Below are 144,179 nucleotides of genomic sequence, written 5' to 3'. Positions count from 1 at the left end.
CCCATTACAGGCAGGCATGTAAGTGGAAATGATTAATATATAGATGTAGACACAGGTAATTCTACATAAATGTGGAAGAGCAGCAGGAAGTTTCTACAGCTGGAAAGGAAAAGGTAATTTTTTTAAATGAGGTTATTACAGGTTGTTTGGGTCCAGGCAGATTCCCATTGTCCTCCCTAAACACTGCTTGTAAACAGTTTTGGGACTGAATGCACCCTTTGACTGTAGTCTATGCTTTACATTGACTAGAATTGACAAACAGATGAAAAGTAAAATAATGTTTCTAGAGCTTTTCTATTTGGTTATGTCATCATTTTTTTCCATGGACACATCTGGCTAAAGCCAAGGGGTGTTAAGCCCCCAAATGTCATTTGAATGTTCTTACAGTATGAAGAAGAGGAAGAAGAAACACTTTGAAAACCAATAATTCGGCCAGGCGCAGTGGCTCAAATCCTGTAATTCCAGCACTTTGGGAGGCCAAGGTGGGTGGATCACCTGAGGTCAGGAGTTCGAGACGAGCCTGGCCAACATGGTGAAACCCCATCTCTACTAAAAATACAAAAAGTTAGGTGGGCGTGGTGATGCGCACCTGTAGTCCCAGCTACTCAGGAGGCTGAGGCAGAAGAATCATTTGAACTTGGGAGGCAGAGGTTGCAGTAAGCCAAGGTTGCACCACTGCACTCCAGCCTGGGCAACAGAGTGAGACTTTGTCTCAAAAAGAAAACCGGTAATTCTGTTTTGGAACTCCTTGCTCTGCTATGGCACATGTATACATATGTAACAAACCTGCACATTGTGCATATGTACCCTAGAACTTAAAGTATAATTATATATATATATAAAAAAAAAAAAGAAAAAAGAAAAAGAAAACAACATTGCTGATTGAGGTGACACACTTCTGCTGGTTGTCCCTCCTGGGTATACCTCTAGCTTATCACCGCCATGCTGGGAAGACAGGAGCAACTGCCTTTTAGCTGTAGTCACCACTTGCTTCCCCGTTAGCCCCTTGTGGACTGGAAGCTCCTTGAAAGAGACAAGGCACCAAGTCACATTTTACTTCATATCCCACCACCATGATGTGCCTGGCACGTAAAATGTTGAATAATCTGAACGAGTGGATCCCTGAACAGTTTAATAAAATGGGGTTTAAGGAGACTGTGACATTCATGAACAGTATCACATCCATGCTTATTTCTATGGCTTTCTATTGGGCCCAACACCTGGGTCCCTGGCATATGAGAAACAGAAGTATCCTTGAGCAGTAGGGGAACCATACCTTATTCTTACCACCTCAAAATATCTAGAACCGGCTGGGTGTGGTGGCTCATGCCTGTAATGCCAGCACTTTCGGAGGCTGAGGCGGGCAGATCACGAGGTCAGGAGATCGAGACCATCCTGGCTAACAGAGTGAAACCCCATCTCTACTAAAAATACAAAAAATTAGCCAGGCGTGGTGGCGGGTGCCTGTAGTCCCAGCTACTTGGGAGGCTGAGGCAGGAGAATGGCGTGAACATGGAGGCGGAGCTTGCAGTGAGCTGAGATCACGCCACTGCACTCCAGCCTGGCGACAGAGCGAGCCTCCATCTCAAAACAACAACAACAACAACAACAACAACAACTATATATATATATGTATATATCTAGAACCTCAGCATGAAGCCATTTTTAAAATGGTGCCCTATACTTAGTCAAATTCAAGCAATTCAGTTTCGGGAATTATTTTCTGTAAATGAGGTGCTCTGAATCAGGGTTCTGACTTCAGCTTTACTGGCTGCCTAAGTGCCATGAAAATACAGTGGGGGGTCCTTCAGACATCATTCAGGGTCTACCTTTAATTGACTCCAGCGCTTGAACTTAATGAACTGGACACTTTCAAGTTCTGAATGTGGTAAATAAAAGCCAGCACCTGCTGCCAAAATACCTTGTCTCATAATCAAAATCATTTCTAGGGCCAGCGGAACATGGATTCCCTGAGAAATTCCCACTGACTCAGCAATTTTAGGTTGGGATTGTATTTCAGAGTCACTTAATGAAAAGATTCACCTAGTGGCATGGCCCCAATATTTATCAGGTAACTCTGGCCCCATCTCAGCAGACCGACTGATTCAATCATCTTACCCTTTACTGGGGGTGAAATGAAATGCTTACTAACTCACTCCTGACCCCACCCGCCACTCCAAGTCATTCCAGCAAACAAATCTATAACAGACTGCTGAGAGGGGGAAGATAGGTGAAATTGGAGAATACACTAAAAATCAACTAATTTTAAATGGTAGGGGTGGGAGCCATGTCCCCTCTGTATTGGTCCACTTTATAAATCCCAGAGGGAACTCATTCTATGCTTGAAGGAAAACTTTGCCTTGTTCTTTGGTTAGCTTGTGCTGAACAGATCAATTCATGTCAAAGAGCATCAACTTTTCGTATTTATACCATGGCTTCCATCCCACGTCACACTTTATTTACTCTTAGTGGAACCTTGAATCGATGATCAATTTTGTTTTGTCCTTCAGTGGAGTATCAGACACCAGGACAACCCAGTCAGCAAATTTTATGAAGTCCTCAGCAGTTATTACTAGACAGGATATTAGCACATGGCACATCATGGAATTAATTTATGGGACACATACTTAGCATGCACCTATCAAGTATGTATCAGGCACAGTGCCACAGCCTTAGGGTGGAGAAGAAAAAACATAGTTCTTGCTCTCAGAGAGCTTAGATCTAGAGGTTGATAGATGCTGTTTTCCAAGTTTCTCCACTTGTATTTCTGAAACTGTGAACAGCCAACTGACATGTAGTAAGCAATCATTTTTCCAGAAAAAGTCTGTTGCGGTGAAATAGCATGATAAGGGATCTGAGAAAAGTAGGCAGGGTAGGGATGGCAATGGGGAAGATTCAGTTACAAAGGAACAGCATACATATAGATTATATCGCTGTATACTTGTTTCTATGAAGCACCTCATTTAATTAGATGGTATCATGGCAACTAGAAGAGTGCTTACTTAAATGAGCGGCTCCATGCAAAGCCCTAGCAGACTGAATGTGCTTTGTAGGTATTAGCTGTTATTATTCCTACTACTCATCACTAAGATGTAGGCACTCCATAAAGGTTTGCGACATGAGTGGGTGGGAGATTTAGTGCTGAAATGTAAATCCATACATAAACTGAATATCACATCTATGTGAATAGAGAACCTTCTACAGTACAAGCAAGAGCAAGCTGTTCACATTTTATTCTGCAAAGAATGATCTGAACACTTAACCTTACAGGCTCTGAAAGTGTCTCTCTGCCCAACATCCCTGTCCATTTAAATAGAAATGGCAGTAGCAGCTTCCTGGTGCTGCTGGTGGGAAGAGCCGTGGTAAGGTGTCTCCTTTCTTTCACTCCGGAGCGGGGGTGATGACAGGAGAGGGACCGGGCGGGAGTGAAGTGATGATGGTGATAATGGGGGTAACTGCTGAGAGCGGGAGGGTGGGGGCCAGGAACAGGAGGAGTGTGAGCGTGAGAAGACAGTGCTCAGAAGCCGACACCCAGGTGACTTCTCTGGAATCTCCCTGCTCTGAAATGGGTAACATGGCTCCTTTCTCTGAAGCTCCAACACTTAAAGGAGCTTCTTGTTTTAGGGGTGTTAAGCTCCAGATTTTTACAAGCATCTCTTCAGAGCCTGGTCTCCAAAGCCATCCGTCCAGTCAGATCAAGAGCTACTTGCCCTGTTTCTCCATAGTCACAAACTGGTTAATGTGAGGGGAAGGCAAGAATGGTTTCCATTGTCACGGGTTTCTGCCTTGGTTTGAAGCAAGTTCCAGCAGTTACATGAACACCAGCTACAGAATGTCTACGGTTATGACAAGACACAGCAGGGCTGATGTGGCTCACCCAGCAAGGGAACAAAGGCCATCCACACGTCAGACCCAGCAATTCAGGTGAAGGAACACACAGAACCTCCTAGTTCGCTGGATGAGGAGTCACCCAGTTTCACCAGATAATCACACAATGTGTTTTCATATGGCCGCATGCCCACAGCCTCAAGAAGGTGAAGCACTTTCAGAGAATGATTCCTGAAACTACAGAAACATTGACCATTTAGAATCAGAAGACCCTCAGTCAAGGCTGGCCTCACAGGAAAATCAAATATAACGATTCCCATAATGAGTTCAAGCCAGACAACTGAATTATGGGTCTGATATTAAAACAACTGAGGGATTGTAGGAGGAGGAGAACTTTGGGTAGAGAGAGGACGGTGTAATCTTCTGGGAGTAAAATTTATTACTGAGCATTAAAAAAAGATCTGCAAGTTAAGCTGAGAGTCATTTTGTTTATACTCAAAATGCTACAATGTCCTTTGATTTGTTTATGCAAGTTTTAGGGACAAGTTACATTTTTTAGCATATAATCTACATTTATTCCCAAAACACTGCTCCTGAGACAGTCCATCAGATATTTCCTCAAGGCTGTGGAAAAGGGGATAAAAGGCATATTTTTAAAGGTGGGCGTGTATGTGCAAAACATGTTTGTTTTAAAGAGATCTGAATGCTGTAGAAATAATTAGCCATGTGCGTGAACGAAAATAATGAATACCAAATGGTACAATGTCCTGCTTAAATCCTGTTTCAGAAACAGAATGTGAAGGAAACATTACGTTCTCTCATCCCTCTCTTTTCTCTTTCCCCCTTGTTACCCCTGATTTTGTAATAATCACTATTACCCTTTTGGCTATGAATTTAATGTCTCTATATATAGAGCCACACCCCTAACACAGATTCTTCTTGCCTCTCAGAGACACTTAAATGTCTTTGGGTATTGCACTACTTCTTTTCCATCGGGGCTCAGACATATTCACTATTGAGCATTTTCATTAGCTAAAATAAATTAAATGTATGTCGTAAATGTGCAGCAACACTGAAGAAGCTGCGAGCTACATCTTACCTTGTCCTTGGGAGTCATTTACTTAGAATAAGTAAAGACTTTCTCACTTGCTAGTTTCAGGCGTCTTACACCTTGTGTTATTCCTTACAAATGGACAGGGCTGTTCTAGAACCCACTTCTTGAATACAGGGAAAGACCCCAGTGATGTATTGGGATAATGGAGACAGACAGGTCTGAATGTGAGGTGTGGACTTGGGCTTGTATGTGTGTTTTCTCCACTGATTTCTTCAAACCTAAAGTTGCTGGATCACATTTCTAACAACAATTTGCCTGACCTTATAGGATCTCCTTTCTCACTGAATATGTTACGATTAGAGGAACTAAGATTGGCTAAAGGACTTTTGGAATGAGCCCTGGACTTAAAAACCCGTTGAAGAGGGAGCAAACAAGAGGAACAGTGTTTTCCAAGAGGCTTACTTCTCTTAAATTGAAACATAGTCATGTTCCCTGGCTCTGAGGGCACTTGCTCAGAGCCCATATGTTTATTCAAGCATTTGCTTCGTGATGTGGGAGGCTCAGCCAGTGTAATCCCAGGCATGAGATGTTCAAATGCTGAATATGTTATTCAAGCACATTATTTCCCATTGACATATGTAAATTTAAAAATAAAATAATAATGCAAATTTACGTATTGAATCTTGGGACTGGAAAACACATTTCCGACGTCACTGGGTATATCTGTTCCCCTACTTTAAAATAGGACTATAGAGCTGTTCCCTTTGAAGTCATCTCTGACCATACAGTTTAATCCAGTGGGCATTAATTCAGATTCTGGGTTAGTGTCTTGTAGAAGCTCCCCGGTGCTTCTAATGTTCAGCAGATATTGAGAACCCATGGTCTAATCCAATGGCCATTCTTAGTCTTTCTCAGTTTCTCTGCTGCATTTAATATAATTGATGTCTTAGTTTTCTTCTGTCTTTTTTATTTTTATTTTTTACGTCCATAGGTTTTGGGGGAACAGGTGGTGTTTGGTTACATGAATAAGTTCTTCAGTGGTGATTTCTGAGATTTTCGGTGCAGCCATCACCCAAGCACTATACACTGTACCCATTTTGTAGTCTTTTATCCCTCACCTCCCTCCCACCCTTTCTCCCAAGTCCCCAGAGTCCACTGAATCATTGTTAGGCCTTTGCATCCTCATAGCTTGGCTCCCACTTAACGCGTGAGAACATACTGTTATAGGATCTCTGGGGTGTCGATTTTTCTGATGGGAAACTTCTGTGGCCACAATGCCTTTTAAGCCCAAGTTTTTGTCCTGTGTCCAGAAAGAATGAGGTACACAGACATGTGAAGGGTGAAAAAGAAGAGTTTTATTTAGTGTTAGAACAACTCGGAGGAGTGGGGAGCTCCTCTCTGTAAGCAGATCATTCCATTGAGTGTTCAGCTCTCAGCAGAGAGGAGGCCCTGGAAAGGGTGGCTCCTCTCTGCAGGCAAGTCATTCTGCAGGTCTCTGAAGCACTCCTCTTAGCAGAGAGGGTAGCTCCTCTCTGCCAGCAGGTCATCTCTGCAGCTGGTCGTCCCATCGTCTCCAACTATCAGCAGAGAGGGTACTCCTCTCTGCAGCTGGTCATCCAGTCGCATTCTCTCTCTGCCCCCTTTGTCCTCTGGCCATCCTCCTGCCTGCTGTGGCTAAGCCCGGGGCTTTTATGGACCTCAGAGGGGAGGAAGTATGTGCCAATTGGTCCATGGGCGGCCATGGGTGGACGGAAGAGGCACCACGAGTCCCCACTCTGGTCAGCAGGACTGGCAGCCCGGCCCCCAGCCTTCAGGCCCTCCCTTGCCTGAAGGTGGGGCCTAACTGGGGACTCCCCTCTTTTCTGCCCCGGACTCTGTCTTCCTCCTGCTGCCATTCATGGCCCCAGGGCTTGGCCCCAACCCAGCTCTGAGATCTGAGTGGGTGCCTGGAACAGAGAGAGGCCAGGCAGTGGGCGCAGACACACCTGAGCATGCAGAGATCGGGGGGTGCTTCCTGGGGCGCCCAAGGGTGCAGGCTACAGAGATGCCCCGGTCCTGTGCCTGGGAGGGTTGGCCACAGCTGCACCCGGGAGCTCCCGCTCTGACGACTCGGAAGGAGCAGGGCTCCTGCTTGTCCCCGGCTCCTGCCTGCTTCCTGGAATGGGAGGCCCAGGTCTGCAGCTGTGGGTGCGGCAGCTGCAACTGCACCCAGGAAGGCAGATCCTGCCTATTCTAGGCTCCCCCAAGAGCACAGGGAGACTCGGATCCACAGCTGCAGTTTGGGTGGCTGTAGCCCCAAGAGGGCGGGGCTCCTGCGTGTGCCCTGTGGAGCAGGAGGCCTGGGTCTGCAGCTGCAGTTCAGGTGGCTGCAGTGGCACGCAGAGCTCCCCTCCCAACTCAGAATGAACACGGCTGCCACCAGCTCCATGGAGTGTGCAGCACCAGCCGCACAGCCAGCTTGATGGCACCAGCCACTGCCATCATTACGGTGTTCAGTTTTCCATTCCTGAGTTACTTCACTTAGAATAATGGTATCCAGTTCCAAACAGGTTGCTGTCAATGCTATTATTTTGTTACTTTTTTATGGCTGAGTAGTATTCTGTGATATACACATACAATAATTTATCCACTCATTGATTGATGGGCATTTGGGCTGGTTCCGTATTTTTGCAATTGCGAATTGTGCTGCTGTAAACATGCACGTGCAAGTATCTTTTTTGTATGACGTCTCCTCTGGGTAGATACCCAGTAGTGGGATTGCTGGATCAAATGGTAGTTCTACTTTTAGTTCTTTAAGGAATCTCCACACTGTTTTCCATAGTGGTTGTACTAGTCTACATTCCCACCAGCAATGTAAAAGTGTTCCCGTTTCACCACATCCCCACCAATATCTATCATTTTTTTTTATTATGGCCATTCTTGCATCTTCGCCCTTCTTGACTACTTTTTCTCTCTCTAACGAAAATTATGGTAGGTGTTTGCTCTTCTTCCCTTTTGATTGCCTTTCTTGGATATTTCTCCCAGTGTCAGCTTCCCTCCCAGGTACTGGTGCTGCTTCTGTCACCCTGTTCCCTTACCTACTCTTGGTCCTTTCACGAGAGTTGCTGTATGTTTATCTTAGAGCCACGTAAAGCTAAATGGGTCTTACTATCTTTATTAAGGAGCTTTATTATCTGCCCCTTCTCTAGCTTAGCACTCTGTCCATTCTGGGTATCTTATTGCAGTTGTACCTTTCCTATTCCCACCTGAGAGCTCCCACTCCTTTGGTTCAACCCAGCTTCCATCAATCATTCCTTGAGCCTTGCCAATTTTTTGTGTCTCTCTTCCATGTTTACTGTTGCGACCTGAGTCTAGACTCTCTGGGAACTGAGCTGATTGGATTGCGGTCTTCTGCACAGGGAGCCATGGTGTAGAGTGGAAAGTGTAATGGATGTGGAGTTAGAAAGATCAAATTCTGGACTCGGTTAAGCATTTAATTAAAATGTCTTGGCCAGGCGTGGTGGCTCACACCTGTAATCCCAGCACTTTGGGAGGCCGACGTGGGCGGATCATTTGAGGTCAGGAGTTTGAGACCAGCCTGACCAACATGGTGAAATCCCGCCTCTACCAAAAATACAAAAATTAGCCGGGCATGGTGGCAGGCACCTGTAGTCCCAGCTACTCAGGAGACTGAGGCAGAAGAACCGCTTGAACCTGGGAGGCAGAGGTTGTAGTGAGCCGGGATCACGCCACTGCACTCCAGCCTGGGTGACAGAGTGAGACTCCGTCTCAAAAAACAAATAAATAAAATAAAATAAAATACAATAAAATGTCTCAAACCCATAGGACCTTAGTAGTGCATATTTCTCTCTAGGCCTGTTTCACTACCTATAAAATAAGCTGCATTTTATAAATGGAATAACTATAAATGAATATAAATCGATGTGGAATTTGCATAAATTCCATATAGATTTGGGTTTCTTGGCCTTATGCTGAAACCAGCATTTGAGACTGTTGGTGAAAAGAATATAAAGAGGTGGTGTGGTGTACATATTACTGTCCGTATTATGGTCTGATTGTCACCACAGTCCTCCATATTAGCTTTTTATATGACCCCTGCTTTCCCAATCTAGACCTCCAGAATTTTTTTGGTGTTTTTTGAATATAATCAAAAGTTTGTTTTGCTCAAGATTCATCTTCCTAAAAATGTTTGACAAATGCCTAATTTGCAAATTAGTTTGCTGTCTTTGAGCTTCTCTTAGGAAAGAAACATGGTCCAAAAGAAGTTTGTCTAGTATGCAGGGATTTTTAAAAACTGGATAACCCAGGGTGGTCTGCATAAGTTATATGCTTTTCCCCCAAAGAATTTCAAACGGCTTTCCTGGTATCATTTGTCCTTATGTTTCTTTAGTTCCAGGACAGTTCATACTGTTCTTGGCAGCTTACAAGATGAGAAACTGAGGTATTGTAATTCAGTCTACTTCCCTTCTGAGGAAAATTGAAAAACACTGTGGGGAAAATACTAACAATTATGTGAGCCTCAACTTTAGATTCTGAAAAATTTATTCATGGAAAGCAAAAATTCATTACTATTCCCAGAACATTGCCAACAGCAAAGAGATTATATTCAGAATTAAATACAGCCCTGTTCCATTTCTCCTTTGCTTTGAAACTCAGTGTGAGACAGCAGTGGAACCTTTTCCCACTTAAGGCCAAATTAGGTCAAAAACCTTTGCTTTGAACCTTCTGAGTCATAGAATAAGCAGGGAGGAGGAAGAAAATCCGTGACCTGTGCCATGATTTTTTACTGAGGTTTTGTGCAAAGAGTGCTGGATATATCTTTGCATACTGTGGGCAGGAAATATAGGAAGAAGAGAGGAAATCACTTCTTCAGTGTTTCCCTGTATGTCCAGAGATAGGAAATTCAGGCGTTTGCTTTATTTGCTAAACTTCACAGATGTGAGCAAGAGGAACATTCGAGGCAATGTGTCTAAATTACTTACTTCAATGTAATGACTTCAGAGCCCTCAGGAGGAGAATGGTCCTGGGGAAGGAACGAGCCCAACCAATGGCATGCCCAGAGTCAGCCCTTCATCTGCAGTTTTAAGAAGTGGTGGTTGGAGCAAGAGGTGTTTGCAGTTACAGGAATAAGCAGGAGAGAGCAGCTCAAGTTGCCCATCAAAAGGGTGGGTGAGGGGCTGGGCGTGGTGGCTTACACCTGTAATCCCAGCACTTTGGGAGGCCAAGGCAGGTGGATCACCTGAGGTCAGGAATTCAAGACCAACCTGGCCAATATGGTGAAACTCTGTCTCTACTAAAAATACAAAAAAATTAGCCAGGCATGGTGGTGCATGCCTATAATCCCAGCTACTCAGGAGGCTGAGGCAGGAGAATTGTTTGAACCTGGGAGGCAGAGGTTGCAGTGAGCCGAGATCGCGCCACTTCACACCAGCCTGGGGGACAGAGTGAGACTCCGTCTCAAAAAAAAAAAAAAAAAAAAAGATGGATGAGTATTCCTGCAGGAAGGGGAAGATCGAGCAGAGAAAAATGTCATCCCTTTCTTATCCATGGGGCTTCTCCTCCCCCACCAAGCTCATCCATCAGGGTCGACACTGCTCTTGTTTGTGTCTTCACTTAGAAGAGCCTGCTTAGAAGAGTGGCAGATGAGTCACCTGTCACTAAGAGTAGGTGTTCTTAGTGCTGAGGAAAATGGAAGGTGGCAGCAAATTCCTGCTGCAGTTTTCCATAAAATTGAATTACCACTACTGGTTTTAGGTTCCCCTGATTTTAGGTGCTCTGTGTGTAAGTTTGTGCAAAAGTACAGCAGCATCTGTGGGCATCCAAGCTGGGTTCTGCTCTCAGCAAACTGAAGCAAGCCCAGGCCAGTCCAAGGGAAGATGGCTGTGGACCTTCCTTCTGTTTTATGCAGCCTAGTTTGAGGCAGTTCAACTGCTCCAGAGTTAAACAGTTCACCGTACATAACAGAGGACTTCATAATTAAAATAAATACCTCTCCACCAAGAGAGGAGAAAAAGAAAGATGTGCATGGTGTGATGCAGAAATGCAGGGTGTCCTAAAGTCAAATATGTTACAGGACATAGTGTGCAGCTGTCAGGGCCTGTGGCCAGTCTCCAGCTATGCTGGAGGTGTTTTCTGTGCTCTGACCATAAGCTACAAGACCACATGGCTGCTGCTCCACTCTGTAGAGTCTCTTGCATATCAGAACATCTGAGACCTGACATTTATGATGAATATTTCTTGTACCCGTCACAAATCAGAAGAACAACCCAGAGAGGATGTCAGGCACCTGTTGGTCTTTCCTCTTGATCTACTTGTTGCCTCCAAGCAACTAAGGTTCTTTTTAGAGCTCTCACCCCGCAAAGCATAGATAATTATATTATCCTCTAAATATCTAAAAACTTTGTTTAAAAGGACTCGATTTTGTTTTCTGGGAAAAGCTTGGTTTAATACAAACAAATTCCATGTGTAAACCAGCTTTATAAAATAGAAGGGTCCGAGTGCGGTGGCTCACGCCTGTAATCCCCACACTTTGGGAGGCTGAGGCAGGTGGATCACGAGGTCAGGAGATCAAGACCATCCTGGCTAACACAGTGAAATCCTGTCTCTACTAAAAATACAAAAAATTAGCCAGGCATGGTGGCACACGCCTGTAGTCCCAGCTACTTGAGAAGCTGAGACAGGAGAATTGCTTGAACCCAGGAGGCAGAGGTTGCAGTGGGCCGAGATTGCACCACTGCACTCCAGCCTGGGCGACAGAGCGAGACTCCATCTCAAAAAAAAAATAAATGAAATAAGATAGAAGGAAGGGGTCTGGCTTTATTGTGGAGGGCACTGTTTTAGGGAGGTACATACATGAATATGTTTTTCCCTCAGGGAACTGAGGGTCCACTGCACTGATTCGCAACCATGGCTGCACATTGAAATCACTGATACCCACTCCGACCCTACAGGTTCTGAGTTCAGTGGCCTGGAGTGTGGTGTGACCGGCAAGACTTTTCAAAATCTTTCCAGGTGATTCTCCTGTGCTGCCAAGGTTAAGAAGCACAGGTCTAGTGTAGTAGTTCCCCAACTTAGCTGCCAATCAGAATCACCAAAAGAGATTTTTAAAATACAGATTCCTAGGTCCCAGCCCAGACCTACACAATCTTGGGAAACTACAGAGAATATGTATTTTTACAGCATCACATGTATTTCTGATTATCGACTCAGGGGACCCTCACTGTAATGTCCTCATGCACGATTGTGATCTTGAAGCATAATGCCTGTAGCAGTTTTCATTTATTTATTCTCGTAGACGAAGCTGTTTTTTACTGTTTCAAGTTTAATGGCCAAGTGTGTTTGTAATTGTGGTTTTTTGTTTTTTGGTTTTTTTGAGACAAGGCCTTGCTCTGTCATCCAGGCTGGAGTGCAGTGGTGCAATCTCGGCTCATTGCAACCTCCGCCTCCCAGGTTCAAGTGATTCTCATGCCTCAGCCTCCTGAGTAGCAGAGATTACAGGCACAAGCCACCATGTCTGGCTAATTTTTGTATTTTTAGTAGAGACGGGGGTTTTGGCATGTTGGCCGGGCTGGTCTCGAACTCCTGACCTCAAGATCCGCCCACCTCAGCCTCCCAAAGTGCTAGGACTACAGGCATGAGCCACCATGCCGGGCCTCCTGTAATTGCTTGTTAAGAGAATCAGACACCTTTCTGAAGCCGCTAACCAACCAGCAGCATTCCCCATTCTATGAGCGCTTTTCGTTTCTGCTTTCTTGGCACATTTCTGTCATAGACCTCGTTCTCAGCCTTGTTGAGATACCTCCTTTAGTTTACTGTGGAGTATTTTCCTAGAACCCTGCAGCCAGACGTCCCCCGTTATCCACAGGTTGATTTCTGAGGCCAACTGCAGACTGAAAATATGACATGGAAAATTCCAGAAATAAACAGTTCCTAAGTTTTAAGTTGCGTGCTGTTCTGAGTAGCGTGATAAAATCTCACACCTTACCTCATCCTAACGCGGACGTGAATCGTTCCTTTCTCTAGCTTGTGGGCTGCGCACCGCTCCCCGCTGGTGAGTCACCTAGCGGCCATCTTGGTGCTTAGATCCACTGTGGTGGGACGGAAGTGCTTGTGTTCAAGTCACCTTTATTTTACTTAATGATGGTCCCAAAGCACTTAGTGATGCTGGCATACTGTTATAATTGTTCTATTTTATTATTAGCTATTATCGTTAATCTCATACTGTGCCTAATGTATAAATCAAACTTTATAGTAGGTATGTATATATAGGAAAAAACATAGCTTATATAGAGTTTGGTACTATCCATGGTTGCAGGCACCCAGTGGGGGTCTTGGAACCTATTCCTCATGGATAAGGCGGGGACTATTGTACTGAAATCTGACAATAACTCTGCCATAATGCTTCTTTTGAGCAACAAAGGGAGCCCTCGATGTGCCTTGCCTGTGGTCATTTCCTTTAAATTCCCTTGCTGTGATCATTTCCTTCCATCCAGCCCAGCCTGAGATGTGGAGACTACCAGACAGAGCCTTGTGTGATGCTCTGTCAGCTTGAGTGTGAGGGAGCTTGTAAATCCATGAGTTTTGTTAAAACATTATCTTCCACACTGTCTTTGGGGGAAGTTTCAAATCAGCTGTGAAAGAAAACAAAACCCACCCATCTAAGGCATTACTCACGCCTGGCTGTTCCTGGCTTGCATTAGCCTCCCTGGCTCATCCCTTCAGGCTCTCCGTTGAGAGCTTTCTGTGAAGTTCTTTGTATATTTTCCCAAATATGTTTATTACGGGTTCATTTTATCATCTACGTTGGAAACGTTATAGATTGAGACTCAGTCACTGCCTTATTGCTGCTTTTCATCATCCCACCCACCATCCCTTGGGTTAACCAGAGCAAAATGGAAGCAAACTATATTATTTGCGAAACTATAGCAGGGAAAAAGATCCAAGTTTCTGGAACGTGTCCTGATGAAAAAATAAGAGTGCATCAGATGTGGAGATAAAATGTCTCAATGTTGAAGGGATGCATTTATCTACTTAACACTCAGATGTTTTTCTGATGGAAGCCTCTGCTTATTTATATTTTTGGAAAGGCCAAACTAACCTGTTCTGAGAAATTATCTCATACTGAAAGAGAGACCTCACTTCCCGTTTCCCAATCCAAAGTAAATGCTGTGAAAGACCAGGAATGTAGTACCCGTCAGCACACATCTGGGACTGTTTGTAGCCTACGTTCTGAAATCAGGGGATGCTGACAGGCTCAAGCTGCGATACTGAAAGGAGGCCTGGTTTCCCTTCTGTTGGAATTACATTACAAGGAGAAATATTGATCCTGCATACTCAAGAATGGGCTGGGTGTGGTAGCTCATGCCTGTAATCCCAACACTTTGGGAGGCTGAGACAGGCAGATCTCTTGAGCCCAAGAGTTCAAGACAAGCCTGGACAACATGGTGAAACCCTGTGTCTACAAAAACTACAAAAATTAGCTGGGCATGGTGGCATGCGCCTGTAGTCCCAGCAACTCAAGAGGCAGAGGTGGATGGATGGCTTGAGCCTGGGAGGTCAAAGCTACAGTGAGCCGAGATTGGGCCACTGCACTCCAGCCTGTATGACAGAGTGAGACCCTGTTTCAAACAAACAAACAAAAAACCCTGAAATTAAAAAAACATTCATCGGGGAAAAAATTGGTTTCTTAGTAGAAGAATACTAGCAAAACTCAAAATGAAAATGGAAATACTCTGCTGCCAATCACGAAAAGACTGAAAATCTTGGCAGAATTCTCCTGGAATCCTCTGCCCATTTCCTTCATGTTCTCCTAATTATAAAAGAAAAAGAAATGAACATTGATAAAGTTCCTGCTGAATAAGAGAAGTTTTTTCTACCTCACATTTATTGAATACATCTCATTTAGTCATCACCCTAACTCTGCAGGGTATGTGTTATTATCTCCATTTTCTTTATTTTTTGAGACAGGGTCTTGTTCTGTCTCCCAGGTTGGAGTGCAGTGCCGCGATCTCAGCTCAATGCGGCTTCGATCTCCCAGGCTAGGCTCAAGCAATCCTCCCACCTCAGTCTCCCAAGTAGCTGGGACTACAAGCATGCACCACCACACCTGCCTCAATTTTTTTATTATTTTGTAGAGACAGGCCTCACTTTGTTACCCAGGCTGGTCTCGAATTCCTGGCCTCAAACAGTCCTCCTGCCTTGGCCTCCTGAAGTGCTGGGATTACAGGTGTGAGCCACCACGCCCAGCCAATTCCCATTTTAAAATGAGGAAACCAAGGCTTGGGTTCAGTAATTTGCTGTGACTCAAAATCCTTCCCTCCCCACAAATAGGGACACTACTGTCAGATATCACATAGATCATTTCCCAGGAGCCAAGGGCAAAGGGCAGACCCGTCTTTGGCCAAAGCCAAATTCTTTCCTACACAGTAAATATGGGGAAAAAAAGAGAGAGACTTCAAGCTTCACCCCAAGAGTTGAGACATTTTGAAGAAAGACTGACACAATTAGGGGAGTAGCTGGATATAGGAGTGAAGTGTGAGAGAGGTATCAAATATCAGGCTCTGGCCTATACTTGGAGAAATAGTGCAAAACCATTAGCAGAAATATGGAACAGGAGCGCATGCTGATTTGAGAAGGGCGGTAAGCATCCAAGTGGAAATTCCTCACAGGCTCTTGAGCTGAGACTGAAGTTCAGGAAGAAGAACACACCTGGATTGTTTTTCTTATGCTAGGCATTATAGTTGCTCTTATTTCATCTCAACAATCTTTTGAAAACGTATTATCATCATTCACATATTCCAGATGAGGAAACTGAGGCTTATAGAGGTTAACTGCATCTTCCACGTCCGCAGTGCTAGTATACAAAATGAGCTTTGTTGTAAACAGGAGACTGACTTACTTTTTTTGTATTTCCGTTTGTCCATTAAATATTTTATTGCCTATTTAGATTACAGTCATTGGTGCCTACAGCAGCATTATTTATCTTTCATTGGGAATTAGGGCCTTAAATTAAATCGTTAGTCATATTTTATGTTTTTATAATGTTGTAGAGATTCTAGTTAGGGCACAGTATTCTAAAAAGGAAAAGGACTGATTTAATTTATAATGAATAATTGTATCTAAACAGTGTACTATGTGTTCTGCGTTCAAATAAGCCAGAAAGCTTCTATTTATACCAAAGGAATAAACAGCAAACAACAGACATACTTAAATTGAAAACATGAGCACATTTGAATTTTATTTTTGAATGTAGATGTAATTGACCATTTGTTCTGCAAACAAGGCTTTGGTCCAGTTTAGGGGGAAAAAAAATCAGTGCACTAGTGTGGAGTATTTTCTAAAAGAAGACAATTTTAGAGACTTAGTAAACTTTCTGAACCGGTAAGACTTGAAATGCCTCATGAAGGGAAGTGAGGCAGGGAAACTTTTAATGAGAGATTATTCCATTCACCGTCTTTGCTGGAGCTGACTGGTGTCTATGATGCAGGAAGTAACCTGGGAAAGAATTCTAGGGAGGAAAATGTGTTTTTTTTTTTCTTTCTTTCTTTTTTTGAGACACAGTCTCGCTGTGTCACCAGGCTGGAGTGCAGTGGCATGATCTCGGCTCACTGCAACCTCTGTCTCCCGGGTTCAAGTGATTCTTCTGCCTCAGCCTTCCGAGTAGCTAGGACTACAGGCACACACCACCATGCCCAGCTAATTTTTGTATTTTTAGTAGAAACAAGATTTCACCATGTTGGCCAGGATGGTCTCGATCTCTTCATCTCGTGATCCGCCAGCCTCAGTCTCCCAAAGTGCTGGGATTACAGGCGTGAGCCACCATGCCCGGCCTGAAAATGTGATTTTTTTATGCAGATGAAAATAGGACCAAAGTGAAGGAGGTAGAGAAGAGGGCCTTTCTTAAAAGATAATCGGAACAACCACAGCCAGTATTTGTAGGTCTTGAGTACGCCAGGCCCTCATCTAAGTTCTTCTTATGTGTGAACTCACAGCAAGCCTGTGGGGTAGGAACTAGTATTATTCCCACTTTGGAGATGAGCAAACTGAGGCACAGAGAAATGAATTAGGTGGGCCTGGTTAGTACTTAGATCAGAGAAATTAATTAACTTGCATCAGATGTACACAGCTGAGGAGTAAGGCCACCAGGATTCCAAATCAGGTGGCCGAGATCCTGAGCCTGTGCTGTTAGCTGCAACAGTCATAGGAGGTAGTTTGAACTGGAAAGCAGTTTATCATGAGAGGTAGCATTTTTTGAGGCACTACTGCCTGCTTGCATGCTAGGCACTGAATTGTCCCATGCAATTCTCATAACAACTTCATGAAATAAGGCGTATTACTATCTTTTCTTTTTTTTTTTTTTTCTAAGGCAGAGTTTCACTCCTGTCGCCCAGGCTAGAGTGCAATGGCACAATCTTGGTTTGCTGCAACCTCCACCTCCCGGGTTCAAGCGATTCTTCTGCCTCAGCCTCCCTGGGATTACAGCCACCCACCACCACGCCCGGCTAATTTTTTTTGCGTTTTTAGTAGAGATGGGGCTTTGCCATGTTGACTAGGCTGGTCTCGAACTCTGTATCTCAAATGATCTGCCCACCTTGGCCTCTCCAAGGCCAAGATTATTTATGTGTGATTATTTATTATGCTGGGATTATTTATGTGTGAGCCACCGTGCCTCGCCATACTATCTTCATTTTCTTAAAGAGGAAATCAAAGCTTAGAAAGTCAAATGGGCCAGGTGCTGTGGCTCATACCTATAATTCTAACACTATGGAAAGCCAAAAATGGGAGGATCACTTAAGCCCAGGAGTTTGAGACCAGCCTGGACAGCGTGATGAAACCCTATCTGAATGAAAAAATTTTAAATTTAGCTACATGTGGTGGCACAAGTCTGTAGTCCCAGCTACTAAGGATGAGGATCACTTGAGCCCAGGAGGTCGAGCCTACAGTAAACTATGGTTGTGCTACTATGTCCGGAATTGGTGGGTTATTGGTCTCACTGACTTTAAGAATGAAGCTGTGGACCCTCAACAGTGAGTGTTATAGTTCTTAAAACAGCAGATCTGGAGTTGTTCATTCCTCCTGGGGGTTTGTGGTCTCACTGGCTTCAGGACTGAAGTCACCTTCCCGGTGACTGTTATAACCTATAAAGGCAGGAGGGATCCAAAGAGTGAGCAACAGCAAGATTTATTGCAAAGACAAAAGAACAAAGCTTCCACAATGTGGAAGGCTATGGGAGCGGGTTACCGCTGTTGGCTCCGGCAGCCTGCTTTGTATTCTCTTATCTGGCCCCACCCACGTCCTGCTGATTGGTCCATTTTACAGAGAGCCCAGTGGTCTGTTTTGATAGGGCGCTGACTGGTGCATTTACAATCCCTGAGCTAGACACAAAGGTTCTCCAGGACCCCACTAGATTAGCTAGATGAAGAGTGTTGACACAAAGGTTCTCCAAGTCCCCACCAGAGAAGCTAGATACAGAGTGTGGATTGGTGCATTCACAAACCCTGAGCTAGACACAGGGTGCTGATTGGTGTGTTTACAAACCTTGAGCTAGATACAGAGTGCTGACTGGTGTATTTACAATCCCTTAGCTAGACATAAAGGTTCTCCAAGTCCCCACCAGAGTAGCTAGTTACAGAGTGTCGATTGGTGCATTCACAAACCCTGTGCTAGACACAGGGTGCTGATTGGTGTGTTTACAAACCTTGAGCTAGATACAGAGTGCCAATTGCTGTATTTAAAATCCCTTAGCTAGACATAAAGGTTCTCCACGTTCCCATCAGACTCAGGAGCCCAGCTGGCTTCACCCAGTGGATTTGCACCGAGGCTGCAGGTGGAGCTGCCTGCCAGTCTCGCGCCGTGTGCCCGCACTGCTCAGCCCTTGGGTGGTCGATGGGACTGGGCGCTGTGGAGTAGGGGGCGGCACTTGTTGGGGAGGCTCGGGCTGCACAGGAGCCCACGGAGGGGCGGGGGGAGGCTCAGGCATGGCGGGCTGCAAGTCCCGAGCCCTGCCCGTGGGAAGGCAGCTAAGGCCCCGCGAGAAATTGAGCACAGCAACTGCTGGCCCAGGTGCTAAGCCCCTCACTGCCTGGGCCGGCGGGGTTGCCGGCCGCTCCGAGTGCGGGGCACACGGAGCCTACGCCCGCCTGGAAGGCGCGCTGGCCCGCAAGCACGGCGCACAGCCCCGGTTCCCACCCGCGCCTCTCCCTCCACACCTCCCCGCAAGCTGAGGGAGCCGGCGCTGGCCTTGGCCAGCCCAGAAAGGGGCTCCCACAGTGCAGCGGCGGGCTGAAGGGCTCCTCAAGTGCCACCAAAGTGGGAGTCCAGGCAGAGGAGGCGCCAAGAGAGAGCGAGGGCGGTTAGGGCTGCCAGTACGCTGTCACTTCTCACTACACTCCAGCCTGGGTGACAGAGTGAGACCCTGCGTCAAAAAAGAGGAGAGAAAATTGAGACTTTCCTAAAGTCACGAGTTATCAAATGCCAGTAGCCGGGTCTAACATGACACTGAATCAACCCTGTGCTTCCTGCTCAGGAGTCAGAACGATATTATCAAGTGTTTATGCGGGGAGAAAGGTGTTTCTTCTCTTTAGTCTGTGACCAGCTGCTCACTATAACCTCCCTTCCACTGCATATCCAAGGAGTACTGCATAGAGGAGGATTCCCATCTTCCCAGCCCCTAAATTTAAAAATAAATTAAATAGGCTGACCGTGGTAGCTCACTCCCACTTTGGGAGGCTGAGACGGGCGGATCACCTGAGGTCAGGAGTTTGAGACCAGCCTGGCCAACATGATGTAACCCTGTCTCTGAAAAAAGTACAAAAACTAGGCAGGCGTGGTGGCAGGCGCCTGTAATCCCAGCTACTCAGGAGGCTGAGGCATGAGAATCGCTTGAACCCAGCAGGCGGAGGTTGCAGTGAGATGGGGTGACTGCGCTCCAGCTCTGGCTACTCTGTCTCTAAATAAATAAATAAATAAATAAATAATTAAAAGAGTATAGAACCGCCCTCACACCTCCTGCCGGATGCAGTCAATTTGACAGTGTGCCTCATTAAGAGGGTGTTGCCTACATCCAGGGAGTGTCAATTTTTTTTTATTGAATGAATACCTGATTAAGTTAATGACGATGAGCTGGGGGAGGAGGAGCAGTTTGGCAGCCCACTGCTGAAGGGCTTCTGGCAGCTCATTCAGTGTCCTTAATGTTCCATTGGCTTTGTGCTGGGCCCATGTGAGCCCCAGGAGAGGCTGCTGTAATTACTCAGCTTTTTTATTGAAAACAGCTGCAGGTAGCGAGTCATCCCATTGTCCATCTTGCTGGTGATTGGAAACAACTCAGGGCCATTTTGGGCTCCACTACACTGCAGCCTCATTCTGAAGTCAGTGGAGGTAGAAAGTAGGCTTCCCACTTGCTGGGCTTTTCAAAATGAACCATTCATCTTTTGAGGGTCAGAACTCAGCCACCCATTCACCGAGTGTGAGTCATACCCCTAACTTTAAAACAAACATTTATTGCAGAGAGAATTCTTATCTTGGCCGATGTGTACAGCTGATCTCCTTGTCCTTCCTACGATTGATTTAGGCTGGTTTCAACAAAATTGTTGTGTTTGTAAATAAACACCTCTTCCAGTAAATCCAGAGACTACCGAAGTGTTTCCTTGAGATTGAGCCTAAGGCAATCTGTAATTAGTTTTGGATAATTGGATGTGAATGTTTAGAGGCCTTCCCATATAGCAAGTGTCTTTAACATCTCACACAATATATTATACTTGTACTTCCTGACCTGGGAAGTAACAGGAGTTAATAATCTCACGTGAGAAAGTATGTTAGAAATGGAATCTCTAGGGGCAGATTCTTTACAGTTACACAACATTATTTTATTTCCCTCCGTAATGAGTTCAGTTTTTTATCATCACATCCAAAATCTAGAAAATGATCCAGAAATCCTTTGCCTTTTAATAACCAGCTTGTAAGGAAGACAAACTGCAAGAGATGGACACAGGATAAGAACAGTAACCAACCAAGGACGGACAGCACCCTAGAAACCCAAGGGGTTGTGAACTTCAGTCTCTAAGCAGCATCGGAGTTTACGGTCTAATGACGAAAACATGTGAAAACAAGGATTGCAGCAGCCGGAAGTGGCTTTGCTGAGAGTTTAGGAATGATTGCCTAAGGAAGTAGCAGTTAGGGGACCCACTGTATTAGTCAGGGTTCTCTAGACAGACAGGACTAATAGGATAGATGTATATATGAAGGGGAGTTTATTAAGGAGTATTGACTCACATGATCAAAAGGTCAAGTCCCACAATAGGCCACCTGCAAGCTGAGGAGCAAGGAAGCCAGTGGTTGACCAGTCTGAGTCCCAAAATCTCAAAAGTAAGGAAGCCAACAGTGCAGCCTTCAGCCTGTGGCCAAAGGCCCAAGAGCCCTGACCAACCACTAGTGTAGGTCCAAGAGTCCAAAAGCTGAAGAACTTCAAGTCAGGTGTTCGAGGGCAGGAAGCATGCAGCAGGAGAGAAAGATGAAGGCTAGAAGACTCAGCCAGTCTCGTCCTTCTACGTTCTTCTGCCTGCTTTCATTCTAGCCTCGCTGGCAGCTGATTAGATTGTGCCCACCCAGATTGAGGGTGGGTCTTCCTCTCCCAGTCCATGACCCAAATGTTTATCTCCTTTGGCAACACCCTCACAGACACAACCAAGAATAATACTTTGCATCCTTCAATCCAATCAAGTTGATAGTATTAACCATCACACCCACCATGGTGAAGGCATGCGGGGGTGGCTGGTGTTAGCCTAATTGGAGCCTTGGAGGATAGTCGAAGAAACGGTTCCTGAACGGTGTGTGGATGAGAATGATGGAGCAGGGTGCTAAGGAGGCACAGAAGAGAGGCAGAGGGTATGGGGTTGGAGTGGGGAGAGCCTTCAGAAGGTGACATTGAAGGAGAGACCTGAAAGATGGGTGAGGCCAGTGCTTCTGGAAGTGTGGTTCCTAGACCAGCAGCATCAGCAGCATCTGGGAACTCCGCGTGAATGTGATGCGCACGCTCAAGTATAAGAACCACTGCATTAGAAAACAGGTGACAGTGCCTTGTGGAGGAGCGGTGGCTGGTGTGGAAAGTACTCTAACAGAGCAGAGGGAACACATACCCAGAGGCCTGCAGCAGGTGTATTTGAGACTTGATCAGGACACAGCCACCCACACCCACTGGTTATGAATTATCTGTGGTTGCTTTCAGCCTGCAGAGGTAGAGCTGAGTAATTGCCACAGAGGTGTATGGCCCACAAAGCCACACAATTTACTAGGTGGCTGCCCATCGTCAAGGTTTTCCAGTCCCTGATTCAGAGGGTGGAACTGACATAACCTGATGACAGAATCAGGGGAGAAGAGGCATACAGGGATATCGACCAGCTTTCAGTCTTCAGTGAGCAATGACATGATAGAGCAATGACACTAAGATACTGCTGCTTCACTTTTTACAGCTTACAGTCCCCTTTGCAGATGTGAGAAAGGCCATACAGCTTTAAGGGCTGAAGGATGCCCTGACATCCAGTCCTGGAATACAGGCTAATGCCAGCAGGTATCTCAGAGATCCTTGTAGCTCCAAGCAGATGAGGGAGCAGGGCGCTGTGTGGTTTCAAAACAGAAATGCAGTTTGTTCACAGACTTTTAAGATCATGACATACTTATTTATTTATCTATTTATTTATTTATTGGAGACAGAGTCTCGCTCTGTCGCCCAGGCTGGAGTGCAGTGGTGCGTGCGATCTCGGCTCACTGCAAGCCCGCCTCCCGGGTTCACGCCGTTCTGCTGTCTCAGCCTCTCAAGTAGCTGGGACTACAGGCGCCCACCACCACGCCCGGCTAATTTTTTCTGTTTTTTAGTAGAGACAGCGTTTCACCGTGTTAGCCAGGATGGTCTTAATCTCCTGACCTCATGATCTACCCACCTCAGCCTCCCAAAGTGCTGGGATTACAGGTGTGAGCCAAGGCGCCCAGCCATGACATACTTATTTTTTAAAATTTTTGACTGGTGACAAAATATGCATAATATGAAATTTACCATCTTAATCATTTTTACGTGCACAGTTAAGTGGCACATTCTTGTTCAGCCATCACCACCATCTCTCTCCAGAATGTTTCCATCATACCAAACTGAAATTCTGGACCCGTTAAACAACTCCCATTGCCCCCTCCTCCCAGCTCCTGCTAACGCCAGTTCTATGCTCTGTCTCCGAATTTGACTATTCTAGATTCCTCATAGAAGGGGAATCATATGATATTGTTCTTTTGTGTCTGGCTTCTTTCACTTAGCATAATGTTTGAAGATTTATTCATGTCGTAGCATGTAACAGAATGTCATTCCTTTGTAAGGAGAGGGGGATGAATAATAGCCCGTCATAAGGATATACCACATTTTTAAAGTTTATTCATCTGTTGATGATCATTGGGTTGTTGACACCTTTTGGCTCGTGTGCACAATGCTACTATGAACACGGGTGTGGAATATCTGAGTCCCTGCTTTCATGGTTTGTGGTAGATATCCAGACGTGGAATTGCTGAGTCATACGGTAATTCTATATTTAACATTTTGAGGAACTGCCAAAATGTTTTCCATGCAGCTGCATCATTTTACGTTCCCACCAATGATGCACATAGGTTCTAGTTTCCCGATCTCCACCAACACTTGCTATTTTCCATTTTTTTTTGTTTTTTTTTTTAAAAAAAGAATATAATGTCCATCTTAATGAGTGTGAAGTGGTGTCTCATTGTGGACATAGCATATAATTTTAAGTATGATTAAAGGAGGTTAGAACACGACTTTTGTGTTGGCAAAGTGGAGAAAAGGATTGGCTGCTGTAATTAAAATCACCGAGACAGGCCAGGCTCAGTGGCTCACACCTGTAATTCCAGCACTTTGGGAGGCCAAGGTGGGTGGATCGCCTCAGGTCAGGAGTTCGAGACCAGCCTGGCCAACATGGTAAAACCCCGTCTCTACTAAAAATAAAAATAAAATAGCCAGGTATGGTGGCAGGCACCTGTAATCCCAACTACTTGGGAGGCTGAGGCAGGAGAATCACTTGAACCTGGGAGGTGCAGTGAGCCGAGACTGCACCCATTGCACTCCAGCCTGGGTGACAGAGAGAGACTCCGTCTCCAAAAAAAAAATCACTGAGACATACTGCCAAGGACAGATGGAGTTAGGGGGCTTAAAGATCCTCTATACAGGCCAGGTGCAGTGGCTTACGCCTGTAATCCCAGTACTTTGGGAGGCCGAGGCAGGTAGATCAAGAGGTCAGGAGATCAAGACCATCCTGGCTAACACGGTGAAATCCCATCTCTACTAAAAATACAAAAAAATTAGTCGGGCGTGGTGGCGGGTGCCTGTAGTCCCAGCTACTCGGGAGGCTGAAGCAGGGAAATGGTGTGATCCCAGGAGGCGGAGCTTGCAGTGAGCCGAGATCACGCCACTGCATTCCAGCCCAGGGGACAGAGCAAAACTCTGTCTCAGAAAAAAAAAAAAAAAAAAAAAAATCCTCTATACCAGAGGTTCTCACCTCTGGCTGCACATTAGAATCCCCTGGTGCATTTCCTAAAATGCCAGTGGTGGTCCCAACATCTAGGGATTCTTGTTCAGTTGGTCTGGGGTAGATCTGGACATTGGTGTTTTTAAAAGCTTCCTGGGTGAGTCTGATGTGCCGTCAGCATTGATTTCTTATTCTGCAGGTGAGAGAGTATGGCCCTAGTACTAAGGCTGCAAGGGTTCTGGTCTCTCAGCCAGGAGCTGCTGCCACTGATACACCATTATTCAGCATGACCACAAACACAGTGAAACCAGTAGTGTCCCAGGTACATGTGCTCCTCCTCTGTATTGTGGAGGAAATATGTCCCCAAAATCTGGAGAGCTGAGTGCGGGAGCCAACTCCTCCATTTGGTCTGTTGGGATGTTCAGTATTCAATGACCATGGTAGATTTCTAGTAAGTCAGTTTCACTCAGTGGGCTGAGGATATTAAGACACCAGAAGTTAGCTGATGTGTTCCCCCCATTGCTCCAACACTTTGAACTCTGTACCCCAAAAATTGATCCACTCAGTGCTTCTTACATGGGTGTGCCATTGGGGAGATTTCCACAGGGAGGCTTTCTCTGAGCCTTTGGCCCTGGTGACATTACAATGAATAGTATATATCCCTGTTCCTTTCTGTACCACACATCTGCCTGTTTCCTGGCCACAGTTTTGGGGTACACCAATTTAGATTAACCTAATTGTTGTTTCACAAGGCATTCTTATCACTGAACGCTGATGGATGTTATTTCAACGTTGTTATATTTTATTACTTGGCCTATTTAAGTGTATAACCATCACTAGCTATAAGAAGGTGACCAACTACAACGTTAGAGAGAGCAGTGCCTGCACCACGAATTGCAAGTTCAGGGGGTTTCCCAGACCACCCTCCGTTTTGATAATTCAGTAAAAGGACTCACAGAACTCACTGAAAGCTGTTCTACTCATGGTTATAGTTATTACAGGGAAAGGATACATGTAGGACACATGTTAAACTTAGCCAGGGTAAGAGGCATATAGGAGAGGTCTGGAGGGGTCCAGACATGGGGCTTCTGTTGCCCTCTGCCCATGAAGTCATGAACAACATTACCTCCTCCCAGCCATGATGTGTGACAGTACCCCTGGAGAATAGCCAACCAGGGAAGCTCATGTGAGCCTCAGCGTCTAGAGTTTTTATTGGAGCTCAATTGCTACTGTCCTCATGACTGACCTCTAGTCCCTAGGCCCTCCTGGAGATCAGGCAAATATCTTTCATTATTAGTTCGTCTGAGGTTGGAATGTATACCTCATGGCCCAAAGCCCCCATCATAAATCACATTGTTACTCCATCCGGTGGCCAATCTCCCCAGGCAAATAAACATACTCCTATAAGGCAGGACATTCCAGAGGCCGAGAGATCACCTCCCTACAGGTGGGGGCAAAGGCCAGACCTCAGTTTGGGTGAGGTTAAATTTTTCATGGTCAGGTGCGGTGACTCATACCTGTAATCCCAGCACTTTGGGAGGCTGAAGTGGGCGGATCGCAAGGTCAAGAGATAGAGACCATCCTGGCCAGCATGGTGAAACCGTGTCTCTACTAAAAATACAAAAATTAGCTGGCCATGGTGGCATGCACGTGTAGTCCCAGCTTCTTGGAAGGCTGAGGCAGGAGAATTGCTTGAACCCAGGACGCAGAGGTTGCAGTGAGCCAAGATCATGCCACTGCACTGCAGCCTGGTGACAGAGTGAGACTCCGTCTCAAAAAAGAAAAAAAATTGTTCACTACACACTAGTGACCCACTACACAACCCAAGAACTAGATCCCAAGTTTTCGTATTAGGATTTTTTGTGTGTTGTTTCTGCCCTTTTTTAGCCGTGTAGTCTTAGGCAAGTGACTTACACTCTGAGCTTCAGTGTCCTTGTCTTTGAAATGGGGTGATCATATGCTTGTTACTTATATGTAAAGCATTGCTGTAGCCTGCACAAAGTAAGCATCGTGACTTGTCCTGCCTGCTGTGCCTTAGGGAGCCTGGGTGCCAGGAGGTCTTGGGGTCTTTGCAGTCGAGAGCATTGAATTGTGCAGTGTCTCAGTGACTGAAACCACCATAGAAGGGAAGCCAATGTGTGACACCTGGAGGAACAGCTGGTTAGCTTATGAATTATCTGGAGGCATTGGCTTTGCTTTCATTCAGCCACACCAAGGACAATGAATAGCTTAAGACCCTCCCAGAGTACCTCAGTTCCCACAAGACATTTTTCCTGACTTGATGGAGAGTTTTATGTTCTCTGTTGTAGACTGGGGCTGTCTAATGTCCTGGAAACCCAGCCCCCTGGTGGCTGGCAGGATCCAGCCTCGGCCTTCTGGAGCGGTTGCTGGCACTTTGCATCGTGTTGTGTGGTGAAGCTTGTGAGTGTGTGTGCGGGTAGACAGCTGGCAGCCTTTCCTGCGGGATGTGGAAGGAGGATTCTGCATTTCCCCACCATGCGTCTTGGGAATTACTCATCCAAAAAGTATTGTGGAAAGCAGGCAGGGTGAAACACGGAGGCATTGCACTTAACCCTTCCCTGGAAATGCCACCCTTGAGTTTAGCGTCTGAGCTTTCTGTTTATTCTGCTTGTGTGCTGAATTGCCTTCCTTCTTGTTGGTGTGCATAGGGGTCTGCACATTGGGCACTTATAAATATTATCCCATCTATCAAGTGAAGAAAAAAATGAACTCTCAAACACCCATCACTTCCTCTTTTTCTATCACAGATGTGAGGAAAAAAGATGTTTGAAAGAATTGATAGTTTGAAGGTGTTGTATTGATTACATCATGGCCAGGAGAGATGAGCAACAGATAAGTGTGGGTGATCACTGAGAATTCATGAGGAAATATTTATTGAATTATAACTATAATGGCGACCATGCACTGAGTGTGTGTTATACTAGGCACTGTGCATGTTAATTCTTCCCCATTTTAAAGGCAGAGATTACAACTTTACACATTGTTGAAATGAAATTTTTGCCTCATTAAACTGGAGCACATGTATAATTGTAAGTAAAATTAAAATTATTATTAGTATTTTGAGACGGAGTCTCGCTGTGTCACCCAGGCTGGAGTGTAGTGGTGTGATCTCAGCTCGCTGCAACCTCTGCCTCCCGGGTTCAAGCGATTCTCCTGCCTTAGCCTCCCTTGTGGCTGAGACTACAGGCGACCACCACCACGCCTGGCTCATTTTTTGTATTTTTAGTAGAGACAGGGTTTCACCGTGTTATCCAGGATGGTCTCGATCTCCTGACCTCGCGATCCGCCTGCCTTGGCCTCCTGAAGTGCTGGGATTGCAAGCATGAGCCACCACGCCCGGCCAAAATTATATTTTTAAAAATGGATAACATAGGTGGTTTGGGGTAAAGCCAAGGTTTCAACTTGTTCTCTACCTTACACCATAGCCTACTCTAACTACAATTGTGTGTGTCCTTAGCAGTAATAGTAGTAGAATATTATTGATCTATTATCATCATTGTTAGTAATAATAATATTAATATTTATCTTGATATTCTAAATAGGACAGTGGATGTGAATGCTTCGTGCATCGTGTAGTGAGATCTATCACAGTGGCGGTAAGAAACATTCAAGTGAGAGTCAAAGTGACATGTTCTCATCCTCCTGACCCCAGTTCTAACTGGGTTACCTTGTCCAATGCTTTTCATCTTCTCGCATCAGTCCCTGAAATAAGATAATGAAGAGGGCCCACTTCCTCTCACTTTGAAACAAGTTAGTCTGGACTGGGATGAGAACCACTAACTCCAGGCAGTGTGGAAAGCATCTGTGTAACTGTTCCCAGCCTTCAACCAGAGTGGTGGATAAACAGAAACGTGGGTGCCCCCGGGTAGCTAACCTGGAATGCACTATGCTTTAAAGCAAAAAAGTATTTGCTTATGTATTGAATCAGGAAAGGTCTTGACAGAAAGGCATTTCCAGCTTTTCTTAAAAACTCCAACTCAACCTCTGTCAGACAATTCATTTGGGACCAGCTTGGATCCAGATGGTTATTTTTCCATCTTGAGCCTTTCCAGGAATTCCGGCACGGGCAGGCCGCCAGAGACACTGGCTACACAGCCACTGCAGCGCGTTTTCCATGTGAGCCGGCTTCTAGGGATGGCCCAGCCCAGCTGTGGCCCCACCCCTCCTCCTTCCGCATCCAGGCGGATCCTCCAGCGCTCACGGACATGTGCCGTGAGCCACGCAGGGAGACCTCAGCCACATGGCCGATGTCCTGATGTTTCCAGGGGTGGCAGAGCTCACTAACTGCACCCCCAGAACTGTCATCTGCTCACTACGAATAGCAATGGCAGAAGCCAGAAATCTAAGAATTGATGAAGCCTGACCCTCCATTATGTGGACAGGTAGTAGCAAATCACTCAGCCCCACTTAGGGATAAGGGAGACAGCAATTTAATGACGTGCCAAGCAGACAAGGTCAGCAGAATGGCAGCCAGTGCAGCTGTGCGTCTCGAGGAATTCTTTCCAGCCTCCCCTTCAAGGCCCTTAATCGAAGAACAACTCCACACTGGTGGCAGAGCTACCCAAGCCAGCGACCACCCAAATGAGACTATTATTTTGGGTGGATTTAAATGTTTTAATCATTGCTTCAAGTATAGTCGTATCCATTGCCAAAAAAGTCTATAGATGCATGGAGTCAGAAAACACTACTATTAGTGGTGCTGATAATATAAGTAGTGGGGCCACTTTTCTCCTGCCTTTCCTTGACCCACTGCAATCCCAGCTGGCAGTGGTAGTGGCAGATTCCGCTGACCCAACCACCCCCAGGAAGGTCTTGCCTCAAAGAAAAGGAAAATGTGGTGTGTGCTGCTGGCTGCCACAGACTCAGGGGAGCCTGTGCCAGGTTGCAGGCTTGAACTTGGTTCTTGTGACACTAGAGAGAGAGAGCTTGTTTCAAAAGCATATTAGTGCTCTCAGTTCCTCACGTCCGACCTGTGCCAGAGGCTCCTTCTGCAGTCTCACCAGTCCTGTGGCCTGGATCACAATTGGGTAGGTGGTCTTGAACTTGGCTGCTGGGCCTGAGGTCCCCTGCTCAATTGCCTGGGAAATACAAACATCCTGACCTCTCTTCCTTGGTCACTGATCAGTCTCTTCCTTACTGAACGTCTCACCAGCTGCAGTCCTTGATTAATGTCAGTGTGGTGCAGAGGTCCCCTAGACATCTTTTCCCCTACTTATCCCTGTGCATTCTGTCCCTTTTCTACATGAAAAATAAATAGGCATATTTTCTATGAGGCTGCCATCGCCATAGCCAGGATGCGAGTGTAACCCGCATCATGGTTGGGTAGACTAAGAAAGTGATTTCCAGTGCTAGTTTTACCTCTGACTATGTGGCCTTGGGAAAACCTCAGTGTCCTTATCTGGAAAATGGAGATAATAATACAAACTTCACAAATTTGTTATGAAGAGTAAATGAGATATTTAAGTAAGGTTCTTGGCATGTATAATAATAAATAATCAATAAATGGAAGATATTTGGATTAGTTTCTTAGGGCTGCCATAATAAATTACCAAAACATATGGTGGCTTAAAACAACAGAAAAGTATTCTCCAACACTCCTGGAGGCTTGAAGTCTAAAATTAAGGTGCTGGTGGGGCCATGCTCCCTTCAAAGGCTCTAGGGGAGAATCTTTCCTTGCTTCTTCCTGCTTCTAGTAGCTTCGGGTGATCCTTGGCTTGGGACTGCGTCATTCCAGTCTCTCTGCCTCTGCCTCCACAGGGCCTTCGCCTCTGTACATCTCACATCTTTCTCTGCCTTTCTCTTATAAGGACATTTGTCTTTGAATTGAGGGCCCACCTGGATCATCCGCATGATCTCATTTCCAAATCCATAATTACATCTGCAAAGACCCTTTTTCCAAATAAAGCCATTCCCTGGTTCTGAGTGGGCATAACTTTTAGGGATCTACCATTCAACCCACTGTCCTTCCTTATTCATGATAAAAATTAAGATACATAAAATTTGTCTATTTTTTGTGTCCTTAGGCCCTCGTGTGGACTCCTTCTAGCTTGGATTATGAGCTTTCATTTCATGCTTTTTCTCTTCTCACTCACCACACTTCTGTGAAGAGCAAAATCCCATGTCCCAGGGGTGCAGAGCCAAGAAGGGAAACCCGAGAGTGTTGGGGTGAGGCTCTCAGACAGCATCTTCTACAAAGTTGTGCCAGGTCCCAGCTCGCCTCTCTGGTGGTTTCTGGCCTGGATGTCCCTAGACAGGGCCTTCAGTCCCCTTCAGGAGCCTCCTCATTTTGGACCAAGAGGCCTGCCCCATGAAGCTCCACGCTAGATAGACATGGAAGAGAAGGTCAATAGTCAGTTTCCACTGAGGACGCAGCAAGAAGAAACTGTGACAGTAGGCCGGGATGACAAGCCAGCCACCTTGACACAGAGTGGAATCACAGTCTCAGAATGTTCCTAATGGCAAAAAAATGTAGAGTAAGTAGCTCGAACACCCAACCAGAGCAGGGACCCCTACCCCATATCCCTGAGTTTCTATCCTGACCCTTGGGGTGACCCAGAGATCCCTGACTCATGAGGCAGCCCAGTCCATTTTTAACCATTCTCATTGCTTCCTAATGCTGCAGCTTTTTCTGTCCTTCCCCAGGGCACTCATTCCCAGTTGTCTCAGCTGTTACTCACCTGCTTGCCTCCAGACCTCTTGCGCAACTGATCACTCCCCCTAGACATGCCCCATCCTTCCCACATGCCTTTGCAGCAGGATTTCAACTGTGGCTTTACCCGTGCCATCTATAGTTGCAGTATTTATTCCCTTATTCTGAACATTGCTTGCTTTCTCTTTTCTTGAGACAGGGTCTTGCTTTATCACCCAGGCTGGGGTGCAGTGGAGCAATCATGGCTCACTGCAGCCTCACCTCCTGGGCTCAAGCGATCCTCCTGCCTTAGCCTCCTGAGTAGCTAGGACCACAGATGCGAACCACCATGCCTAGCTAATTTTTTTTATTTTTTGTAGAGACAGGATCTCGATATGTTGTCCAGGCTGGCCTTGAGCTCCTGGGCTCCCAAAGTGCTGGGATTACAGGTGTGAGCCACTGAACCCAACCTGAACATTATATTTTTTTAAATGAAGCTTATAATTACTACACTTTTTAAGAACCCTACCAAACGGTTGTTCATATTGAGTGTATAGTCAAACAAAAACTTCCTGGGCTCTTTCATTGAAACCATTATTAAACCAGATCTCTTCAACCGTGCTACTAGGCTAATTGAGCTGTTGAAACCAAGGGCAGGCATTTACATTTATTCTCATTGATCTTAATTTTCCTGGTTCTGTACCATCACTTCCAGCTTCTTAAGATATATTTGAATCTTAATTGCAACATATATCCCTTCCAGCCTTCTGTTACTTCGAAATATGATAACCGAAACACTGTATTAGTATTGAATAGAACAGAACTAAAAATAGAGTTCTGGCAATACCATTTGCTTCACACTGACATTGAACAATTGAGGTCCCCATCGTACATACTAGAAACGGAATGAGTGTTTGATGAATGAATGTGTGATCCACTTTGGGAGCGTGCCTGTTCAGTCAACCATAAAGGCATCTAATTATAGCTATCATCCAACCCACCTTTCTCCATTCTAGATACTCCAAGGATGTCGGGTTTGGACCTGTTTTTAATGCTTGGCCAAAATGAAGTGCTTTCTTCCAGTGCACCACACAGGCCTTCCAGTTTAGTGATGTAATAAAACTGGAAGGAGATTGGTGAGTCAGCACTTTGAGAATCCTTGCCATGCCCAAGTAACCTCTGTCCTCACACCCAGGTATTCTGCCCTCATCAGTGTTCACATACATAGTTTTTCCAGTCCTGGCACAAGCTCATCAGCCTGCTCTTCCTCTTCTTTAAAGCTGAAACCGTGCCCTGTTTGTCCATAGACATACAGGCCAGGCAGCCATGGGTTCATTCAAACTGAGAAACTAGATTGGGGGTGTAGGCAAAGCAACCCATTTTCTTGCCCTAGGTTTAAGATGTATTTTTAGGACTTTATATATCAAATTCTAAGAGCATCTTCCATTCCGAGCAGTTGGCTGCTATTTACTGGACTTGCAGTCAGTGGGCAGATATTCCCCACATCCCTAGCACAGAAGCGTCTCACTTTCCTATCACTTCTCAAGCAGTCTGAATCCATGGTAATAGCAAAAAATTTCTCGAAACGAAATTATAGCAAAGATATAAGTGTGGAACTTCCTTTGTTAAATTTCATTTTTCTTCCTGGGAATGATTGAGTTGTGTATAAAATTTATGATAATAGCCTTTTTAAAGTATATTTCTCTGCAGTTGCTTAAAGAACCAGAAGAAAAGCAGCATTTGTTATTTGCAGCTATATTAGGTTTAGATGACCCCAGAGGAAGCAGTGGAGCATCACCTAAATATTAGATGTTTATCTCCAAGGCCCCATCAACTCTGTGTTTACGTACAACACCTAGTTTGGTTTCCTAGTGCCTGCTCCATTAGGAAGAGGCTAGAGATGTTTAATTTGCTTAAGAGTTTAGCAGTAGAAAATTTAATCTGATAGATACTAGGGTTTCTCAAACCTTACTGTTCATAGAATCATCTGGATATCTTGTTAAAATGCAGGTCTGGGTGGGGCCTCAGAGTCTGCATTTCCAGCAAACTTGCAGAGGATGCTGATGTCATGGGTCGGAGGACCACACTTCGACTAGCAAAGCCTTATACCACTGGGCTAAATTTAGAAATTATGATAGAGAGACAGTTAATGTAGCTCTAAAGCGGCTTAAGATGAATTTATTGAGAACAGTGATTATCAGGCAAACCATAGGTAGCAAACTCTAAACAAATTTGCCTTGATTCATCTATTAACTCCCCCTCCAATTTCCCTTTTCCAATAGTAATATTTAAACAGTGCGATCTGCATATGTGGCTCTCTGGTAATTTGGCATTGATATAATTGTGCATGGCCCCATGTTTGGAAGAAATCTTTTGTTGTGGCAGGTGCTTCCAGACATAAACTCCTCGGGTGCCCCTGGGAGCGCGATTCAGGACACAGAGGCCAGTTGTCTGCAACTAGAGCCTCTAAGAGCAGAAATCCCACTCTCCTTTTTTCTTTTTTCTTCTTTCTTTTCTTTTTCTCTCTTCCTTATTTTCCAAATCTACCTGTCCACCTTCATAAGTTACTTCTTTGTTGTTTCGTCCCATAATCACCCGATAGACCAGGAATGTGGTGCCTTCCTGGGGCGCCCTCTGGTGGTTCCTTGAAAATACAGCAAGACCCAATCTCTACCCATGTGTTTCCCCTTATAAGTACTGAAAGCTTAGGGGGCCCAGAGAAGGGACACATACCTCAGCGTTAGAGAGCCCTGTCTGCTCCGTGCTGCACTGGTAAATAGCCCTAAATGTAGGAGGAGGATGGGTGGAAATTTTTATCAGTTTGGCCCCAGGTCGCTGCAGCTTTTGTCTTAATCATTGTGTCCTTGATTTCTCATTGGCAATCTCTGGAAAAGATGCTGTTTATCAATGGATAACTTTTCAGAAGAATAAATTTGGATTTGTGTGTTAAGGCCAATATGTCTTAGCAATCATTTAGCAGAAGACCAGTCCGGTGAGTCTTCAGGGCTGACTAAGCCGATGTCTCTCAAATAAACAGTATAACTAAACCTGAGCACTACTGAGAACCAAGTCAGCATTCTTTTTCAAATTTACAAAAGCTGGCTTCCTAAAGAAGTACCTTCAGAGGAGTTTTCTAGTTTTGTGTATTGTGCATTCAATTGTACAGGCAGTGTTACATTTGCATTGCTAATAGACCCTTCCTGAATGTGTTTGACATTTTACTTGGCTTTGGAAGGACTTTTATGCCGCTGCTTTTTCTTCCCTAGTGCTGCCTTGGGCTAATTAACCTATTCCCTTACTGGCTGGGCCTACTATATGCAAATGTTCTCATTTTGCATTCTGACATATCACTCTTGCATAAATATCCCTCATGAAACCCTGTGGGGTTTTATTGGATCAGTGCTACAGGAGGGCCAGCAGGGGGCGCAGGGACTGGTTCTCTCTGAGTAGGTCTCACGCATGAGTTTTCTTTGCTGGTTGGTATGGAAATGTGGGAGCGTTTGGCATTCCCTTTCTTAAGAGTGAGTCTTGAAATTTAAAGATAAAAGTTCATTATTAGTACTTTACTTCTTTTTACAAAGGAAAGCTGCACAGAACACAGTTATTTGAGACTTACAAAAACCCTAGGTTGTCAGGGCGCAGTGGCTCACACCTGTAATCCTAGCACTTTGGGAGGTCGAGGCTGGTCGATCATTTGAGGTCAGGAGTTCGAGACCAGCCTGGCCAACATGGTGAAACTCCGTCTCTACTAAAAATACAAAAATTAGCCAGGCATGGTGGCAGGCGCCTATAATCCCAGCTACTCAGGAGGCTGAGGCAGGAGAATCGCTTGAACCCGGGAGGCGGAGGTTGCAGTGAGCCGAGATTGGCCCATTGCCCTCCAGCCTGGGTGACAGAGTGAGACTCCATCTCAAAAAAAAAAAAAAAAAAAAAAAAAGAGAAAGAAACCCTAGGTTGGGAGAGTAAATAAGTGACATTACTCCTTCAACACTTCATTTCTTCAGCATAAGTGTTTTAGGTTTTTGTTTTTTTTTACCTTATTTCTCATTTCCATCCCAGTCTTTAAGTGCCTCTCTTGTCATATGAGAAATTCTATTCTTACTGAAATGTCCTTTGATACCTAGACACCAAATTTCTAAACCTCCACCTTCCTAGATATCTGATCAAAATCATTAAGGATTGAGAACTTTCTGTTGTATCATTTGTCATTTCATTATGATGTTCATTGATGATGTTGAAGCAAAACCAACAAGGGCCATTAAATCATTGCCCCTTCCAAGCTGGGTGCAGTGGCTCATGCCTGTAATCCCAGCACTGGGAGGCCAAGGTGGGTGGATCACTGAGGCCTGTTCAAGACCAGCCTGGCCAACATGGCAAAACCCCACCTCTACAAAAAGTACAAAAATTAGCCAGGTGTGGTGGCGTGCACCTGTAGTCCCAGCTACTTGGGAGGCTGAGGTGGGAGGATCACTTGAGCCCAGGAGGCACAGGTTGCAGTGAGCCAAGATCACGCCACTGCATTCCAGCCTGAGCAACAGAGCAAAACCTTTTCAAAAAAAAAAGAAAGGAAGGAAGGAAAAAAAAATCATTGCCCCCCTCTAAAAAATAGTTACAAATTAGGGGGCAGAGGAGAGAAAAGGGGTTGTGTTTCAATAGGGATTTCACTGTTGCTCCAGCATGGACAAAGATTGAATGCTGAAGGCCGCTACTTTATTGTGTTTGTTTTAAAATCGGATCATTGGCTAGACACAGTGGCTCATGCCTGGAATCCTAGCACTTTGGGAGGCCAAGGAAGGAGGATTTCTTGAAGCCAGGAGTTCAAGACCAGCCTGGTTAACATAGCAAGACCCCATGTCTCCAAATAAAGAAAGAAATAAAGAAAATCAGATCATTGAAAAGAGGGTCTGGATGTGAGATACCAAAACCCAAGGGTGTGGAATTCCCAAAGCCCAATCCTACAGCTCTCAGGATCACAGCACGTTGCACTGTGCATACCTACAGCTGCTACCTGTGGAAGCAATCACATCTGCTGCTTGCCAGCCTGGTTCATGTCAGTTCCACTGATATTCGGCCTTTTGTCTGTTGGGCATTGGTTTGCCCACATAGCAGCAGTAACGTAGACTTCAGTGGTTAGTAAGAGACTGAGATACTTGTCCATAAGAACTGGCTCCAGGGTCACCGTTTGTATGTCCAGGTTTGAACACACTGATCTGATTTGTCTGAAAGAGGTGTCGTCTCTAGTGTTAATGGTGAGTTGTTCCTTTCCAAGGAGAAAGGGGACGGTGTGAAGGGGAACTTCAAAGACAACTTGAAAAGGAAGAGAGAGATGGACAAACCAAGCATGTAACCCATTAAGAAAACATTCATTGCACTAGCCCTATTTTTGTATGGTATTTGGGTTTTTTAACCATAATCAAATTCAGTTTTTAACAGTCTCACTCTGTTATCATATGAGTGGCTGTACTGGGAATTCTTTTGAAACTTGCAGAGAACAGGATTATTTCTGGCGGCCTCTGCTGAGTTGGCGTGTGTGTGTGTGTTTGTGTGCGTGTGTATTAGGGAGAGGAAATCGTAGGTCCAGTATGGACCCAGAGCTAAGGGGAATGTTGGACAGTAGTGGCTCTGGCAGATGAGGATTCAGAAATCGAGTGCAAGGACTGTTCTGGACTTCACTGCTAACCTGCTTTTTCTCAGTGCCTGGCTCTGAGGGCAGGGTCCAGCTGGTGTCATGCTCTCCAAGGGCTTCATTTTATTTTCCAGCCAGGCAAAGGAGAGGTGAGAAATGGAACCAACATTTCTGAAAAGGAAATGTAAGAACTGCATCAAGTACCCTCTAAGAAGAAAAGGAGAAAAAAAAAAACAGGAGAGAGGGTATTGAGAACATCTTAGGGGAGTTGTTAACGCCATTAAAAAATATATGTGTTAGAGTGTTCACTTGCCCAGTGTCTTCATAATCTTCCTTTATGATGTGCAGCCGCCATGGCTAATGTTTTTTTTTTTTTTCTTTTGTTTTGTTTTGTTTTTAGAGACAAAGTCTTGCTCTGTCACCCAGGCTGGAGTACAATGGTGCAATCTCGGCTCACTGCAACCTCCACCTCCCGGGTTCAAGCAATTCTCCTGCCTCAGCCTCTCAAGTAGCTGGGACTATAGCTGTGTGCCAGCTAGTGTTACACCCGGCTAAAATTTTTTTTGTATTTTTGGTAGGGACGGGGTTTCACCATGTTAGCCAGGATGGTCTCAATCTCCTGACCTCGTGATCTGCCTGCCTTGGCCTCCCAAAATGCTGGCTAGTGTTTTATCTGCTTCAGTGCTTGGGGTATGATTGGGTTTGGGGAGTTCACACTGAGTCCAGGGCCTAGTCTTAATCTTGCCAAAGATGTTCTTTCCCCGGTGCTCATGTTCTGATATCCTTTCCCTCCTTCCCTTTCTCCTCCCTTTCCTTTTCCCTTTGTCACTGCCCTCTTCCCTTTCCCAGCATCCAGAGCTGCTGTTGGCGGATTGTACCCACGGGGAGATGATTCCTCATGAAGAGCCTGGATCCCCTACAGAAATCAAATGTGACTTTCCGTTTATCAGACTAAAATCAGAGCCAGCCAGACAGTGAAACAGTCACCGTGGAGGGGGGAAGGCGAAAAATGAAATCCAACCAAGAGCGGAGCAACGAATGCCTGCCTCCCAAGAAGCGCGAGATCCCCGCCACCAGCCGGTCCTCCGAGGAGAAGGCCCCTGCCCTGCCCAGCGACAACCACCGGGTGGACGGCACAGCATGGCTCCCGGGCAACCCTGGTGGCCGGGGCCACGCGGGCGGGAGGCATGGGCCGGCAGGGACCTCGGTGGAGCTTGGTTTACAACAGGGAATAGGTTTACACAAAGCATTGTCCACAGGGCTGGACTACTCCCCGCCCAGCGCTCCCAGGTCTGTCCCCGTGGCCACCACGCTGCCCGCCGCGTACGCCACCCCGCAGCCAGGGACCCCGGTGTCCCCCGTGCAGTACGCTCACCTGCCGCACACCTTCCAGTTCATTGGGTCCTCCCAATACAGTGGGGCCTATGCCAGCTTCATCCCATCTCAGCTGATGCCCCCAACAGCCAACCCCGTCACCAGTGCGGTGGCCTCGGCCGCAGGGGCCACCACTCCATCCCAGCGCTCCCAGCTGGAGGCCTATTCCACTCTGCTGGCCAACATGGGCAGTCTGAGCCAGACGCCGGGACACAAGGCTGAGCAGCAGCAGCAGCATCAGCAGCAGCAGCAGCAGCAGCAGCAGCAGCAGCAGCAGCAGCAGCACCTCCTCAGCAGGGCTCCGGGGCTCATCACCCCTGGGTCCCCCCCACCCACCCAGCAGAACCAGTACGTCCACATTTCCAGTTCTCCGCAGAACACCGGCCGTACCGCCTCTCCTCCGGCCATCCCCGTCCACCTCCACCCCCACCAGACGATGATCCCACACACGCTCACCCTGGGGCCCCCCTCCCAGGTCGTCATGCAATACGCCGACTCCGGCAGCCACTTTGTCCCTCGGGAGGCCACCAAGAAAGCCGAGAGCAGCCGGCTGCAGCAGGCCATCCAGGCCAAGGAGGTCCTGAACGGTGAGATGGAGAAGAGCCGGCGGTACGGGGCCCCGTCCTCGGCCGACCTGGGCCTGGGCAAGGCAGGCGGCAAGTCGGTTCCTCACCCGTACGAGTCCAGGCACGTGGTGGTCCACCCGAGCCCCTCAGACTACAGCAGTCGTGATCCTTCGGGGGTCCGGGCCTCTGTGATGGTCCTGCCCAACAGCAACACGCCCGCAGCTGACCTGGAGGTGCAACAGGCCACTCATCGTGAGGCCTCCCCCTCCACCCTCAACGACAAAAGTGGCCTGCATTTAGGGAAGCCTGGCCACCGGTCCTACGCGCTCTCACCCCACACGGTCATTCAGACCACACACAGTGCTTCGGAGCCACTCCCGGTGGGACTGCCAGCCACGGCCTTCTACGCAGGGACTCAACCCCCTGTCATCGGCTACCTGAGCGGCCAGCAGCAAGCAATCACCTACGCCGGCAGCCTGCCCCAGCACCTGGTGATCCCCGGCACACAGCCCCTGCTCATCCCGGTCGGCAGCACTGACATGGAAGCGTCGGGGGCAGCCCCGGCCATAGTCACGTCATCCCCCCAGTTTGCTGCAGTGCCTCACACGTTCGTCACCACCGCCCTTCCCAAGAGCGAGAACTTCAACCCCGAGGCCCTGGTCACCCAGGCCGCCTACCCAGCCATGGTGCAGGCCCAGATCCACCTACCTGTGGTACAGTCCGTGGCCTCCCCGGCGGCGGCTCCCCCTACGCTTCCTCCCTACTTCATGAAAGGCTCCATCATCCAGTTGGCCAACGGGGAGCTAAAGAAGGTGGAAGACTTAAAAACAGAAGATTTCATCCAGAGTGCAGAGATAAGCAACGACCTGAAGATCGACTCCAGCACCGTGGAGAGGATTGAAGACAGCCATAGCCCGGGCGTGGCCGTGATACAGTTCGCCGTGGGGGAGCACCGAGCCCAGGTAACGTTAGCCCGGGTGGCACAGGGATGGGACACCACACCGTGACGCCGTCATCATCTCCTGGCAAGACGAATTGCTTCTATGAGGCAGGATTAAGGGTTCTCAGGTACACCTAGACCTTAGACTCGGCCTTTCCCAATTGCGTTCTCTAGAAAAAATAATCCCCATTTCCCCGTGACCTCTGCTGTGTGTGATGAATTAACCTCCATGCATGGAGAGTGGGGCTAGTTATGGAGTCCTTGAGACAATCCAGAAAAACTCACCACTCTAGTTATTTTTTGAATTCTGTGGTTAAGATGAGGAACCCTGATTAGGAAAGGCTGCTGGACTTCATGTCCTTCTAGTGGTCATTTGGCACTTTTTCTTACCAGGAAAAGACAGAGGATGCCATTGGAGTGAGGGGATTAGATGCTGAAGTAATCACATCCCATTGCAACATCCATGTTTTAAAATATGTCTTATTAGCTGGGTACAGTGGTATATGCCTTTGGTCCCAGCTACTCCAGAGGCTGAGGCAGGAGGATCACTTGAGCCCAGGAGTTCGAGGCTGTAGTGAGCTATGGCTGAACCTGTGACTATCACTGCACTCAAGCCTGGGCAACATAGCAAGGCCTGGTCTCTAACATATATATAATGTCTTCTTATTATTTACGTATGATAAGGCCAACAGATAGATCAGCAGACAACTCTCTTTGACGAGATAATTTGTTCTACTCTCTGATCCCAAGAGAAAAGGGCACTCTACACCAAGAGGTGTAGAAAACCATAAAGTGGGGGGCACCTGGGGAAGCCCCAGGTAGATCAGGAGGTGGAGGGAGTGAGGGGAAATGTGGCAAACAACAGCCTTTATTGTGGTTTCATGGGAGGCTGGGTAAGCGGGTTTAGGATTGGTTAGAGTGGATAATTCCAGTGTGCTCTGGGGTGTAGGGGCTGTCCTTAATTGTCTGGCTGCTGGTGCTGGGGTGATCAATACAGGTGGAAGGGCCGGGCACAGTGGCTCACACCTGTAATCCCAGCACTGTGGGAGGCTGAGGCGGGTGGATCACCAGAGGTCAGGAGTTCGAGACCAGCCTGGCCAACATGGTGAAACCCTGTCTCTACTAAAAATACAAAAATTAGCCGGGCATTGTGGTATGTGCCTGTAATTCCAGCTACTCCAGAGGCTGAGGCAGGAGAATTGCGTGAACCCGGGAGGCGGAGATTGCAGTGAGCCGAGATCAGGCCACTGCACTCCAGCCTTGGACACATAGCAAGACTCCGTCTCAGACAAAAACAAAAACAAACAAAAACAAAAACACAGATGGAAGGCAGCCCTAAGTGTGATGGACCAATGTAGGAGGCTGCTGGGGAGTGGGCTCTGGACTGGTTAGTTTGCATATGAAAGTCAGGCTCCTAGGAATTAGCTCTGGACTGGTTGGTTTGCATATAAAAGTCAGGCCTCTAGGAATTAGCTAATCCTAGGAGAGACTATACCTCTGGGATCCACAAGACCCTAAAATATCAAAGCATCAGAAAATAAAAGCGTGGTTAATACAATCTGAGAAGTCAGGGCTGTCCCAGGTGACCTGCTGGGCTTGGGGTAAAGTCAGCTGTAGCCAAGATGAGTCACTGGAAGTATGGTTAACTCTCTTAATTTCCACAGGCTCCTTCAATCCACCCTTTTCCAGGTTCTTAGATCGATTGATTACATGCATTTATTCCACAGCCCATTTCTTTCACTGCCTAAGTTGCTGGGAGTCCAGCAGGTTCAGCCTGCAGCTGAGAGCTTTCCTGGCTATTGAGCGCACTTTCTACAAGTGTTTCCATCTAGGATTTGAAAACATTCAAGTGGGACAGAGCCTCCTTCCAGCTTGAGTTGAAAATAGTCATGAAATAGCTGCTATTTAGGACATTCAGATAAAATAAAACAAGAAAAAGAAGATAAACTAATTAATGGCTTGAATTGTTTTGGGCATTTTTTTTTTTTTCATGTTTGAGACAGTGTTTCTTGTCTCCTAGGCTGGAATGCAGTGGTGCAATCATAGCTCACTGTGGCCTTGACCTCCTAGGCTCCAGCGATCCTCCCACCCCAACCTCCCTAGTAGCTGGGACCACAGGTGCATACCACCATGCCCAGCTAATTTAAAAATAAAAAAACATTTTAGTAGAGATGGGGTCTTGCTGTGTTGCCCAGGCTGGTCTCAAACTCCTGGGCTCCAAGCAGTCCTTCCACCTCGGCCTCCCAAAGCCCTGAGATTACAGACACGAGTCCCCATGTCTGGCTTTTTTGAGCATTTCTTAAAAGCCCAAGTGAGGAAAGGACCAAATCAGTTTTCCAGAACCACTCGTGAATGACTGGATATGGGGGCTTGCACAAAGCCGGGGCCCTGCATTGCCGAGAGCTTTTAGCCCTGAATGCTTTTCTTTGTATTATAAGATGTCACTGTAGGTTTACAGTCTTTGGAAAGGCTCAAGAAAGATTTCCCCAAAGATCTGATTTAAAAAAAAAAAAAATCAGGATTTTTTTAAATAAATGGCATAATAATACAGCTCACTACCCGTCTGTAGTGGCTGTTTACTTCCTGCGTGAATTAGGGGTGGGTACTAGGAGAAAGAAAATGAGCTACCTTGAGCAAAGTTGACTCTTCACAGACCCCAGGTAAAACATGGAAAATAAACATGAGGAAGAATCATTGCTTTTCATGGTACTTAGAATCCTTAAAACATTTTTGTGAACAGAGGCAGGTGTGAAAAGAGGTTTTGTTTAGAAATGCGACTGGTTCCTTGCCGGCCAGCCTCTCCTTCAGCTTGAGAATAAAGGCAGCCACTTCAGCTGTGGGCCACACTTCCCAGGCCTGGCAGCCTCCACAGAGCCCAGACTCTTCTATTTTTTTTTTGGAGACAGTCTTGCTCTGTTACCCAGGCTGGAGTGCAGAGTGCAGTGGGGTGATCTTGGCTCACTGCAACCTCTGCCTCTTGGTTCAAGTGATTCTTCTGCCTCAGCCTCCCAAATAGCTGAGACTACAGGCACACACCATCACCCCCTGCTAATTTTTGTATTTTTAGTAGAGACAGTGTTTCACCATGTTGGCCAGGCTGGTCTCGAACTCCTGACCTCAGGTGATTCACCTGCCTCAGCCTCCTAAAGTGCTGGGATTGCAGATGTGAGCCACTGCGCCCAGCCCCTTACAGCCCTCTTCTGTTCTTGGGGAGGAAGAATCTAGGTGTGTTTTTCCCTACTCCAAACTTTCAAAATTAATGATTAAATGAAAGAGAAATTGGCTTCCCTGTGAAGTCAGAGCCCTGTTCTCATGTTTTTTCCCATAGTGAGATCACTAAATCTCTCTACTGACAGCCAGGGTGCAGACGAGCAGGTAGAAGTGTTGTCAGGGCCTGTTTGCCGGTCTGTGAGGTTGGCCCCCGCGTGGCTGTGCTGCATGCCAGGAACGGCTTCCGCAAAGAAAGGCAAGTGTGCTGAGACCTGCTGAAAAGGCAGCTAGGGCTTCACGCTGTAGAAACAAAAGTGCAAGGCTTGACGCAACCAATGATTTGTCACTTTACCGAGGAGCCTATCAGAAATCGGCTGACATCATCACAGCTAAAATACTCCACCAGCTGTGTTTGCCACAAGTGACAGGTTCAGAGTCAGCGGAGACTCAGACAGAGAGCATGAGAGGGGGAGATGGGAGGGAGAGAGAGAACTCATATCTGGACTTAATTGAGGTTCCGAAGGCTACATCCTTCTCTCCCTCTGCAGTGCCTTCCTGAGGGATTTTCTCCCCTAGCCTGAAGAATCTTCCCGGTCTTCTCAACTGGTTAGGCACTGCTGACACTGCACCCACAGAGAAATTCAGAAATGTGCAAATTGTTGAGCTTAATAAGCAAAATCACAAATTTGATTGGGGGAGTTGTGGAAGAAGAGATGGTTTTCTCCAAAACAGATGGCATTGTGACTCTAGGCAGAAATCCTGCATGAACAGACTCTTGAGGATGCCTGAACTCATAAGACCGCCCCAACATGACACCCCCAGGGAAAGCAGTGTGATATGGTATGGTGGTGACAGACTGAGGTGTGCGGCTTTGGGTCTCTGGCAGGTCAAGTTATTTCACCTCTCTGAGCTGCAGCTCTCTCCTCTCTAAACCAGGCAAATGAGTTTTGTTTTTCTGTGGGTTTTTGTGTTCGTTTGTTTGCTTGTTTTGAGACAGGGTCTTGCCCTGTCACCCAGGCTGAAGTGCAGTGATGGGATCATTGGCTCACTGCAGCCTCAACCTCACGGACTCAATTGATCCTCCCACCTCAGCCTCCCCAGTAGCTGGGACTATGAGTGTGTGCCACTACACCCAGCTGATTTTCTGTATTTTTTTGTAGAGACAGGGTTTTGCTATCTTGCCCGTGCTGGTCTGGAACTCCTGGGCTCAAGCAATCCACCCACCTCGGTCTCCCAAAGTGCTGGGATTATAGGCGTGAGCCACGGCGCCCGGCCACATATGATTCTTCATAGGAGATAATCTCTTGAGAGGGCTCCGTTTTTTAATGCTTCACTTTCATACTTTCCAGAACAGCACAGCCCTTGTAAAAATTTATTAGTGTCGGTTAACCAAAAACCAAGAAGAGCATTAAGATGAACATGTACTGACCTCATGCTAAGCGGCACACAGACCTCATGGGAACTAAAGCCATGGCATATGAGGGGTGTTTGGGTGTTTCGTTTGGGGATGATTTTTAAGGGGCTGAATTCCTCATTAAGACTGCGGAAAGATGCCCCCAGCATTGTCCCAGCTGACGCTCCAGACGAGGCAACGTAGGAGAAAAATGCTTTTCCGTGTTTGTCACTATCCCTGTGGCATTGCCCTGCCCGGTACAGCATTTCTCCGCTCGAGCAAAGCATCTATGCATCCCCCGGGCCCCCACCTAGGTGCTGTGGGAGGAAAGGGGAATGCCAGGTGTTGTCCATTGTTACTGCGTGCACCAAAGGAAGCCTCCTTCCTCTTCAGTGGAGGGTGATAGCACGTTCCCCACCCTGGAGGAGAGTTGCTGCTTTGCCTTGCCTTGATTCTGGTTGAGAGTCCCAAAGGATGACAGAATCACTTCCCTTGGGCCTCACTGCCAAATATAATCCACTTAATATCCTCCAAGTTTGAGGCCATCAGTCTGTGGTGCATCCCAGATGGGACCCCCCAGGCGATAGCATCAATGTGGGAGCCAATGCGACTCAAAAGAAGGATGGGGCTTCGCACCTCCTCCTTGGGTAGGAAGTAGGTTAGCTGCTTGGAAAATGCAGGAACTGGCACTGAAGAGATCTGAGTCTGAACATATCCCTCACCCGTCAGTAGCACTGGGACTTTGTGCAATGTTAGTTTTCCCTTCCTTGCTTCAACTTAGATGGCTCGGGCCCTGAGAAAGTGATTCACAGCTGAAAAATAAATCAAAGGCCTCGTGTTCTAAAAAGAGTATATGGAAGGAGAGGCAGCTGATGAAAGTCTTAGAAAGAAGGCTGAACTTTTCCAATGAGCACAATAAGCCATTTTTACCCTGCCTGTAATCCTCGGGGTGGAATCCCGCGAGTGGCCGAGGAGAGCACCCTTCCTGCCGTTCCTGTTTCTAAGGCTAAATGATGTCATGCCAGTCTGTGTGAGCATATCAATCTGTATTTCTGAGTATGAACTGGATGTGAGGGATGCATTGGTGCTCCAGCCCTCCAGATCAGTAAGACAACCAATGCAGAAATAAGGGCTCCCAGGCTCCTCTTCCACAAGAGGCTGTTAGCGACGTGCCCGCTGGGACAGCCCTGCCCAGGATGGCCCCAGCTGGGGAGCCTTTGGCTTCCATCTGTCGGCGTTCTATATTATCCCATCCTTCTGTCTCACCCTTCCTAGGTTCAGCTTCTCTGAAGAGTACACAGCATTTGCTCAGTGGAGTTGTAAAATGTATTGGTAAAGTGCTCTGGGCTGACACGTTCCTTTGCTTCTTTCCTAAATGCCAGGCTCTGTGTGTTATTAGGGCCGTCTGTCGCTTCCCAGCGCCTCCCGAGGTAACTGCTTCCCTGACTTGGTGGCTGCTTAATATTCAGTGCCATTTCCTCCTCCCGACTGTCCTGGCATGGATGTGAGTGTGCCTGTGTGTGTGCTTGTACAGCAGTTGTTATCATGATGTGCTTACTGGGTGTCTACTGATGGCTTTCCTTTTCTACTATTTTTCTACTATTTTTTGGTTGACTTCTGTGAGCTGTGAGTCATCGGTGGTAACATTATGCATTGAATGGATTAGCTGGTACCTAAAAATAGCCAAGGCCGTCATGCAGGCGGCACATGAGCCTGTAGAGTCAGTCCCTTTGCAGCCAAGGCAGACCCACTTGCCAACATTGAACATGCCGAGCTTGGTGGCGATGAATCCTAATGTATCAAAAAATAGATAGTTGGTGACTGCCCTGTGTGCAGAGCCCAGCTCTGGATTTGTGCCGCAGTTGTTGGTAATACACACTTCCTGTCTGTTCTGGTGCTGGAAAGGCTCCAACAGAGAAACTATGTCAAACCACATTTTTGTTTGTGGGTCTTTGTACCTCTCCAAAAAAAAAAAGGAAAGAAAAATGCTCTCCTTTAAACTTTATGTGCTATACGCGCCCCCAACTGGGTCATCTTATGTTTTGATTCAGACCGTTGTTTATAGCATTTAAAAAAAAATTAAAGACTATTGTTTAAAGCAGTTTTAGGTGTACAGCAAGTAGAGAGAGGTCCCACACACCTAACAGTTTTCCCTGTTATTAAAAACTTGCATTGGTGTGATAGATTGGTTACAACTGATGAGCCAGTACTGATACCTTATTTTTAACTAAAGTCCATAGTTTATACTACAGTTCACTCTGTGTCGTACATGCTGTTTTTGATGAATTTATGATGTCATGTATCCAGCATTACAGTATTTTACCGAACAGCTGTACCACCCTAAAAATCCCTTATGCATCAACTATTTGTACCCCACACCCCACCTTAAACCCCTGGCACCCACTGATCATTTTACTTTCTCCATAGTTTTGCCTGTTCCAGAATGCCATGCAGTTGGAATCATCCAGTATGTCGGCTTTTCACATTGGCGTCTCTCACTTAGCGATATGCATTTCAGGTTCTTCCATGTCTTCTTGTTGCTCTGATAGCTCATTTCTTTTTAGCACTGAATATTATGTTGTTCTTTAAGGCACATTTTTTTTTTTTTGAGATAGGGTCTTGCTCTGTTGCCCAGGCTGGAGTGCAGTGACACCATAATAGCTCACTGCAGCCTCGACCTCCTAGGCTCAAGCAATCCTCCCACCTCAGCCTCCCTAATAACTGCAACCACAGGCACACACCACCACGCCCAGCTAATTTTTGTATTTTTTTTATAGAGAGCGGGTCTTGCCATGTTGCCCAGGCTGCTCTTGAACTCCTGAGCTCATGTGATCCTCCCACCTCAGGCCCCCAAAGTGCTGGGATTACAGGGATAAGCCACCCTGCCCTGCCTAAGGCACACACTTTAAGACCCCAGAAAAGGAAGGCAAGTGAGCTAGAACCTGTGTGCCTAAGGGCTTCTGTGTCACAGCTGCTGTGGCCACTCGCTGGGCAGTGTCCTTCCTGGCCATCCCTGAGCCTCCCCACAGGGCCTTCCCACAAAGGAGCTCTGTGAGCCACGCTACCACGTGTAAGAAAAACCCAGCTTTTAATTTGGGAGTTGTGTTAGGAGGTGTCCCGGTGCTAGGGTGTGGGTTTACTGAACAACCCTGAATCACTTCCACCAAGGACTGAGTCAGGCTTTGCGTGAACATGATTCAGTGTTTTAAATAGAACACTCACAGAGATTCTTACACTCAGCCAAAGAGTTTTGACTGTTTTTATTAATGATTTTTAAACATTGCAGTAAATGGGTCTCTCTTACCCCCTTCATCCTTGAGACGGGGTTTTCTGATTTTTTTCATGCTGAGAACGTAACCATGCAGACTAGTCTTCCAAGAAAGCAGACTGGCCTTTCTCTACAGGTGAAAAAAGACCGAGAAATTCACTTGCAGACAAAGTTAAGAATGCCCAATTTAATAATTTCACCAAAAAACAAGGCATACTTACTGAAACCTAGCTTATGAGAGATTTCATTGCTCCCAGCAACAGGCGAAATTTGTATGTCTGGGATAGTGTCACGAAAAAATGTTTTGTAAAACAGATGCCCTTCGCAATTTATGAAAACAGGGACTCTTGTGAAGGAAAAGGGAGACATATTTAAACAACAGACGTTTTGTTTTCTTTCTATCTTGTTTTTGGTGATATGTACATATGTGTGTATATAGACATAGCACCAATCTAAGATTGAAATATACAATCAAACAGCTTAAATATGTGTGTATGTGCATAGTGTTTAGATACAGTAGTTATTGACTAAGTGGTGAAAGGAATTTTGTTGAATTTTCATATAGAGGAGCTAAAAGTTTTCTGAAAAGCCAGTCATTAGTCAGATTAGGAAGATGACACTGAAAAAATAATTATGAGCCCAGAAGTGAGTCTGTGTTGTCTCCCTGTCTTGGTTCCTCCATCCAAAATGGGATTTGGAGGTGATGGTTTTAGAGGAGTCGGTTTAGGAGGAAGGGGTAGGCAGATATCTTATAACCACACTGATGAGCAAATGGGCTTGCTGACAGCAGTGGGAGGAGGGAGGGAAAGAGTGGAGGACGGTGGGAGGTGGTCCACCCCCAAAAGCAAGAGGTGCTGGTGACAGGGCATCCAGAGATGAAAGACAGAGGGCCCTCAAGCTGACAAAAGTATAAAGGCCATCCCTGGGCGCGGTGGCTCACACCTGTAATCCCAGCACTTTGGAGGCCGAGGCGGGTGAATCATCTGAGGTCAACAGTTCAAGACCAGCCTGACCAACATGGTGAAAACCCGTCTCTACTAAATACAAAAAATTAGCCTGGTGTGGTGGCAGGCACCTATAATCCCAGCTACTTGGGAGGCTGAGGCAGGAGAATTGCTTGAACCTGGGAGGCAGAGGTTGCCGTGAGCCAAGATTGCACCATTGCACTCTAGCCTTGGTGACAGAGTGAGACTCCATCTCAAAAAGAAAAAGAAAGAAAAGTTATAAAGGCTATCCTACTTATTGCTTAGGGTGTTCGAAACAGGATATATTTACTGGATGAAAAAATGGGCTATATTGAGCTGTCTGGCGTTATGTAACGTGCTTTGGTTATCTGTGGTACTGCTCCCATGAGTTTATTTTCATTGGGATTTCATCAGAAACCATTCTGGAAAATGTGTGGAACCCCAGGAAGATCATAAAATGACTTAATGATTACTAACACAGCTGCAGGAAGGAGAGTGGAGAGAAAATAACTGAAGTATGATTCAATAAAATCATGACGACCTCAGCATCTGACAAGGTGAGGTGGCTATGGTTCCGCTGAGAAAGCTGCCTGTTAGGGGATAAGCCACACCCTGGAGAAAGCACTGCTCCTCTCCCTGGGGGAGGTCATAGCCCACTTTAGTTCTGGCTGGTTTAAAAAAAAAAAAAAAAAAAAAAAGACAGGCAGTCTCTCTATTGCCCCCTGTTGTCCAGTTGTACCATTGCAATGTTTTTCCATGCAGAAGGCAAACAACTATTCTTTCAAATTTTTTTTTTTTTTTTTTTTTTTAAGACGGAGTCTTGCACTGTCGCCCGGGCTGGGGTGCAATGGCGTGATCTTGGCTCACTGCAACCTCCGCCTCCCAGGTTCAAGCAATTCTCCTGCCTCAGCCTCCAGAGTAGTTGGGATTACAGGCACCTGCTCCCACGCCTGGCTAATCTTTTTGTATTTTTAGTAGAGACAGGGTTTCACCATGTTGGCCAGGCTGGTCTCGAACTCCTGACCTCATGATCAGTCCGCCTCCGCCTCCCAAAGTGGTGGGATTACAGGTGTGAGCCACCGCGCCCGGCCTCTTCTTTCAGATTTTAACTGAGCACCTATTACTTGCCAGGAAGTCTTTTAGACTCTGGAGATAGAACACTGAGTCTGGGGAAAGAGGCAAAACAGACAAATATACAAGTAAATAAAAAAGGATGCATAAGAAGATAACCAGTCCCTTTTGACACCGGGGACTGGTTTCACAGAAGATTTTTTGGCAGGATGGGAAGAGGGAGGGGGATGGTTTTGGGATGAAACTGTTCCACCTCGGATCATCAGGCATTAGTTAGATTAGTTAGATTAGATTAGTTAGGTTAGATTAGTTAGATTAGATAAGGAGTGCACAACCTGGATTCCTTGCACGCACAGTTTACAATAGGGTTCATGCTCCTATGAGACTCTAATGCTTGCGACTGATCTGACAGGAGGCAGAGCTCAGTTGGGAATGGTTGCTCACCTCCAGCTGTGCGGCCCAGTACCTAACAGGCCATGGACTGGGGGTTGGGGATCCCTGGTATAAAGAGGAGAAGGGGCCAGGCTAGGTGGCTCATGCTTGTAATCTCAGCACTTTGGGAGGCCGAGGCAAGAGGGCACTTGAGGCCAGGAGTTTTGAAACCAGCCAGGCCAACATAGCAAGGCTCCATCTCTACATAATAATCATCATTATCATCATCAACAAAACATTAGCTGGACATGGTGGTGCATGCATGTGGTCCCGACTACTCAGGCGGCTGAGTCAGGAGGATCTCTTGAGCCCAGGAGGTCAAGGCTGCAGTGAGCCATGATCATGCTACTGCACTCCAGCCTGGGCAACAGAACAAGACACTATCTGAAAATAAAAAAAGAAGCTATGGAAACTAGAGGGTTGTTATTTTAAATAGAGCTGTCAGGGGAGTTCTCTCGGAAAAGGAGAGTGGGTGGCAACAGTACGTGAGGCAAAAAAGATTTCAAATGAATGGAGAGAGTAGCAGGTGCCCAGACAGAAGGCGCAAGAGGGGTTAAAGGACCAGCAAGGAGACCACTGTTGCTACAGTGTAGGGTGTAAGGGGCACATGCAGACCACATCAGGCTTGCGTGTGGTGACTGAGTGAGTGAGATGCAGTTTGGCCAGGACAAAGGTGGTGGAGGTAGTAAAAAAATAGTCTCATTCTAGGTGTATTTGGAAAAGGAACCCATACAGTTTGCTTACAATTGGGATGTTTGTGATGTAAGAGAAAGAGCGGAAGAAAGTGTGATTCCCAGGTCCTTGATTGAACAGCCGGAAGAATGGGATACCATTTATGGAGATGGGGAAGAACATGGGATGGCCACCGGGCAGGGGCACGTCGGGGAGGTCTGGTGTGTTTTAGGTCACTTTAAGTTTGAGTTGCCCATTTGACATCTGAGTGGACATCATCGGATAGCGTGGTCACTGGTGTCCAAATGTACCCTTGTTTTGCGTGTATGTTCTGTCTCCTCATGGGAGGCAAGAAACTAGGTCTTAACCAATAGGTACTCTTCTAAGGTTCCTAGCAATTAGCAGGTGCTCGGTGTATACTTGTTGAAATTTTATTGAAACTGCAAAGCCTGAAATGTATCATTAGGAACACTCAATAATATTTTGAGGCCGGGCACGGTGGCTCACGCCTGTAATCCGAACACTTTAGGAGGCCAAGGCAGGCGGATCACTTGAGGTCAGGAGTTCAAGACCAGCCTGGCCAACATGGTAAAACCCCATCTCTACTAAACATAGAAAAATTAGCCAGGTGTGGTGGCTTATGCCTCCCAGCTACTCGGGAGGCTGAGGCAGGAGAATCACTTGAACCCAGGAGGTGGAGGTTGCAGTTAGCCGAGATAGTGCCACTACATTCCAGCCTGGGCAACAGAGCAAGACTCCATCTCAAATAATAATAATAATAATAATAACAATATTTTGAAGCTCTCAGCATCATAGAGAATACCCATATGGGTTTTAAATTCAAGGAATTCACATACTCATTGTTCCAGTTGAAGATGACATCATCCTACAAAATCACACCGTCTCTGTTTCACATCCAAACCAGTCCCCGCTGGCATTGATAGCATGTTTTGAGATGGAGAAGGCTCCTCTCCAAGGGAATTTCAAGCAACAGATTTGATTATATATATTCTCACTGAAAAACCCCTCTGTGAGATTTCTTCATTAACAGTTAATGATCAGTTAACCTTTAAGAATGTTTATATCCTTATGACAAACCTAATTATAAAATAAAGATAGATTTGCTATGAATGCTTGAGTGTACCTATTTGAGATGTGTGCAACAAGATTTTAACTTTCACCAAAGAAGGGGAAAAAAAAACTTATTTTACTTCTCATACATTCAGACCCCAAGGGGGGAAAAGTACATTGTCTAGATAGTTCACACTAATTAGTAAGGAGAAAACTAGCATTGGGCTGGCAGGCTATCCGATCTGTGCCTACAATGATCAGATTATCTGAATAATCTTCCGCTCCCACCTCTGCTTTCATGGACCCAGCTGATATCTGGTTGTGGCATCTTTTCGCAGGGTGACACAGCTTCTTTGGTAGGAAGCAAAGGCAGAATTTAGGCAAAAAGAAACAAAGAGAAGCCTTTGAAGTGATTAAAGAAGAATCTCCCAAGCCTATCTAGGTTAACATAAATTTCATTAACAGGCCAGGTGGGCGTGGTGACTCACTTCTGTAATCCTAGCATTTTGGGAGGCTGAGGCGGGTGGATCGCCTAAGGTCAGGAGTTCAAGACCAGCCTGGCCAACATGGTGAATGAAACCCCGTGTCTACTAAAAATATAAAAAATTAGCCAGGGGTGGTGGTGGGCACCTGTAATCCCTGCTACTCGGGAGGCTGAGGCAGGAGAATCACTCGAATCCAGGAGGCAGAGATTGCAGTGAGCTGAGATGGTGCCACTGCACTCCAACCTGGGTGACAGAGTGAGACTCTGTCTCAAAAAAAAAAAAAAAAAAAAATTCCATTAACATCATCTTATTTTAGTGCACATCTCAAATATTCTCTCTCTCCATCACTTTTCTCTCGTGAATTTTTCGGCAGGCTGTTCTAGCTATGGTTCACACCACAGCATTTAATTCTAAGGCCTGTCTTTGGAGATTTGGAGTTTGGTTTGGTTTGGTTTGGTTTTTAGAGACAGAGTCTTGCTCTGGCACACAGGCTGGAGTGGTGCAGTAGCCCGAGTGACCCTCCCACCTCTGTAACTGAACTTAGATTTGGCTGCTCACCACTCAAAAGCCAAATACGAGAGATGAGGTTGGTGAGAGGAAAAGCAGGTTTATTGGGAAAGCCAGCGAAATTGAGAAGATGATGAGCTAGCCTTCTAAAGTACCATCTCCAGGCCAGGCACAGTAGCTCACACCTGTAATCCCAGCACTTTGGGAGGTCAAGGCAGATGGATCACCTAAGGTCAGGAGTTTGAGACCAGCCTGACCAACAATGGCGAAACACCATCTCTACTAAAAAATACAAAAATTAGCCAGGTGTGGTGGCACATGCCTGTAGTCCCAGCTACAGGAGGCTGAGACAGGAGAATAGTTTGAACCCAGGAGGCAGAGGTTGCAGTGAGCTGAGATTGTACCACTGCACTCCAGCTTGGTCAACAGAGAGATAATCCATCTCAAGAAATAATAATAATAATTTTGTAAAAATTAAGTAAAATCTCCAATTTTTTAGGCTGGTTGGAGGGTTTTTATGGGAGGGGGATATGTGGGGGGAGACAAAGGGGTTAGTATCGAGGAGATTGAGGACCACAGACATTTGGGCACCAGTGAGGGTTCGAGAAGGTTGAGAACTTCTTTGTCCTTGGTCAGGTCACAATGCCTCTTCAGCTTTTGCATTTTTAGTAGAGGGTTTCACCATGTTGGCCAGACTGGTCTCTAACTCCTGACCTCAGGTGATACGCCCGCCTCGGCCTCCCAAAGTGCTGGGATTACAGGCATGAGCCACCGTGCCCAGCCACTCCTATCAGTCTTTAACAATATATAGTTAGTTGTTTATATACTTCCCCTTTAATCCCAGAGTTAGTTTCTAAAAGTACATGATTGTTGTTTGTGTATATTATCTCAGTGCTATAAAATTATCCTAGCCTACATGCAGGAAAGGGTAAAACCTTTTAAACAAAAATGGAGTTAGTTATGTTCGTTCTTTTGCTATTTCACAGTTGTACCTCAGCCTCCCAGAGTGCTGGGATTACAAGAGTGGTGTCTTTGGAGTTTTGAGATGCGGAAATAATAAAAGGCTTTCAAAATGTCCAACAACATTATGAAGTCTTTAGAGGGAAACGTGTATCTGTATCCTGGCTTTTGCAGTAATCAATTATAGTACCTGTTATAAAGGGCTTGTAGACATTTCTTAATGAGTCTACAGATACTTGGTAATGTGGAAATCCTCAGATAAGTGTATCTATGAGAACACAGTAGATGTTATTTTCAGAAAGTTAAATATTGCCTGCCCTGCGAAGTGTGTATAGTGTGGCTCACACACTAAGGGCCTCTCCATGGGTAGGTGTCCGGCTATCTGCCAGCAAGGAAACGGAGTTATCCGGGAACACGCAGAACCAGAAAAGAGGCTGACATGTTTGGAAATAAGGCTTCTGGTCTTCTGAATGTCACATTACCTCTGCCTGGTGTCGGGCAAGAATAAGCAAACCGCAACTCTGGTAGAGAGTCTTACGAGAGATATTAACACCCGAGAGTTTTATTTTTATGACTTGGATTTGCAGCAAAACAATCTCCACTTGATGTGGGATTGGTTTCCTTCTGTTCAGTTTATGTTGTTAATGGCTCTAAGAGGTTTGCAAGAGGATCTATGGAGCCAATTCCAGATTGGTCCTCCTACTTAGAATACAGTGGGTATCCCCATCTGATACGGTCACTTGTAAGTATATTTGTCTGTGTATATATGCACATATATGTTTGTGTGTGTGTGATGTAAATGTAGTTTTGAAACCAAATAGTGTCACATACTTGTACAGGGTAACTAGAATTGTATGTGTGGCTATAAGGCAGACACTACATCACAACTATCTGTACCATGGAACAAGCCCATGAGCTCATGCCTTTGGATCCTACTTATTTCAGTCAATATTCACCACTGTTGGGGGGTAGCGGGAATGCTTAGTTCATCTCTTTTGGTGGCATTGTAATGTCTTTGCTTACAAGGGTAGAGGTCAGTAGGCACAGAAAAAAGAAAATGGGTTTGGGGGCCAATGACTGGGATAAAATCCTAAACCCATTAGCTAATAGCTATGACATTAGGCAAGTGACTTAATCTCTCTGTGACTATTCGTAAAATTTATAAAATTGGAAGAGCAATACTATTCCATACTAATACTATTGTGAACTTTAAACAAAATACTTTTTGTAAAGTTTGTACCTGAGAGCTTGACAGAGAGTAGGCACTCAAAAACTTTTAGCTCGCTTCACATTATAAAAATAGCCCAGAACAATGAAACTTTCCCCCCAGTAGTACACACAGGTGTATGGGTTCATGCTTACAGGCTGCCATATGAATGTACTCAAGTTGTCTCTTCTAAAAATATGCCTTGTATGGATCCAGTACAGTCTGTCATTCTAGAAATGTATAAGAACTAGATCAATCAGAGTTAACAAAGGAAACAAAGAAGATGAAGTAGAAAAGCCACAATCTGTGGAAATCTACTACTTTTAAAGTTTTTTTGGTACTTCAATTATGCATGTGTGTTTTTATGTGTCTGAATGTGTATAAAATCCAACAGAGGCCTGACACGGTGGCTCACGCCTGTAATCCCAGCACTTTGGGAGGCTGAGACGGGTGGATCATGAGGTCAGGATATCGAGACCATCCTGGCCAACATGGTGAAACCCCGTCTCTATTAAAAATACAAAAATTAGCCGGGCGTGGTGGTGGTGGTGCATGCCTGTAGTCCCAGCTACTTGGGAGTCTGAGGCAGGAGACGCACTGGAACCTGGCAGGCGGAGATTGCAGCGAGCCGAGATTGTGCCACTGCACTCCAGCCTGGGCGACAGAGCAAGACTCCCTCTCACAAAAAGAAAAAAAAAAATCCAACAGAATATTTTAAATATTGTTACACATAGCCAATATTCATTTAGATTCACCACATATCTACCATCTCTTCTTTCCTCCCTGTACAAACTTCAATCTAGATTTGTTTTTTCTCTACCTAAAGAATACCTTTTACTATTTTCTATAATGCAAATCTGTTAGTGGTGAATTCTTTTAATTACTGTTTGTCTGAACATGTCTCTATTTTGCCTTCATTCTGGAAGGATCTTTTTTGCTCCATATAGAATTCTCGATTGGCAATTATTTTTCTTTAGCACTGTAAAGATATTCCATTGTCTCCATTGTCTACTGGCTTCCATTATTTTTGTTGAGATGTAAACTGTGAGTTCAATTGTTGCTTATTTGTACGTAATATGTATTTTGTTCTAGAGGCTTTTTTTTTTTTTAATGGAGTTTCTCTGTTGTCGCCCAGGCTGGAGTGTGATGGAATGATCTTGGCTTACTGCAACCTCCGCCTCCTGGGTTCAAGTGATTCTCCTGCCTCAGCCCCCCGAGTAGCTGGGATTACAGGCTCCTGCCACCATGCCCAGCTAATTTTTGTATTTTTAGTAGAGACGGGGTTTCACCATGTTGGCCAGGCTGGTCTCAAACTCCTGACCTCAGGTGATCCACCCACCTCAGCCTCCCAAAGTGCTGGGATTACAGGCAGGAGACACCACGCCCAGTCTGTTCTAGAGGCTTTTAACGATATTTTTTCCTGTTTAGTTTACAAGATGTCTTTGATTTATAGCAGTTTAATTCTCATCTGCCTCAGTGAGGATTTCTTTCTTTTTTTTTTTTTTTTTCCCTGTTTGGGGCTAGGCCTTCTTTAAACTGTCTTATTATCCTTCTTCAGTTTGGGAAAATTGTTAGCCATTACCTCCTCAAGTATTAACTTCTGCCCTATTACCTCCCTCTCTTCCTCCTCCTAGGATTCAAATTATGTGTCTGTTAGCCCCTCTCGATGTATCCTATCTGTCTCTTACCCTCTCCTCCATATTAACCATCTTTTTGTCTCTATGTTCACTCTGTGGAGTCTCTTCTAAAGGTCTAATTAGAGAATCCAGTTCCTGAATTCTTTCTTAATCCATGTCTATTCAACTGAAAAGCTCATTGCATTCTTGATTTCAATGGTGTATATTTTAATTCTACAATTCTCATAGATCTTTTTAAAATTAATTAATTATTATTATTTTTTTTAGAGACAGGGTCTCACTCTGTTGTCCAGTCTGGAGTGCAGTCTTGTGATCATAGCTCACTGCAGCCTCTAACTCCTGGGCTCAAGATCCTCCTGCCTCGGCCTCCTGAGTAGTTGGGACTACAGGCACGCATCACTACACTAGGCTATTTTTTAAAAAAATTTCTGTAGAAACGGGGTCTCACTTTGTTGCCCAGACTGGTCTGAAACTCCTGGCCTCAAGTGATCCTCCCTGTCTCAGACTCCCAAATTGCTGGGATTACAGGCATGAGCCACCATGCCTGGCTTCATGGATCTTTTAAAAACAGATTCTAGTTTCCTATCAAAATTCTCAAGCCGTCTTTAATCTTCTTAATTATTGTGAGCATAGTCTTTGTAAAGTCTATATGTATGACTCTATATGAGAAGCCCTTGTGCATCTGTTTTTAAGATCTGATATTTTGCTAGTGCTTATGCATGCTATCTGGTCTCCTCATGACAACCACCCCCCTTTTTAAATTGAATGCTTTTATTTGCAAAATTGTGAAAATAATTCAAGACCTTAATCCAGTTTTAGGAACTCAGATAAGTCAAATCTGGGCTTCAGACCTTGAAAGGACTGTTGGCTTGTGGTTCACTGTCACCTCTAAGGGACAGTGCTTTGGGGTCACAACTCAAAAGAATGGGGTTCACCAGAGAGCACCCTCCCTTGGTGTATCCTGAACTCCATTACCTGTTCCCTATGCTCCTAACACTATCAAAAGCCCACTTGGTTTCCCAACTGCTCCACTTTGGAATGTTCAAGTGTCTTCAGGAGAAAACAGGCCCCCAACACCAGCTTCACCTCTCTGGGCCATCATCTTTTCCTGCTCCAACCCAGGAACTTTGTATGTGTGTGTGTGTGTGTGCGTGTGTGTGTGTGTGTGACGGAGTTTCACTCTGTCGCCCAGGCTGGAGTGAAGTGGCATGATCTTGGGTCACTGCAGCCTCTGCCTTCCGGGTTCAAGCGATTCTCTTGCCTCAGCCTCCTGAGTAGCTGGGATTATAGGCGCCTGCCACCACACCTGGCTACTTTTTGTATTTTTAGGAGAGACAGGGTTTCACCATGCTGGCCAGGCTGGTCTCAGAGTAAAGTGGCACAATCTTGGCTCACTGCAACCTCCGTCCCCTGGATTCAAGCGATTCTCCTCCCTCAGCCTCCTGAGTAGCTGGGATTATAGGGGCCCACCACCACACCTGGCTAAGTTTTGTATTTTTAGTAGAGATGGGGTTTCGCCATGGTAGCCAGGCTGGTCTCAAACTCCTGACCTCAGGTGATCCACACACCTTGGCCTCCCAAAGTGCTGGGATTACAGGCATGAGCCACCACACCTGGCCTTTTTACTATCTTATTTGCTGTCCAGTACTATAAGAAAAAAAGTTTAAACATTTTGTCCAGAGTTTTTAAATTTATTTCTTTGCTTATATTTTTGTTCAGAGTTTTTAGTTGTCCTCAGAAGGAGGGTTGGTCCAAATTACCTAGTCTACTACATCTAGAAAGGACATTGAAAATTGACTTTTTTTTTTTTGAGACGGAGTCTCACTCTGTGGCCCAGGCTGATCGCGCAGTGGCACCATCTTGGCCCGCTGCAACATCTGCCTCCTGGGTTCAAGCGATTCTCGTGTCTCAGCCTCCCAAGTAGCTGGGATTACAGGTGCCCCCCACCACGCATGGCTAATTTTTTTTTTATTTTTAGTGGAGACGGGGTTTCGCCATGTTGGCCAGGCTGGTCTTGAACTCCTGACCTCAAATGGTCCACCCACCTTGGCCTCCCAAAGTGCTGGGATTACAGGCATAAGCCGCTGTGCGCAGCCACCAAGCATCCTTTTAGGGGCTGGGGACTCAGTGATAAACACATTGTGCCTGCTTCTTAGAACTCACAGTCTCACACTGATCCGTGTTTCGTCCTGTCCTGTGTGATAATAGCAGTTGTCCATTGAGCTCATAAAATCTAAGACCGCGCTGGGCTTCTGAGCCACCCGCAGAGCCTAGCTCGGTGCTGAAAGCTAAGTGGGTGCTTTGTCATTGCTGGGGTTCGATTGACTGGTTCTAACAGAGACCAGCTATAGAGCTAACACTTGATGGAATATTTTGAATATTGATGACATTTTCACTGGCTTCTGCCTATGGTAAGTACAGGTACAACCCAAAGCAAAGAGCCTCATTTATAGTGTGTGGCTGGGGGAGAGGGAGGTTTGCAAACTGAGTCATTTTTTCCCCATTCAGCCTGTGTGTGTCTGTGTGAGTTCATACCTGTGTGTGCACATAAAATCAAACAAGAATAAAATGTTTTCATTTGTTCCCTTCCTTCTTCCTCTCTCTGTCTCTCCCTGTTTCCACAGGTCAGCGTTGAAGTTTTGGTAGAGTATCCTTTTTTTGTGTTTGGACAGGGCTGGTCATCCTGCTGTCCGGAGAGAACCAGCCAGCTCTTTGATTTGCCGTGTTCCAAACTCTCAGTTGGAGATGTCTGCATCTCGCTTACACTCAAGAACCTGAAGAACGGCTCTGTTAAAAAGGGCCAGCCCGTGGATCCCGCCAGCGTCCTGCTGAAGCACTCAAAGGCCGACGGCCTGGCGGGCAGCAGACACAGGTATGCCGAGCAGGAAAACGGAATCAACCAGGGGAGTGCCCAGATGCTCTCTGAGAATGGCGAACTGAAGTTTCCAGAGAAAATGGGATTGCCTGCAGCGCCCTTCCTCACCAAAATAGAACCCAGCAAGCCCGCGGCAACGAGGAAGAGGAGGTGGTCGGCGCCAGAGAGCCGCAAACTGGAGAAGTCAGAAGACGAACCACCTTTGACTCTTCCTAAGCCTTCTCTAATTCCTCAGGAGGTTAAGATTTGCATTGAAGGCCGGTCTAATGTAGGCAAGTAGACGCAGCGTGGGGGAAAGGAAACGTGGCTCTCCCTTATCATTTGTATCCAGATTACTGTACTGTAGGCTAAAATAACACAGTATTTACATGTTATCCTCTTAATTTTAGGTTTCTGTTCTAACCTTGTCATTAGAGTTACAGCAGGTGTGTCGCAGGAGACTGGTGCATATGCTTTTTCCACGAGTGTCTGTCAGTGAGCGGGAGGATGGAAGGGCACAGCAGGAGCAGTCAGGGCTCCAGGCATCCCCGGGGAAGAAAGGAACGGGGCTTCACGGTGCCTGCCTTCTCTAGCGGCACAGAAGCAGTGGGGGGCGCAGACTCCTGCTAGTGTCAGGAGAAAAGTCCCGTGGGAAGGGTCCTGCAGAGGTGCAGGGGTGCACGCATGTGGGGGTGCACAGGCGCTGTGGCGGCGAGTGAGGGTCTCTTTTTCTCTGCCTCCCTCTGCCTCACTCTCTTGCTATTGACATGGGCCGGGGGGTTTCAGAGCAGTGTCCTCCTGGGGTTCCCACGTGCAAAATCAACATCAGGAACCCAGCTTCAGGGCATCGCGGAGACGCGTCAGATGGCAGATTTGGAAAGTTAACCATTTAAAAGAACATTTTTCTCTCCAACATATTTTACAATAAAAGCAACTTTTAATTGTATAGATATATATTTCCCCCTATGGGGCCTGACTGCACTGATGTATTTTTTTTTAAAGAGCAACTGCCACATGCGGGATTTCATTTCTGCTTTTTACTAGTGCAGTGATGTCACCAGGGTGTTGTGGTGTACAGGGAAGCCCCTGCTGTCATGGCCCCACATGGGGTAAGGGGGGTTGGGAGTGGGGGAGAGGGAGAGAGCGAACACCCACGCTGGTTTCTGTGCAGTGTTAGGAAAACCAATCAGGTTATTGCATTGACTTCACTCCCAAGAGGTAGATGCAAACTGCCCTTCAGTGAGAGCAACAGAAGCTCTTCATGTTGAGTTTGCAAAATCTTTTTGTCTTTGAACTCTAGTACTGTTTATAGTTCATGACTATGGACAACTCGGGTGCCACTTTTTTTTTCAGATTCCAGTGTGACATGAGGAATTAGATTTTGAAGATGAGCATATATTACTATCTTTAAGCATTTAAAAATACTGTTCACACTTTATTACCAAGCATCTTGGTCTCTCATTCAACAAGTACTGTATCTCACTTTAAACTCTTTGGGAAAAAAAAAAAAAAACCTAAGTTGCTTTCTTTTTTTCAACACTGTAACTACATTTCAGCTCTGCAGAATTGCTGAAGAGCAAGATATTGAAAGTTTCAATGTGGTTTAAAGGGATGAATGTGAATTATGAACTAGTATGTGACAATAAATGACCACCAAGTACTACCTGACGGGAGGCACTTTTCACTTTGATGTCTGAGAATCAGTTCAAGGCATATGCAGAGTTGGCAGAGAAACTGAGAGAAAAGGGATGGAGAAGAGAATACTCATTTTTGTCCAGTGTTTTTCTTTTTAAGATGAACTTTTAAAGAACCTTGCGATTTGCACATATTGAGTTTATAATTTGTGTGATATTCCTGCAGTTTTTATCCAATAACATTGTGGGAAAGGTTTGGGGGACTGAACGAGCATAAATAAATGTAGCAAAATTTCTTTCTAACCTGCCTAAACTCTAGGCCATTTTATAAGGTTATGTTCCTTTGAAAATTCATTTTGGTCTTTTTACCACATCTGTCACAAAAAGCCAGGTCTTAGCAGGCTCTTAGAAACTCTGAGAATTTTCTTCAGATTCATTGAGAGAGTTTTCCATAAAGACATTTATATATGTGAGCAAGATTTTTTTTAAACAATTACTTTATTATTGTTGTTATTAATGTTATTTTCAGAATGGCTTTTTTTTTTCTATTCAAAATCAAATCGAGATTTAATGTTTGGTACAAACCCAGAAAGGGTATTTCATAGTTTTTAAACCTTTCATTCCCAGAGATCTGAAATATCATTTGTGGGTTTTGAATGCATCTTTAAAGTGCTTTAAAAAAAAGTTTTATAAGTAGGGAGAAATTTTTAAATATTCTTACTTGGATGGCTGCAACTAACCTGAACAAATACCTGATTTTTCTTTTACCCCATTGAAAATAGTACTTCCTTCATTTCACAAATTAAAAAAAAAAAATCTGATATCAACCCACATTTTGGCTGTCTAGTATTCATTTACATTTAGGGCTCACCAGGACTAATGATTTTTATAAACCGTTTTCTGGGGTGTACCAAAAACCTTTGAATAGGTTTAGAATAGCTAGAATAGTTCCTTGACTTTCCTCGAATTTCATTACCCTCTCAGCATGCTTGCAGAGAGCTGGGTGGGCTCATTCTTGCAGTCATACTGCTTATTTAGTGCTGTATTTTTTAAACGTTTCTGTTCAGAGAACTTGCTTAATCTTCCATATATTCTGCTCAGGGCACTTGCAATTATTAGGTTTTGTTTTTCTTTTTGTTTTTTAACCTTTGATGGTAAGAGGAATACGGGCTGCCACAGAGACTTTGTTCTCATTAGTATCACTATTTACAACTCACGTGGACTCAGAAAAACACACCACCTTTTGGCTTACTTCGAGTATTGAACTGACTGGATCCACTAAACCAACACTAAGATGGGAAAACACACATGGTTTGGAGCAATAGGAACATCATCATAATTTTTGTGGTTCTATTTCAGGTATAGGAATTATAAAATAATTGGTTCTTTCTAAACACTTGTCCCATTTCATTCTCTTGCTTTTTTAGCATGTGCAATACTTTCTGTGCCAATAGAGTCTGACCAGTGTGCTATATAGTTAAAGCTCATTCCCTTTTGGCTTTTTCCTTGTTTGGTTGATCTTCCCCATTCTGGCCAGAGCAGGGCTGGAGGGAAGGAGCCAGGAGGGAGAGAGCCTCCCACCTTTCCCCTGCTGCGGATGCTGAGTGCTGGGGCGGGGAGCCTTCAGGAGCCCCGTGCGTCTGCCGCCACGTTGCAGAAAGAGCCAGCCAAGGAGACCTGGGGGAGGAGCCGCAGTGTCCCCTGTCACCACACGGAATAGTGAATGTGGAGTGTGGAGAGGAAGGAGGCAGATTCATTTCTAAGACGCACTCTGGAGCCATGTAGCCTGGAGTCAACCCATTTTCCACGGTCTTTTCTGCAAGTGGGCAGGCCCCTCCTCGGGGTCTGTGTCCTTGAGACTTGGAGCCCTGCCTCTGAGCCTGGACGGGAAGTGTGGCCTGTTGTGTGTGTGCGTTCTGAGCGTGTTGGCCAGTGGCTGTGGAGGGGACCACCTGCCACCCACGGTCACCACTCCCTTGTGGCAGCTTTCTCTTCAAATAGGAAGAACGCACAGAAGGCAGGAGCCTCCTGTTTGCAGACGTTGGCGGGCCCCGAGGCTCCCAGAGCAGCCTCTGTCACCGCTTCTGTGTAGCAAAAATTAACGATGACAGGGGTAGAAATTCTTCGGTGCCGTTCAGCTTACAAGGATCAGCCATGTGCCTCTGTACTATGTCCACTTTGCAATATTTACCGACAGCTGTCTTTTGTTCTTTCTTTCCTGTTTTCCATTTTTAAACTAATAACAGCAGGCCTTTTGCGTTTACAATGGAACACAATCACCAAGAAATTAGTCAGGGCGAAAAGAAAAAAAATAATAATATTATTAATAAGAAACCAACAAACAAGAACCTCTCTTTCTAGGGATTTCTAAATATATAAAATGACTGTTCCTTAGAATGTTTAACTTAAGAATTATTTCAGTTTGTCTGGGCCACACTGGGGCAGAGGGGGAGGGAGGGATACAGAGATGGATGCCACTTACCTCAGATCTTTTAAAGTGGAAATCCAAATTGAATTTTCATTTGGACTTTCAGGATAATTTTGTATGTTGGTCAACTTTTCGTTTTCCCTAACTCACCCAGTTTAGTTTGGGATGATTTGATTTCTGTTGTTGTTGATCCCATTTCTAACTTGGAATTGTGAGCCTCTATGTTTTCTGTTAGGTGAGTGTGTTGGGTTTTTTCCCCCCACCAGGAAGTGGCAGCATCCCTCCTTCTCCCCTAAAGGGACTCTGCGGAACCTTTCACACCTCTTTCTCAGGGACGGGGCTGGTGTGTGTGTGGTACACTGATGTGTCCAGAAGCAGCACTTTGACTGCTCTGGAGTAGGGTTGTACAATTTCAAGGAATGTTTGGATTTCCTGCATCTTGTGGATTACTCCTTAGATACCGCATAGATTGCAATATAATGCTGCATGTTCAAGATGAACAGTAGCTCCTAGTAATCATAAAATCCACTCTTTGCACATAGTTTGATCTTTACTGAAATATGTTGCCAAAATTTATTTTTGTTGTTGTAGCTCTGGATTTTGTTTTGTTTTGTTTTTTAAGGAAACGATTGACAATACCCTTTAACATCTGTGACTACTAAGGAAACCTATTTCTTTCATAGAGAGAAAAATCTCCAATGCTTTTGAAGACACTAATGCCATGCTATTTCAGATATGGGTGAGGAAGCAGAGCTCTCGGGACCGAAGGCCAGGCTTCTTGAGCTGTGTTGGTTGTCATGGCTACTGTTTCATGAACCACAAGCAGCTCAACAGACTGGTCTGTTGCCTTCTGAAACCCTTTGCACTTCAATATGCACCAGGTGAAAACAGGGCCAGCAGACTCCGTGGCCCAATTCGGTTTCTTCGGTGGTGATATGAAAGGAAAGAGAATTACACTTTTTTTTTTTTTTAAAGTGGCGTGGAGGTCTTTGCTTCCACATTTGTTTCTAACCCAGAATTTCTGAAATAGAGAATTTAAGAACACATCAAGTAATAAATATACAGAGAATATACTTTTTTATAAAGCACATGCATCTGCTATTGTGTTGGGTTGGTTTCCTCTCTTTTCCACGGACAGTGTTGTGTTTCTGGCATAGGGAAACTCCAAACAACTTGCACACCTCTACTCCGGAGCTGAGATTTCTTTTACATAGATGACCTCGCTTCAAATATGTTACCTTACTGATAGGATCTTTTCTTGTAGCACTATACCTTGTGGGAATTTTTTTTTAATGTACACCTGATTTGAGAAGCTGAAGAAAACAAAATTTTGAAGCACTCACTTTGAGGAGTACAGGTAATGTTTTAAAAAATTGCACAAAAGAAAAATGAATGTCGAAATGATTCATTCAGTGTTTGAAAGATATGGATCTGTTGAAACAATGAGTTTCATACTTTGTTTGTAAAAAAAAAAGCAGAGAAGGGTTGAAAGTTACATGTTTTTTTGTATATAGAAATTTGTCATGTCTAAATGATCAGATTTGTATGGTTATGGCCTGGAAGAATTACTACGTAAAAGGCTCTTAAACTATACCTATGCTTATTGTTCTTTTTGTTACACATAGCCCTCGTCTGAGGGAGGGGAACTCGGTATTCTGCGATTTGAGAATACTGTTCATTCCTATGCTGAAAGTACTTCTCTGAGCTCCCTTCTTAGTCTAAACTCTTAAGCCATTGCAACTTCTTTTTCTTCAGAGATGATGTTTGACATTTTCAGCACTTCCTGTTCCTATAAACCCAAAGAATATAATCTTGAACACGAAGTGTTTGTAACAAGGGATCCAGGCTACCAATCAAACAGGACTCATTATGGGGACAAAAAAAAAAAAAATTATTTCACCTTCTTTCCCCCCACACCTCATTTAAATAGGGGGGGTAAAAACATGATTTCAATGTAAATGCCTCATTTTACTTTAGTTTTATTTTGATTTTTATTTAATATAAAGAGGCCAGAATAAATGCGGAGCAACTTCCCAGAATAGTATTCCTGTCCAAAAGTCAAGCCGGACAGTGGAAACTGGACAGCTGTGGGGCTATTAAGCACGCCCACTTACAATTCTTAAATTCAGAATCTCGTCCCCTCCCTTCTCGTTGAAGGCAACTGTTCTGGTAGCTAACTTTCTCCTGTGTAATGGCGGGAGGGAACACCGGCTTCAGTTTTCATGTCCCCGTGACTTGCATACAAATGGTTCAACTGTATTAAAATTAAGTGCATTTGGCCAATAGGTAGTATCTATACAATAACAATCTCTAAGAATTTCCATAACTTTTCTTATCTGAAAGGACTCAAGTCTTCCACTGCAGATACATTGGAGGCTTCACCCACGTTTTCTTTCCCTTTAGTTTGTTTGCTGTCTGGATGGCCAATGAGCCTGTCTCCTTTTCTGTGGTCAATCTGAAGGCCTTCGTTGGAAGTGTTGTTTACGGTAATCCTTACCAAGATAACATACTGTCCTCCAGAATACCAAGTATTAGGTGACACTAGCTCAAACTGTTGTCTTCAGAGCAGTTACCAAGAAGCTCGGTGCACAGGTTTTCTCTGGTTCTTACAGGAACCACCTACTCTTTCAGTTTTCTGGTCCAGGAGTGGGGTAAATCCTTTAGTTAGTGCATTTGAACTAGATACCTGTGCATTCAGTTCTGTGAATACTGCCCTTTTTGGTGGGGTTTCTTCATCTCCCCAGCCTGAACTGCTCAACTCTAAACCCAAATTAGTGTCAACTGAAAGGAGGTTTCAAGATAGTCCTGTCAGTATTTGTGGTGACCTTCAGATTAGACAGTCTTCATTTCCAGCCAGTGGAGTCCTGGCTCCAGAGCCATCTCTGAGACTCGTACCACTGGATGTTTTAATATCAGATCATTACCCACCAAACTTCCAATCGTATGCCTCCCACAGGCCAAGGGAAAACAGACACCAGAACTTGGGTTGAGGGCACTACCAGACTGACATGGCCAGTACAGAGGAGAACTAGGGAAGGAATGATGTTTTGCACCTTATTGAAAAGAAAATTTTAAGTGCATACATAATAGTTAAGAGCTTTTATTGTGACAGGAGAACTTTTTTCCATATGCGTGCATACTCTCTGTAATTCCAGTGTAAAATATTGTACTTGCACTAGCTTTTTTAAACAAATATTAAAAAATGGAAGAATTCATATTCTATTTTCTAATCGTGGTGTGTCTATTTGTAGGATACACTCGAGTCTGTTTATTGAATTTTATGGTCCCTTTCTTTGATGGTGCTTGCAGGTTTTCTAGGTAGAAATTATTTCATTATTATAATAAAACAATGTTTGATTCAAAATTTGAACAAAATTGTTTTAAATAAATTGTCTGTATACCAGTACAAGTTTATTGTTTCAGTATACTCGTACTAATAAAATAACAGTGCCAATTGCAGATGTGTGTCTTTGCCTTCTGTTGGGTCCTCAAAGAAGAGGCCAGGAAGAGTGCTAATTCCTCCTCCTTATTGAGCCCCACTCACGAGTTCTCCCTGGGTAGGTCGGAGGTAGGGAGGTGTGACATGAGGCATTGCCTTCGCTGCTGTTTTGAGGGGAAGAGTATGTGTGAGATGAGGTTCTAAGATAAAAGGCACACAGCCACACCTGATGTCCTGGTTTCTTCAGTTCATGTTTATGCCTCCTAGCTGAACACTGCTGTTCACAAGAGGTATATTTGTCTTTAAACGTGGTAGCTTCATGTGCTCGTGTGGCATAATCTATACTCTTTACAGATTTGCTCTAAACTGGTTAGTGGTCTGAAAGTGGAAAATTTATTTTTATTTCCTGTAATTCAAGCTTATTAGAAATTCAGCAAGCAGGCTGGGCACAGTGGCTCACGCCCATAATCCCAACAGCTGGGGAGGCCGAGGCACAAGGCCTGCTTGAGCCCAGGAGTTCGAGACCAGCCTAGTCAACATAGTGAGACCTCATCTCTACAAAAAATGAAATTAGCCGGGTGTGGTGGCACATGCCTGTGGTCCCAGCTACTTGGGGGACTGAGGCGGGAGGATCGCGTGGGGCCAGGAGGTCAAGACTGCAGTGAGCCATAATCATACCGCTGCACTCCAGCCCGGGCGACAGAGCAAAACTCTGCCTCAAAAACAAAAAAAACCCAACTCCTTGAGCAGGTCTCTCAGCATGTGGAGGACCCCCCCCCCCTCCGTTTACCTCAAGAGTACCACATTGCAGCTTTGCACTGGGCCCAGTCTTGGAAAGATGTGGCTTAGCAGTTGTGCCAGAAAAAGGAATTCCTCAAGAACCCATGGCTTCCAGGTGGAACCCCCTGCACCCACCTCAAGTCCTTCCAGCCTCAAGGTTACACAGAGGTGGGAGAACGCTTGGGGTTAAATTCATTTTCACTTAGCCAAGGAGGAACTATCTTCTTGGGAAGGTGTTTTGGACTCTCCTCTGATTACTTAGTTGAGGTCCTGACACATTATATAATAAATATGTGAAAGGACACACAGCAAACCAGAGCTGTGTAGGTGCAGCTCAGGCTACTAGGGCTGCCCCAGGTCCTCTGAGTAGCCCGGGCAAATGTGCCTGTGTGCTGTAGGCAAACCCGGCAAAGCAGTCTGCATCTTTGCCTTCCGTTTTTGTTTGTGTGAGATTCTGATTGTTCTGACAAGTTTGGGGTCCAGTGGTTGTGCTACTTACCTCAGCTGGTGAAATCAATTAGGGGGAACCATACCTTCAGGTGCTGCAGTGGGGCAGGCCTTGAAACCATCAAAAGCATTGCCAGAGCCCTCAGATGGAGCAGCCAGAGCAGCCCAAAGCAAATGGCATCGAGTTCACTGGCTCTCCTCCTCCTCCCCCAGCTCTGGCACAGGAAGCCCAGTGGTTCAGCAGCAAAGCTGCATGCTTCATCTCCAGGTCCTGTGGGACACCTGGTCCAAGGTACACTCCAGTGTGGGCTCCCCCAGCCCCACTCCTATCAGAGGCAGAGATGAACCTGCTAAGGCAAGCAGTGACGGAGCCTTACAAGTTCTCTTTATGGGCCGGGTGCGGTGGCTTACACCTGTAATCCCAGCACTTTGGGAGGCTGAGGTGGGTGGATCACCTGAGCCCAGGAGTTTGAGACCAGCCTGGGTAACATGGCAAAAACCTGTTTCTACTAAAAACACAAAAATTAGCCAGACGTGGTGGCGGGCACCTGTAATCCCAGCTACTCTGGAGGCTGAGGCACGAGAATCACTTGAACCTGGAGGCGGAGGTTGCAGTGAGGCGAGATTGTGCCATGGCACTCTGCCTGGGTGACAGAGTAAGACTTCGTCTCAATAAAAAAAGAAAAAGAAAAAAAGAAAAGACATTCTCTTTCTGAAGCCTCTGCTTCAAAATGGTCCTAATGAGTTTTTTTGATTTTGTAACTACTCAGTCTCCATGTCCCTAAAAATTGGATTGCTAAGAACCTGCCTTTGGTTTCTGGAAACAAAGAGCCAGTCTGCAAAATTTTTACAGAAGCTGGGTAAAGCAGCACGTGTCCCTGCAAGGGACACAGCCCTCGGGGTGCCGTAAGTGGACAGACGGGTATCATCCTCCCTGACCAGTCTATTCTGAAAGAAGCTCCCTTACTACTGCTGGTCCATTTTTAATAGATTTCTTTAAGATGTCCTTTCCTTCCCCTCTCTCCTTTATCTTGCAATAGTCTCTTAAAAACTAACATTTGAAGATGAGTGTAAAACATGCCTTCCACAGGACCAGCGTGAGAGCCTCACACCTCACAGACAGGACCACAGAAAGCAAGGCGGGGAGCCTGCAGCCAAGTCCCACATCTTGCTCCACATTAAACAGCCTCTTGGCCCTCCGGTCTCCAAAGTGCAGCCCTTGTGTTTCTACAGGTGCAAGAATTATTCTTAATGGGCCGGGCACAGTGGCTCACACCTGTAATCCTAGCACTTTGGGGAGGTTGACACAGGTGGATGGCTTGAGCCCTGGAGTTTGAGACCAGTCTGGGCAACATGGTGAAACCTTGTCTCTATAAAAAATACAAAAATTAGCTGGGCGTGGTAGCAGGTGTCTGTAGTCCCAGCTACTTGGGAGACTGAGGTCAGAGGATCACCTGAGCCCGGGAGGTCGACGCTGTGGTGAGCTGTGATCCTGCCACTGCACTCCAGCCTGGGCGACAGAGTGAGACCGTCTCAAATTTAAAAAAAAACAAAAAAAACAAAACAAACTCAATGGATTTAGTAGGGGAAAAGTATTGCATTGGAGTCAACGCTGCTGGCTGGATCTCTAAACATATTCTTAAAGGACCAACAGTGGGCCTGTATTATCCCAGAGTGTGAATTATCTCAAAGTGTGACAGTTCTGGTTGGACCCTTCTCATGCCATCAGTCACCGTGGACAATCAGGCCATTCATTCACCCTGGCACAGCAGCACCCTGTGGATCTTCTCTACTCCAGGGTCATCGCTTGCCTTTCCAAAGAAAACTGACTTGTGTACCTGCTCTTCAGCCTTATTAAAAAGTAAAGTAAAACATCCTGATCTGCATACGCTTTCCAGGCCTGGAACTCAATACTTCAAAGTTTAGCGGCCGGTCATCACTTCTTCTGCGTTCACTGTTTAAACAAGCATCCTGGTGGACTGCTGATCTCCAAGACAATGTCATTGTTCCCAACCCGTTAACTGACCCTTATACAGTAGTGCCACGTGGTCCTTCCAGGAAAGGATTCACTGGCACACTGAGGGAATGGCTCTAACTCATGTCTCAAACCAATGCCTTTTAGGATGCCACTGATCAAAGCTTTGGCTCTTTTTCAGTGGGACTCCACCTGCTAATTTCTTGGGAGACAAGAAACATAAAACATCCTGTGGAATTTCAAATTAAGACAAGTTGGGACTGAGAAGGGGGAAAAAAAAGATGGAGGAAAACAAAACGAAATGAGAAGCCAGGACAGGGACAGCTTCCTAGAGGCAACAGCAAACTGGTAGCGACAGATGACTTGTCCCTGAAAAGCACATGTAATGAAACTTTTGGGGAAAACACATTGGCTCAACTTTGTGAGTATCAGCTGGGAAAACAATTCATGTTCATGTGTCCAGTTAATTGCTTTTGTTCTTTTGCAGCAACCAAAAGCTAGAGGTGAGGGATGCCAGTTACTCTGACTCCGGCCTGTCCACCCTTGGTCCCCGCACTGTCCTCCTCTCCTTGCCCCTCCCCTAAGGTGACTTGTCTGCTAATCACCAGGAGAGGCTTGCCATCAGCCTGTCTAGGAAGGCAGCAAAACAAATCCCAAACCATTCAACTTGACTCCTGGAAATACAAACTCCAGCAACTCCATTAAGTCTTAAGATAATAGCATTATATTAAAGTGAAACCATCTTCTTTTAAAAAAGAAAGAAAAACAAAGGGAGAGAGAAAGAGAAAAAGAGAAAGGTGCAAGTGTTGGTTTGAACAATGAGGTTATGAGTTCTGGGCAGCAGGGCTCTGATGTCGGCCCAATAGGTGCCTTGCGTCTGGGCCCCGAGAAGGCAGGCGGGAGGGCCCCGAGAAGGCAGGCGGGAGGGCCCTGAAGCCTCCAGGAGGCAGGAGAGAGGACACAGCATTTCACCATTCAGGAGCAGCCAGAAGCTCTGACGGAACAGACTAGCGGGGGAGATGGGAAAAGCAGGTTTGGACGCTTCCACTCGAGCCAGACGCCGCTTCGTCCCCAGGGTTAGCTGAACACGGTGTTGTGCTGCTGGGTCACCCGGATGAACGTTGCCCTCCTGCTGAGCTCCTTGAGTTTGGCAGCCCCCACGTAGGTGCACGTGGACCTCAGTCCCCCGAGAATATCCAGGATAGTGTTTTCCACATCTCCTTTGTAAGGCACTTCCACAGTCTTACCTTCAGAGGCTCTGGAAGATGAAAGAAGTTTTCTTTTTATCTAGTTTCCCGCCCCACCTTAAGAGCCCAGTTAGAATTACTCCCAGCTCCAGCACTTTCTGCAGCCCCCAAGGCACTCAGAAAACCAGACCCCACCCTCTGACCCCATCCCCACATTTCTACCAAGTGCCAAGATGATCACCGGCATCTCAGATGAGCACATTCCTCCCACCCAAAGGGCACGGGCTCATTGCTGGCTGCCCTGCATGTTGCGGAGAGGAAAGTCCTGGTGAGTAGCGCTTGAAGGAGTCGGGGACCCATACCACCCTGCTTGGTGCCATTCTCTCCAGCAACGTGCTCCCCTCTGCCCCTAACAGAAACCACCTTTACCTTTCTATTCTACCTCAACACGCACACCAACTTCCCAACAACCAGGAGCCCAAAATGCCCCCAGAATGGCCCTGGACGATTCCCCCTGGAAACAGCCTCCTATCCTCCTACATCAACAACAGGAAAAGTCCAGAGCTTCACCTCCTGCCTGCCTGCTCTAAGATCAGAAACCAAGTGTCTTCAAGGGGGATGACCAGGACGAGAAGGACATAAAATGGATAGCTCAGGTCCTACCAGCTTACGTGGAAATTACTAGCAAGGTGATTTCATTGAGGTGGCTCCGTTTTGATAGCCTGCCTGTCTTTCTGCTTTGCTGGGTACACTGGCCACCCCCAGTTCGACTCCCTGTTCTCTTACAGGTCACTACACCTATCATCCTGCACATGTGTGGGTCCAAGCAAGGTGGAATCAGAGGAGAACCAAGACCTGTCTTAGCACTGGAAGCTTCCAGGCTTTGGATAGCATCGTTCACATTTTCAGAGGAGTATTTAGAAACTCAGAAGGTCTGGCCTATGGCATGAACACTAAGCAACATTTCACTGTCTCCACTGAGCCCATGTCCCTCTCTTCACAAAGCCACCAGGTAACACTGCTTGATTGTTCCTTGGGTAACACAGGTCATGCCTCCTCACTGCAAAATGGGGATGTGGTCCAGACACACGTATATATTACCAGAATGTGTGTATATTACACATGTGTATATTACCAGATGTGTGTATTACCAGAAGGAAATCTGAAATCTGGGCAAAACTCTAGCTCTCATTTAAGGGCCATGCAAGTTCTAACAAGTACCCAAATTCTGGAACTTTCTGTAGCCGTTCTTTTCAGCTGGAAAAAGAGCATCTCTCTTTTTTTTTTTTTGAGATGGAGTTTTGCCCTTGTTGCCCAGACTGGAGTGCAATGGTGCAATCTCAGCTCACTGCAACCTCTGCCTCCTGGGTTCAAGCAATTCTCCTGCCTCAGCCTCCTGAGTAGCTGGGATTACAGATGCCTGCCACCAGTCCCAGCTAATTTTAGTATTTTTAGTAGAGACGGGGTTTCACCATGTTGGCCAGGCTGGTCTCGAACTCCTAGCCTTAGGTGATCCACCTGCCTTGAAGAGCATCTCTTGACCAGACATTCATTACCTAGAATTTCAAAAGGGGCTTAACTCTTGGTCGCTGAACAGGCAGGACTACCCTTGGGTAAAATCTAGCTACTTAAACCATCAGCCGGTTTAGAGCCCCAAGCTCAGGAAGCCAAAGTCGTTGGCCATACCCAGGATGGTTCAGGGCTCAGCACTCCGTGACCCCAGACAGGCGTCTGTACACATGTGCCTGCAATTATTGACATTTCATTTTCGTAAGATATTTCCATGGCCTTCCTGGGGCTTCTTGGAAATTTCTAGATTCTCACTGTTGCTCCTCTGCTAAGTGGTGGTATCACCTTTTACAAGCTCCTTTTTTGCTGATGCTTAAGTCTGCTCATCTGTAAAATGAAGGTACTTTGCTTCCCGGGGACAGCGTGAGAATGAAATAATGATTGGGAAAGAACCAGCAATGTGTTCATAACTGTGCCATAAGTAATTTGTCAAAGTCGGGAAGCATTCTCATGACAAGATCATGGTCATGAGGCTGAAAACAGAGAGATAGAGAGAGAGAGAGAGAGAGACTCAGAAACAGACAGAGGCAAGACAGGTGCAGCTGCAAGGCTCAGGCTGAAGCCTTTGGATTAAGGTTCTAATTTCCTCAGCAATTTCCTTCCCTGTTAAAGATTTGAATCCACTTCCAGAACTGAGTCTTGCTACCGCTGAATCTTTTTTTTTCTATTATACCTAAACCCTGCTGAAATTACAGGAGATGGTTTTTCTTTCAGCTCTTTGGCTTGTTTGTGCCATAGCCTGCTCTGGCCTTCCTGATTCTATAATTTTTTTAAGAACCCAAAACAGATGCAGCCACGAGGGTGAAAAAGGTACTCCAGGCAAAGCACCTAGCTGCTGCTCACCCATGAAAGCTCCACTTACATTCTGGCACAGAGGACACATGTGCAGGCCTTTGGATGATGACAACAGTTGCTGGTAAAGCACGAAGCTTCTTGACCATAGGTCCAGCTTAGTACCTCCTCCTTACCCAACCGTGCAACCTCCTCCTCTATCAGCGACCGCACGGGGTAAAGAGGACCTCGGGGGCTACCTGGAAGGAGTGAATCCCTCATTTCTGATTGGTGCCGTCCCCATCGATCTTTCCCATCCTGCCTTTCCCATACTATCTTTATTGGGGTTCAACACCGAGAAAGAGACTGAGGAGAATGAGAACTGAAGTAAGTCCGCTAGAACCCCATGGAAGAACAGAACTCTGGTAGAATACACCCCACTCCCCCCACCTACAAATCTCAGTGGAGTTCTGAAATTTTGCTACTAGCTTGGTATGAACCTTATATAATACATCTGAATCCCAGGTCCTCAAAATGACCCTCTGGGTGTGGAATGAGTGGTAGGAAATAAAGGTTGTCAGTTAGGGAGGGCTTAGGTTTCCACTCCAGCACAGAATACAGTCTGAAAACTGGAGGGAGAAGCCTGAAGTTTCCTGGAAAAAGGCAACCAGCCGATTCACAGCCGACTTCCCTCTGCCGATGGAGAAGCTTTGCTCCTGCCCCAATTTTGTATAGCTTGTCGTCGGCACTAACCCTGATGAGAGTAACAGTAGGCTCTACGGAGCAGGGTGAGGCAGTGAGTATACTGTCATCAAGTTCTTTTTTTTTTTTTTTTTTTTTTTTTTGGCAGGGTATCACTCTGCTGCCCAGGCTGGAGCACAGTGGCATGATCATAGCTCACTACAGCCTCCAACTCCTGGGCTTAAGCCATCTTCCTGCCTCAGCCTCCTGAGCTGCTGGGAGTACAGTCATGTGACACCACACCCAGCTAATTTTTAATTTTTTTGTAGAGACAGGGTCTTGCTATGTTGCCTAGGCTCATCTGGAACTCTCGGGCTCAAGCAGTCCTCCAACCTTGGATTCTGGAAGCGCCAAGATTACAAGCATGAGCCACTGTGCCTGGCCCCATCATTGGGTTCTTAAAACACACATGCAGACAGTTAAAATGGAAGTGAATCAGGAAAAGACCCAGGTGTCTCTGGAGATCATGGATTAAAAACACACATCACGAGCCAGGCGTGGTGGCTCATGCCTATAATCCCAGCACTTTGGGAGGCCGAGGTGGGTGGATCACTGGAAGTCAGGAGTTCGAGACCAGCCTGGCCAACATGACAAAACCCCATCTTTACTAAAAATACGAAAATTAGCTGGGCATGATGGGGGGCACCTGTAATCCCAGCTACTCAGGAGGCTGAGGCAGGAGAATCACTTGAACCCGGGAGGCAGAGATTACAGTGAGCTGACATCACACCATTGCACTCCAGCCTGGGCGACAGAGCACAACTCCACCACAAAAAAAAAAAAAATACAAAATACAAAATAAACACACATCAGCAGAAGCAAGCCCCACTTCTACAGTGGATGACACAACTGAATGGCTGAAAATGCTGCTGTGTCGACTCTCGGAGCCTGGAGGCAGGTGAGAAACGGTATGAGCTGTATGCAGCATTCTTCAGGAAAGGTCTGGCCACCGTGCAGTGGTCTAGACCACACCTATGGCTTTCTGTGCAAGAAGAGAGCTATTCTTCAACTCAATTCTTTCAGCCTGAACTCTTCTCAAGTCAGAGATCTAAGTTTACAGGGATCACTCAGCACAGGATCTACTAGAAGGACAAGACAATAATTCCACCTACCCCCAGAGGTCTGAAGTATCCCCTTCAGGACTGGCACCCACTCACATATACCCCTGGTCACACTTCCAACCCATCCCCAAACACTGCAAATGCTAACTGGATACAAATTAGGACTCTTTAAAAAAAACCCTTCCCACGGTACTTTAATATACACAGAGCTGCTATTCAGACCTGCTTCCATCCCATCTACGTAAGAAAAGCAAGGCCAGGCCTCGAGGGTGCGCCCCGCGGCCGCAGCCTCACCTGTACTCAGCAACTCCTCCTGCGTGCTTCTTCATGGCGGTGTCAGAGCTCATCCCGTAAAAGAGCTTGAGCTTCCGTCCATTCCTCTCAATCACTTCTCCAGCACACTCTGTATGACCCGAAAACATTCCTCCCAGCATGACAAAATCTGCTCCAGCTCCTAAATGCCAACGGTGGGGATGAAAGGGAGTAGCAGAGAAAACAGCTCAGGAGAAACAGGCTCTCAAAAAATCCCAGTGCTTGCCCAGTTCACCTCCCTCCCCGCCCAGCTATAGTCAAGAGAAAGGCTGGACCTCTCTCGCCTGTCTCCTCCTGGAAAAAGGGAGAAGGCTTCCACGCAGGGAGACAGGGCCATGGGACACTAGGAGAAACAAATGCAGCCTACTGAAGGCTAGTGTCCCATATACTGGACCATGCTGAATGGCTTTTAATGGCTAACTACGATCACCTTCCTCAGATCTAACTCTTTTAGAATCAGAGAAACATTAAGAATTGGGGAGTATTCCGCCAGGCACAGTGGCTCAGGCCTGTAATCCTTGCACTTTGTGAGGCCTAGGCAGGTGAATCACTTGAGATCAGGAGTTCAAGACCAGCCTGGCCAACATGATAAAACCCCATTTCTACTAAAAATACAAAAACTAGCCGGAAATCGCTTTAACCCGGGAGACGGAGGTTGCAGTGAGACGAGATCATGCCACTGCACTCCAGCCTGGGAAACAGAGGGAGATTCCGTCTCACAAAAAAAAAAAAAAAAAAAAAAATTTTTGAGCAGTATCTTATAAGGCAAGTTACCTAATCTTGTACTTAATGCTATGACTCCTCTATGATACCCCCCTCAGGTGTCTGGTCTGTACTTGAAGCTCTCCACACTCTTGACACTCCCTGTGCTTATGTACCAAGAAAGAGCCTCAGAACAGACTGAAGCTCCTACACTAGAGACAGCTTCAAGAAAAGAAGTCCCTGTGTCATAGAAGTCGTGTGAAACTCCACCCGCACCACGACGCTGCACATCAGACTTCCAGAGTAAATATTCTGCCAGACTAATCACTGAATGACGGCACATTTTCAGGACAGGGACAGGAGACAGAAGTACTGAAGCTGCCCGTCTTTGTGGGCTATGCTGGAACAGGCCCAGGGCTGGCTCTATGTTTACCTCCAGTACATGGCACATGATAGACGCTGCGTGATTAGCTGTCAAAAAAGTAAAAAGAACATTTAGGAGAAAAAAATAGTTATCATTCCCCATTTTGTTCATGGATCACTGTGCAGTGTAACTCTTCATTGCCTGTTATCAAAGGAACTGCTACTGGGTCCGGAATTGGTGGTTCTTAGTCTCACTGACTGGAAGACTGAAGCCGTGGACCCTTCACGGTGTGTGTGACAGCTCTATAAGGTGGTGCCGATGGAGTTTTTTCCTTCTGGTGGGTTTAGTGGTCTTGCTAGCTCAGGAGTGAAGCTACAGACCTTCCATATGAGTGTCACAGGCTCATAAAAGCAGTGTGGACCCAAAAAATGAGCACTAGCAGGATTTATTGTGAAAAGCAAAAAAACAAAGCTTCCTCCTTCTAGAATGGGACCCGAGCAGGTTCCCACTGCTAGCTCCGGCAGCCTGCTTTCATTCTTATCTGGCCCCACCCACACCCTGCCGATTGGTAGAGCCGAGTGGTCTGTTTTGACAGGCCGCTGATTGGTGCGTTTACAATCCCTGAGCTAGACATAAAGGTTCTCCACGTCCCCACCAGATTAGCTAGATACAGTGTGGATTGGTGCATTCACAAACCCTGAGCTAGACACAGGGATGCTGATTGGTGTGTTTACAAACCTTGAGCTAGATACAGAGTGCCAATTGGTGTACTTACAATCCCTGAGCTAGACATAAAGGTTCTCCACGTCCCCACCAGACTCAGAAACCCAGCTGGCTTCACCCAGTCAATCCGCACGGGGGCTGTAGGTGGAGCTGCCTGCTAGTCCTGCCCCCTGCGCCCGCACTTGTCAGCCCTTGGGTGGTCGATGGGACTTGGGCGCCATGGAGTAGGGGGCGGCGCTCGTTGGGGAGGCTCGGGCCTTACAGGAGCCCGTGGAGGTGGCGGGGAAGCTCAGCCATGGCAGGCTGCAAGTCCCGAGCCCTGCCCTGCGGGGAGGCAGCTAAGGCCTGGCGAGAAATCGAGCGCAGCGCCAGTGGGCTGGCACTGCTGGGGGACCCAGCACACCCTCCGCAGCCGCTGGCTCGGGTGTTAAGCTCCTCATTGCCCGGGGCCGGCAGAGCCGGCCGGCCCGCCACTCCGAGTGCAGGGCCTGCCAAGCTTACACCCACCCGGAACTCCAGCTGGCCCGCAAGCACTGCGCGCATCCCTGGTTGCCACTCGCGCCTCTCCCTCCACACCTCTCTGCAAGCTGAGAGAGCCGGCTCCGGCCTTGGCCAGACCAGAAAGGGGCTGCCACAGAGCAGCGGCGGGCTGAAGATCTCCTCAAGTGCTGCCAAAGTGGGAGCCCAGGCAGAGGCGGCGCCGAGAGCAAGCGACAGATGTGAGGGCTTCTAGCACTCTGTCACCTCACTACAACCTCCCCTGAGTAAGCCCTACTGAGGGTTTACATTTAGAACAGAACAAGACAGTAGCAGGGCACAGATGTATTAAGTAATAGGATGAAGGAGGAGGGGAGCCTGGCAAATCCTAATTAGGAGGAGGAAACAGAGGAACCCCTGAAAGTGGCCCTGATGCCTTCGATTTGGTCATTTAAACATTGGCAGAGCACTCGGGTTTGCGTTGGCGTTACAGTCCCTTCCGTTCAGCATGACGGAAAGCCGAGCTTTTCTAACACTCAGGGAAGCAAAGCACAACGCAACCTTCCTAAGTGGCAGCAACCTCTTAAGACCCTCCCCTTACAGGGTTCCTAACACTAATGCTGACTCCCTGGTCCTCCTGCCATGATCTTAAGGAGGCAGAGGATAACTGGTGTCCAGCCAGGATTCTTGACGATCACAATTCAGGAGCACAGCACCTCTGCGGCAGCTGCAAAGGAGCAGATGTCAACAGCAGGAACGCAGAGCACAGACCCACTAAGGAATGCTTTGGGGGGTTCCCAACCATTTTCATTTCGGGACACTCTTGTATCCTTCCCTGACAAGGTCCCTCTCGCTCCACTGAGTCTCAGCACAGGTACAGCCGCACTGACTGAGAGACAGTGGAGGAGGGAATGGCACCCAAAGGAGACTGAGCTGAGTGTGGTCCAAAGGCCAGGAACTATGATCTACAAGGCACTTCTCAACGACCAGCCACTTTAAAGTGTGTTCGGCTCTCTCTCTGTACAGAGAGCATGTATGAGGCAACACAAGAGTCCAAGATGGACCACCACCTGTATTAAGTAGATTCAGCTCAAAAACCAATCATAAAAATGCCCTTGGCCAATGATCCTTACAATTCAGGGTAAGTGACATCACTAGTTAGCAGAGGCACTGTGTTCTCCCTGTTCTGCCCCTGATTGTAGTATTGTGACCTTGTCATTCCCTCCTACAGCCTCAGTCCCCTCAACTATAAAATAGGAAGCTGGAATTGATGGAGGGTCCGTAGATTCCCTTCCACAGATAGGATCTATGATTAGGAGGAGGTTAAATACCATTTTTCATGACATTCTTTGGGTTGCTATGAAACCTTGTTGCTAAGAACACTGCCCTGTGTCTTCCTTTGTCACTATCAGGGTTGTTGTCTGAACATTTTTTAATTTTTATTTTTTATATTTTTTTGAGACAGGGTCACTCTGTCGCCCAGGCTACAGTGCAGTGGCGTGATCTCGGCTCACTGCAACTTCTGGCTCCCAGGTTCAAGCGATTCTCCCACGTTGGCCTCCTGAGTAGCTGGGATTACAGGCGTGCACCACCACACCTGGGTAAATTGTTTTGTATTTTTAGTAGAGATGGGGTATTGGCCAGGCTGGTCTCAACTTCCTAGTTTCAAGTGATCCGCCCACCTCGGCCTCCCAAAGTGCTGGGATTACAGGTGTGAGCCACTGCACCCAGCCTGAAAATTAAAAAAACAAAACAAACAAAAACAAAAAAACAGAATTCCTATAACAGAAAGTTTCCTGCCACCATTTTTTTTTCCTGGCATCAGCAAAGGGCGGAGGGATGGGAGCTTCGTTTCTGCCTCCCGCCGGCACCCACAACCCCCACTTCACATTTTGGAGCCTGCAGCCACACGGCCAGCTCTGACTTCCGAATGCAGTTTGCAGTTCTGTGGCCAACACGGGGCTCGGCAGCCGTACTTTACTGCTTCTGGTGTTGAGAGGCTGGACCATCTAGTGCTTTCCTTAGAAAAGTTCAGGACCTGCTGCCCTCCCACCACCGCTCCCCGATCCCCAATCCCACGGGCTCACAGCAGGCACTGCTGCCCCCTAGTGGGAGGCAGGCTCCAGCCTCCAGTGAGAAACCGCTGCGGGATTCCTCCTGTCCCTTCCACGGGACTTCTCCAGGCTGGGGCCAAAAAACCCCCTCTGTAGTTCCTACACATCACACCTGGCACCGTCCCCTTGGACAGGTCCCGTGAGCTTTCTCTTCCCTGGGATGAAAAGACTTCACCCACTCCTGGCTTGCAGGACGTTACCCCTAGATCTATCTCCTGGGGCATCTGTGGTCTGCTCTGCCACGGTCCAGGATTTGGGCCAATTGGGGCTGAAACCCAGGGAGAGGAACCTCCAGGAGACCCAGAACTTCCCCACCAGGTCCCCCTCCTCATTCAGGTTGCCACCTGGAGAGGTGCAGGGAGCTCCCTCCCTCCTTCCTTCCCTCCCTCTGCACCAGGGCCCGGCCTTACCAAAGGCTTTGGCGACATCCCCCGGACACGTACAGCCTCCATCCTTCACAGAGGAAAAAGCAAGGACAGGACATCATCAGCGGGAGCTCAGCCAGGCTGTCCCCTCCCCCCAGATGACCTAGTGACCGGGGATTCAGACCCACCACAGCCCCCAGCAAGCCCACGGGCCCAAGTTCCCCCACCACGGCTGTTGTTGTCTGATTGAGTGTACTCCCCTCAATATTGCACCTTTCACTCCCCAGGCCCATCCAGGCTTCCTCTGTGGGTCAGAGGCTGGCACCATCCACTGCCCACCTGCCCGCCTGGGCTCGGGCACTTCTGTTGCAGAGCAGGAGGCAGCAGGGGCTGTGAGCGGTAGAGGGGCTCAGCCCTCATCCCATGCCAGCCCGCTGTATAACACACGCAGCCATTCCACTGTCCACGCTCATTCTCACTCAGAAGTCACCTTTCCCTCTCTGCCTGGTGTGAGGTGAGATTTATTTAGTACAAGGGTTGAATTCTTGTAAGAGCCAAGAAAAGGACATTGAGTTAATCTTTTTATCTTTCCAGGTACCTCCATGTCTCCTATTCCTCATGTATGGTACAAAGTTACCTTAAAATCAAACATCTGTTTTTCCACCCACACTGCCCATGCAGACCACACTTGGGCTGGTTTAATGCATAGCAGGGCCAGTCTGTTATCTTGGGCTGCCCAGGAAGGTTCAGCTGTTGGGGGTAATGTTTAAACACCAGCCACACAGTACAAGTCTTCTAGGATGCAGAGCTAGCTGAATTTTCTTTTCTTTTTTTTTTTTTTGAGACAAAGTCTCACTCTTGTCGCCCAGGCTGGAGTGTAATGGCGTGATCTCGGCTCACTGCAACCTCTGCCTTCTGGGTTCAAGCAATTCTCCTGCCTCAGCCTCCTGAGTAGCTAGATTACAAGTGCCCACCACCAAGCCTGGCTAATTTTTGTACTTTTAGTAGAGATGGGGTTTCGCCACATTGGCCGGGCTGGTCTCGAACTCCTGACCTCAGGTGAACCGCCCACGTCGGCCTCCCACAGTGCTGGGATTATAGGCGTGAGCCACCGCACCCAGCTGCTAGCTGCATTTTCTTACAAACACAAGACACCAAATGCCCAGGCTGCTACCTGCTATTCCTAATGTAGCCTGGGTGCAATTCAAGGGGCAAAAGGACAGCAACAGTACGCTGGAGCAGCAGCCAGACACCCAGGGAGAGTCACGAAAGCCATGGTGCAAGGGGAGACGGCAACAGTGTCAGGGCTCACGTGATGGTGACACAGCCCAAAGCTAAGTGTTGGTCTAGGAGAAACAGCAGGGCCTCAGAGGGAAGCACCTGTCCGCAGAAGGTGGAACCCACTTTGGGAAGGAGTAGAGAAAAGACAGGGTACCCAGGCTACCCTGTGTTACAATCTGCAGGAAGGTACATGCACCTCTGGAGTTGGAGGGCAGGGAAATGGGATGAAACACCTTGTGAAGAACATCTCAAACTGAGAACACAGGGTCTCTGTGATTCAGTCCCCTTTCTCTGTCTACCAATGAGGCCTGTCACTCCAGGAGCTAGAACTCCAATACTGTTTCACTACTTCTTTGCAGCTCTGATCAAAAGGTCAAGTGTGAAGGCTGGACCTTTTCTTTACAAACATTTACTGACCACAGTTATTTCCTCAATCAAATGTGTTATTCATACATGGCTTCTCTGACCCCCAGAGGGCCACAGAGCACTGACAATATTATTTCAGAGGTGGTCTTGCCGTATGTTATCTGGCCCAAGCCCACTGTGTGAAGACAGGGACAGGGCTTGTGGCTCTATACCCCTTGTTAATGCTTCAAAATCCTGGCATATTTATTTACTTTACCTTTCAAAGGTACAACCTCAAAATGCCCTTCGCTTGCCCTGCCAATTAATTTTAAAGTGCTTTATCCCTTTATCAAAACCAGCTCTACACAGTGTTTCACGCTTCTGGCCTCAAACACATTAAATAAACTCATGCTCCCATTAAAATAAGTCCTACACATGTATGACTTTTAAAAAAATCACTCTTTTGTTCACTCATTTGTGTCTCCTGTGGTGTCCTGAAAATTTCATATTACTGTAGTCAGTGATGAGGCCTGAATCAGGAGCCCTGTGCCACTGGGACCCCAAGAAAATCAGCCTTTCTCTTCCCAGGATGGGCCAAGAGATCCACAGTTAATACAATTGTATGGCGTATTGCAAAGAGGAAATCATATTTACGGCGTCATCCGCTCACAGGGTGCTTTTGTATGTGCACTTGTGAAATGGGTCAGCGTAGACCAAACAACCATATGTGGTTAATGGTTGTACATTTAACCAAGAGCAGTCCAACTTTACATGATGCCTTAGGACAGACAAGGCAGTCTACTTCCTGCTACTGCTTATATTTCCAAAAGTGTTCAAAGTGTCCTTTCATGTTCTCGGGAAGCAGAGTAGCTCCAGCAATCTAAGACATACATGTATCTTCACACATAAACATTCATAGCTGCTGAAAAGTTGTTAAAAACAACAACATTTAGGCTAGTATTTTGTTCTGTGCAAGTATTCAAAGCAGTAATGTACAAGGAGTCCTTTTTTTGTTTTTCCAAAAGAGTTAACATTATATTTAAGTACAAATGGCATCACAGGACATGAATGATAATAACTTGTGAATTGTCAGCCTGCCTCTTTTGCTTAAAAATACTTGCTCAGGCCAGACACGGTGGCTCACACCTGTAATCCCAGCACTTTGGGAGGCGAAGGCGGGCAGATCGCCTAGGGTCAGGAGTTCAAGACCAGCCTGGCCAACATGGTGAAAACCCCGTCTCTACTAAAACTACAAAAATTAGCTGGGTGTGGTGGCGTGTGCCTGTAATCCCAGCTACTCGGGAGGCTGAGGCAGGAGTATCACTTAAACCTGGGAGACAGAGGTTGCAGTGAGCCGAGATCATGCCACTGCACTCCAGCATGGGTGACAAAGCAAGACTCTGTCTCAAAAAAAAAAAAAAAAAAGAAAAAGAAAAAGAAAAAATAACATACTTGCTCACATTATGTTGAATACTGACAATGAAAAAACAAAAAAGAAAAATACTTGCTGATTCCTAAAACAAAGGAAGGATGGTGATGGCAAACATGGAGTAGGCAGAGAAAGGAGTTCAAGTCAGTCACCTACTAAGAACCAGCAACTATTATGAACTTAAAAGTCATTTTTCCATTCAAACTCATGAACCTGAAGCAGGGGGGTGGGGGGGTGAGGGGGTGGGGGGGGGGTGGGAAGAGGCTCAGAAAGGTTAAGCAACTCTCCTAAGGTCACACAGCTATAAAAATGGAAAAACAAGTTTAGAACCAGTGGTTATCTTAAGATGATAGCATTACTGCTATCTTATTTTCCTTTTTACGTTTATTTGCATTTCTAACTTTTCCTAGGTTAAACATATTTTGTTGGGAAAATTTTCCAGACTCAAAAAAAAAAAAACATTAATTATTTGACTGAATTTGTTTAGGTATTTCTAAATAATGGTGTGACAACAAAAAATTAACTGGTCCCACCTTAATCTTCACCTATGCAGGAAGTATCCTGAATTTTTCCTCTCTCTGCCTCTCTGAAGCCCATGTGGGCCACAACAGAAACACGACTGAAGCCCAGCCTCTTGGGTGTCAGCACATGCTGAACAGACACCATGTTGTGGCTTCCTTTGAACTTCAATGGCACCGATGTGCTAATTCAGCAAATAAAGGGTAAAATGGGACCCTTTATTTGCTGGAAGGATAAAGCTGGAAGGAAATTGCACCAAGTGGCAGGATCCAAAACAACTGGTGGGTTTCCAGCAGGTTCAGGGCTACTGGCAAGTGACAGAAAGGTGCCCGTGCCCTGTTAGACAAAGGGAGTGTGGGGGCAATGGCTGCTCTGAACCCCAAGACACTCAGCTGCTTACAAGGACTCAGCTGAGGGCAAGGGTCCAAATTCTACTAAGTCCATTCATTTGCTTTTCCGGCTAAATGGAACTCCTAACCCCATCTAGGAGACCTCTCAGCATTGATGTAAAAGGAAACTCGGAGGCCGGGCACGGTGGCTTACGCCTGTAATCCCAGCACTTTGGGAGGCTGAGGCGGGCGGATCATGAGGTCAGGAGTTCGAGACCAGCCTGGCCAGCATGGTGAAACCCTGCCTCTACTAAAAATACAAAAAAAAATTAGCTGAGTGTGGTGGTGCGTGCCTGTAGTCCCAGCTACTCGGGAGGCTGAGGCAGGACAATCGCTTGAACCCGGGAGGTGTTCTAGCAGTGAGCCGAGATCGTGCCACTGCACTCCAGCCTGGGCGATACAGCAAGACTCCATCTCAAAAAAATAAAAAATAAATAAAATAAAAAAGTAAAAAATAAAAAGAAAAAAAAGAACCTCAGAGAACACAAGCAAGATCAGAAGTGCTACCTTCCTACTGCACCAGTGCCCCAGGCTTGGGATGTCATTGTCCCTAACTGTTAAATTCAGAGAAGTTGCTGCCTTGGGTACCAGCAGATGAGACCTAGTTCAGGAACACTCACTCCGCCAGTGTATGCTGAGCCTATACTCTATAAGCCAGCGGGTCTCACACTTGAGAGGACATCAGAACTACCTGGAGGGCTCCTGTTAAAACAGGTTCCTGGGCTTCACCTGCAGAGTTCTGATTCTGTAGGTCACGTGGATGGTGGGGCCCAAGAATTTCTAACAAGTTCTCAGTTGATACTGCTGCTGCTGGTCTGGGCATCACGCTTAAGAGAACTGCTGAGATACACTATAAATTAGGTGATACTGTGTAAAGAGAAGCTAAGTTTATTTCCAATCAGATTCACCTCTGGGGCACACAGAGCCTCCACCCCACCCTACCTACCACCAATCTTTGGCCAAACAGCCCTGTAAACTAAGCAAGTTTGAAGTTTCTAGAAAGACATAAGGATCTCAGAATATGTTCAGAGTAAAACTTTATTAATCAGAACTCCACTACTTTGGAAATAGTGGTCATTCAACACTTACGATATAGGGTCCAAGTTTTGACTTGATGGAGATGCTCAATGGTTAACATTATTAGGTAATGGAGACAGGACTAATTACATACGGGGATTTTGGGGACCAACCTCTGAAAAAGCCCGTTCACTAGGATGGGGTCCTGGAATGTTGATTTGTAAAAGCCTCTCTGGTGATCCTCATGCAGCCAGACTCAGACAAGGCTGCACTCAGGATTTGAGAACCACTGACATACCGCGGAACGGTACTACTGCCTGGCCGCTCCCGTGAGTTGAATAACCTCTTAGCAAATGTAGACCGACAGTTCTATGTCAGCCGTTTACACACTAGTTGCTCAATAAATGGATATTAATTTGTTCACTGGGGCAAAGGGTATTGAGTGGAGGGTCTTAGAACTCTGTCATTAACCAATAAACCTTTGACCACTTATTTTAGATACTATCACAGTAGATGCTTAATAGATACTTGCTGGATGAATGGATGGGTGGGTGAAAAACTTGGATGAGGCATTAGAAGGAGCCCAGGCAATCTGCACTGAACAGCGAGTGAAAGACCTTGATCCTAGCTTCAGTTGTTACCTGAGCACCATTCCCAAGACTCTCATCATCTATGGGCTAAAAGCTGCCAGGTCTCCAACCATGAACACAATGCCTCATGTGCAATTTCCCTTCTGATGCTCCTCAAGCACCTCAAAATCAACAGACACGTGCCATAGTGAACACCACACCAGCCCCGAACCTCTTCCTTCGCAGCCATCTTCCAGGTGAGCCAGCACGTGAGCCAGCCACAGCCTTGCTCCTCCTTCTCCTTCTCCAGTGCCCCCCAAGCACCAACTCCATTGCCGACACTTGTTTAATTCTGCCTCCCAAATGTCAGTCAATTCTGGAGATAGCTCTCAAGCCTGCTGCAGGGCACAGTCACCTCCCCCCTGAATTACTAACGCTGTCCCAGCTGGGCTCTCTTTTTTATTTTGCCCCTTTCAATCCGCCCCAAGGCCGTGAGTTGGGCACTCTCCTGCTCAGACCTCTGCAATAGCTCCCTAGTGCTCTTGGAGAAGTCCCATCCTTAAAGCTGGATCCCACAGCTCTTGTCCATACTTGCCCTCAAGCTTATCTCCTGCTGCCCCTCATGCCTGCCCCTCTCAGGTCACTCGCCCCAGATGCAGTGACTGAGATTTGGTTCCCCAGTGCTTTTCTGTTCCCTTCTTTCGTCTCATCTGAAAAATTCCTTTTCAACCACCAGGTCTCTCTATTACACGCCAGGAAACCTTCCCTGACCCTGAATATGGGATACGTGGCCTGTTATGGGTTGAACTGGGTCCCCCCAAAAACTCGCATGTTGCCATCCTAACCCCTAGCATCTCAGTATGTGACCTTATTTGGAAACAGGGACAATGGACATGTCATCAGTTAAGATGAGGACATCCTGGAGGAGGGTGGCCCCTGATCCGAAAGGACTAGTATCCTCAGGAAAAGGGGATGTTTGCACACAGAGACGCACACACAGAGAGGACGCCACAAGCTAAGGAACCAGCAGAAGGTCAGAGAGGCCTGGAACAGACCCTTCCCTGGGGCCCTGAGAGGGAGCGTGGCCCCCCCAACACCCTGATGTTGGGCTTCTCATCTCCAGAATGGTGAGATACTGAAATTTAAGCCCCCAGTCTGTGGGGCTTTGTTACAACTGTTCTGGCAAGCTGTGGCCTGGTCTACCCTGTGCATCCCTCATCGGATGGACCACCCACCTGCTCATATGGCTTCTGCCTACCAGACCTGCCACTATCACTGTGGAATCCGTGGGCAGCAGGGCCTCTGTTTCTGCTGAATGTCAGTGCTGTGACCACAGTTTCCAGCTCCCTCCCATGCCCACAAGATGCTCAGCCAGTGGAAGAAGAGCAGCGAGGGAGCAGGGGCCTCCCAAGACACCCCAGCCCCTGCCCCAGGTGGAGACTCACAGAGATGATGTGGCCCTTCAGGCCGTGGGCAGAGTCAGCACACTCAATGACGGCACTCAGCTGGGGGTACCCCACTCCTGTCTTGGTGCGGGTGGTGCACACAGAACCTGCACAGAGAAAGAAGTTGCCCCCAAAGAGATGGTTATACATGAGAAGACTGTGACATGAAATGCGCCCCCATCACCTTTGCAGCCCTGCTCTAGTGACCAGGGTGAACCTCTGTGGCAGAGGAGATGTGGGGAACAGGCTGCCCCATCTGCACGATGGAGGTCGCTGTAAACCACACCGCCTGGCCATGCACCCCTTCTGGTCCTTATCACTGTCGCTGGCTGATGTCCCAGACATCGCCTTCCCCTCTACCATGCACCTGTCACTGCCACTCCTCCCTGTGGCATCGGCTCCCATGCAATAGCCACGCACTGACCTTTCCACACTTAAACACCCACTCCTTTCCACCTTTCTACAAATCTACACTCTGCTTTAAAGTACCTCTCAGAAGCCTCCCACAGCCTCCTAGCTTCTTTACCTTCAACCTTTGTCAAATGACTCACCTCTCTTAAGCCTCACTGCCTGGCCTGTAAAATCCAAAGAGAAACACAACCTCCTGGGATTGTGGCAGAGAACAAATGGCACAGGGAGGGATACCACTTGGCCCAGGGCCTGGCCTGCAGCACCACACCCTCCACACCCTCACCTGCTCACTCAGCTCTGTGCTCCACAGGGCCCAGCCGTTTGTCCATCTCCCTCCTGGCTGCCCCACCTCAAGTCCCTTGCAGCCTAGCCCGAGGTTCACTTCCAGGGCAGGGCTCACACCAGCACCCTCCTGCCTGCCTGTCCCACGGTCATCCCTAGTCCTGGTTGTTCTCCCAGTTAGGTCCAGGCCAAGTCGCACTCTGACCTCTTTATCATACCTCCCCTTATTCAAGCTTCCCGGTGCCGCCACAGTACCCCACTTTGCCCAGATCAGCAGAATCAAGCTCCACCTGCTCCCCTCCCTCCCAACTGCTTCTCCAATGGGGCAAGTTTCTTCCCACCTTAGGGACTCTGTACACAATGTTCTCTCTCTTGGACACTCCCCTCTGTACCAGACCACCTAGCCAAACCCTTCTCATCTTTCCAGCTTCTTAAATGTCACTGCCCCAGGGGAGTTGTTCATCACAGTTTCAAAAGAGGCATTTCAATCAGGATCTGTGTGAGAATGTTAAGGTTCTGTCTTCTCTACTGGGTGGTCGGCTCCATGGACATTCGCTGTTGTTATCAGGTGCTGAGAATAGTGCCTCATATACAATAAGGCACTATAAATAGTCACTGAAAGAATGTGTGGACTCAAGAATGAATGAGTCACCCACATCCCTGTCTCCACTGCCACTCACTCAGCCCCTCCCGGAGGTCTTGTGTGCACGAGAGGGCGCTCTGGGCACAGGGTAAAGGTGGAAGTGAACTCCTCCCTCCCACCAGACCTGGGGGTGGGATGCTTTGAGGCCCAGCCTCCTCTCTGGCTCCTGGCCGGCACCACCTTATAGGATGCTAATTTCTGCCAGGGGTCTTTAACGACAAGATCAGACAGAGAAGTGTGTCTGTGTTCCCCAGGCCTGGATTTAGCAGAGAAACCAGGAGAGACAAGGCAAGCCCCTCTCCTGCATCAGCTGTGGGGCAGAGTCCACAGAAGTCCTGTAGCTCCCTGTGTCCTGCTATGTGTCATTCACAGTCCCGGAGCCAACAAGTCTCATTCCCACGAAGGCGCCTTCCCCCCGCCCTGCAACCGGACGTTGTGCACGGCAGAATAAAAGGTTTAACCTCCGGTTCAGCCTCGGCTTTTCTCCTCCTCTCCCATTCAATTGCTAGATCCGGGGGTGGGGGCCGCAGCTGCAGTAGGCCTGGGGTTCTGATAGTAGTGAGGGCTCTATAAAGGGTAGACCAATTGCCTTTCTTGGAAACAGCCAAGGAAGAAGCTTCAAATAACACACAGGCGGTTTTGATTAACACCCAGGTGAAAGAAGAAGTTGGTGCATATTTTCTCCTGACTAGAGTAGCAGGGAATCCATTTCTGATGCTTTTTCCCAATTCCCAGGAGTTGCTCAATAATGAATGAAATCTATCAATCAATAGACATCCAATAATGCTATCATTTAGATATGTAATACGCAATGTTTTTACCATAAAGAATGTGTGAGACTTAAATATGGTCTCCAAACAATTTAAAGAAGTAGCTCCCATGCATTGGGCTCAGAGAAAGCCCCTTATTCTCTTTGGTCATATCTGTTCTACACAGACAGCCAGGGGAGTGGGGAGAGACAGTGAGAGCAGAAGGACAATCCAGCTTCTGGGGAAATAGAATGCAGACACAGAGATGTGCAAGAAGAAAACAAGTGTAGTAAATGTTCGAGATCACATCTAGAAAAGCTTTGAGAGGGCCAGGCATGGTGGCTCACACCTGGAATCCCAGCACGTTGGGAGGCCAAGGCGGGCAGATCACCTGAGGCCAGGAGTTCGAGACCAGCCTGGCCAACATGGTGAAACCCCGTCTCTACTAAAAGTACAAAAAATTAGCCGGGCGTGGTGGCACATGCCTGTAATCCCAGTTACTTGGGAGGCTGAGGCAGAAGAATCACTTGAACCTGGGAGGCGAAGGTTGCAGTGAGCTGAGATTGCACCACTGCACTCCAGCCTGGGCAACAGAGCAAGACTGTCTCAAAAAAAAAAGTTTTGAGAGCCAAGAAGCTTCTCACACACCTTCACATCCTGTACAGCACCCGCCCAACACAATGGTAGCTAGTGAACGTTCAATATTTCCTTTTTTTTTCTCTTGAGACAGGGTCTTGCTCTATCACCAAGACTGGAGTGCAGTGGCGCGATCTCAGCTTACTGCAACCTTCACCTCCCAGGATCAGGTGATCCTCCCACCCTAGCCTCCCAAGTAGCTGAGACTACAGGTGCATGCCAGTGTGCCTGACTACTTTTTAATTTTTATCTTCTATTTTTAGTAGATACAGAGTTTCACCATGTTGCCCAGGCTGGTCTCAAACTCCTGGGCTCAAGCGATCCACCCACCTTGGCCTCCCAAAGTGCTGGGATTACAGGCGTGAGCCACCGCATGAGGCCCATATTTCTGATTAAACAGATGACTAGTGAGTGTCCCTGCCTTTGGGACTAAAAAGAGTCTTCCTAGTCTATTAGCCTATTTTGTTCTATTATCAGTCTGTCTATTACAGCCTGCCCTAAGAGGAGGCAGCCTGGCAAGGAAGAACGAGGCCTTATCCTTTCTTTGCCTTTTCAATAATGGTAGATACTCAGTAAAGACCTCTTCCCATTTGCTCAGAATACATTATTAACTGGCTTAAATGAGTGGCAATGTGAAAAACTTAACCCTGAAAATCTCCCTGTATGTTAAAAGCTTGGGTATTTTTATGAATCTACAGGGCTCTTCTTCCTAATATTCTCTTCATACACATCCAATTCCCTCAGGCTGATCACGGAGCCAAGTCACAGCTCAACAGCGTGTCCTGCGCCTCCCAGCTGTGCGTTTTCCCATAGATTCCTCTCATATTGGTTTAGGTTTGCTTCCTTTTTTGGTAGTGTCATTTGGGTGTGAGATTCTTTTGAAAAATCTTTGCTGTTTTTTAGTCCCAAGTGAAAATGTGCATCTTCTTTCTTGCTCCTCAATTTTAGTGTCTGGTTAATACTGGATGTGCATGGATGAATTTAAAACATGGCAGCTCATCTTCAAGCATGGCAAAGAAGGAAAGCGAACAGTAACTCTGCCCCATGAGAAAATGGCACCATCCATGACAAGGACAGAAGGCTCTACCTCATTCTTCTGCTTAAGATGCCAATGGGTGGTCCTAAGAAAGCATGCCTGGGGGAAGAACATGGGCAAAATCTACATCTAATACATATCAGGTGAGGAGCCAAAGGTGCTCATTACCTAGGCCATGGGTCAAGTTCTAATGTGGCCTCATCACTGCAAGCTTATTTGCAATGTTGGGGTCCCTCAAACATTCACATAAACTGGAGTAATTCATGTTTATTAACTGTCTCTACAGATTCTTCACCTATCACCTTCCTCTTCAAGGTGTATGGGGTCATTAGTGAAATCTACATTATTCCACATTGGTTCTGAAACCAAGCCCTCATATTCTGACCACATCCATATATTGTAACCATAATTTAGAAGGTCCCTGGGGGCATCAAAAAGCAGCTCAACAATACTTTTCATCAGGGGCTTCCCCGAGAAGCTCAATTATGCTTCCAGAAAAAGCATGCTTTAAATATCTGTGAATGAGTCATTCATGCATCCCCTTCCAGTGATCTGCAATCCCCACAAGCCCCAGATCCCACTCTTCCCCACACATGTCCTCTGCTGTGCTCCTAACAAGTCTTACCTGGTCCAACTCCCACTTTGATGATATCTGCTCCGGAAAGAATAAGCTCTTCTACCATTTCTCCTGTCACCACGTTCCCTGCCTGAGACAGAAAGAATACAGCTCATGATCATGAACTACTATTGCTGGTATAAAGGTGAGGAACCCCACACCTGAGCACGAGGATGTGCATATCCTAAAGCCACCAGGCAGCTGGGGGACAAAAAAGGAACACAAAATTTCATACCTGGAGACCACTTTTGGGAAAGGCCCCTTGGGTGAGCTGTTGGCATGAGAAGATACAGCATTATATGATTTAAGAACTAGAAGAGATCTTAGAGTGTCCAGGTCAGGGCTTTTCAGACATCTCAGCAATCAACAACAACAACAAAAATCTTAGAGGGGGCTGGGCTTGGTGGCTCACGCCTGTAATCCCAGTACTTTGGGAGGCCGAAGCAGGCAGATCATGAAGTTAAGAGATCAAAATCATCCTGGCCAACATGGTGAAACCCCGTCTTTACTACAAATACAAAAATTAGCTGGGCCTGGTGGCGCATGCCTGTAGTCCCAGCTACTCAGGAGGCTGAGGCAGGACAATCGCTTAAACCTGGGAGGCAGACGTTGCAGTGAGCCAAGATGGCGCCACTGTTCTCCAGCCTGGACGACAGAGCGAGGCTCTGTCTCAAAAAAAAAAAAAAAAAAAAAAAAAAGAAAAAAATCTTAGAGGGACCCCAAATACAAAAAGTCAGCAATGAAACACTCTCTTGGTAATTAAAATCTTCAGTGTTGGGCAAAAAAATGTTTCACAGTTTGCAAAACCCCTGAAGAATCTCTATAGAACCCCAGAGAGTCAGAATTAGAAAACACAGTTAAGAAAATCGCAGTGTGCCCCACTCTCTAGGGCTGGGATTCCCATCTAGACAGGAAAAGGCAGTGAGCCCTCATGGACCACATAGCATCAGCACGTGTTCAGTTTACAGAACATGAAGCTTTGGCCTAAGAACACACAAGCCTCCAGGAAGTGGCAGAATCTATCAACTAGAAGGATGTGTCTGGTTTGGAAATAGTACAAGTTCTTTCACTGCAGGAGTGCAGGAGTGCAAAAATAGCCCTTTTTATTACAACTCACTGCCCTGTGGATTCTTCAGCCGGTATATAGGATACTTGGCAAGATGCCCTGGCTGAGTTTTCACAACTGTGCAAAGTCATATTTTGCAAAATGAATCCTTACTCATTCCACCCATGTTTTTTGCACTGAAGTCCAAGTGTCTTCTCTCTGAATTGCTTCCCAGAGGGAATTTTTCTTTTTTAACGCAGACAAAATGACTTTTAACTTCATATAAAAGGATGTGGGGAAAAGGTGATGAGGAGGGCTCAAAGCTTTAATCCAAACAGTAGCTGACAATGGAAAAATCACAGATGGCCCAGAAAGAGGACTAGAGGTAGATTAAAGAATTAAAATTAAAGTTATAGTCCCCAAATTCAGAAGGAAACCTTGAATACTTTCAATAAGCATAAAAGTGAAAAAACATAATGACAGAGCTGTCTACATAAAAACTAAAAACTTGGCCAAGTGCAGTGGCTCACGCCTATAACCACAACACTTGGGAGGCTGAGGTAAGTGGATTGCTTGAGCCCAGGAGTTCAAGACCAGCCTGGGCAACATGGCAAAACCCTGTCTCTATGTTAAAAAAAAGAAAAAAAACTTAAATACACGTAAACACAGATATTCATACAATCAACAAATAACCAGATAGAGAAAAATATCTACAATTTTGACAAAGGGTTATCATCCTTAACATAATAAGAGCTCTTACAAACCTGTAAGAAAAACGCTAACACCTCACAGAGTAAGTGCCAAAGGACATGAACACACTACTGAAAGAAATAAAAGTGGCTGAGAAAAATGGAAAAAGTGTTCAACCTCCCGAATAACCAAATGTAAACTAAGGTACCAATGAGGTACTACTTTTCACTTAACAAATTATCAATAGTTGTAAACAGTAAATACTAAAGAGAAAACATCAGACGGAATCTCTCTTCTGGGAAAATTTATTGTAGTATGAGTTTTCCCAGAAAGCAACTTGTCCATATAAAAGAAATATGCGCTTCCTTGTATTCAATAATTCTTCTAAGATTCTCTGCCAAGGGAATAATCATAAGTGTGGACAAACATTTAACTACAAAGATGTATTATCTGTAACAGTACAGAACTGTAAATATATTCCCCAAAATGGAATGATCCAACAATTTATGACCCAACCATGTGATGTTTTTAAGAGTGTTTTTTTGTTTGTTTTGTTTTGCTTTTGAGACGGAGTCTTGCTCTGTCACCCAGACTGGAGTGCAGTGGCATGATCTCACTGCAACCTCCGCCTCCCAGGTTCAAGTGGTTCTCCTGCCTCAGCCTCCCTAGTAGCTGGTATTACAGGCACACACTCCCCCTGCCCGGCTAATTTTTGTATTTTTAGTAGAGATGGGGTTTCGCCAAGTTGGCCAGGCTGGTCTCAAACTCCTGACCTCAGGTGATCTGCCCACCTTGGCCTCCCAAAGTGCTGCAATTACAGGTGTGAGACACCACACCCAGCCTAAGAGTGGTTTAACAGCGTGGGAAAAATGCTTAAATGCTTTTAGTATAATGTTGGGAGAAATAGAAAGATCTCAATTTTGTTATTAAAAAAAAGTGTATGTGTGTATGAAAAAATACACCAAAATGCTAACAGATGATGTCTAGGTGAAGAGATTATCAAACTTTTATTGTTTCTTCTTTAATCTTTTCTAGATTTTATACTAGAAAGTGTGTTACTTTTATAATTAAATAGGGGCAGGAGTGTTTAGTTTTGTTTTTTATAGTGTGAGGAACAGCATGAGCTCTGTCCCTGACAGAGAACCTAACAGGAGCCTAAGAAGCAGGGCGCGAGCTCCAGTTCTTCCCCAGTGGCTGACTTGCTAAACAACCAAACAAAACCACAAAAACTTTAGAGAAGCTACTCTAAGCCCACCACACATTTTGTTTTCTTTTCTTTTTCTTTTTTAGACAGGGTCTCACTCTCGTCTCCCAGACTGGAGTGCAATAGCACAAACATGGCTCGCTGCAGCCTGAACCTCCCAGGCTCAAGCGATTCTCCTGCCTCAGCCTCCCAAGTAGCTGGGATTACAAGTATGTGCCACCATGCCTGGCTAATTTTTGTATTAGAGTTTTGCCTTGTTGCGTAGGCTGATCTCAAGCCCCTGAGCTCAAGCAATCTGCCTGCCTCAGCCTCCCAAAGTGCTGGGATTACAGGCATGAGCCACTGCGCCCGGCCACAATTTCATTTTCAATATGGATTTCTTTTCCCCAATCTGGCGCCACCTACAAACGATTTTATTTTTAAGGGGCTACTTTAGACAAAATAGATTAATTCAAGTCAGCTCACCATAGACGTACCAGGTACAACCAGGTAGAGTCAAAGTAAGTTCTACTTACTTATTTAATTATTTTTAAAACAGAGGTAGGGTCTTGCTATGTTGCCCAGGCTGGTCTCTAACTCCTGGCCTCAAGTAATCCCCCCACCTCTGCCTCCCAAAGTGCTGGGATTACAGGTATGAGCCACCTCAACTGGCCAAAGTCAGCTTAAAAACATCAAGAATGCTGACACTGCTTTAGTAACCCAGAAGCTTGTGCAAATGTCCCTCCATCCCATCAGCTACCTGTGTGGCTGCTGAATCTGTCCATGGTCCAAATGTGGTCACTGCCACTGTCTGGAAAAACCCAAAGTGATTATGAAATGCCTCAACCATGAGGGACAGCACAGCAAGAATGCTTCCAGGAGGACGGGGGAGTTTCCATTGGCAGGAACAAAAAGCTGTCAATTCAAGTTTGAAATCAAGAAGGGCAAAATAAGGGAAAAGAGGAAAAGACAAATCAGAAATGAGAATATGACAGGAGTGGGGTCAGGATTTAGTGAAGTCCCTGGTGTGCCGTCCAGCAGCCTCTGGGAATGGGGTGTGATAACAGGGGCCAGGAAGCAGCTGGTCAGAGTGATTAAGTGAGGAGTCTACTTTATCTTGTCATGAAGCACCTTGGGTGTGGAGCGGATACAGGACTGTCAGAATGGGACTGTGAGTAGCAGCACAGCAGGCTCAGTCACCCAGGCAGTTCATACAGGTTCATGTCTTGGGCAGCCATGACAACATGGAAGCAGTGAACCCTTGTCCAGAACACTGAGGCAGGCAGATGGAGGCTTCTGATAGGCAACCCCTCTTCCTAGCGAAGCCAAGCATGTTTGGGGCTCCCCCATGCTCTGGAAGGCAACAATTGCTCCTCTGTGTCAAGGAGAGGTTGAAGGTCATGAAAAAGACATAAAAAGTGGCCAAGCCAAGACTTCAAGTACTTTTGTACCATTTTTTAAAAAGTTGGTATGGTCTGAATGTTTACGTCCCTCCAAAATTAAAGTGTTGAAATCTTTACTCCCAAGGTGGTGATATTAGCAGGTGGGGATTTGGGGAGGTGAATTAGGTAGGTGATGGGGGCAGAGCCCTCAACAATGGGATTAGTGGCCTTCTAAGAGAGGACTGAGAGAGATCCACATGAGATGACAATGAAAAGATGGCCATCTATCTATGAGCCCGGAAGCCGGCCCTCACCAGATACCGAATCTGCCTTGATATTGAACTTCCCAGCCTTCAGAACTGTGAAAATAAACTTCTGATTTGTATTATTTATTTATTTTTGAGACAGGGTCTCACTTTGTCACCCAGGCTGGAGTGCAATGGTGCAATCACAGCTCACTGTAACCTCAACTTCCCAGGCTCAGGTGATCCTCCCACCTCAGCCTCCCGAGTAGCTGGGACTACGGGCATGTGACACCACGCCCAGATAATTTTTTGTATTTTTAGTAGAGATGGGGTTTCTCCATGTTGGCCAGACTGGTCTCAAACTCCTGGGCTCAAGCAATCTGCCTATCTTGGCCTCCCAAAGTGGTAGGATTACAGGTATGAGCCACCACACCAGGCCAACTTCTGATTTTTATAATATAAGCTATTTAGTTTATGGTATCTTGTTATTGCAGCCTGAACAGAACTAATGACAAAAGGTCTCTGGGCAAAAATAAAAACAAAAACTGCTTTGCCCCAGTTTTTCCAGCTTTCCTTTAGGCCTCAACATCTATGGCAAAATAAGTTCAGAAAGATCTGGGGTTGAATGCTAGACCTCCCTCATTACTGGGTACTTTTGAGCAAATCAGTTCAACCAGAGTCTCCATTTATCCTGCTATAAAATCGGGGTGGATATACCCACTTTTAGTTCTTAAAAGGTTTACAAAGAAAGTTCTCTCAAATTCTTAGCACAGGGCCCAGCTCTTGGTGGTGCTTTATAAATGTTAGTCCCTCCATTTAAGAGTACTTTCTGTATATTGCTCCTTTACCCATTCTTTTTAGTTTTTTTGTAATTGTGGTCAAATACACATAAAATTTACCAGGTGTAAATTTTACACATACAAAATATAAATAAAATTTGTTTTTTAAATTTTTATTTTTATTTTTTCGTGAAGGGACTTAGTGCCACTGAACTGTACACCTAAAAATAAATAAAAAATTTAAATTTATTTAAAATTTTTAATTTAAAATAAAATTCATTTTATTTTAAATTTAATATAAAATTTGTTAGTAAATAAGTTTTTAGGTGTACAGTTCAGTGGCATTGAGTACACTCACACTGTTGTACAACCATCACCATTATCCATCTCTGGAACTTTTTAATCATCTCAAACTAAAATTCTGTACCCATTAAACAGTAACTTCTTCACCCACTTTTTACTGGTTTTTCTGGGGTCCTCTTGCAAGAAAAATCCTTTCCATAGAATGATAAAAGGCAAGGGTTGGCAAACAGGCAGCAGGCGGCTAGATTTGGCCCACAAGCTGTGATGTGCCAACCCCTAACATAGAAAGAGAAACATTGATCGCCAGGCGCGGTGGCTCATGCCTGTAATCCCAACACTTTGGGAGGCTGAGACAGGTGTACCACCTGCAGTGAGGAGTTAGAGACCAGCCTGGCCAATATGCCAAAACCTCGTCTCTACTAAAGATACAAAAAATTAACCAGGTGTGCTACTCAGGAGAATCACTTGAACCTGGGAGGCAGACTGCAGTGAGCCGAGATTGCACCACCCCACTCCAGCCTGTGCAACAGAGTGAGACTCCATCTCAACAACAACAAAGAGGAGTATCAACCCCAGTGACTGTTCCCACGAACGTGGAAAATGTCCCACTACCTGCCCATGGAAAAATAGTTGCTATCCAGGAAACAGCCGCATTAAACTGAGTTTATTATGTGACTCTTCAGAGAACATCACCTTCGTAGCTTTCAGCCATGGTTCCAGAAAGTGGGTGAATACAGAAAATCCAGGGAACACGGACTGAGAGGTGCTCTCAGCCATAAACACCCCTTGTACCTCAGGGGAGGCACACTCGACTGGTAAGGCCCCAGACCTGCCCCAAGCCTTCAAGGAACATTCAGTGTCCGCCTCTCTGTGAAGAGGCGTAGAGCGGAACGTCTGTGTGGCTCAGAACCCTGAGGAAGAATGTGGGCAGGTCAATGAGCCATCAGTCATGCATGGAAATGTCAGGGTCCCGCCCTGGAGATCCAGCCCATGGCTCCCGGAGATCTGCCCGCAGCAGCTGACACGGCATTGCCCCAGGGGAGTAGAGCTTGGCCTCTATCTAATCTGAACAGATTAGATCTCAGGTATCTATTTCCTGCAGACCAGGTCAGAAAGAGCCACCAGCACAAAAGCATCTCCCAGAGCCAACACACGATCTCCAAGTCCCAGTGTGCCCGGAAGTGATTCCTTCCAGTGGGTTCTTGGTCTCGCTGGAGCTGCAGACCTTTGGCTGCAGTGAGTGTTACAATTCTTAAAATATGGCGTGTCTGGAGTTTGTTCCTTCAGATGTTCAGATGTGTCCGGAGTTTCTCCCTTCTGGTGGGTTCATGGTCTTGCCGACTTCAGGAGTGAAGCCGCAGACCTTTGCTATGAGTATTACAGCTCTTAAAGGTGGCACGTCCGGAGTTGTTCGTTCCTCCTGGACAGTTCGTGGTCTTGCTGACTTCGGGAATGAAGCCGCAGACCTTCGCAGTGAGTGTTACAGCTCTTTTTTTGTTTGTTTGTTTTCTGAGACAGAGTCTCGCTTTCACCCAGGCTAGAGTGCAGTGGCGCGATCTCGGCTCACTACAAGCTCCACCTCCCGGGTTCATGCAATTCTCCTGCCTCAGCCTCCCGAGTAGCTGGGACTACAAGCGCCCGCCACCGCGCCCGGCTAATTTTTTTTTCTTTTTTTGTATTTTTACTAGAGATGGGGTTTCACCGTGTTAGCCAGGATAGTCATCATCTCCTGACCTTGTGATCCGCCCACCTCGGCCTCCCAAAGTGCCGGGATTACAGGCGTGAGCCACCGCGCCCAGCCGTGTTACAGCTCTTTTCCGTAGGGAGTGCTACAGCTCTTTGAAAGGTGGCACGTCGGACGTGCCACCTTTTCCGCAGGAAGTGTTACAGCTCTTTGAAAGGTGGCACGTGCGGCGTGCCACCTTTTCCGCAGGGAGTGTTACAGCTCTTTGAAAGGTGGCACGTGCGGCGTGCCACCTTTTCCGCAGGGAGTGTTACAGCTCTTTGAAAGGTGGCACGTCGGACGTGCCACCTTTTCCGCAGGGAGTGTTACAGCTCTTTGAAAGGTGGCACGTGCGGCGTGCCACCTTTTCCGCAGGGAGTGTTACAGCTCTTTGAAAGGTGGCACGTCCGACGTGCCACCTTTTCCGCAGGGAGTGTTACAGCTCTTTGAAAGGTGGCACGTCCGACGTGCCACCTTTTCCGCAGGGAGTGTTACAGCTCTTTGAAAGGTGGCACGTCCGACGTGCCACCTTTTCCGCAGGGAGTGTTACAGCTCTTTGAAAGGTGGCACGTCCGACGTGGCACCTTTTCCGCAGGGAGTGTTACAGCTCTTTGAAAGGTGGCACGTCCGACGTGCCACCTTTTCCGCAGGCAGTGTTACAGCTCTTTGAAAGGTGGCACGTCCGACGTGCCACCTTTTCCGCAGGCAGTGTTACAGCTCTTTGAAAGGTGGCACGTCCGACGTGCCACCTTTTCCGCAGGCAGTGTTACTTACAGCTCTTCGAAGGTGGCACGTCCGACGTGCCACCTTTTCTGCAGGGAGTGTTACAGCTCTTCGAAGGTGGCACGTCAGACGTGCTACCTTTTCCGCAGGGAGTGTTACAGCTCTTTGAAGGTGGCACGTCAGACGTGCTACCTTTTCCGCAGAGAGCGTTACAAGTCTTAAACGTGGCACACCCACAGTTGTTCATTCCTCATCCTGGGTTCGTGGTCTACGCTGACTTCATAAAGCCTCAGACCTTCACAGTGAGTGTCACAGCTCTCAAAGGTGGTGCACGCGGAGATGTCCGTTCTTCGCAGTGAGTGTTACAGCTATTAAAGGTAGCCTGTCGGGAGTTGTTCGTTTCTCCCACTCGTGGTCTACGCTGACTTCAGCAGTGAAGCCAAACACCTTCACCATGAATGTTACCGCTCTTAAAGGTGGCGCATCCAGAATTGTTCCTTTCTCCTGGAGGGCAGGTTCGTGACCTCACTGACTTCAAAAGTGAAACTGCACACAAACACAGTGTGGGCCCAAAGAGCAAGCCGCAGCAAGCAAACGAAGAACACCTCCACAGCGTAGAAAATGACGGGAACAGTTAGCAGGGTTGGCTCCAGCAGTCAGCTTTTATTCCCTTATTTGGCCCCACCCACATCCTACTGATTGGTCCATTTTACAGAGCACTGATTGGTCCATATTACAGAGTGCTGATTGGTGCGTTTTTATAGAGTGCTAATTGGTGCGTTTACAAACCTTTAGCTAGACACAGCGCTGCTCGGTGCCTTTTTACAGAGTGCCGTTTGGAGCATTTACAATCCTTTAGCTAGACACAGAGTGCTGATTGGTGCATTTACAAACCTTTAGCTAGACACAGAGCACTGACTGATGCATTTACAATCCTCTAGCTAGACAGAAAAGTTCTCCAAGTCCCCACTCGACCCAGAAAGTCAAGCTGGCTTCACCTCTCACCAGCCAGCCTGAACTGGTGGCATGTGGGGGACAACAGCAAAAATCTGCAGGCTCAGGCAAGCCACCTGGCCCTGAATGCCAAGTCCAGCTATCACTAGTGGTGTAACCCTCAGAAGGCTTCCTGAGCTCTCTACGACTAAGTTTCACATCAACAAAAGTAGGTGCTATTACCTCTACTCAAAGATTTGTTATTAGAAAAGAAGTTCTGGCCAGGTATGGTGATTCATGCCTGTAATTTCAGCACTTCAGGAGGCAGAGGTAGGAGGATTGCTTGAAGTCAGGAGTTTGAGATCAGCCTGGTTGACACTGCAATATTCTATTTCTACAAACTTTTTTTTAAAAAAGAAGTGCCTAGTCTGTGCTAGTGCCTTTTTCCACAGTACTGAGAATGTACCCGAGAACACATTATTCTCTTTCCGCCCTGAAAGCCACCAGGCAAATGGCCACAGGACTTGGTATACTCTTCAATCAGCCAGCCCCTCAATAGGACCTTTTCTGCCAAAGGTGTTCTCTAAAAATCCCTGCGTCTCCTAACCCTATGTGGCAAGGCCCGTCTTAGGTGAAAGGTGTCAGGCCTCTGAGCCCGAGCTAAGCCATCATATTCCCTGTGACCTGCACATACACATCCAGATGGCCGGTTCCTGCCTTAACTGATGACATTCCACCACAAAAGAAGTGAAAATGGCCTGTTCCTGCCTTAACTGATGACATTGTCTTGTGAAATTCCTTCTCCTGGCTCATCCTGGCTCAAAAGCTCCCCCACTGAGCACCTGGTGACCCCCACTCCTGCCCGCCAGAGAACAACCCCCCTTTTTCCTTTACCTACCCAAATCCTATAAAACGGCCCCACCCCTATCTCCCTTCACTGACTCTCTTTTCGGACTCAGCCCGCCTGCATGCAGGTGAAACAAACAGCCATGTTGCTCACACAAAGCCTGTTTGGTGGTCTCTTCTCACGGACACACATGAAATTTGGTGCCATGACTCGGATTGGGGGACCTCCCTTGGGAGATCAATCCCCTGTCCTCCTGCTCTTTGCTCCGTGAGAAAGATCCACCTATGACCTCAGGTCCTCAGACCAACCAGCCCAAGAAACATCTCACCAATTTCAAATCTGGTAAGCGGCCTTTTTACTCTCTTCTCCAACCTCCCTCACTATCCCTCAGCCTCTTTCTCCTTTCAATCTTGGTGCCACACTTCAATCTCTCCCTTAATTTCAGTTCCTTTCATTTTCTGGTAGAGACAAAGGAGACATGTTTTATCTGTGGACCCAAAACTCCGGTGCCGGTCACAGACTAGGGAAGGCAGCCTTCCCTTGGTGTTTAATCATGGTAGGGACACCTGTCTGATTATTCACCTAGGTTTCAGAGGTGTCAGACCACGCAGGGATGCCTGCCTTGGTCCTTCACCCTTAGCGGCAAGTCCCGCTTTTCTGGGGAAGGGGCAAGTACCCCAACCCCTTCTCTCCGTGTCTCCACCCCTTCTCCGCCTTTCTGGGGGGCAAGAAACCCCCAACCCCTTCTCCTTCACTCTTAACGGCAAGTCGCACTTTTCTAGGAGGGGCAAGTACCCCAACCTCGTATCTCCTTGCCCCAATCCCTTATTTCCATGCCCCGACCTCTTATATCTCTGTGCTCCAATCCCTTATTTCTGTACCCCGACCTCTTATCTATGTGCCCCAATCCCTTATTTCCACGCCCCAACCTCTTATCTCTGTGCCCCAATCCCTTATTTCCACGCCCCGACCTCTTATCTCTGCGCCCCATCCCTTATTTCCACGCCCCGACCTCTTATCTCTGCACCCCAACCCCTTATTTCCACGCCCCAACCCCTTTCCCGCTTTTCTGGAAGGTTACAACCCCCGAACCCCTTCCCTTTGTGTCTCTACTCTCTCTTTTCTCTATGCTTGCTTCCTTCACTATGGGCAACCTTCCACCCTCCATTCCTCCTCCTTCTCCCTTAGCCTGTGTCCTCAAAAACTTAAAACCTCTTCAACTCTCACCTGACCTAAAATCTAAGTGTCTTATTTTCTTCTGCAATGCCGCTTGACCCCAATACAAACTCGACAGTAGTTCCAAATAGCCGGAAAACGGCATTTTCAATTTTTCCATCCTATAAGATCTAAATAATTCTTGTCGTAAAATGGGCAAATGGTCTGAGGTGCCTGACGTCCAGGCATTCTTTTACACACGAGTCCCTCTCTAGTCTCTGTTCCCAATGCAACTCGTCCCAAATCTTCCTCCTTTCCCTCCCGCCTGTCCCCTCAGTCCCAACCCCAAGCGTCGCTGAGTCTTTCTAATCTTCCTTTTCTACAGACCCATCTGACCTCTCCCCTCCTCCCCAGGCTGCTCCTCGTCAGGCCGAGCTAGGTCCGAATTCTTCCTCAGCCTCCGCTCCTCCACCCTATAGTCCTTTTATCACCTCCCCTCCTCACACCAGGTCCAGCTTACAGTTTCGTTCCGTGACTAGCCCTCCCCTACCTGCCCAGCAATTTACTCTTAAAAAGGTGGCTGGAGCTAAAGGCATAGTCAAGGTTAATGCTCCTTTTTCTTTATCCCAAATCAGATAGCATTTAGGCTGTTTTTCATCAAATATAAAAATCCAACCCAGTTCATGACTCGTTTGGCAGCAACCCTGAGACACTTTACAGCCCTAGACCCTAAAAGGTCAAAAGGCCATCTTATTCTCAAAATACATTTTATTACCCAATCTGCTCCCGACATTAAATAAAACTCCAAAAATTGAATTCCGGCCCTCAAACCCCACAACAGGATTTAATTAACCTCGCCTTCAAGGTGTACAATAATAGAAAACAGTTGCAATTCCTTGCCTCCACTGTGAGACAAACCCCAGCCACATCTCCAGTACACAAGAACTTCCAAACGCCTGAACCGCAGCGGCCAGGCGTTCCTCCAGAACCTCCTCCCCCAGGAGCTTGCTACAAGTGCCAGAAATCTGGCCACCAGGCCAAGGAATGCCTGCAGCCCAGGATTCCTCCTAAGCCGAGTCCCATCTGTGGGGGACCCCATTGGAAATCGGACTGTCCAACTCACCTGGCAGCCACTTCCAGAGCCCCTGGAACTCTGGCCCAAGGCTCTCTGACTGCTTCCCAGATCTTCTTGGCTTAGCGGCTGAAGACTGACGCTGCCCGATCGCCTCGGAAGCCCCCTAGACCATCACCGACACTGAGCTTCGCGTAACTCTCATAATGGAGGGTAAGTCTGTCCCCTTCTTAATCAATACGGAGGCTATCCAACTCCACATTGCCTTCTTTTCAAGGGCCTGTTTCCCTTGCCTCCATAACTGTTGTAGGTATTGACGGCCAGGCTTCTAAACCTCTTAAAACTCCCCGACTCTAGTGCCAATTTAGACAATACTCTTTTAAGCACTCCTTTTTAGTTATCCCCACCTGCCCAGTTCCTTTATTAGGCCGAGACACTTTAACTAAATTATCTGTTTCCCTGACTATTCCTGGACTACAGCTACATCTCATTGCTGCCCTTCTTCCCAATCCAAAGCCTCCTTTGCGTTCTCCTCTTGTATCCACCCACCTTAACCCACAAGTATAAGATACCTCTACTCCCTCTTTGGTGACAGATCATGCACCCCTTACCATCTCATTAAAACCTAATCACCCTTACCCGCTCCACACCAATATCCCATCCACAGCATGCTTTGAAAGGATTAAAGCCTGTTATCACTCGCCTGCTACAGCATGGTCTTCTAAAGCCTATACACTCTCCTTACAATTCCCCCATTTTACCTGTCCTAAAACCAGACAAGCCTTACAAGTTAGTTCAGGATCTATGCCTTATCAACCAAATTGTTTTGCCTATCCACCCCATGGTGCCAAACCCATATACTCTCCTATCCTCAATACCTCCCTCCACAGTCCATTATTCTGTTCTGGATCTCAAACATGCTTTCTTTACTATTCCTTTGCACCCATCATCCCAGCCTCTCTTCGCTTTCACTTGGACTGACCCTGACACCCATCAGGCTCAGCAAATCACCTGGGCTGTACTGCCTCAAAGCTTCACAGACAGCCCCCATTACTTCAGTCAAGCCCAAATTTCTTCCTTATCTGTTACCTATCTCAGCATAATTATCATAAAAACACACATGCTCTCCCTGCTGATCGTGTCCGATTAATCTCCCAAACCTCAATCCCTTACAAAACAACAACTCCTTTCCTTCCTAGGCATGGTTAGTGCGGTCAGAATTCTTACATAAGAGCCAGGACCACACCCTGTAGCCTTTCTGTCCAAACAACTTGACCTTACTGTTTTAGCCTAGCCATCATGTCTGTATGCAGCGGCTGCTGCCGCCCTAATACTTTTACAGACCCTCAAAATCACAAACTATGCTCAACTTACTCTACATTTCTCATAACTTCCAAAATCTATTTTCTTCCTCATACCTGACGCATATACTTTCTGCTCCCTGGCTCCTTCAGCTGTACTCACTCTTTGTTAAGTCCCACAATTACCATTGTTCCTGGCCCGGACTTCAATCTGGCCTCTCACATTATTCCTGATACCACACCTGACCCCCATGACCGTATCTCTCTGATCCACCTGACTCTCACCCCATTTCCCCATATTTCCTTCTTTCCCATTCCTCACCCTGATCACGCTTGATTTATTGGTGGCAGTTCCACCAGGACTAATCGCCACACACCAGCAAAGGCAGGCTATGCTATAGTACAAGCCACTAGCCCGCCGCCTCTTAGAACCTCTCATTTTCTTTCCATCGTAGAAATCTATCCTCAAGGAAATAACTTCTCAGTGTTCCATCTGCTATTCTACTACTCCTCAAGGATTATTCAGGCCCCCTCCCTTCCCTACACATCAGGCTCGAGGATTTGCCCCCACCCAAGACTGGCAAATTAGCTTTACTCAACATGCCCCGAGTCAGATAACTAAAATACCTCTTAGTCCAGGTAGACACTTTCACTGGATAGGTAGTCCTTTCCTACAGGGTCTGAGAAGGCCACCGCAGTCATTTCTTCCCTTCTGGCAGACATAATTCCTCAGTTTAGCCTTCCCACCTCTATACAGTCTGATAACAGACCAGCCTTTATTAGTCAAATCAGCCAAGCAGTTTTTCAGGCTCTTAGTATTCAGTGAAACCTTTGTATCCCTTACGGTCCTCCGTCTTTAGGAAAAGTAGAATGGACTAAAAGTCTTTTAAAAACACACCTCACCAAGTTCAGCCACCAACTTAAAAAGGACTGGACAATACTTTTACCACTTTCCCTTCTCAGAAGTCAGACCTATCCTCAGAATGCTACAAAGTATAGCCTATTTGAGCTCCTGTATAGATGCTCCTTTTTATTAGGCCCCAGTCTCATTCCAAACACCAGACCAACTTAGACTGTGCTCCAAAAAAACTTGTCATCCCTACTATCTTCTGTCTGGTCATACTCCTATTCACCATTCTCAACTACTCATACATGCCCTGCTCTTGTTTACACTGCCAGTTTACACTGTTTCTCCAAGCCATCACAGCTGATATCTCCTGGTGCTATCCCCAAACTGCCACTCTTAACTCTTGAAGTAAATAAATAATCTTTGCTGACAGGACTACACTGAATTTCCTTAGGCACTCTAATTAGATGTCCTAGGTCCTCCTAATTCTTAGACCTTTCATACCTGTTTTTCTCCTTCTCTTATTCCGCTTAGTTTTTCAATTCATACAAAACCGTATCCAGGCCATCACCAATAATTCTAAATGACAAATGTTTCTTCTAACAGTCCCACAATATCACCCCTTACCACAAAATCTTTCTTCAGCTTAATCTCTCCCACTCTAGGTTCCCACACTGCCCCTAATCCCGCTCGAAGCAGCCCTGAGAAACATCGCCCTTTATCTCCCCATACCATCCCCCAAAATTTTCACTGTCCCAACACTTTACCACTATTTCATTTTGTTTTTCTTATTAATACAAGAAGACAGGAATGTCAGGCCTCTGAGCCCAAGCTAAGCCATCATATCCCCTGTGACCTGTACATGCACATCCAGATGGCCGGTTCCTGCCTTAACTGATGACACTGTCTTGTGAAATTCCTTCTCCTGGCTCATCCTGGCTCAAAAGCTCCCCTACTGAGCACCTTGTGACCCCCACTCTGCCTGCCAGAGAACAACCCAACCCCCCTTTGACTGTAATTTTCCTTTACCTACCCAAATCCTATAAAACGGCCCCACCCCTATCTCCCTTCACTGACTCTCTTTTCGGACTCAGCCCGCCTGCACCCAGGTGAAATAAACAGCCATGTTGCTCACACAAAGCCTGTTTGGTGGTCTCTTCACACGGACGCGCATGAAAAAAGGCAAGAAATAAAAACCAGGAGAACCTGGGCGCAGGGAGCGACAAGCCCTCACTCCTGGTGCAGAGGCCAGGAACTGCCAGCTTCTTCCCGGAACGTTTGCGAGCATCCTTTCTGTTCACTGTATTGTAACGATCGTAATAACACTCCATTCCATAACACTCAGGCCTCATATTACATCATTCAGTTCCAAAACACTGGATAAATGTGAATGCGTCTTCACAATGCCTCCAAAAGCCGTAAGAAATTATGTTTCAAAAACACCAAAAACCAAGGACATAAAAGTAGTGGAGGTTTCCAAATGAATCACAGATTTCAAGGGTCAGTGCAGACACACAACAGCTTAAGAATAAACACCTACCTTGCCAAAGTCTCCTGTTCATTGCTGGGGAAACCAACAAGAGCAATGAAAACATACCCCTGGGCCAGCCAGCCAGCAGGTGCTGGAGAGGGCCTCGCTGTTGGTGGCTTCCCAGACAGCTGTGGGAGCTCTGAACCGATCTCCTCCCTCCCAGTAAACTCCCCCATAGCAACTCCTAAGTTCTGCACTGGCAACAACACCCTTTCCCTCGTCTTACCCAGCCCCCTCCTTCCTGGTCTTTGTCCTTCAGAGGTGACATGCAGGCTCTCTAGGCTGTCCAACAGGCAGCTCGCAGTTCTCAGCAGGCCCAGCTGTGAACTACACCCCACAGCAGCTCCAGTTTGGAGAATGTAATGGACAGCTTGGGAGCACTAATGCATTTCTGCTATCACTTGTCATTTCAGAGTGACACATTTTCTCTCTCTTCTTAAAACAAACCCCACATTACTCTCCATCTTTCTTCTCCATCTCTGACTCAGTTCTCAGAGCATGTGCCCTTGATGACACTCACCAGAGATGAGCAAATGCTAGTGAAGGCGGCACTGTTACAAAACAGCATCCCATCTGAGCCCGAGTCATTCTTCAGCCACGAGGATCCTCAATCTCCTTTTCACAGGTGAGGAAAGTGAGATTCAGAAAGAATGCAACTTCCCCAGTGTGACTCAGCTCATGTGCCCACACTGACTTCTGGGGTGCTATGGGCTGAATGCTTGTGTTCCCCACAAATTCCTGTGCTGAAACTGAATCTTCAATCCAATGGCATTAGGAGGCAGGGCCTTTGGGAGGTGATTAGGTCATAAGGGTAAAGCCTTTATGAATGGGATTAGTGCCCTCACAAGAGAGGTTCCAAGGAGCCTGTATGCCTCTTCCACCGTATGAAGATGCAGCAAGAAGGCACCACCTATGAGGAATGGTGAAACTAGACACTAAATCAGCCAACACCTTGATTTTGGAATTCCAGCCTCCAGAACTGTGAGCAATTTTCTGTTGTTTATACACCAGTCAGTTTATGATATTTTATGACAGCAGACCAAACAGACTCAGACAAAGAGCATTAAGGAGTAAGTTTAACAGCGATACAACCAGCTAGAAAGTAAAGAGAAGGAAAAAGAGCAACTGAGGTATCTAGGAAATGACATTAAAGATTAGCTCCAGGAACCAAGGAATATATACATACAGCTGACATAAAGCAACGTGGTGAATCTCAAATATACCATCAAGAAAAAGAAGATCAAAAGACATAAAGGATTACCACTTATGGAATGTTTACCAGTTTATCATATTAATAAAGGCTATGATGAAGGATACAGATGAACAGCCTGATGAAGCGAGACATAGGGTGAGGTCTGGAAGAGTCCAGAGTGCAGGAGCTACTGTCCCCACAGAGCTGGAGTCTGCCACCCTCCAGGCATGTAGAGTGTTACCAGCCAGGAAGCTTTCAAAGCCCCATACTTTGGGGGTTTCTGTGAAGGCCTCATCAAGGAGGCATAATGGATTATTAACTCTATTCCAGCCCTCTCCCCTCTCTGGAAAATGGAGGATGGGGCCAGAAGCTCCAAGCTTCTAATCATGGCTTGTTTTATCTGGTGACCAACCCCCACAAAGGAGCCCATTAAGAGTCACCTTGTTAGGACAAGAGCAGCTGGGCTGCTATCACCCAGTAAATCCCAAGGGATTTAGGAGCCATGTGTCAGGAATCAGGGTCAAAGATTAAATATTAGAACAAAAGCTACTCCTACCACCCAGGAAATCCCAAGGGATTCAGAAGCTCTGTGCCAGGTGCTGTCATCACTCTGGAAATTACAAAGGTTCTAGAAGCTCTGTGTCAGCAATCAGGATCAATGACCAAATATTAGAACAAAAGATTCTCTTAACACCCTTATCTACAAGGGTTTTAGGAGTTCTGTCTCAAGAACCAAGGGCTGAGACCAATACACACATATACATTTCTTATTATTTAACAGTATTCAACAAACATCATTATCAAAAACAATGAACTGGCTGTTCTATTACAGAGAACAAAGTGAATTTTTCTATTTCCCAACCCACTTCTAACACTGGTACAGCTGGTTGACCTTGGAACAATTCTTTTTTTTTTTTTTTTTGAGACAGAGTCTCACTCTGTCTCCCAGGCTAGAGTGCAATGGCGAGATCTCGGCTCACTGCCACCTTTGCCTCCCGGGTTCAAGCAATTCTCTGCCTCAGCCTCCCAAGTAGCCGGGATTACAGTCGCCTGCCACCACGCCTGGCTAATTTTTGTATTTTTTTTTTTTAGTAGAGACAGGGTTTCACCATCTTGGCCAGGCTGGTCTTGAACTCTTGACCTCATGATCCACCCACCACGGCCTCCCAAAGTGCTGGGATTACAGGTGTGAGCCACTGCGCCCGGCCAGTTCTTTTTTTTTTTTTTTTTTTTTTTTTTTTTTTTTTTGAGACGGAGTCTCCCTTTGTTGCCCAGGCTGCTGGAGTGCAGTGGCGTGATCTCGGCTCACCGCAACCTTCACCTCCTGGGTTCAAGAGATTCTCCTGCCTCAGCCTCCTAAGTAGCTGGGATTACAGATGTCCGCCATCACGGCCGGCTAATTTTTGTATTTTTAGTAGAGACACGGTTTCGCCATGTTGGCCAGGCTGGTCTCAAATTCCTGACCTCAGGTGATCCACCCGCCTCGGCCTCCCAAAGTGCTGGGATTACAGTCGTGCGCCACTGCGCCCAGCTGGAACAATTATTGATCCTTTCTTCCTATGTGTTTGAAAAACATAAAAATACTTAACAATCCTTGAAAGTCCTTTAACAGAAGACTTTACTCCATAACAATTCCTTCCTCCCAACTTTCTTACAATGATGACATATATGAGAAGAAATAAAGTTCAAAATTCAAAAAAGGAAAGGTTAGGTAAATTATCTAGTGGTCAATCAGTATGTGCCATCATCATTAGAATTAGCAAAGACTTGCATAATTACAATACAGTTTTTGCAAAAGCCCAAGTTGTACTCTTGAGCTGCTAAGTCCCTTTTTCTGCCAATCCATCTTTCCCAAAAGTCACAAATCTACATTCTAACTAGGTAAGGTGCAGATAATTAGGAAAATACAGGAAAAGTCAAGAAACAAAGCTCCTAGATAAAACACACCACTGACCGATTCACCATTGATAGTAGACTGTCGTGAAATGTTCATAATGTGGACTCCCAACTCCTACAGCGGAGTTTCCTGCTGGCAGTAGGGGTGGGACATGGAGGACCTACATATGTGCCACTCAAACCCAGTCACGTTTTCAATCTTAAAATACACTCTCGGTTAAGAAGTAATACAAACCCCTTTTAAAGGTATCATATGGGGCTGAGTGTGGTGGCTCACACCTGTAATCTCAGCACTTTGGGAGATCAAGGTGGGTGGATCACCTGAGGTCAGGAGTTCGAGACCAGCCTGGCCAACGTGGTGCAACCCCGTCTCGACTAAAAATACAAAAAATTAGCCAGGCATGGTGATGGGCGCCTGTAATCCCAGCTACTTGTGAGGCTGAGGTACAAGAATCTTTTGAACCTGGAAGGCATAGGTTGCAGTGAGCTGAGATCGCCCCACTGCACTCCAGCCTGGGTGACAGAGTGAGACTCCTTCTCAAAAAAAAAAAAAGTATCAGATAGTAAGAAACATGTGATGATACTTAGGAAAAATTGGAGCCAACATCCTATGAAGTTGATGGGGATTTTATTTTTTATAGAGGAAAGCTAGTTTTCAGATCTTCTGCAGCGGCTACCTATCCTTTCCCAAATGATCCTCAATTAATCTTTGACTAAAGAGGCACCAAAAGCTCTGAAGGGAATACAGCTCCCCCGCCACATTGAACAACTCCCGCGTGGCTTCCCCATCTTGAGAATGTTCTACCGTAATGTTCTACTGTACTTACCATAATAGTGTGTTCAGGAAATTTGGCACGGACGAGTTTCACGAATTCCACAAAATGTTCTGAATATCCATTGGCCACAGCCAGGCAAATAAACTTAACCTGTGGCACAGCTTCCAGGATGCTGGTCATCTTTTCCAGATCATTCTGCCCACTGCCTGAACTCACGGCTACATGCTGCACCAAAATAAACCAAGAAAACAGGAATAAACAGTAGCATTCAGACATCAGACCCTGCCCCCATTTATGCGCCTATTCTGGGACAGTACAACAACCCTTTTCAGTCTACCCTAATCAAATGCACAGTGCACCTGCTCAAGACACATGCAACAGCAGAGGTAAAGGGGATTCATTCATTAAATTATCTAAACTTTGGCCAGGCACGGTGGCTCATGCTGTAATCCTAGCACTTTGGGAGGCCAAGGCGGGCAGATCACCTGAGGTCAGGAGTTCGAGACCAGCCTGGCCAAAATGGTGGAACCCCGTCTCTACTAAGAATACAAAAATTAGCCAAGTGTGGTGGCTCATGCCTGTAATCCCAGCACTTTGAGAGGCCGAGGCAGGTGGATCACCTGAGGTCAGGAGTTCGAGACAAGCCTGGCCAACATGGTGAAACTCTGTCTCTACTAAAAATATAAAAATTAGCCAGGCATGGTGGCAGGTGCCTGTAATCCCAGCTCCTCGGGAGGCTGAGGCAGGAGAATAGCTTGAACCCAGGGGGCGGAGGTTGCAGTGTGCCGAGATCGCACCATTGCACTCCAATCTGGGCAACAGAGCGAGATTCCATCCGCCAACTCCCCACCCCGCTAAAAAAAAAAATAATAACTACCGGCATGATTGTGTCATATCAGGGAAACTCAAGGGAGGACAATGAGCAAGAACTAGGAAGTTTCCAGGAAGAAGGAGAAACGGTCAATCAACTCGGGCTTCCCATATGAAAGCCGTGGCCTCCACCCTGAGCGCCTTGCTTGGGGAGCAAGAGAGGGGAAGACATCTGAAATGCCTCTGAGAAACTCTTACCTATTTTTATTTTCACTCCCAATACAATAATAGTGCAGCATGTGACATAGTTTGGATATTGTCCTCACCCAAATCTCATGTTGAAATATGATCCCCAATGCTGGAGGTGGGGCCTGGTGAGAGGTGTCTGGGTCATGGGGGTGTGGATCCCTTATGAATGGCTTGGGCCATCCCCTTGGTGATCTCTCGGTCTGAGTTCACAGGAGATCTGGTCATTAAAAGTGTGTGACCTCTCACCCTCTCTTTCTCTCTCCCACTTCGCCTTCCACCATGATTGGAAGCTTCCCGAGGCCTTCCCAAAAGCAGATGAGTGGCACTATGCTTCCTGTACAGCCTGCAGAACCATTGGCCAATTAGACCTCTTTTCTTTATAAATTACCCAGTTTCAGGTATTTCTCTAAAGTAATGCAAGAACAGCCTAATATAGCATGCAAATCTCAGCCTATACACAGAACTGCAAATCTGTTTTCCTATTAAAGGGATAAAATTTCCCAAGGTGTGAAAACAAACAAGCCTGACGTGATCTTTCGCAACTACACTTGTACATGTTTATATCTGAAGCCACCACATCCTCCCCTGTAACACCCTTGTCCCTTAACTTCCACCAGTGCCCTCGAACCTCACACCTCTCCCTTCTCTGAACATCTGCCCCTTGGGCAAGGACTTGATTTCACTAATTTATGCCTTAGTGAAACTAAGACATGGATTGTTTATATTTTAACTCTTATCTCTAAACCCTGGGCCACATATGAGTGACCTATCTTAATATCCTTTATTTTATTCCCCCAAATCATAACAATGTAGCTGCAGCGCCGAGACTGAGTGTGAACTGATGGTTAACATGACACATATTTACTCCAGCCTTCTCTGTGCATTCACGCCTGGGCCTTGTGGTTCACAGCTCTGCCCTGTGCCAGCCCAATCCACACAAGCCCACTCTCCCTCCCACTAGAGCTCTGCTTTTTTTATCTTACTTCATTTCTGTTTAAGTATACTATATGGAACTTGAGATTGGTTGCCTTCTCTTACTGCTACTAAGTTTTTAACATTATCCCTTTTGAATTTGCCTTTTATTTGGTGGCAGGCTGTGTAGTAAGTTGATGTATCACACTTGGTAATGAAAGCCACAGTTCCAGTTAACAACACATTGCCAAAAACTCCCTTAAAGAAGGTGGGGGGAGGCCGGTGTGGTGGCTCATGCCTATAATCCCAGCACTTTAGGAGGCTGAGGTGGGTGGATCATTTGAGGCCAGCATGGTGAAATCTTGTCTCTACTAAAAATACAAAAATTTAGCCGGGCTAGGTGTTGCCCACCTGTAATCCCAGCTACTCAGGAGGCTGAGGCAGGAAAATCAATTGAACCCGGGAGGTGGAGGCTGCAGTGAGAAGAGATCACGCCATTGCACTCCAGTCTCGGTGATAAGAGCAAAACTCTGCCTCAAACAAACAAACAAAAAAAGAAGTTGGAGGGAGGTCTGAGAAAAAGAAAAAAAGAAAATCGTTATTCCCAAACTATACGGAAAAACAGAAGAAAGTGAAAACAAGCACTTGAACACAATATGGCAAAAATGAAGGACTTACTATTGAGTCAGAATTATTTTATCTCCAAAACCACTTTTTGGAGATAAATTAAAGCACAGTAACAACAACCACAAAAAGCCAGTGAGACCTTGAAAACGGTATAATCTGAAGTCATTTTCCAATCATAAATGATCTGACCAGGAGGGAGCACCTCTAACCCAGGGAGACCTGTCTGTGGCTTCAGCTCAGAACCACCTGAATGTGGCAGGAGCAAGTGCAGGCATGTTGCAGCAAGGCTTTCTGTTGTTTTTTTTTTTTAACAGCTTTTTGAAATATAATGACATACCATACAATTCACCCATTCAACATGCACAATTCAATGATTTTTAGTATATTTAGAGCTCTGTAACCATCATGATCGATTTTAGAACATTCTCATAACCCTCCCAAAGAAAGTCTCATACCCCTTAACCACACTCCCTCCCACACTTCCTCAGCCCCTCAGGCCACTAATCTATTTTATGACTTAGATTTGCCTATTCTGGACATTTCCTAGAAATAGGATCATAGATGCTCTGGCCTTTGTGTGTGTGGCCTTTTCTTTTCTGAGACAGAGTTTCGCTCTCATTGCCCAGGCTGGAGTGCAATGGCACAATCGTGGGTAACCGCAACCTCCGCCTCCGGGGTTAAAGCAATGTTCCTGCCTCAGCTTCCTGAGTAGCTGAGATTACAGGCATGCGCCACCACGCCTGGCTAATTTTGTATTTCTAGTAAAGACAGGTTTTCTCCATGTTGGGCAGGTTGGACTCGAACTCCTGACCTCAGGTGATCCACCCGACTCAGCCTCCCAAAGTTCTGGGATTACAGGCGTGAGCCACCGCGCCAGGCTGCGTCTGGCCTTTTCACTTAGTGAAATGTCCTCAAGGTTCGTCCCTGCTGTAGCCTGTATCAGACCTTGACTCCTTCTTACGGTTGAACTATATTCCACTGTATGGATATATCTTATTTTGTATGTCCTTTCACCCACTGATAGACATTTGGGTTGTGTCTACTTTTGGGCTATTATGAATAACACTGCTATGAACATTCATGTACAAGTTTTTCTGTGGAAATGTGTTAATTTCTGTTGAGTCTATACCTAGAAATGGAATTGCTGGGTCACATGGCAACTCTTATGGTTAACGTTCCAGGAACTGACAACTGTTTTCCAAAGCAGCTGCACCATTTTCCATTCCCAGCAGTGAATAAGGGTTCCAGTTCCTCCACATCCTCAACAACATTTATTGTCTTTTTTTTTTTTTGAAAGAGACCCCTCACTATGTTGACCAGGCTGGCCTTGAACTCCTGGGTTCAAGCAATCCTCCCACCTCAGCCTCCCAAAGTGCTGGGATTACAGGCATGACCCACGGTGCCTGGCTATTATCTGTATTTTTGATGACAGCCATCCTGGTGGGAATAATGTTTACTCAACTCTAAAGCACCTTGTTATACTCAGAAGTTTTTTCTACAGCCAAAAGACTGGATCTACTTTGAATTACCTGGCAGGAAACACAGGTCTTCCCCAAGCTCTTGGGATATAACGCTTCATCTTTCAAGGGAAAACAGACATTTCTTACAGATAAATCCTAGTATTTTAATAATACAATATGGAAACAAGTTTTCTCAGCAAATCCCTGGCAATGGCACAGGGCTAGAGAAACACCGAACTCTCAATGTCTCTCTGCTACTGACGGAAATCCTCTTGACAGCTCTGAAGATTTTGTTCCCCCCTGCAACACTGGTAATTGATAACCAGGCTGTAGTCGTACCTGCAGGCATTCTGGGTGATTTGTGGCAAAGAGCTTCCAGTCATCCAGGGAGTAATGTTTATGAATTGCTGTAAACATGGAGTGCTAGGAAACAAAACAGCACCATTAGGATGGGAAGCCAAGTGAGAGCCCCCCTCCCTCCTCCATCTGGAGGTGGTGATCCAACAAGACAAAGGCATCAGTGTTCCTGCCATCCATGCTTAATTTGCTTTGAATATGCTCCTAGCAGCCAAAACCAAACAAAGGTACAACCATTGAAATCATAAAACCCTGTTTCCCATTCTAATCTGGTTAGACAATACCGCATTCAGGACTAGGAAGGCTCTGCCAGGAGGCAGGAGAGGGATAAAAGAATTCTCAGAGCCCTGCCCAGCCCACCCAGGCTCCCACCCACACCTGTATTAGGCCAAAAGCAGCACAGACAGTCCAAAGAGAAAACCAGGCAGCAGGTCCCCTGCCCAGGAGAAAGACCATCCTAACACAAACTTCTGCTTAGCCTGCCCTGAAGAACCCCGCCTTATCCCTGAAAGCTTTCTCTTGTGTTCACAATCGGAACACTTCTTGCTAAAAGGTAAATCCATTAAATCTTGACGGTGGGAATTTTACATAAAGTATAACCCTAAATCTATGACTACTGCCCCAGTATTTATGACCTGCTTTGTGTCAGTCTTTTCGTTTAATTTTTGGAACAACTTTGAACAGCATTATTAGCTTCGTGGGCATAAATGGAGCTTAAGAAGTTTAAATAGCCCAGGTATGGTGGCTTACGCCTGTAAACCCAGCACTTTAGGAGGCCGAGGCAGGAGGATCACTTAAGCCCAGGAGTTCGAGACCAGCCTAGCAACATGGCAAGACCCCATGTCTATTTAAAAAACAAAAAACAAATCAAACTTATAAAATTTGCTGAGCGTGGTGGCACATTCCTGCAATCCCAGCAATTGGGGAGGCTGAGGTGGGTTGATCACCGGAGGTCAGGAGTTCAAAACCAGCCTGACTAACATGGTGAAACCCCATCTCTACTTAATACAAAAAATTAGCCGGGCATGGTGGAGCACCTGTAATCCCAGCTACTCAGGAGGCTGAGGCAGGAGAATCAGTTGAACCTGGGAGATGGAGGTTGTGGTGAGCCAAGATGGCGCCATTGCACTCCAGCCTGGGCAACAAGAGTGAAACTCCATCTCAAAAAAAAAAAACCAAAAAACTACAAAATGTAACAACTGCATGGCGAGGAAGAGGCGAAGGCCAGAGTCAAACTTGGATCTGACTACGGAGATTGGACACCTTGCCCTTTAACAGAAGCCTCCCACCTAACTTCTCTGGGGCTACCTATGTCCCCATCTACAACTTCTCATTCTAAACTTCTATGACTTTAGTAACTTGCGCTAGTTCTATGGATCCTAGAAACGGGAAATTCACAGTAGCCACCCATGGTTAGCTACACTAGTCTATGCTATTCTGTTAGCAGGGAGACTTCCAAGGAAAATGGGAAGAGCACAGCAAGTTCTAGGTTTTTCCCGGACTATAATCTATTACGTGAATTAATCAGACTTGATTGCTCCCTGGTTCCCCTCACTTTTATACTAACACATAATTCATTAGCAGCAATGGCTGATGACAGAGCAGAGCAGGGAAAGGCTGAGGAGAAAAAAATACCAGTTCCTTAGCAATTAATTTATTAGCCTCTGGCCCAACGCTCAGTAGGGGCTGAGGTCTGACAGACAATACAAGTGATCATGGAATCTGACAGACCACCCCTACTCCATTTTGGGAGCTCATAATTTATTTGAGAAACTTTTCCGTCGAATCACTGGCTAATAATGAATCTCAGTGTCTCCTGTGGTTAGACTTGCTGCCCACAGTGAGAAGCTCTCTCAACTAATTGGATTTATCTTTTCACTTGGCAGGCATTATCCACAGGAAAGACAGAACCCCTGAGCGCAGCAGACAGTCCACATCTAGGATGCAGAAGACACTCTGCACCTCACCCATAAAGGTCCTGCCCACAAACGGGTTTTCCTTTATTTTTCCCAAAGCCAGGACACCATTTTTAATTTTTTTTAATTTTATTTTAACAAACAGTACTTCTCAGATTGATCCATATAATGAATTTTTTTTGTTGTTGTTTTTGAGACAGGGTCTTCTTGCTCTGTCACCCAGGCTGGAGTGCAGTGGCGCAATCTTGGCTCACTGCAACCTCCGCCTCCCAGCTCAAGTGATCTTCCCACCTCAGCTTCCCGAGTAGCTGGGACTACAGGCTCACACCACCACACCTGGCCAATTTTCATATTTTTTTGTAGAAATGAGGCTTCGCCATGTTGCCTAGTCTGGTCTTGAACTCCTGAGCTCAAGCAATCCGCCTGCCTCCATCTCCCCAAATCCTGGGATTACAGGTGTGAGCCACTATGCCCAGCCAAAGCAAGGATATTAGCTACCCTCTTTATAGAAAATTAGGCTGGTGTAGTTGGCTAAAAGAGACTTTGAGCTTGTAATGTGATCATCCATTTAAGTTCAGGGGTAAATTCCTTAGATTCTAGAGTCAGTTTGGGTTGGAATCCTGATTCTCTCTCTGTATACATCTGCCTGAGGGCCTAGGGCAAGTGACCTACCCCTCCCCTCTCTGCCTCAGTTTCCTCATCTGTAAAAGGAACCTATCTTGTTAAGTTGTGTCAAGAATCAAGAGATACAGGCCAGGCATGGTAACTCATGCCTGTAATCCCAGCACTTGGGTAGGCCAAGGCAGGCGGATCACCTGAGGTCAGGAGTTCAAGGCCAGCTTGGCCAACACGGTGAAACCCCATCTCTACTAAAAATACAAAAATTAGCTGGGCATGGTGGCATGTGCCTGTAATCCTAGCTACTTGGGAGGCTGAGGCAAGAGAATTGTTTGAACCAGGGAGGTGGATGTTGCAGTGAGCCAAGATCACGTCACTGCACTCCAGCCTGGGCGACACAGTGAGACTCTGTCTTAAAAAAAAAGAAATACATTATCTGAAGTGTTTCACACATAAGCGCTCGATACATGTATTCGACATAATTATACAGTAAATGCTGCAGCACAGACTGCATACAAAGCAGCTCTGTCTTAATTTTAAAGGGGTTGTCACTTTTCTACAATATGGCACTCTTCATGTTGTCTAGCTTCTTTTTCTATCTCTAATTTCCAAAACCATCACAGTCATTTTCACAGAAGCAATGGATGCAGATCTAGATCATCTCATTGAACCCAAAGTCCAGACACCGTCCACTTTGACCCAAAGCATCTCACATTTCTACTCTTCCTTGTGTCTGAATAAAGCCAGGGTCAGCTCCTGATAACCTGTCCACAGTGTGAGCAGCAAAGGGAAAAAGCAAAAGCCTACCGCCTCACCTGTGACATCACGGCTGCCATCTCAAACGTGCCCACAGTGTCCATGTTGGCCACGATGATGGGAATCCCTGAGTAGGTCTGCTTTGAATTTCGAAACGTGAAGGTGCGTTCAAGATCCACCTGTTGGCCAAAAAAAAAAAAAAAAAAGGGAAAGAAATGAGTGCTTTGCTCTTATGTGAAATGTGCAGAATTTCTGGAGTTTGGAGCGAGTAGGAACAACATAAAGGTCCCTGGATTCCCTTAGGGGTCAAAGACAGGTATTCCAAAGACACCAGAGCCCCCAAAGAAACCAGGTAACTCGGAATCAGAAGCTCTCTCCTCCTTTCCCAGCCTCTCCAACCCCACTGCCGCCTTCTGTCGGCTTCCCTGAAGACCCACATACATGTTATCTTTGCCCCATCTCCAAGCCCTATAGAAACCATTCCCCTCCTGGGAGCATCTGCTCCACTCTTCCTTGCCAACCATGGCCCTCCTCCTGGAACAATCCCTTCACTTCTTACCTTTCACCTAGAGCCACACTCCAAATTCACCCTGCAGTGAGCGCCACACCATTAATCCCACCTTTTACCCTCCACGGCTGCTTTAATTATGAGGATCTTTCAAAAAGCTGGTGGAAAGTACATTGCAACCATATGTTCCCACATACCAACACTTGTTCCTTTGACTTGCAAGCAGCTGGGTGGGGAGGTGGGGGGGCTCCAATTCTCCTGTAACTTCAAGATCGGGGCATGTAGGACTAACCTTGCTATCGGCAATCCAGAACAACACAGTCACAAGGGTGGGCCTGACAGAAGCCACGTGCTAGACAGAGCCAGGAACTCACCAACAGCTAGAAGAGTCCAAATTACTTCTCTGACCCAGGGCAGATGCCAGCCCGTCTGCTCACCCACCATCCTCAGCCTCCTCTTATCTCAGGAAGGCTACCTGCTACTGGCTCCATTTCTCAAGTTCATTTCTAGCTGGGATTGGCCAATGGAGGACACTGGGTGGGAAACTGGAGGACAGTGGCAGGCAGAGGTGGGGGGAAGTCAGGGTAGTTCTCCCAGAACCCCTCTGCCTTAGGCAGCTTCTCCAGAGCAGCTGTGTCGCCTCCGGGCCTGGATCCTCTGACCAGAGAGGCCTGTGTATTCCTTGTTCCAGCTTTCCCTAAGCAAGCCCAGTCCCTTCCTGGGCTCCAGAGCACTGTCTTCTCCCTCCAACCCTCACCCTAAGGTAGGGGTGGTTTCTTGCTGTTGCTGATCTCTGGGGTGCCTTAATATCCTCAGTTGTGTCAGGATGCCCTACATTCAATTCCATGTTTTAAACAGTCAGCGTCGTTTGTTTCTCTGGCTGGACTCCGATAGACACAAACTACATTAGAAGTGGGTGCTTCCCCAAGGGGAACTGGCCAGAGGAGCACAGGTATGAATCTTATGCTTCTGCAGTAACTTAAACCTACATTAACCCTGGCTTCATGAATTACACCAGCAAGAGTCATTTTCTGCCAGTGTTTACCTAGATACTCCTCTCATTTTTTTCACTTGAGGCAACTTTCACTTTGCGATCAGCATTAAGTCAGAAAACACCATGGGACGGCTCTGGCCCTTTAGCCTTTACATTTCTCTTGCTTCTCAACACAGGGTTCTGTGTCCAGAAGGCATCCTGGGTGAATAATGTCATAAACATGACTGCACAGGCCTCACACAGCCATCAATGAGGAGAAATGAGATGCTGGAAGTGCACGAACCTACGCAGTGGCGCGTCCCTTTCTCCACTTCCTTCTTGATGACTCTGGGTTCTACTTCAGTGGAGCACGTTATAGCGACATTCTGAAAGAGAACTGAAGGGACCTACCCACAGCAGCCCTGTGTGTGGCTAATGGCTCTCTAACATTTGGCTTGGCAGGCTTGAAACAATCAGAATTCCTTGGTCTCAAATTACTCTTCTATCCTCCAACAGGCATGGGGCTAGCTGCTACACTGCACCCGGCTGAGATCACAATGGGTTTTTCTTGGCACTCCAAAACCTATCAGCAGGACACAAAACACAGAGCTCTTCATGGAAAAGGGCAGCCTTAACAGTAAACACTTCCCTTCATTTCCAGTCCTTTTTATGAGCTAGCTCTTTGCCATCGTTAATTCTAAGAATGAGAAATAAAATGATCTTCCCCAACTTTATCCACTCAGACACACACACATAACCCAGGCCAGTTGTTCACTAGCAGAGATAAATATTTTAAATATTTCAGCCTCCCAGGAAAAACACTTGGCGCTTAGTCTGGCACAGCCGGCCAATACCCCAAATATAGATTTGATTCCCTGTCTAAGCCTGACCTGAAAGGGAACATAAAGTAACAAAGTCCCCTCCTCAACCCACAAACACACATCTCTGCCACTCTCTAACAGGCCTTCATTAAAGCCAGTCCTGCCACCCAACATGTCAGGGGCTCAAAAGTGCAAATGGGCTGGCATGGTAGCTCACACCTGTAGTCCCAGTACCCTGGGAGGCTGAGGCAGGCAGATCGCTTGAGCTCAGTTCAAGACCAGCCTGGGCAACATGGTGAAACCCCATCTCTACACAAAATAGAAAAAACTAGCCAGGCTTGGGTGGCGTGAGCCCATAGTCCCAGCTACTCAGGAGGCTGAGGTGGGAGGATTGATTGAACACGGGAGGCTGAGGCTGCAGTGAGCCATGATCATGCTACTGCATGCCAGCCTGAGTGACAGAGCAAGACCTTGTCTCAAAAAAAAAAAAAAAAAAGTACAAATAGAGGCCCACCTACCACATTCCTAAATAATTCAAAGTGATAAGTCCAATGAACAAACTGCTACATAAAATAGGTTCTAACCTCCTACCCTAAAAAAAAAAACAATTTCATTCACAACCAGAAAGTCACCAGAATATGGTAGTGGGGAGCTGGCCCTGGCCCCCAGTCCACCCCTCTTCCCTTCTCACCCAAATCCTTATGTGTGCACAGAGGAAAAGCCCCCCACCTTCAGTCAGCACATGAAGCTCTGTGCATACCCACGTACTTTTCCATAAACAACTGCCACTTGCCCACTCTGGGTTGGAGGTGAGCACACCAGCATCATGGGAGGCCCTTGGAAACACACCAGGGCAAGAGGCCCATGCAGGCCTTAGAATCAGCTCAAAGTCACCTGGGGAAGGATATCCAGGATCCTGAATACTTGGAGCATGGCCTAAAGAAGAGCATAGCCCACACGCCCTGCCCAGTGAGGAGGGATGCAATTCGGGGGGCAGACGTGGGACCCAGGACAGAGGTTCCTTTTCCTAGATCTACAGATGGTACCGAGTAAAGCAATTCTTTTACATACTGTATTTTATTACATTATCTATTATATAGATCGCTCATTAGCTGTTAACACCTGTCTGAGTACAGGGACAACGTCTTCCAACTTTGTAGTCCTAGTGGCTCAAAACACGTGGGATAAACTAATGGCTGGCTAAAAGGTAAGAATACTGTGTTCTGGCCCCCAGCCTTCTGCAGTGTTTGGTGGCCCCAGCCCAGACCTCTGAATGTGGATCCAAGCCCTGAAAGCCTCACCATCAGTTATCAGGCTCGTGAGAAGCTCGTGCCCAGCTGCAGTGCTACCAGCGAGCCACAGGGTTCCACAAATGGAAAGGGCTTCAGAGTCTGGTCCAGCACACCCGGGTACACATCAGAATCCTCTTAGAAGTGGTTCCAAAATACTCGTGCTCCAGCTGCCTCAAACTTCATGAATCACCACCTTTGTGCTGGACACATTATGTGTATTTTGGAGTGTTTCCCTAGGGGATTCTAACGCATTCATGACTCAGAACAGCGCCAAACTCTTTAATTTTCCAAAGCAAAATTTACAAAGGCTGTCTGTTATGGGTTGAATTATGTCTCCCCCCCCAAAAAATGTTGAAGTCCTAACCACCAGTACCTGTAAATGTGACCTTACTTAGTTAATAGGGTCATTGCAGATGATCAAGCTAAGGTGAGATCAAGAAGGTGAGCCCTAGTCCAATAAGACTGATGTTCTTATAAAAAGGATAAATTTCTGGGCGCGTAATCCCAGCACTTTAAGAGGCCGAGGCAGGTGAATCACCTGAGGTCGGGAGTTCAAGACCAGCCTGACCAACATGGAGAAACCCTGTCTCTACAAAAAAATACTAAATTAGTCGGGCGTGGTGGTGCATGCCTATAATCCCAGCTACTCGGGAGGCTGAAGCAGGAGAATCGCTTGAACCTGGGAGGCGGAGGTTGCGGTGAGACAAGATCACGCCATTGCATTCCAGCCTGGGCAACAAGAGCGAAACTCCTTCTCAAAAAAATAAAAAAAATAATAAAATAAAAAGGAGACATTTGGACACAGATGCACACATAGGGAGAACCTCATGTGGAGATGAAGGCAGAGATTGGGGACAACTGTCAGCAAACCAGCAGAAGCTGGGAGAAGGGCAAGAAACAGATCCTCCCAGCCCTCAGAAGGAATCAACCCTGCTAACATCTTGGACTGGGACTGCTACCTTCCAGAACTCTAAGATACTAAATTCTTGTTACTTAAGCCACCAAGTATGTGGTCCTCAGTTACAGCAGCCCCAGGAAACCAGCATACAGGCAAAGGTTAAAAAAAAAAAAAAAAAAGTAATTAGTGACAGAGCTTGGACTAAAACACAAGTATCCTTCCTCCCAGCCACTCTGCCATGTTCTTATCCCCCTCAGGCCAACCAGTAGCAGACGGTGAAAGCTAGACCAGAACTCTTCTCACTGGACTGCTGGGGAAAAAACTGCTATGAAGTTTTAAGCAGACTGAACATCTGTTGTGTTTTCTCTGTGCTAAAACAAAATGAGTAATTTGCTGCAATTCTCTTCAATGCCTGACAATGTATTAATAAGTTTTTTAGGGGTTTATTTTTTGTTTTTTGTTTTAATTCTTATCGGCTGGGTGCGGTGGCTCACACCTGTAATTCCAGCAATTTGGGAGTCTGAGGCAGGCAGATCACCTGAAGTCAAGAGTTCAAGACCAGCCTGGCCAACACGGTGAAACCCCATCTCTACTAACAATACAAAAATCAGCCGAGTGTGGTGGGTGCCTGTAATCCCAGCTTCTCAGGAGCCTGAGGAAGGAGAATCGCTTGAACCCAGGAGGCGGAGGTTGCAGCGAGCCGAGATCACACCACTGCACTCCAGCCTGGGTGACAGAGTGAGACTCCGTCTCTACATAAATAAATAAATAAATAAATAAATAAGTACATTCTTACTAGCTTAAGGACTAGAGTAGAATGTTAGAGCCAGAAATGGGTTCTAAGGAAGAAAACACTCAGGGAGAATGCAGGCTCCCCAGGGTATCAGATGTAAACAAAGGTCTTGCCTCAATCCACAAACTCGTCACTTCTCAGAAAAAGATTATCCAAATGTCCCCACGTGACCCTGTGGTGCTTTACTCTTCCATGCCAGGGGTTGGACATTTGAGAGATGAATGCCTCCCTGGAGAATCCAGGCGAAGGTCACCTGGGCCACTGCTACCTGTATTCTTTGCCTCTCAGAGGTGACCTCAGATTCATCTCATTCATGTTCATTTATGGGAGGCTGGTGGAAATGTCCTTGTAGGAGTCCTGAAGCTTCTGAGGGGGAGATCACTCTTACTGTCCGTTTCCTGCTTATAAGCCTGATGATCCATTGCTGGGCCTGGCTCTTAGCAAAACTATCACGAGGATAAGCCCATCATCAGCTGTCAAAACCCTCCTCCCCCAGCCAGACTCTACTCCCAGGGTGTACGTTCTCTTTCCTGGCTCCGTACAAATCCGCTGTTAGGCTCAATGTCGGTCATCTACCGTTCAGTTTCCCATTTGCCTCCAGATATTACTTCTGCCAGGATGCACATATTTTAAGCTTCTGATTGTGCAAGGAAAAGTTTTTATCTGCCTATGAAAAATTTCAGGCATCAACAAGCAAACTGAGAAAACATTGAGAGGGGATTAGGGAGGCCTAACTAGATCCCTCAACGCCACTGAGGCAAGTAAAGTCAGATCATGGGGGTGGCCAGCCAGGCAGCAGCCTCACGCATCAGGGAGCTAAACCATCATGGCAACCGATTAGAAAGGCAATGCTGGTTAACCTGAGTCTCCAGGCCTGTGGCTGGCAAACTCCCACGAACATAAAAATACAAAAGAGACTCCTCAAGGGCACTGAGTTCTCACTGCAATGTGTACATGAAGATTGCAAAGGTGCCACCCCAAACTGGAACATTAGTAGTTACAATCTGCCCAAATTGTGAAGCCAAGTGTTGCATGACATTGTCGCATGAGGTGATAGTATTCCCTGAGAAGGAGTAATTCATTCTATTACATAAATTTCATTTTAGCTTTAGAGACAGGGTTGTCCAGGCTGAAGTGCAGTGGCACCATCATAGCTCACTGTAACCTCCAACTCCTGGGCTAAAGCCATCCTCCCGCCTCAGCCTTCCAAGTAGCTGGCACTACAGGTGAGCACCACTGCCCTAATTTTTTAAATTTTTGTTGTAATCTCCAACTCGTGGGCTCAAGCCATCCTCCCGCCTCAGCCTTCCAAATAGCTGGGACTAGAGGTGTGCACAACTGCCCTGGCTGATTTTTTAAATTTTTGTAGAACTGGGGTCTTGCTATGTTGCCTAGGCTGGTCTCAAACTCCTGGCCTCAAGCAATCTTTCCACCTCAGCCTCCTAAAGTGCTGGGATTACAGGTGTGAGCTACTGTGCCTGGCCCTATTACATTAATGTTCAATATTTTATCTTCTCAACATGTTTTCTGGTTCAGAAAATAGGTATATCTTTGTTTTGAACATCCAATTTTCTGAAAAATAAGTTTCTCTCTTCTAAATACATTTTGAATATTTAAAGAATATTGAGACCACCAAATTATTAGCATATCCAGAATCCCCCTATTTCATCTTGGTCTTGCCTTAGGAATTGGCTACAGCTCATGCTTCCAGAGGCCCAGGCCTGCCTTCCAAACTGTTTTTGTTCCAAGAGAGGCCCCCTCTTTAGCACCTGAAAGGTCATGAGGGACAGGCACAGGGTCACCCAATCTGGAGCGATAAGCTTTAATCATTCCTCCCCCACCTCCTCCAGTCCTGCCGGGCTCCAAACCAGCCAATGCTGCTGCTTACAGAAGGCCACTTGGTTTAGTCATTGGCTAACGCGGAGGCTTCCCCAATCCAAGCAAGCCCTCGGCTGGCAGCCCCAGGCACTGCAGTTAGGCCTGGCACCGGAGTGGACAGCGGACTTCTTTGCTGAGGGGATTTATTTATGGTTTTGTTTGTGGAGCTGGATGGACGGAGCTGTGCAGGTTGGCCCAGCCTCCTAGTGTTTACTCCTTCAGCCCCAGCCTTCAGCCGTGTCCAGTTTCCTCACCTTCCTCTCCAGCTCTCAGCAAAGCCAGAGTCACCAGCGCACACCACCCCGGGGCACTCTGCCTTTCAGGGCAACTAGTTTATCCTTCAGGGACTGGCCTCCCTTCGCCCAGCCTCAGGCTATTTCCAGTCCGGTCTCCACCTGTTCCTTAGGATTTGAGTACATCCAGGCAGAACCAGGGAAATGCCCAAGGCTTCCAATTCGCCCCCACCTCTCCCACCCCAAAGCTTTCAAAACGCTTCTCCAGGGCTAGGCTGGGACCGCGGGCTGTCCAGTACCGCAGAGTCCCCAAGCCCCACTGCCAGCAAGGCCGCCAAACTCAGAAAGGAAACCCTGAACTTGTGCCCTGGGTTCTCCTGGTTTTTCAGACGCGTTCACGAAGTTCCACCGCTGGACCCGAAGCGAAAGCGGCAGCAATTCTCAGCACTAGGAGACGCTGCCAAAAATCACCGGGATCTGCAGTTGTTTTTCTCGTCCTCTCTCCCCTAGCTCCAGTTTCCTTTTCTTGCTATAAGCGCCCTTGTACCCCCCATTCCTTCTAAACCAACTGGCCACTGGATCTCTGCTCATCTGTGGTCAAGTTTCACTGTGAACTTCCCCTAGGCCACCCAACGGGACCGACGTGTAGAGAATTTCATGGGCCCCCGTATCACCGCCCTTAAAGTCATCTCACGTCCTGGCAGGTGCTGGGGCGGGCGAACGGGGGCGCAGCGCCCCAGCCTCAAACACCTAGGCAGGCAGGGTAACCCAGTGCCACCCCCTTCCACCCACTTGCCCCGCGCCACCCGGAAAAAAAAAAATCCCACCCCACTGCGACTTCCGAACGGCCCCCACCTCGGCTCGGCTCTTGAGGCTGCTCCGCTTAGGTCGGAGCAGGACATCCTTGAAGTCGAGCTTGAGGTCCGCATCTATGCGGGGCATGGTGCGGCGGCTCCTGGCTGCGGCGGCGACGGCGGGGCGGGGGCGCCTGCGCGGGGCGGCGCGGGGAGCGCCGGGGCTGCTGTGCCGGGGCCGGGAGCTGGCGCGGGGCGGGCGCGCACGCCGCGGTCTTAAACACGCCCCGCCGACCCGCGGTCACGCTTGGCCCAACCCCGGGCACCGCCTCCGCCTCGGGCAGGGGCTGAGAGGCAGACTGGTTAGGGACAGACTGGCGGCGAAGCCCTTCCTCCTTGCGTCCCCGCCCCCGTCCTTCCCCCGCCGGTGTACAGCCCGTGGCAGTGACCGAATGGGGACGGGGGAGGGAAATGCGCACCGTTCTGTTTGTCCCCAAGGTCCCCGATGGAGAGGGGACTTAGCGTGTGCCTGCCTTATCCAAGGGAAAAGTCGCTCCCTGAGAGCTTTTACTTTTTTTTTTTTTTTTTTTTTTGAGACAGAGTCTCACTGTCACTCAGGCTGGAGTGCAGTGGCGCTATTGCCGCTCATCGCAGCCTCGACTTCCTGGGCTCAAACAATTCTCATGCCTCAGCCTCCTCGAGTACAGGCGCACGCCTCCACACCCAGCTTATTTTAAAAATTATTTCCTAGAGACGGGGTTTCACCATATTGCCCAAGCTGGTCTCGAGCTCCTGACCTCAAGTGATCCGCCTGCCTCGGCCTCCCAAAGTGCTGGGATTACAGGCGTGAGCCACCGTGCCCGGCGGATTCTCCTTTTTTAAAATTCAAGCCCGGTGTGCTCACCCAGTGCTGAGGGGCACGTCTCTCACTTGCCAAAGAACCAGAAACCCCAGGGAGGTTGTACAGAATTAAGGAAAAGAGCGTGGGCAGTTAACTGTTTAGCTGTACTTGGATTGTGGAGGCCATGATTCCCTTTGGACTTGTTGTTAAGAGACAAGGTCTCACTGTGTTGCCCAGGCTGGTCTTGAACTACTGGGTTCAAGCAATCCTCCCGCCTCAGCTTCCCAGTGTTGGGACTACTGGCGTGAGCCACTGCGCCCAGCCTGGATTTCAGGATTTTTGTTTAAGAAAAACAGTGAGGTCTGTAGTCAACACAGATCCTGAGATTTGAGGAGCCTGAGTCCCCTCTGAGGGTTACCAGTGATGTGAGTTCGAGGGGTTACCAGTGATGTGAGTTGGAGGGGTTACCAGTGATGTGAGTTCACTGATTCACTTATTGACCTTACCGAGCTTTTATTATACACTTGAAATGTGCTGCCGGGCTTCATGCATCATCTCATTCACTCTCAGAACAACCCAATGAAGAAAGAGCCATTTCACAGATAAGGAAAAACGAGGCTCCTATAAATGAAATAACTTGCCTAAGGCTGCAGAAAAATTCAATATAAATTTCTCAGTCCTTAAAACTTGATACAACTATTCACTGAAGCTGCTTTTGTCCTGGAACATCTCTGCCTGAGTTCAAAACCTGGTTCCACCACTGTCTAGCTAGGTGACCTTTGGGGAGTCAATTTCTCTAAGTCTCAGTTTTCTCATAAAAGGGGTGGGGGCAGGAGCGGGGGTTAACCCTATCTCCTCCCTGGTTTTTGTGAGAATTAAAGTGTGTGTGTTTATGTAGGCACAATGTCTGTCCCACAGTAGTTGCTCAATGCATGGTAGTTACAGATTTGTAGTCACATGTTACATTATGTGCATTATGTTTGTATTTTCAAACTAGAATGCTAACTGCACAAAGGCAAGAATCATCTTTCATTCTCTTCCATTTTTCTGCAGCCTCGAACTGAGCTAGCAACTGTCCTCCTTGAGCTAGCATTTGATAAGGCTGACCATAAAAGATACATCACAATATTCAATTTAACACAAATGTCTGAAGATGATAAAGGTCTCAGCCCATCCCACATGCTCTCATTAGCTATACGCCAAAGGAAGTTCATGAAGTTTCAGGGAAGGAAATGAAACTTATCAGAGAGAATGAAAGTAGCCACAATTAGTCCAGCCCATGCAATGTTTATGACCCTTGACAAATTCTTGGGAGCTGGCCAGATGTGCTGCTTATTTGCGAAGTACAGAAAGGAAACCTAATTCCGATCTTTTAAAGATAAAATAGAGGTAAAATATAATTACTAGATGGTATGATTATTTTAAAATTATTATCCTTAAAGGGAAGAGAAACTGACCTTGTTAAGCATCTGCCAGCATGGATGAGGGCTTTATTCATTGTTTCATACATGGTGTTAAAGGAGAAGCTTCTGTAGGTTGTGCTTGTTCTTTCTCTCTGGTCTCCTTCTTTCTGGCCAGCCCTCCTTTTATTAGAATAGACAGAGAAGTTCATTTTACACATTCCATTCCCTCTACCTCTGGAACATTCCTCTATAACTGCCCTCTTCTCTGACACAAAATCATACTCCTGTTAGAGTCAGCCTGAGTCCCTGATTCTTCTAAAACCGGCTTTGCAAAAATTATGACAGTGAGAAAAATCTGACATAGGAAAATGACAACAGTGAAAGAAATCTGACCTAACCGACTCCATCTTGCTTTTAACCTCCAAGGTGTCCTTGTTCATTCCTGGGTGTAGGTTGAGCTAACTATGGGAGGAATTGAGTTTATAGTTTAACTTTGAAACAAAGATGAGAACAGCACGTTCCCAAAACAAACCCCCTCCTGGCTTGGGGACCAGCTCACCTTTGTAAAACTAACAAAGTAGCTACAAGATTACAAGTCATTGCTCAGGCATCGTGTAGCCAGAGGCCATAAGATTCCTAACCTCCCCAGTTGCTCCTATGAATAACATCACTATTGAAAACCTAAGATTGGTGTTAGAGATATGTTTCAGTCAGTCCCCCAATTCTGATGGACCGGCTGGCCCCACCCTGACCGGTAAACTGGCTCAGCTAGTTCTGTGATCCCACTCAGAAACGGAAGACAGCAAGAAAAACCCACTTCAACAGCCTATTATTTCATCCCTCACCTGACCAATCAGCATTCCCCACTCCCTAGTTCCTGCCCACCAAATTATCCTTTAAAAAGCCTGGTCTCTGAATTTTCGGGGAGACTGATTTGAGTAAGAAAACTCCAGTCTCCTGTTAGCTGGCTCTGCATTTATTGAACTCTTTCTGTATTGCAGTAATGCTGTCTCAGTAAATTGGCTCTATCTATGCAGCAGGCAAGAAAAACGCATAGGGCAGTTCCACTCCCACACCAACTGAGACTCCTTTCAACATCCTCTGCTTCTCATTACTCTAATACTAACAATAATAGTTTCCCATCAGTACGATGACTTCATGTTAAAGTTTTCACTGTCTAGACAAAGCCATAAGTGATATCCAGAGTTCAATTTGTTAACATTATATTATGGGAGGGGAGGGTTATCCCCAAAATTACATGGGAAGATAACCTCCAAAATTATGTGGGATAAATTCCACTTGGTCACAGTGCATAATCCTTTTTTGTATTGGTGGATCCTATTTGCTAATATTTTGTTAAGGATTTGTGCATCTGAGCTCATAAGGGACATTAGTCTGTAGTTTTCTTTTCTTTTGATGCCTTTATCAGGGTAATAGTGGCCTCATAGAATTAGTTGGGAAAAGTTCCACGCTCTGTTTTCTGAAAGAGCTTGTGTTGGCTTGGGATTAGTTCTTTAAATATTTAATAGAATTAACCAGTGAACTAAAATTATGTGAAGTGATAAAATGGTTTATTTTTATTAAATAAGTATCTCTCAAAACCCAGAAATAAAGTTAAGTATTAAAGGCTTTTTGATAATTCAGAATTATAGTATTTAATATTAAGGGATAAGAGCAAATCTGGAGGCATCACACTACCTGATTTCAAACTATACTATAGGGCCATAGTCACCAAAACAGCAAGGTGCTGGTACTGGTATAAAAATGGGCACATAGACCAGCGGAAAACAATAAAGAACCCAGAAATAAACCTACATACCTACAGCCAATTGATCTTCAACAAAGCAAACTAAAACATGAAGTGGAAAAAGGACACCCTTTTCAACAAATGGTGCTGGGATAATTGGCTAGTCACACGTAGGAGAATGAAACTGGATCCTCATCTCTCACCTTATACAAAAATCAACTCAACATGGATTAAGGGGCCGGGTGAGGTGGCTCATGCCTGTAATCCCAACACTTAGGGAGGCTGAGGCGGGCAGATCACCTGAGATCAGGAGTTTGAGACTAGCCTGGCCAACATGGTGAAACCCTGTCTCCACTAAAAATACAAAAATTAGCTGGGCATGGTGACACTGGTCTGTAGTCCCAGGTACTCGGGAAGCTGAGGTGGGAGAATTGCTTGAACCCGGGAGATGGAGTTTGCAGTGAGCTGAGATTGGGCCACTGCACTCCAGCCTGGGTGACAGCGTGAGACTCCATCTCAAAAAGAGAAGAAGAAGGTGGATTAAGATCTTAAACCTAAGACCTGAAACTATAGAAATTATAGAAGATAACATTGGAAAAACCCTTCTAGACATTGGCAAGGATTTCGTGACCAAGAACCCAGAGCAAATACAGTAAAAAACAAAGATAAATAGCTGGGACCTAATTAAACTAAAGAGCATGGCAAAGGGAACAGTCAGCAGAGTAAACCGACAACCTACAGAGTGGGAGAAAATTCGCAATCTATACATCTGACAATAGACTAATATCCAGAATCTACAACAAACTCAAACAAATCAGTAAGAAAAAGACAATCCCATCAAAAAGTGGGCTAAGGGCATGAATAGACAATTTTCAAAAGAAGATCTACAAATGGACAACGAACACATGAAAAAATGCTTAACATCACTAATGATGGGGGAAATGCAAATCAAAACCACAATGCGATACCACCTTATTCCTGCAAGAATGGCCATAATCAAAAAATCAAAAAACATTAGGTGTTGGTGGCCGGCCACGGTGGCTCGCACCTGTAATCCCAGCACTTTGGAAGGCCAAGGCAGGTGGATCATGAGGTCAGGAGATCCAGACCATCCTGGCTAACACGGTGAAACCCCATCTCTATTAAAAATACAAAAATTAGCCAGGTGTGGTGGCACATGCCTGTAGTCTCAGCTACTCGGGAGGCTGAGGCAGGAGAATTGCTTGAACCCGGAAGGCAGAGGTTACAGTGAGCAGAGATCACGTCACTGCACTCCAGCCTGGGTGACAGAGTCAGATTCCATCTTAAAAAAAAAAAAAAAAAATAGATGTTGGTGTGGATGCAGTGAACATAACACACTTCTACACTGCTGGTGGGAATATAAACTAGTACAACCACTATGGAAAACAGTGTGGAGATTCCATAAATAATTAAAAGCAGAACTACTATTTGATCCAGCAATCCCACTACTGGATATCTACCCAGAGGAAAATAAGTCATTATTCGAAAAAGATATTTGCACACACATGTTTATAGCAGCACAATTCACAATTGCAAAAAGTGGGCTAAGGGCATGAATAGATAACCTACACTACAACTTCCACCTCTCAGGCTCAAACGATTTTCCTGCCTCAGCCTCTGGAGTAGCTGGGACTACAGGCGCGCTCCACCACGCCCGGCTAATTTTTGTATTTTTAGTAGAGACGGGGTTTCACCATGTTGGCCAGGATGGTCTTGATCTCTTGACCTTGTGATCCGCCTGCCTCGGCCTCCCAAAGTGCTGGGATTACAGGTGTGAGCCTCCCCACCTGGCCAGCCAGCTTACTTTTAAAAACTGGGAGGCCTAGCTGGGTGTTCATCCCCTCAGAGGTCTGCCATCTGCTAGAGTGAATCAATGTTGTCTCTTTAGATGGGGTGGGTGGGTGATCTCTAATGCATAAACCTGACTCGACCCTCCTGGCATATAAACAGTTGTTTAAATTTGCCATCCCTGATGGACAATACACACTGAGAATAATGCCTCGCTTTTCCAGCTCAATTTTTGCAGACAAAGTAGATATAAATTCAATTTTCTTGTCCCTTGGGGCAGGAAGATGTGTGTGTGTGTCTGTGTATATGTTTGTTTAACTTATTGAAATAGACAAGTCAGTATCATCATAATGGAATTTAGACTACTAAATCCAACACCAAAATGAGGGGGTTTGCCTTCAGGATATGATTCTATTTTTAAAATAACGTTAGAGATTAAAACCTGTCATGGTATTATTATTAAGGTTGTTGTTATTACAATGAGTCAAAATTAGTCTGGCATAATCATCTCATTACCATCCCGGTGATCTCCTTTTTTTAATTAAAATCTTCGGTGTCAGAAATAAGGCAGAAGGGAAGAAAATCATCTCCACATTAAAATTCCCGTAGAGTCTTCCCTTAATCCAGTTAATCTGGTGTTGGGTCGTTTATTAAAAATGCTGTTTTCCACATTTTTCACTGAGATGGAGCCTCCACTTCTTACTTCAATTGTGTTTCCAGCCCAGACGTTGAGTTTTAACTGACAGAAGGATGTAACATGGCTTTTTCTTGCAGTGGTGTTTACAACTAACTTATCACAGCCAGTTACAGATTTCCTTGTTCCTTCTCCAGCACCGCTCCTTCGCTTGACCAGCCTTAAAAAAAAAAAAAAAAAAAAAAAAAAAAAAAAAAAGCTTTTTCTTGATTTTCTCATAATCCCTCCTGTGAAGAACACTTCTTTGTCTGTTTGTTTTCATTTGTTTTGTTTTGTTTTGAGACAGAGTCTTGCTCTGTCACCCAGGCTGGAGTGCAGTGGCGTGATCTAGGCTCACTGCAACCTCTGCCTCCTGGGTTCAAGCGATTCTTTGCCTCAGCCTCCCGAGTAGCTGGAACTACAGGTGTGCACCACCATGCCCAGCTAATTTTTGTATTTTTAATAGAGACAGGGTTTCACCACGTTGACCAGACTGGTCTTGAACTCTAGATCTCAGGTGATCCACCCGCCTTGGCCTCCCAAAGTGCTGTGATTATAGGCAGGTGCCACTGTGCCTGGCCTTGTTTTTGTTTGAGACAGTGTTGTGGGAAACTGAGGACCGGAGAGACTGATATGGAGAACAGGAGGATTGTTTATTTTAGGTACGCACTGGCTCAGTGGAATTATATCCAAAAAGCTGAGCCAGTGCGTACCTAAAATAAACAATCTTCCTGTTTTCCATATCAGTCTCTCCGGTCCTCAGTTTCCTGCAACATTTTTGGCGACCACGAAGGGACGGGAGACGGCAGGCTTACTGTCTCCTTTGCCTTTAGGGGTTGGAGCCCTGGGCCTCGGAAAACCTGTGACCTCAGGCGCCGCCGGGAGAACTTCAGCTCGGAGGGATGATTAGCTCTCCTATGACCCAGTGCTCCTACCCAGCAGCACAACGTAAACCTAAAGAAGGGCCACAGGACGATTTCAGAAATAGCGTGCTTCAGAAACTGCAGTAAGGTTTTAGGGCCCAAGGCAGGACCCGTCCCAATGGGATGGAAGGGGAGCCTGATCACCTCCCGGGGTGGGCTGAATAGTCCGACTCAGAGGGGCTGGGGGCACCTGGAGTGGCTTGTCAATTTGGATGAAACTCACACCCCAGCTGACACAGGACACGGGAGTGGCTCGCTAAGTTGTCTAGGAAACTGGAGGTGGTGAGAGTGGCTTGCCACCCCAACTGGGAAACTGGAGGTGGCGAGAGTGGCTTACCACCGCAACTGGGAAACTAGAGGGGGCAAGAGTGGCGCACCACCCCGGTTATGAACACGGGAACTGGGAGTGCGAAAGTGTGTGAAAATGTGTGAACGGAGGAGCCTAATTAGACTCATCAGCCACGAAGTTGGGAGTCACAGATCTCTTAGCATGGACTATATGCTCTGAGAAAGTGTAGGGTCAACTAAGACTAGTGGCGATCTGCATATGGCTAATAGGAGCTTCCCTACAGCTCAGAGTTGTAGCAGAAATAAAGAACTCTCCAAAGCCAAGCAGCATCTGAAAACTCCCATAATAGGAGACAGTATAGTCGTCTGAAACGAGAGGAAGAGTGAGTGTGCGAGAGTGATTGTGCGGCGCCAGAAAGGGAGGATGGGAGGAAAGTCATCAAAACTTACTCCATTGGACTGCACGTTACAAAACTTTAAGAAAGGTTTTGCAAGGGATTATGGAGTTAAGCTAACCCCCTAAAGGTTGGGAACTGTCTGTGAATTAAAATGGCCTTTTAGTGTGGGATGGCTGACCAAAAGAACTATAGATAGGAATAATTGGCCATGCATTTAAGGTGGTGACAGGGGTTGGAGGACAGCCAGGGTACCCAGACAAATTTCCTTAAATTGATTCACGGTTAAATATAGCACAGACAAGACCGGCCTAGATCCAGCACTATTTAGCAGCTTCACTGGCAGACACAGAGTTAAAGGGAAGTCCCAGAGAAAGCTAGAGAAGCCAGTTTTGCAGGAGCTACCAGAGGGAACAGAGATTCTTTCTCCATATGTCCCAGGCTACCCCCCCTTACCAAGGCTAACAGCCCTCCAGGAACCAGATTCAGCAGCTAACACGCCCCAAGTTTCACCCCAAAGGGGAGAATCGGAGCCTCGAGAGATCAGGAAAGGAAGTCAAGACAGTCAAGCAGGCCATCTCAGACCTGGCCATGCTTGAGCTATGCAAATGCCTCTCAGGGAGATGCGAGAACCCATTTATTATGATGACCAAGGCCAGGTCCAGGGGGCCGACGGACTTTCATCTACCAGCCTTTTCAACCACTGATCTTTTAAACTGGAAACACCATACTCCCTCCTACATGGAGAAGCCCCAAGCTCTTATAGATCTGATGGAATCCATCTTTCTGACACACAGTCCAACCTGGCCAGACTGCAGGCAGCTCCTCCTCACATTATTTAACACTGAGGAGTGTAGGAGAGTAACACAGGCAGCTCTCCTCTGGCTGGAAGCCCAGGCACCAGAAGACACAGTGAATGCTCAGGCATACGCTCAGGGTCAGTTCCCAGACCAAGACCCCAGTTGGGACCCGGAGGATGCAACTCAGCTTCAGCGTTTGCAGAGGTACCGAAAGGTCGCTTTTGCAGGGGATAAGAGCTAATAAAAAGAAAGCAATTAATATAAGGAAGATTTCAGAAGTGCTTCAGGGAGCTGACAAGAGCCTAAGTCACTTTTATCAGAGACTTTGTGAAGCATCCTGGTTTTACACCCCATTTGACCCTGAGGCTGCTGAAAATCAGCGCATGGTAAACACAGCATTTGTAGGGCAAGCCCAGGGTGACATCAAGCGGAAGCTGCAGGCATGAATGCCACCCAGCTTATAAAAGTGGCCACCAAGGTGTATGTTAACCGTGACCAGGAAACAAATGGGAAAGAGCAAAAGCAACAAGCACGGCACCAGGCAGCTAGGCACGCTAAGGGTTAAGTCCCTTTCCCCAGCCTGGCTCTATCTGGAAAAAGAGGGAGGCAGGGACCGGGCACCGGCACTGGGAGAAGAGCAAAGGAGAAGAGCAAAGGAGAAGGAAGGGAGAAAGTAAGAGTAAGTGTGAAAAAGGAAAGGAGAAAGTAAAAAGGAAAATTGGAAAGAAACAGAAAAGACCAATGGCAGTGCGTGCGTGGGGGCAGAGCCCGTGTGCCTGGCCCTGCCAGCTGTAGGAGCAGAACTCAAGAAGGAAAAAGAAAGCAGAGTGAAGACTTAAGAAAAATGCCGATCTGTTGGCAGTAGTCTTTATAGAAAAAGAGATTAGCAATGTGAGAGGACGTGGACACGGACGTGGACGTGGAAGGGGTCAAGTTAGGCAGGGATTTGAGAGCCCGACAAGGCTAGAAAGAGATCAATGTGCGAGACTCAAAAAGAACCTGGAAGGATAAATGTCCAGAAGGTAATAAAGAGAGTGGTAAAAGCTGTGGTATAAAGAAGTCATTGGCCAAGGGCTGCCACACCTTAGAAAAACCAGATGCTCATCTAATCGGGCTTGCAGGAGCTGAAGGATGTGAGGACTAGGACAGACCAGGCTCCTTTTCGTTAGGTCTCCAGGAGCCCATGGTCACATTAGAAGTTGAAGGCAGCAGGATTCTGCCATATCTGGATTCTAAATTTCTCACTGATGGCTACGCCACTATACAAAGTTACAAAGGTGGGGAGAAAAAGAATCCCTCCTCTGGGAAACTGAACAGGTGAAGGAACCATGCCTTCATTCCTTGTGAGATTTGCTTATAAACTTTACCGAAATGCCTCATGCCAGAGGCTATTGGTATATGCTGGTGTTTGTTTGCACCTTTTTCAGGATGGATTGAGGCCTCCCCCACCAGGACAGAAAAAGCACGAGAAGTGACTAAAGTACTGTTAAGAGACATTACCCTCAGGTTTGGACTGCCTCTAACTTTAAAGTCAGACAATGGGTCGGCATTTGTAGCTGAAATAGTGCAAGATTTAACAAAACTGTTAAAAATAAAATGGAAGCTACACACAGCCTTCGGCCACAAAGTTCAGAAAAAGTGGAACGCATGAACTGGACACTCAAGCAGCTACTGCAGAAATATTGCCAGGAAACTCATCTGAGAAAGGATCAGGTTTTGCCTGTGGTCCTCCTCTGAGTCAGGTGCACCCCCACCAAACAAACTGGGTATTTGCCCTATAAGATTTTGTTCAGCTGGCCACACCCAAATCATAGGTCAAATTAAAGTTGATCTCCAGGAACTAGCGGATTGACTTTAACAAAACAAATGCAGGCTTTAGAAATAGCCATGCAAAGTGTTCATAATTAGGTACATGAAAAAATGCTTATAAACCTGACACCGCTTTAAACCTAGAGATTCTGTTGTTTAAGTTAAAAAGTAGAACCCAACTTCCCTAAGACCCATGTGGGATGGGCCCCATACGGTAATCTTGTCCACTCCCACTGCTGTTAAAGTTGCAGGTGTTATGCCTTGGATCCATCACAGTTGGCTGAAACTGGCAGCTCAGGTACAAGTAAACCAGTTGGCAGAACCCAGACCATTTGCCCCGGCTGATCCTGCGACAAGAACGAGTTGCTGCTGAGGACAACGGCCCTGCTCTGGTCACTCCAGAGGCTGACCAGTCTATGCACGGCTGAAGCTTGAGGAAACAAGCCTTGCTCTAGTCACACACCAGAAGCTGACTAGTCTATACAGGCCTGAAGCTTGAGGAATCCTCAAGCAAGTAAATATAGTTAGAAATCTTAGGACTAGTAGTTTTCCTGTAATACTAACTGTTTTACTATTGTTTTGTTGCTGTGCTCAACCTCTTTCCCCAGGTAAGGACCTCTTTTGTCCTTGCTGGATATGAATATGCTGTACATTGTTTTGCTGTTGTTACCCCCCTTCACCATGATAGAAGTGAGAAGTGACAATGTGCTGGCAGCTGTGGCGTTGGCAGCCCTTACAGCCCTCGCTCGCTCTCGGCGCCTCCTCTGCCTGGGCTCCCACTTTGGCGGCACTTGAGGAGCCCTTCAGCCCGCCGCTTCACTGTGGGAGCCCCTTCCTGAGCTGGCTGAGGCCAGAGCCAGCTCCTTCAGCTTGCAGGGAGGTGTGGAGGGAGAGGCGCGGGCAGGAACCGGGGCTGCGCGCAGTGCTTGCCGGCCAATAGGAGTTCCGGGTGGGTGTGGGCTCGGCGGGCCCCGCACTCAAGAGCAGCCGGCCAGGCGGCCGGCCCTGCCAGCCCCGGGCAATGAGGGGGCTTAGCACCCGGGCCAACAGCTGCGAAGGGTGTGCTGGGTCCCCCAGCACTACAGGCCTACCAGCGCTGCACTCAATTTCTCGCTGGGCCTTAGCTGCCTTCCCTCGGGGCAGAGCTGGGGACCTGCAGCCCACCATGCCTAAGCCTCCCCCCCCCGCCCTCCGCGGGCTCCTGTGCAGCCCAAGCCTCCCCGACGAGCACCGCTCCCTGCTCCACAGCGACCAGTCCCATCCACCACCCAAGGGCTGAGGAGTGCAGGCACACCGCGCGGGACTAGCAAGCAGCTCCGCCTGCAGCCCCATGCGGGATCCACTGGGTGAAGCCAATAGGTTTCCTGATGGGTAGGGACTTGGAGAACCTTTATGTCTAGCTCAGGGATTGTAAATACACCAATCAGCACTCTGTATCTAGCTTAAGGTTTGTAAACAAACCAATCAGCACCCTGTCTCTGGCTCAGGGTTTGTGAATGCACCAATCGACACTCTGTATCTAGCTACTCTGGTGGGGACTTGGAGAACCTTTATGTCTAGTTAAGGGATTGTAAATACACCAATCAGCACTCTGTATCTAGCTCAAGGTTTCTAAACACACCAATCAGCACCCTGTGTCTGGCTCAGGGTTTGTGAATGCACCAATTGACGCTCTGTATCTAGCTACTCTGGTGGGGCCTTGGAGAACCTTTATGTTTAGTTAAGGGATTGTAAATACACCAGTCGGCACTCTGTATCTAGCTCAAGGTTTGTAAACACACCAATCAGCACCCTGTGTCTAGCTCAGGGTTTGTGAATGCACCAATCGACACTCTGTATCTAGCTAATCTAGTAGGGATGTGGAGAACCTTTAGGTTTAGCTCAGGGATTGTAAACGCACCAATCAGCACCCTGTCAAAACGGACCTCTCGGCTCTCTGTAAAATGGGCCAATCAGCAGGATGTGGATGGAGCCAGATAAGAGAATAAAAGCAGGCTGCCCGAGCTAGCAGTAGCAACCCGCTCCGGTCCTTTTACATGTTATGGAAGGTTTGTTCTTTCGCTCTTTGCAGTGAATTTTGCTGTTGTTCGGTCTTTGGGTCCAAACTGTTTTTATGACCTGTAACACTCATCGCCAAGGTCTGCAGTTTCACTGCTGAAGCTAGCAAGACCACGAGCCCACCGGGAGGAGCGAACAACTTCAGACGTGCCGCCTTAAGAGCAGTAACACTCATCCCGAAGGTTTGCAGTTTCACTTCTGAGCCAGCGAGACCACGAACCCCCCAGAAGGAATAAACTCCAGACATGCCGCCTTTAAGAACTGTAACACTCACCGCGAGAATCCACGGCTTCATTCTTGAAGTCAGTGAGACCAAGAACCCACCAATTCTGTACACAGAAGCACCCACAGAAGGGTTTCCCCATTATACACATACTACTTGGTCTAGAAACAATATAACTAGAACTCTATTGTACCATAATTATTATGAGTGTACAGGGACTCGCTTAGGAACTTCTGCTTATAATCAGACCACCTACTGAATTTGTGGCCCAGGAAATAACCAATCTTATGACGCTAAGTTTTTTTTTAAGTTTTAGGGTACATATGTACAACGTGCAAGTTGGTCACGTATGTATACATGTGCCATGTTGGTTTGCTGTACCCATTAACTCGTCATTTACATTAGGTATTTCCCATAATGCTATCCCTCCCTTCCGCCCCCCACCCCACGACAGGCCCTGGTGTGTGATGTTCCCTGCCCTGTGTCCAAGTTTTCTCATTGTTCAATTCCCACCTATGAGTGAGAACATGCAGTGTTTGGTTTTCTGTCCTTGAAATAGTTTGCTCAGAATGATCGTTTCCAGCTTCATCCATGTTGCTACAAAGGAGATGAACTCATCCTTTTTTATGGCTGCATAGTATGCCATGGTGTATATGTGCCACATTTTCTTAATCCAGTGTATCATTGATGGACATTTGGGTTGGTTCCAAGTCTGCTATTGCGAATAGTGCCGCAATAAACATACGTGTGTATGTGTCTTTATAGTAGCATGATTTATAATCCTTTGCATATATACCTAGTAATTGGATTGCTGGGTCAAATGGTATTTCTAGTTCTAGATTCTTGAGGAATCGGCACACTATCTTCCACAATGGTTGAACTAGTTTACACTCCCCCCAACAGTGTAAAAGTGTTCCTATTTCTCCACATCCTCTCTAGCACCTGTTGTTTCCTGACTTTTTAATGATGGCCATTCTAACTGGTGTGAGACGGTATCTCATTGTGGTTTTGATTTGCATTTTTCTGATGACCAGTGATGATGAGCATTTTTTCATGTGTCTGTTGGCTGCATAAATGAATGACCCCAAGTTTTCAACTGGTGAATGGTTTGAAATTCGTGCAGCGTCAAAAGAAGTTCCCCTCTTAAACCAAACGAGGGTGCGTCCCTTTTACTGGGGGCCTATTTCTCCGTATTTTGATGCCTGTCAGGTAGCATACCAAGACTCACCCGTCTGTGGAAACTTACCTTTGCAAAGATACTATAGAAATAACTACAAATAAATATGCATGCCAAGAGCAACTCCACCTTGTTCCCCTGGGACCCCAGAGAAAGATTGTCGGTATTGCATATCATGGCACCCTAGCACACAACAATGGTCAATTATACTTACCAAAATGCCGATGAAACCAGATTGCGAAGCAAAAACCTGTAATCCTATAAATTTCAGTATTCTAAAGCCAGACTTATCCATGTGGACTACAGGTTACCCCATACATGTCTACATACACACATACCCAGCAACCTTCGTATACGTTATCGAAAAGAGAACCGGGACCCATCTGGCCCAACAAGCCATAGAAAAGAGGAACACTATCTATCAGAACAGATTAGCTTTAGACTACCTCCTAGCCTAGGAAGGAGGAGCATGTGGAAAGTTCAATCTACCAAATTGCTGCCTGGAAATCGATGACAATGGAAAGGCAGTTATGGAAATAACTGCAAGAATGAGAAAATTAGCCCATGTTCCAGTTCAAACTTGGAAAGGGTGGTCTCCAGATTCTCTCTTTGGAGGCTAGTTTTCATTTTTTGGAGGGTTCAAGACTTTAATAGGAGTGGTTCTGGCCATACTAGGAGTTGCTTAATACTCCTTTGTCTCTTACCTCTCCTTGTTAGAAGCACTCAGTCAACTATAGAGGCAATAATAGGTAGGCAAACTACCAGTCAGCTAATGGCTATGCATAAATATCAACCTTTGTCTAAAGAAGAAAACTTGTCTCTACAGGCAGAACTAAGTAATAGTAATGCCTTCTATTAAACTTCTTTTATAAAAGGCATCAAAGGGGGGAAACCGAGGCAGACATTTAGAAATAAGTGTGCATTCATTCACTCTAAGAAAAGTAACAGGCATGGCAAGTGTTAAAAAGAAAAGAACAAGTGTTCCTCTGCCTAGCAGGGGAAAGTGCAGCAAGCTCATTTCAAGGACAATTATAAAATAACACTGTTTAAGAAGCCAAGGCCAAAGGAATGGGCTCCAGACACCCCCTCTCCAGAGCAAGGTTGAAGGGAAAAAAAAGGAGAAAGACAAATTCTTTTACTGTTACTCCTTTCCCAGGCTTCTTAAGCATGATTCTTTTTTACAAATGTCTGCATTTAGCCAGTTATTGTTTTTCTTTCAATGCAGCTACAAGGTGACCGGCTATGCGAGGCCACAAGTTACGCTGTGCTATAGATTATGTGACCTATCGTATGATTAACTGCTTTTGTTTTATTTATTGTAAGTCCGCTTATAAAAACCCCACTCTGTCTTTGTTTAATGCTCAGCTTTTTGGATATGAATCTACTGAGATGATGCGTACTTAAAAATAAACAATCCTCCTGTTTCTCTCAGGAGGATTGGTCTCTCCTTTCCTCAGTTTACCTCAACAACAGGGTCTTGCTCTACCACCAAGGCTGGTGGAGTGCAGCGGTGCTCACTGCAGCCTCAAACTCCTGGGCTCAAGCAATCTTCCTGCCTCAGCCTTCCAAAGCATTGGGATTTCAGGTGTGAGTCACCGTGCCTGGCCTTGAAGGCCGCTTTTAAGAAAAGTTAAGCACCTTGAAATATTTAATAATGCTTAGGCCAAAATAATTCAATTTCCAGGTAACTATACCCACCTGCTATGGGTAATAATTTCTCTTTCCTTCCCATCCCCATTTAGCAAGTCTCTGTCCTTTCCTTTTGCTGTGTGGTCCCTACAACTCTCAGCTCACAAACTGCATATGCAGGAAAGCTGTCCTTCTTTACTTTCTTTCAGATATCTTGTACTTGGTTTCTGGCCCCTCATCTTGCTGAGATGAGGGCCCAGGATTCATTTTCAGTCATTGCTGGCGCTTTCCCCACACCAAATGTGCCCAGGTCTCACAGTGACAAAGGACGAGTTGCTGACTCAGTTTTAATCATCTGCCACACCAGAAGTCCCCATTGTCCTGGCCCACAAGGTCCCTTCAAGTCCTGTGGCTCTGATGCTTCTTTGTCACTTGTGGGTGAGGGAATCTTGGCTGGGACTGGGAGCCCTGTGTCTGGAGTCCTTTCCGTTGTCTCTGGGGCACATCCTCCTGGTGTTGATTTGAATGGGGTGGGGGACAGGTTTGCAGAAAACACTCTCTCCCCTTCAGGATCCAGAAGAATATTTCCCCTTCCTTACCCCACTGTGTTCTCTCTAAAGTGCTGCTCCTCTCTCCTGTTCCTGACACCCAACATCATCTCCTCATAGGTTTAGACTTTTACAAAAGGCAGTGAGAGCTTTGGACTTTTGCTCTTTGCTTAAAATGGGAGAATTTAAAGACACAGAGAATAACTTTGTAGCTCAACAAAGGTACCTTTGGCCGGGCGAGGTGGCTCATGCCTGTAATCCCAGAATTTTGGTAGGCCAAGGCAGGTGGATCACCTGAGGTCAGGAGTTCAAGATCAGCCTGACCAACATGGAGAAACTCTGTCTCTACTAAAAATACAAAATTAGCCAGGTGTAGTGGCGCATGCCTGTAATCCCAGCTACTCAGGAGGCTGAGGCAGGAGAATCACTTGAACATTTGAGGCAGAGTTTGCAGTGAGCCGAGATCACGCCATTGCACTCCAGTCTGGGCAACAAGAGCAAAACTCCCTCTCAAAAAAAAAAAAAAAAAAAGGAGAAAGCTACCTTGCTGTAAGGTATCTGATTACCAAATAAAGCAAATAGAGGTCACATTGAAGTATGTA

At 46.5% G+C, this 144,179-nt stretch overlaps 3 protein-coding genes and 1 long non-coding RNA gene across 5 annotated transcripts; 3 read left to right on the top strand and 1 right to left on the bottom strand.

Annotated features, from left to right (window-relative positions):
• Positions 1-37,556: 37,556 nt before the first annotated feature.
• LOC100939990 (uncharacterized) lies at positions 37,557-37,849 on the top strand. Its single transcript, XM_054557242.2, has one exon. The coding sequence runs from the start codon at positions 37,557-37,559 to the stop codon at positions 37,644-37,646; it is 90 nt and encodes a 29-aa protein (XP_054413217.1). The 3' UTR covers positions 37,647-37,849.
• On the top strand, positions 37,678-60,948 carry ATXN1 (ataxin 1). Its single transcript, XM_054557235.2, has 2 exons — positions 37,678-39,570; positions 59,051-60,948. Exons 1-2 carry the CDS (start codon positions 37,678-37,680, stop codon positions 59,579-59,581), a joined length of 2,424 nt encoding a protein of 807 aa, XP_054413210.1. The 3' UTR covers positions 59,582-60,948.
• A 9,736-nt stretch (positions 60,949-70,684) lies between these two features.
• Positions 70,685-127,426, bottom strand: GMPR (guanosine monophosphate reductase). Its single transcript, NM_001131713.1, is given in 9 exon segments — positions 70,685-71,241; positions 75,607-75,766; positions 80,415-80,457; positions 87,364-87,470; positions 91,746-91,827; positions 111,411-111,584; positions 115,757-115,840; positions 119,124-119,243; positions 127,316-127,426. Coding segments are annotated over 9 exon segments (1,038 nt in total). The 5' UTR covers positions 127,403-127,426; the 3' UTR covers positions 70,685-71,060.
• On the top strand, positions 108,352-121,284 carry LOC129059888 (uncharacterized). Of its 2 annotated transcripts, none has more exons than XR_010140582.1 (3): positions 108,352-108,476; positions 117,661-117,749; positions 120,743-121,284. It is a non-coding gene; the product is annotated as an uncharacterized LOC129059888 (long non-coding RNA). The 2 variants fall into 2 exon arrangements; XR_010140581.1 differs by lacking the exon at positions 120,743-121,284 and adding an exon at positions 119,052-119,221.
• Positions 127,427-144,179: the final 16,753 nt, after the last annotated feature.

Source organism: Pongo abelii, chromosome 5 (genome assembly GCF_028885655.2).
Source record: "Pongo abelii isolate AG06213 chromosome 5, NHGRI_mPonAbe1-v2.0_pri, whole genome shotgun sequence".
Classification (NCBI taxonomy): domain Eukaryota; kingdom Metazoa; phylum Chordata; class Mammalia; order Primates; family Hominidae; genus Pongo; species Pongo abelii.
The sequence above is the reverse complement of the archived record's forward strand: the minus strand, read 5'-3'. Positions and strand labels throughout refer to the sequence as shown.

Coding starts and splice junctions, on each gene's coding strand:
- LOC100939990 (XM_054557242.2), top strand. CDS start 37,557: ATGATTCCTCATGAAGAGCCTGGATCCCCTACAGAAATCAAATGTGAC.
- ATXN1 (XM_054557235.2), top strand. CDS start 37,678: ATGAAATCCAACCAAGAGCGGAGCAACGAATGCCTGCCTCCCAAGAAG. Junction 39,571..59,050: donor TGGGGGAGCACCGAGCCCAG/GTAACGTTAGCC, acceptor CTGTTTCCACAG/GTCAGCGTTGAAGTTTTGGT.